Below are 128492 nucleotides of genomic sequence, written 5' to 3'. Positions count from 1 at the left end.
TTCCTGCAGAAGGAAGTAGGATGAGCTACAACCCCCCCAGTCCGAGGGGTGGGAAATCCCAGGCCCCACTCAGACCCAAGCTCGCAGCTGTGGGCCTCAGAAGCAGCCTCTCTGGTGAGTTTACAGCCCCTCCCGCTGCCCTGGAGAAGGAGGAAATGAGCGGGAGGCCTGTTCACAGGTAGTTGAGACAGCCCCCGAATAACCATATAAAAGGGCCGGAGGCTGGGGGCCCCACCCAGCCAGGACAGGCTTGGCCATCCCCTTGCAAATCTCACACTCAGTAGCTTTGAAGTACTGGAAAGGGTGTGGCCAACCCCCACCTTAGGGCCCCACTGACCCTCCCTTTTTCTGTCACCCCCTCCCCTGGATGCCCACTTTCTGGGTCCTGGGGCTCAGTTTCCTCTCTTCAGAGACAGACTGGAGGCTGTCACCATGGCCTGGCCTCCAGGAAAACCTACTCTTGGTCAGCTGGGGTGCAGCCAGCTGTGGTTCCCACCCCTGGTTTGGGACTGAGAAAATGGACCTGAGGACTAGCTTTCCATGATGTGGGCAAGTGTATGACCAGAAGCCAGAGTCCCCAGCCCAAGCAGTCTTGGTAGTAGGATCTAGCACTGCCTTTTCCAGGGAACACTGGGGACAACAGGGCAGCCAGGAGACAATTTTGAGAAGTCCCTAGGACCTTCCTGAAAGCTGACCACCCACTGTTGGGGTGAGAGAAAACTATGATGTTCTGCTGCTCTGTAGCTGAGATGATCAATAGCTGGGCCAACTCTGAGTCCTAGCAAACCTGGCCCAGCCATAATGATCTACCTTGAAGGGACTTTGGGATACATTACTGCCCTGGAGTCCAGCGAGCGTCCTGGGACAGATTCTTCTCCCCCTGGCTTTACTCTGCACCATGCCACAGGCCCCAGGTCCCACCTCTCTTCACCAGTCGCTCACCTTCCACAGCCTAGTCCTTTCAGGGGTTCCCAAATTTCTTTTCAGAAACTCTCTTGGGGGGGGGGTACCCAGAACAACACACTCTGAGATTATAGCCTTTTAGGATCATCATCCTCTCTAAGGACCTCTGACTTCCAGAGCCAGAGTAGAAACCAGGTATACACACTTACTATCCCTACAGCCCTAAGGGGCCAGCGTGCCATCCTACTGGAGTCTAGTATTGGACAGATATATGAGTCTGGGATAGTCCAGTTGGCTAGAGTCTTTCATAGATTTGAATTGAACTGTACTCTCAATGCTACTCTTAGGCTATGTGGGAAGGCTTCCAACAAGGTGCTGCTTCTGCCTTCTGATGTTTGTTAATTCTGAGATACCATACAGATGCCAAGACAAATAGTGCAGGGCAGCTAGGAAGCCCTGGAAAGGGCCCCCAACTCCAGGAGCTTGGGCACTGCCTACCCTTCCTACCCTGCCCTGCTTTGCCTGGTCGGGCAGCTGGGACGGAGCTGCAAGCTGTCAGAAGGTGCTAATTGTTGTTTAGCTCTAAGCCGGCTCCTTGCTCTGGTCTTTTTTCCACCCTCTCTCTCTTTTTTTATTTGAGCGTCTAGAACTCATGGTAAATAGTCATTTGGCTCTCAGAGCCCTGCAAATTGGTGTTTATGGTGTGAAGATGAGGAGGACCCAGGACTAGTCCACCAAAACACAGGCCAGTGAAGAGGGAGGAGAGAGGGAAGGAGGCATAGGCCCAGCTGGGACTGGGCATCCTCCACGTCCCATCCAGGCCTAGCTCTCTGCTGCTTGATCCAGGAGAGCTTCCAGGAAGAGGCTCCTCCGTCATCCTTAGCAGTGGGGAGACTGGAGATTGAAGAACTAGAGCAGGACCCATATTTAGCATAGGAGATACTGAAGGATAGGAGGAGAGGGATAGAGAGAGGGAAGGAAGGAAGGAAGGAAGGAAGGAAGGAAGGAAGGAAGGAAGGAAGGAAGGAAGGAAGGAAGGAAGAAAGGGAGGTGAATGGGGAGGGAGGGAGGGAGAGAAAGAGAGAGACAGAAAAATCCAAGTACATGGGCCCTTCTTACCCAGTGGCCTCCCAGATTTGAGACAGGAATGTATGGCTTCTGTATGATGCTTGTGGGGTGCAGGGTGTGGAAGGCAGGTGCCAGAGGAATTCCAAGCCCGAGCAGATGGCTGGGAGGGCTTCTCGGGAGAAGGGGACTTCCCCAGTTGTTCGCCTCTCAGTGCAGAGAGCAGGCAGGCCTGTGCAGAACCCTCAGACTCCTTGGCAGTGGTGGCTCAGCAGCCTCCCTTCCCCATCCCCCAGGCTCCTCAGCTCCCTCTACTGCAGGAAGCCCAGGGTGTTCCCACAGCCTCACTCTGTCCCTTCTCCATTCCTGGCACAAGCTTGAGACACTCTGCCACCCCACAGTGCCAGACTATAAAGCAAGCTGGCTTCTAAGCAGCCCACCAGACACACAGCCCTGGAGGGGCGAGTCCCAAAGCTCTAAGAAGGCCATTTGACGTCTGTAGCTTGGAGTAGACTCCAGGGATTACACATGCTTCTTCCCCGACTGTTTTTATTGTCCAGGTCTGGGTTGGGGCAATAAAGTGAAGTGCCAGCTTGCACCTCGGGGACCAGGGACTAATCTGGTGGGAGTCGTGACCCAGGCAACAGTCCATATGCCATGGACCTGATCCTACACCTCCTCTGCTTAAGGATATTCCATGGTTTCCCTGTGTCCACCAGGTGAAGTTTAACTTCTCAAGCCTACGTACCTGGCAATCTAGCCCCTTAAAAGAGTCCTGATGTATGGCGTGAGAGACTGAGAAACTGTCCTGCACAGGAGGTGTATACGGACATTACTCTTCAGACTGCAACGGACGCCCGCCTCTATCACTCATTCCCTCAGATGCTCTCGGACCTCCATGCCAGCCTTCTCACCAGTTCTAAAAGAAGTCTCTCTCGGGTCTCTAGCCTTCTCTCTCCCAGGTCCTGAACTTTCAATGGGTTCTTCTGACTCTGGAACTGGTTGCAATTCCTTGACCTTCTCTGGTCACATTCAGGAGCCCCCATCACTGTCTCTGGGGGGACACTGGAAGTACCAGCTTGACCTCAGGGACCTGTATGGCAATAAAGGGGGGGAGGGGATTCTGATGTCAGTGTAACCTTGATCATTCCTGGGGCTTGGAAGCATACCCAGCTGAACCAAGAGCTTGAGCTTCCAAGTGACCCATCAACCAGAGGACCCCACACCTGTGAGAGCAGGGAGGGCGGCCTCAGAACCGAGGCCTTGTCTGGTCCTTGCTGTTGTATGATGGGAGGTTGTTTGACAGATGCAATGGATGAACCATGCAGAATCCAAGCATGACAGGGATGAGGCCACAGCGCAGGTGGCGAAGGGCCATGTGAGGTCTGGGAAGGTGGAAAGGATGCAGGAGAGGACCTTACAGGGGAGGAGGATGCCAGTGGAGATGGTTCAGGAGAGGACCTCGTGGGCGGGCCTGAGGAGACAGTGCAGATGAGGTGTCAGTAAGGAGGATGCAAGCAAGAAAGATGCAGGAGATGATGGAGAAGCTGAAGAAGGCACTGAAGAAGGCACAGGGAAGAAGAGTGCATGTTAGGATGTTCAAGCAGAGACGGTGCAGTGGTGAGGGTGAAGGTGGAGGAGATTCAGATGAGGATGGTACAGGTGGGATCCTGCATATGCTATCAGGCAGGTGGCCCAGAACAATGAGCCTGGCCATGGTCTATGAGGGACGCACACACTGGGAATGGTACCTACAAGGTTCTGAAAGTGCAGGCTTTTGGAGACCACCCTCCCCCCAAAGAAAGGGGTTTCTACCCCTTCTCCAGTTCTTCCCTTGTGCTTTAACCAAAAGCAAGTCTTGTGCACTGTGCCCAACCAACCCTGCACTCTGCTGAACCTGAGGCAAGAGTAGAAAGGCTGCTGTCTTTTCTAACCTGTACCCTGAGCCAACTAGGTCAGAGTCAGAGGCCTCACATACGTGAGTAGCCCTGGTTGGAGGGATCTCTAAACCCCACCACAGTCCTGGGACAGCCTGCTGTTTCCTGGGGTCAGGGGTCTTCCATGGGCCCACTGCCGTCCTAGTCAGCTTTGCTTCTGTTACTTGGGGATTTTTTCCAGTCTTTCCCTTCCGTTTAGAAATCCTTTTCAGGACAGATCCCTGACAGAGGTGCTGACATCATTAGGCCTCCTCAAGGGCACAGGCCCACCCTTCTGCTCTGGCTACCCCTATCCCTAACCCACAGCCCAGCTCTGCCAGGGTCCAGGCCTGGCTGGCAGCCCGCAGACTACCCAGACCAATGTGTTGGCTCTAGGCAGGCAGGCATCCTGAAGGGTCTAACAGTGTCCTTTGCCAACTCTCCACTGAAGCCGATGCTGGCCTGTGCCTTTCCCTCTGCCTCTTCTTTCCCTCGCTGCCACCACACTCAGGAATCATGGGACCCTCTGGTCTTTGAGCTACAGCTCTGTGCAGGTAGCACAGCCTCCTCCTTCCCTTCCCTCCCTCATACATGTGGCTGTCGACCCCTGTCTCTGCAATAAGCTCTGGGTGCCTCTGACTACGCCTCTGACAGTCCTAACTAGTGTGGGCTGGAACACAGTGGCCAACATATGTAAATGCTGGAAACCCCTCTCATAATAGAGATGGCAGGTGTGGAGCTCCGTTGAGCCTGAAGGTAGAGGGCAGAGTAGTGATGGTCTACGGGCCACATCTGGTCCCTAATGGTGGGAGTCAGGACCTGCCTGGTTTCCTCAGAGCCAGAGTGGGAATACAGAGGCATCTGGTATCTTAGGTCAAGGGATTCCTCCAGCCCTTACAATGTGAGCAGGATGTTGCTGTCAAGGCTACTGGACAGCTCCAGGCTCTGGAGACCACCTGAGGAGATATGGACGGGCCAGCCCCTGGCACAGTCCAGATTTTACCACGGACCCAGCCTGGGGCACAGGTGTTAGGGGTGGGGCTCATGTTGGCGGGAGTGCTGGCTGCGGATGCTTCAGCTGGGCTTTTTAATTAACCTCTGCTGGCTGCTCCAAAGGGCCCCAATTAAGTGCAGAATGCGATGGCAGAGTGGGGTCAAAGAGAGGAGCTGGTTTTAATTAAAGTGCAGTGGCCTGGGCAGGAGCGCCCCCGCCTGACCGCCTCCTCAACAGGCCCTGCTCAGCTCAAAGGCGGTCACGTGACGGGTAGATGACAGAGAACTCTGCAGTCCTGTCTGGCTGAGATCCCACCAGATAACAGCAGGACCAAGGGCTGCCTTGTCTAGCCTGTGTGTCCACTGCCAGGCAGCCCCTCTTCGAGCCACTTTGTCCTCTCTGACCTCTTCTCATTTGTCACCTGACCTGGAATAGCCATCTGCTACCTCTCAATAAGCAGGTCCCTGGTATAATAAGCATCTGTGGTATGTCTACTTCAGAAGCAGCAAAAGGAATAAAACAAACAATTCCATCAGATGTGCATGGGCAATGGGATTAAGCAAGATGGGCGGGGGGGGGGCGGGGGAGGGGTGTGGGAGGGGGAAGGCAGTGGAGAGCTGTTTAACCTGGTAAAGGAGCAGATAGCAGCAGGAAGGGGAGGGAGCTCACCTGGAGAGGTAAGGGCCTGGTAAAAGCCAGAGCAGGATCTGGCCAGGGCTGAGTTGCCGAGGTACCAGCAAGGCCAAAGCCTGCAAGCAAAAATAAGAGAGAAAGCCAGGCTTTTCTCCAAATGGCCAGAAGACTACTGAGGACTCTCAACATAATTAGCTTTCCAGGAAATGTAATGAAAAACCCTGGGCGAGGGCCGGTGAGCTACCACCAAGCCCGGAACCCACACAGTAAAAGACACAGCTGACTTCTGCACACACAAATGCTTGTATAAGCATATACTTATACACATGCATGCATGCACTTGGAAGTGGAGGCAGCAGCATTAGAAGTTCAAGGTTACCCTCAGTTACATAGGGATTCTGGGCCTGCCTGAGCTACATGAGGTCTTGTTTCAAAACAACATCAGCAACAACAAAATTGGATCCTAAGGTGACAGTAGAGTGCCAGCCTCCCTCCTGCTGCAAATTCCAGGCAGGTGTTCCCCACCTATTACAATGGTCCCAAGTAATTTTTTTTTTAATGTTATGGGCATTTTAACACACACACACACACAGAGAGAGAGAGAGAGAGAGAGAGAGAGCATGCGTGCAAGGGGATAAGGCCTTTGTGCTTCACTTGGGAAGAACAGGTGTTTCATGAGTTTCTTGTGAGGAGAAACATTTGCTAGGCATCCTAGCCCTCTAGGAATCTCACTGGCTAGGAAGACAGGATGTCTTCCAGCATCTTGACCCAAGCACTGGTCCTGAGCATCAGCATGTCCTGATGCAATTGGCCCTAATCATGCCTCTGAGAGCACTCAGGCTGGGGGCTACCCGGCAGGTATGCATGTCCTGCCCAACGGCCTCCCATATTTCTTCCAACAGCTTTGAATAACTGCAGCTGTGGGCCAACATTCTCCACGCCTGGCTTCCTCCAGACATGGGACTTTGGGGAGTGATGAATGAGGGGTGAGGAATGTGGGGGGCTTCTCCAGGGCCACTGTGAGTCCCTCTCATCTGTCTGACTCAGGCTTCCCCAAGCCAGCCCTGCCAAACCTGAGTGCCCAAGTACTAGTTACCAAAAAGCTCTATCTATGCCAGGGGCTGCTTATTTTGATTCCGATGGGCTTCTTCCCGGAAGAAAACTGCTTTGGCCCCTGCACTCGTCACCACCATAACAGCTCATATTCAGAGTGGAGCCCCCAGCTAATGGGCAATGCCCAGAGGACCAACCTAGATGGCTGTCTTCGAGTGATCTGCTACTCCGTGGCTTCCATGAGTAGCGGACACATGGGAAAGGAAGAAGTGTGCTACTGAGACACCCCAAGGCCTTGATTGCAACGATAGGATATTGGGGGAACAAACATGATTGTCATTCTAAGCCCCGAGGTTTGCAGGTACCTGTCCATAAGCAGAGGGAATCAGACAAGACAAGCTGTGGTTTGGATGTAGCCCCAGAATTCACGGACTGGAAACCTACCCCGTTGAATCGTATACTGCTGGTGTTTGAAGGCAGTGCACTGGGAAGGTAATTTGGGTTTAGAGGCCTCATGAGGATGGGGACCCATGGCAACATGAGCTACTTTATCTGGTGAGGAAGAGAGAGGTCTGTGTTACTTGCTCTGAGTCTCTTGGAGACCCTGCAGGTGGCTCTGAAGAACTTCAGGCCCTATTTTAAGTTGTTGTCTTTGTGGAATCTGAGGCAGTGTTCTTCTGACTTCTGAAGGACAACTGACCTAGACATAGACTTGGGGTCCTTTCTCACCCAGGCACCGAAATCTCAGAAGTCTGTCTAGGTTTGCTAGCTCTGGTCCACCCAGAAGGAAAATAAAATATACAGAGCTGGAGGTTGTGGCACATGCCTCTAACCTCCAAACTTAGGAGGTGGCGATGGAGGCCCAGGAGTTCAAATGTCATTCTTGGCTTCATAGTAAATTCTGAGCTAGCCTACATTATGTGAGACCATCTTTTTTGTTTGTTTGTTTGTTTTACTTTTGTTTTGTTGTTCTGTTTTTTTTAAAGAATCATTTATTTTATTTATATGAATACACTGTAGCTGTCAGACACACCAGAAGAGGGCATCAGACCCCATTACAGATGGTTGTGAGCTACCATGTGGTTGCTGGGAACTGAACTCAGGACCTCTGGAAGAGCAGTCAGTGCTCTTAACCACTGAGCCATCTCTCCAGCCCCTGTTGTTCTGTTTTTAAAGACAGGATCTCTCTGTGTAGGATTTCTCTATGTTAGCCCTAGCCATTCTGGACCAGGCTGGCCTCAAACCGTAAGATTCACCTGCCTCTGCCTCACGTGCTAGATTAAGTGCTACCACAGGCCTGCACATGAGACCATCTTAAACAAACAAATTAGATCACTGCAGATAAAAGGACAGTTTGGGGTCATGGGGAAAAAAACAGAGCCAGCTGTCCCTGACAAGTAATTCAGGGACAAGAAAGATACTCTTGTGAACAACAGAACCAAACTGAGGCTTGGAGGACAGGGTCCTGAGATGCAGAGCAGAGTTTTTTTTTTTGTTGTTGTTGTTTTTTGTTTTTCGAGACAGGGTTTCTCCATATATCTCTGGTTGTCCTGAAACTCACTTTGTAGACCAGGCTGGCCTTGAACTCACAAATCCACCTGCCTCTGCCTCCCGAGTGCTGGGATTTCTTGATTGTAGGTTACATGACATCAATATATACATATCTCAAAGCTCACTGGATCACACACTTACTATATAGTAATATGTTATATGTACACACATACATCTCCTTATGAGGCAGTAAACACACTGTCCCTCCCTTTATAGAAACCCCCCCCCATAGGGACTCAGGTTGCAGATCCTCCCCTGCAGTTACCTGGACAGCTTCCCTGTCCTCTGGCCTCAGTTTTCTCCTTCAGAGGACAGCTGACTCTAGGACTCTAGGAAGATTGAATGCCCCCAACTGGACAGGAACTAGAAGGAATGGTTCCTGTTCTACCGGAAACAGAGAGACTGTTAGCATGGGACAGAGGGCAGTGGCTGAGCTACAGGTGACGGCTACTCTCTATGGACAGAGCTGGTTGTCCAAGGTGGAGCCCATGTTACCTCCTGTGGATGGAGAAAGTCTCCCAAATCTGTGCTGGGTACCAGTGACCCCAGGCTCAGATCATCAACAGGCCAGGTGCAGACTTCTGAGGTCCAGAGTTTTATTCCCCCAAGCCCCTGGGTCCTTTCTGACCAGGCACTGGGGTCCTAGAATGCTAGGTCTCAGATCTGGAAGATAGCCACAAGCCACAGGTTGTCTAAGAATGTTCTCTGGAGTGGACACTAACCTGATCATCTCAGAATAGCTAGACATGAAGGTTCCTGGACCTGGTGAATAGGAAATTCTAGGTGTAAGGCCCAAGGTTTCAGTAGCCTCCAGGTTACCTGGGTGCAGACCAGCTCCAGACTCTCTTATCATGCACACCACATGCAGACCAGAGACACACACAATGGCAGGAGGCCCATTGTTGGCCACTGTCTATAGGCACAGCAAGGTTGAAGCTTGTCTGCACACAGCAGGAACCTCCCCCAGCCAGCTGATGAGATCTTATAAAGGCCTGAGATACATATACATCATGACAAAAGAAAGGCCATTGCCTAACACTTACATGAATGCTGCACATTGCTTGTGGGGTGATATGTATTTTATTATCCCAATGGAGACAATGAAGCTGCAGATTTTCTTAAGGGTTGGAGTTTCTTTTGTCCTTAGCACTTCAAATGAAAGACAAACAAACAAACAAAGTATTCCCCAACTTCAATTTAAGCAGAAAACATAAATGATTTTCAGGTCCCTACAACAGATCTGATGTGACCCAAAGAGGTCTGCAATTTCTTGTCCCACCACCTTTTCTTCATGGGTATGTGTATGTGGCATGGATGTGTATGTATGAGTGTCTGCATATGTGTAAATGCATGTGTGTGTGTGCATGCAGAGCCCAAGGTAGACAAAGAAAGTCTTCCTTGACTGATCTTTTACCTTATCTTACCTTAAGAAAAGACACTATTTTCATGTGAGTGTCTTCCCTGTGTGCACATGTGTTGCACTCCATGCACATGTGTTGCTCTCGGAGGTCAGAAGAGGGTGCACAATCCTGGAACTGAAATTATGAACAGTTGTGATTTGCCTTGTGGATTTTGGGATTCAAACCTGGGTCCTCTGTAAGAGCAAGTGCTTTATTTTTTGTTTGTTTTGTTTTGGTTTTTTTGTTGTTGTTGTTGTTGCTGTTGTTGTTTTTTTTAAGACAGGGTTTCTCTGTAGCCCTGGCTGTCCTGGAACTCACTTTGTAGACCAGGCTGGCCTCGAACTCAGAAATCTGCCTGCCTCTGCCTCCCAAGTGCTGGGATTAAAGGTGTGCGCCACCACACCCGGCAAGCAAGTGCTCTTAATCAATGAGCCATTTCTCTAGCCCCTTTTATCTTATTAAAATAGGGATCCCCCTACCTCTGTCTTTTGAGGCTGCACTTAAGCTAGGCTGATGTGTTTATCTGGCATTTACATGGGGTTTTGTGGATCTGGTCTCCAATCTTGTTGCTTGTGAAGCAAATATCCTCTGATCACTCAGGCAACTCAGATCTGAGACAGAAATCACAAGTTTTAGGACTCAGCTATTAAAACTAAGATGGTGTCCTTTCACTTGCTGTATTGGACAGAACGAATAGACACTATTGTAAGGGAAAGAAGTCAGCTACAGAGAGACAAGTGTTATGTGTTCTCACTCATTAAAGAGAAAGGCTGACCTACCTTACCAGAAGACAGGAGAATACTGGACACTCAATGCTCAGGAAGGAAGGAAGGGACAGAGGGAGACTGGGTGATGGAAGTCAAGGTACAGGCATGGAGCAGGAGTAAGTTCCGCTACTCCACAAGATGGCAAGAAGATCACAGCAGTAAGTTCACTGTTCTCCATAAAGACGTGAAGGGAGAACCGGGCGTGGTGGCACATGCCTTTAATCCCAGCACTCGGGAGGCAGAGGCAGGTGGATTTCTGAGTTCGAGACCAGCCTGGTCTACAAAGTGAGTTCCAGGACAGCTAGGGCTATGCTATACAGAAAAACCCTGTCTTGAAAAACCAAAAAAAAAAAAAAAAAAAAAAAAAAAGATGTGAAGGGAGAGCCCAAGGCTCTAATACCAAAACAGTGACTGCTTGAGGAGAGGGAAACACCACAGGGTGCAGCATGCGTGGCTAGCACACTGTGCCTTGTATCATAATCATAGTGTATCAAATTTTTTTTAAAAATTGACCTTGCTGTTTGGGAATGCGGTCTACTGCATTCAGAAGGGGAGGAAACTGGAGCTACCCACCAGAGGGTGATAAAGCCAAAGTGTACCGTGAGGGCCTTCACCCTCACCACCTCTGCATCGAACCATTTAGGTGTGGCATGAAGCCAAGAACAGAAAGAAAACAGTCCTTGACTGCAGAGATGGCCTTCCAAGCAGCCAGCCAGAGCTGAACTGAGGTGACATCTATATATACCATCCCAGTAGCAGAAATCTTGGCCTGAGTGAGGGGCTATACATGAGATGGGGAAACTGAGGCTGGATTAAGTATAAGGAGAAGCAAGATACTTAAAGAGACTAGAACTGAGAAAGGTCCCGGAGCCAATGCTCTCCATTCCTGGACCTGCGCTGTGATTCTCTGGACTGCTGGGTAGACCAGGTTGAGCTCACCCCCTGATGGCCATACATTCCCTGGGACTCAGGACAGGGCTACCCCCTTGTGGCAAGGGAGAGTTCCTTCACAACTGTCCTGGAATAGGCAATAGGAGATGGATCTTGTATAGAAAAAACAAACTCAGTTTCTCCTGTAGTCTCTTGTCACAGCCAGAACAGGGGACTTCAGGGATTCCAAAAGGTGTGGGGACTGTTGCTCTCCAGAAAGCAGCTCCTTCCTTCCCACTTAGTTCAGGCCTGAGGCTGTGTGTCTGGAGCCTCAGATCCCAGAATTGTGGGGAGGGAGAACGGGTCTCTAAGATGTCCCCACTTTGGTGCTGAAGTAGGCCCCAGGGTGTATTATCTCTCCTCCTGCTAACCAGTATCAACGTGGGGTTCTGACAGGCAGTGGTGGTGCACACCTTTAATCCCAGCACTCAGGAGGCAGAGGCAGGCAGATCTCTGAGCTGGAGGCCAGCCTGGTTTACAGAGTGAGTTCTAGGAAGGCTACACAGAAGAACCCTGTCTTGAAAACAAACAAACAAACAAAACCAATCAAACAAACATACAAACAAACAAACAAACAAACAGGAGTTCCTAGACACTTCCTTGGGTTGTACTCATTTGCTTGCAGAACTTGTGTTGACTGGTTAATCATGAGAATAATTATCAAGGATACAGATGAAGAGACAGGTGTTAGAGGTCAGGTATGTGGAAGGCTTCTATGCCTTCCCTGGCCACCCTCTTTCTCCCGCCCAGGACCCCTCCACATGTTCAGCTTCCAGGACTCTCTGAACATCTATCTCTAGCAGTTTTATGGACACTTAGTTACACGGGGACACTGATTAAACCACTGGCTATCAGCAATCCAACTCAATCTCCATCCCTCCTTCTTTGGGGGTTGAGATAAGGCTGATGAGGGTCCCCACCCTCTGATCTAGCCCTGGTCTTGCAGTGAGCAGCCCCACCTGGTAGCTACCCAGGGGCTGCAGAAGGTTGGTTTATCAGCACAAGGATTACACTTCACTACCAGATTCCTAGAATTTTAGGAATTGTGTTCTAAAAAACAGAAAAAAAATCTTCTCAGTCTTCAAGACCTGGAAAAGGGAGTGGGACAAGAGTTCAGGAAGGGCAGGGCTCTCCCTGTAGCTCTCCCTCTGGGGAAGTGATTAAAGCTGTAAAGTTCCACCTGTAAGCAGGTACTAAGGGTCCAGAGTTTTTATTGTATGAGCACGTTGAACATAAGACATAATACCAAGTGGAGTTCTAATGAGACTCAGTGCTGCACAGACTCAGGGCACTGTGAAGTTATGTTTTCAGCCAGTTAGCCTGCTCAGAAACTCCTGCTGGAAAAGGCCCCTAAGAGGGACTAGAGAGATGGCTCAGCAGTTAAGAGCACTGACTGCTCTTCCAGAGGTCCTGAGTTCAATTCCCAACAACTACATGGTGGCTCACAACCATCTGTAATGGGGTCTGATGCACTCTTCTGGTGTGTCTAGGGACAACTGCAGTGTACTCATATAAATATTAATTTTTTAAAAAGATTTATTTATTACTATATCTAAGTACACTGTAGCTGTCTTCAGATCCACCAGAAGAGGGCGTCAGATCTCATTACATTACGGATGGTTGTGAGCCACCGGTGATGTGGTTGCTGGGATTTGAACTCAGGACCTTTGGAAGATCACTGAGCCATCTCTCCAGCCCCATAAATATTAATTTTTTAAAAAGTATTTAAAATAATACTTCAACTTAAAAAAAAAGTGGTCTGGTGCAGCGCTGAGCTCCCTGTTGGCATAGGAATCCCAGAGAACACTGTAGTCTGTCAAATCACCAGAGTGCCTGAGCCCTAAGGGGTCAGGGAAAGAGATGTGGAGGGCAAACTTCAGTGGGCTCCACCTCAGGTGTGTGTGATACACGTATGCACAAGTGTGCACATGTATGTGTGTGTATATATATATATATATATATATATATATATATATATATATAGAGAGAGAGAGAGAGAGAGAGAGAGAGAGAGAGAAAGAAAGAGAGAGAGAGAGAGAGAGACTTCTACATCTCTAAGCATCAGTAGCCTGGCATGAATGCCATCCATCTTACAGAAACTGCAGAAATTGCCTGGGGCACAGGATGGGGTCTTCAAGGCACACACAGTTCCTTTCACCTCACTGAACCTCCTTTCTCTGGTCTTACTCTAGGAGTCCATCTGTCTCTTTAGCAACTGACAAAACCAGGAGGCCAGGCCCCTGGAGATCCACGCCTCTGACTAGGTGCTTAGGAGTAAACCTCGTAGTAGACTAGTCTACAGAAGAGGCCCTGGACTTTTCCCTGGCCTATGATCAGCTGAAGTGGAGGTTTGAGGCCATCGGCACTCCCAGCTTTCTAGTACAGGTAGCGGAAGGATCCTGGACAGCCACACGGACAGCTTCTTTCAGTCACAGCTCACCTCGCCCCCTCCTGGCCAGAGCTGGTCCATCCAGGGACCTCAGATAGGAAAAGGGACTCCTGGTCTCTAAGCAACCTTGTGGAAGAGTTAGCCTCAGTTTACCCGAGCAATTGCTATTTCCTGGTAGGGTCTGTCCCTAGTCATGCCCACTCAGGGCTCCCACACATATGTTTTCAAGCCCCCGCCACCCCACTGGGACAGGGCTCAAAGCAGAAGCACAGATGAAAGAAGGAAGTAAGTTTCTTCACTTGGGAGTAGGCATCCAGCAATCTGTCTTATCATTTTCAAAAAACTGTATCTTACATAAACCCCATCTTGTCTCTCCATATTGTTTTTCAATTTGCTAAGTTCCTCCTCACAAAATAAAGTTTCTTTGGCTTTCTATTTCTTTTAAAAATTTTAAAGATTTTGTTTTTTAAAAAATAAATATTTTTAAAAATTTAAGATTTTTTTTTAACTGTGTGTGGTTTATGCACGTGCTTGTGGAGGCAGAAGCTTCAGAGTCCCTGGAACCGGAGTTATGGGCAGTTGGGAGCTAGGAACAGAGCTTGGGTCCTCTGTGACAATAGTATGAAGAGTTTCTTCAGTTCAATTGTCCAACTTCCTTTTTAATACACACTTGGGGATGGAGTGATGGTTCTGTGGTCAAGTCCACTGCAGCTCTTGTAGAGGAACTGGGTTTGGTTCCCAGAAACTGCATAGTAACTCAAAACATCAGTAGCTCCAGTTCCAATGGATCTTCTGGACTTTTTGGGCACCAGGCACCCATATGGTATACATACATATTTATAGACACTCACATATATAGATAAAATAAGTAAATCTTGAAAAATTATATATATTTAAGTGAATATACAATTTAACATTCAAAGTTCATGTGCAATATGAAAATTTCACTGTGGCTTCAGCTGACCTGGGGAGGTAGGAAGAGCCTGCCTAGGTAGGTATCCACTTCAAATGTATCATCCATTACACATGTGGATATTAAATATCTACAAAGGCTGTTTAAAATTTTAACTGACACAAATAATTATTTACGGGGTACAGAGTGATGTTTTGAGCGGGACTACAATGTACAGTGGTCACATTACAATAAACAGAATGACTACCACCCTGTCTCCATTTTTTCATAATTTTAGCCTTTTTAGGTACAGAAAGGGAGTTTGGTTCTTGACTATTAGCCTGCGGTTTTCTGGACACCCCATCTCTTTGTCGACTTATCCATGAGGCTAAGACAGGCTTCTGGCATGGCTGGAATCACAGGTCTCAGGAGATGTCCTGCCATTTCTCCAGGGTTGGTGGCAGGCAGCGACACCCAAGGCTTTGTATAAACACTTGCTGTGTGTTGAGGGTGAGAGAGAACAGGCAAGCACCCCCATAGACGTTTACAGAAGCAGCATTTGAAAATGGAGCCCTGAGCGATGGAAAGGGATGTGTTAGGGTCAAGAAGGTGACTATTGCATCGAATCCTGCCAGGCTCAGCACCCACAACTCTGGGGAGAAAGCTCTGGAGGTCTCAACCCCCAAACACAGTGAGGATGCCCTGTACCCTGTGCCTGGACACAACAGTGGCTGAAGCAGGCCCTGGTAACAGAACTGTCTCCTGCTAACTCAATAGATAGGGCTCCAGGCTCAAAAGAATCTCCCAGGGCCCTCAACATCTCCTACCTGTGGGACTTCTCCCAACAGCACACGGGGTGGAAGAACTGGATAGGGAGGACAGAGCCTGGGCCTGATTCCTGCATCGATGGGGAGAGTTAACGGATTCCTCCTCACCTGCACCCTGAAGGAGGCCACCCCATCACTGCCTCTCAGGCAGTGCTATGCCCATGCAGGTGTCTGGTCCTCTCAGTCAGCTCTGAGCGTGCACACAGGTCCAAGACCAGTGTGGAGACATGGTGCTTGTCTGACATTTGGCCTGCGCCTCTTCCCACTTTGGCCATCTGTCGGTCACATCATTCTCTTCAATTCCAGGGCCCAGCTGGAATATCAGAGACCCTGGGGTACTGTGAGAAGGACATTACACCTCCTAGGGCTGACACGACCTTCCCACTCTGACCTTGGCGCTCTAGAACGCTTACTGGCCTCAACCCCCGCATCCGCGGAATGGGCTGGAATTCCGCAGGAAGGCGCGCGTGCGCACGCGCCGGCGGACACGGAACTCCATACACCACACCCTTGCTCGTTCTAGTGCCGGGAGCCAGAGTGCTAGCCCGGGACCCGATCCGGAAACAGAGCGACCTCGGCTCCGCCCCGTGAAGGCTACAAAGTGCAGACGCGCAAGCGCCATCCGTGTGGGGGCGGGGCCCTCTGCGTGCCCGCCCTCTTCCCCCGGCGTGCCCCGCGGCAGGCGCTGACGTGGCTGCCGTCAGCGCCGCCATCTTGTGGGAGCGAAACCAACGCCTGGCTGGGAGCAGCCGCCGCGGAGGTGAGACGCGGGGCGCGCTGAGGCCGAAACTGGGGAGGCCGCGGGCTGGTCATCGTGGGAGTCAAGGGGGCGCTCAGCTGCGGCTGCTAAGGACCGAGTCCGGTCGGGCGGCCTGAGGTCTATGCTCAGTGAGCTCGGCGGCAGGCCGGACAGAGGATCGGGACGCCCCGGAGTCCCGCGTCGCCCACGGCCGCTTGGCCCTCCCCCACTCCGCGGCCCTTACGCCTGCCTGGCCGCCCGCCGCGGGCCGCAGCCCGGAAGTCCGGCCAGGACGCCGGCTCTTCTCCAGGAAGCCAGGTTTCCTGCTGTTCCTCTCTGCGCCTCTCCTAGGCTCCACGGCCCGAGAGCCTGGGAGCGGGGAGCAGGGTTCGGGGGGTCACGGGGTTTTCCTTCTTAAAGGCTAGCCGGCCGCTTCAGATACGGCATGAACCGCGGGCTTGGGGAAACTGAGGCTCGGGTGGCCCCGAGACGACGTCAAGGTCACTCGGGTGGCGAGGTCTTCCTCTTCTGTCTCTCGAGTCCGGTTCCTGTCGGCCTGGAGGACCGAAGTTGTAGGAAGGGGGAAGGGAAAGGGACAGGTGTCGGACAGGGGCTCCGAACTGCGGATCCAGGTGCTGGGATTTAACACGCGCATTTGCGGATCTCGGGGGATACCAGAATACCCACTGTGATCCCCAATTAGCCGTGATTTGGGCCCCGAATATCGTCGGTGAGATCTGCATTGGGGTGCCGATGGCCCCCGGAGGGGTTTGAGCCTTGTTTCGCCTCTTGACCGGCTCCTTTATGCACTTTTGGGTGGATTAGAAAGGCCATTCTGAATTGGAGAATCTTTAACCTGCCCATGGAATAACCCGTTCCCGGCCTCTGAGCAGTCCGCAGGTACAGAGACCAGGTCCAGTACACAATTCTGGCTGTCCATTTAGGGTGGTCGTGCCATGTCAGTTTGTAGTGTAGGTAGCTACATATGTTGTATGGTCTAGCTACATAGAACAAATGCAAAATGCTAGGGATTCTGTTCACATCAAGAAGGAATTCTCCCATTCAAACAGCAACTGGCTGCTTTGTCAGGAAAGGAAGGGTCAGCTGCTCTTGGTCCCAGAAGTCATTGGAGAGCCCAGTAGTTGATGCCACAACCCATGTTGGAGTCTTCTGTTGTAGTTCTTGTTTCACAACTAGTGGTCAGCAGTTTTTCCTGCAGGCTGATTCTGGTGGTTTCTGCCGTGTCTGTCAGAAGACTAGTGAGGTGCCATGGTGCTTTGTGTGCTGGCCTCGTGTCTCTCCTCTGTCTTAGCCAGTATCCACAGTGCCTGACATAGGTGACTATAGTGTCCTCACTTTTGAACTTTTAGCAGCACTAGCAGAAATAGCCTAAACTATGAGATTTGATGCACTGTGTTACTACCTGGTTTCTCTGTTTCTCCAGAGAGTTGTGTGGTGTAAGGGCCAGTCACAGATGTGTGAACTACATTGTCTTCTGTGGCATAAAGGTTTCCCTTATTGGAATGTCTCTCACTTATCCTTAGATTTGAAAATGGGTCTGAGTCACTGGATCACCACACTGTTCTCTTGCTTGTGAGGCAGATGTACAGAATTGCTACTTCAAAAAGGTTTAGGAGCTAGATGGTAGAGTGCTTTTCTAGCCTTCGTGAAGTCTTGGTTTGGATCTCTAGCACTGCATACAAGGTTTAAGGCAGTGTGAATAACAGCTGACTCATACTCAGTCTACTCATCCTGAAAGGAAAGTAGCAGTAACTAGTTCTGTGGCCCTCACACAGCTGTGATTGTAAGTCATGCATCTGGGACGTCCACTGTGCCCCTTGCCCCTTGTAGAACGGATATTCAGAATCTTTGCTCCACTGGGCTGCTTCCTCTGCCCAGGACCAGACAGGCTTCAAAATACCTTTTCTTTTTCTTTTTCTTTCTTTCTTTTTTTTTTTAAAGTAAAGGTAAATTAGACCAGCAGTTGCTGTGGTAACCCAGTGTCAGGCAGCCTAACCAAGAGAAAAAACTTGTTGTGCAAGTTCATGCAATAGCTTGTCACAATGCTTTGAAATTGTTTGGTCAATTTTTTTTTTCAGATTCTTAGAATTAAATGTTACATTGATGTGCAGGGTTTTTCTGTATAGCCCTGGCTGTCCTGGAACTCCCTCTGGAGACCAGGCTAGCCTCGAACTCAGAAATCTGCCTGGGTGTTGGGATTAAAGACATAAGCCACCACCTCCTGGCTCTGATATACAGGTTTAAATCTACTCGTAATCACAAAGGCTGTGCTGCTCTAGGTTGCTCTGTCATTCCTGGTCTTCCCTGTTGTCTTTCTTGAATCTCTTTGACCTTTTCATGAAATTGTCAGAGATGGTAAGGAGAGAAAAATGGAAATTTCTTTGACTTGAGATTTGACACGCAATAGCATCTTTTTGTGTGTATTCTCTATCTACTATTGAAGATTTGACATTGCCTACTGAGAAGTTAAAAGGTAGCTGGGGGTGGGAGTGTGTATACATTGGGATTCCTCATTACACACCAACGTCTGTGTCCAATATTGATTGTGATACAGATTATAGATAATAGCTTGGACGGTTTGTCAATGTCCTGAAGGGTAACTCAGCCCTCTCAGGTGGGTCAAGTGACCTGATTAGCTGGAAAACTTGTTAGTGTAGGCACATCCAATCTCTATTTCCAGGGGGACCTTTTAGGTGTTCCCCCGAGTTCCCCCACCCTGTGCTGCTGCAGATAGTCGGGAGACTGATGAGAACCCCACACACTTATCTGATCCTGGGTCCTGATTTTTTACTCACAGTGGTAACAGTTTGGTAGCCTTCAGCAGCCAATAGACTAGGAACAGTGGCACTCTCTGCAGGCCTTGATAATAGGGAAAGTTTTAAGTGATAAGAGCAGAATTGACAGAAAATAGGACAGCTGGCCAATATTTTGTTGGTGCTGTTCATCAGGAAGGGTTTCACTGTGTAGTGCAGATTTTCCTCAAACTTGAGATCCTCCTGCCTGCCCTCTGGAGATCACAGCCTGCTGGGATTACAGCTGTGCCACCATGCTAGGCAGGCATAGTTTACAGACTTGTTGGGGGCAATTAAGTTCAGGTGGCCAGCAGCTCCCCATATCTGAGGATCTGAGAATCACTGCTGTAGTGTGAGTGGGACTTGGTTATTATCATTGGACATTTCAGGAATTAAGAAGTGTGTGAAAGAATTAAAAAGTCTTCTAATTAGTATTTATTAAGGTAAGTATACCTGTTAAAGGGATGCTTTAACCAGAGTTCTTTCCAAAAGCTTTCTTGTTTTTTGTCAGAATCAGTTGTCAAAATATTTTTGCAGTACCATATACTGAAACAGGAATGTTTGTGGCCTAGATTCTCTAGTTGTCCTCTAACAAGTTTTTTGTTTTGTTTAATTCTGTTGGTATAGTTTAGGTGCATGTGGCCAAGAAAGGGGTTTCTAGATTTAATGAGACTCAGTGCTGAAGAGTGAAGGAAGTCTAGGTGGCCTGACGTTGTGAGTGTTCTCTGAAGCTTCCTGTTCTTCTGTAGATAACAATGCACTTCTTCCTTGTTTGAATCCAGCCAGTTATATTTACATACGCCCATCTTCTAGTGACTTTGGTGGTGAAATTTTGATTGGTGTTATTTTCAGCTTTTAGCATTTCTATTATGTCAAGTTATATCAGACTTTGGACATATCATTGTGATTAACTGAAGTGTGTGGTTAAAGCTGCCAGTTGTGGACTAAATTTGATGGATACCTTGCTTCCTCTGTGCTGTCACTTTACCTTCATTCAGTTCCCAGGTCTGTGCACCCCCCCCCCCAAGTCTCTAGCAGTTAAAGTGTAGAAGTGTTTACATAGAAGCACAACTTGTACATAGTTTAAAACTGCGTAAATGTTGTTCCATGTTGTTGGCCCTGTAGATTTTTCCTGAGTCATTAGGATTAGCCTCTCTGAAGTTGTGTGTGCACGTGTGTGTTTTAACTTTTAAACTTTTTAATTTTTAAAAACAACATTGCTTTTGCCTCTGATAAGGAGTATCTGTAAGGGGCGTAGTGGAAGAAGATGGAAGTGGTAGCCTTACTCAGCATTGGGCACAAAGCTGCCTGTCTATGCATGGTATTGGAGTGTTCATCTTAACCATCCTAAACTCTATAGACTATGCTGGCCTTGAACTCACAGAGATCTGACTGCCTCTGATTCCCATGCCTGGCTAAATATATGTAATTTATACTGCAGTGAATGTGTGTCTTGAAAGGAACTAACTAAGGAGTTGGCTCCGTGAGTAAAATACTTGCTGCACAAGCAAGCTTGAGGACCAGAGTTAAATCCCCACTTCACACACAGACCTTCTAATCCCAGCAGGAGGAAGGCAGACACAGGAGGATCGCCAGGACTTTGTGAGTAAGCCACTCCAGCTGAATTAGTGAGCTCCAGGGTCAATGAGAGATTACACCCACCCACCCCCTCCTTAAAACAACATGTATGGGTGTTACCAACCCAAGGAGGCAGAAATGTCACCTCTAAGGTGACATTTTTGCAGAGATGATAGAAAAAGATTGGTAAGTTTGAGGGAGGAACCAGAGGCCTCTTAGTAGCCCAGGACAATTGATAGGAGGGCTCTGAGCTGGGTAAGTGTACTCTTGAGTTTGGAACCCTGCCAGGAGCTGTATGGGAGGGTAAGACTAGAGAAAGGGTGCCCTGGTCCCCGAAGCAGCTTTGTAGTCCTCAGGGTATTTTGAAATCTGTGGGAACCCTTTGGCTCTATCATGTAGGGAGGCATTATGTCTGGCACTTAGCCACTTGTGTGGTTTTCATGTAGGTGGAAAATCCCTCTGTGATAGCCTAAGCTTGATCACAGAAAGATACTTTTCTTTGGCATCATGTTAACAGATGTTTCAGGTCTTCCAGGAACCCAACTTTAACTATCTTGTAAGTCAAGGATAGTGTATTTTGTTCTCTTCAGTACCTTAACAAAAGATGTCCTTATTTTTCAGAGAAAAAAAGTACTTCTTTGAGATGGGATGCCCTTGAGATTGCTATGGTTGGCACTTAGTGCCTCAGTAGCCAGCCACCCCCCTTGTCCTCGTGGGGACAAGGGAATGGCTAGGCCTAGCAATAAATAAAGCAGAGTTTTGATAGAAGTTACTTCCCTTTGTGTCCCTGTGATGTCATTTGGGGTAGGCTCATGGCAATCTTCAATCTTGTGCAAATGTCAGATTGTCTGTTGGCTTTTTTTCTGGGTGGCAGACTTAGTGGATTTGAAGGTATGGTGGACACCTGATAATTCTCATAGCTACTATATGTGAGGGTCCTAATATTAATGGTGCCACTTTGCACCTGATTAATTGACTTGTTGTAGTGTAGTGGGAGGTGGAGGCAGCAAGTCTCCTTGGTTTGGGTCTGAAGAACTGGGTGGAAATTTGGGAAGGAGGGAGATTTTGATGGAAAAGCTGAATATGAAACATGGAAGAGCCTTACCCAGAGAATAGGGGCAATTGTTAGAGAATGCACTGGGTGACGGTCACCTAAGTTAGAGGAAAAAACTTTTATAGTGTCTTAGAGAAGCTTTTCTGACATTGAGATGGTAGGGGAAATAGTGTGTGATGTGTGGCTAGCAGTGCCAGGCTCAGCAAGGACAGTGGACTTGGGGATTTGGTCTTTGTCCTGTGTGTCTGCCTCACTCCAGCAGGGCGGGGCAGGACCAGAGCTGAAGGGAGCCTAGTGACAGCTCAGCCTTCCCGTATACTTTACCCCTCTGTTTCTACCTGAAGAGCAAGGGTTTCAGAAGAAGGGGCATGACACTTCTACCCTCAGAATAAAAGTTCCCAAAGGTAGAGATAAGGGTTTTGTTTTTTGGTTTTTCGAGAGGCTTTTGTTTTTTAATTTAAAAGATGTATTAATATTTTTTTAATTTTTAAAGTGTGTGTGTGTGTATGTGTGTGTCTGTGTGTGTCTTTATAGGGATATGTGAGTGCAGATGTTTAAGGAGGCAGTGATGTGTCAGATCCTTCTGGAGTTGTATTACAGACCATTATAAGCAGCCTGATGTAAGTTCTGGGAATTGAACTCTGGTCCTCTGTAAGAGCAGTACTTAACAGCTGAGCCATCTCTAGCTCCTTGTTTTTGTTGTCATGAGACAATCTCAAACTATAACCTAGGCTGGCCCTGAACTCAGGGCAGTCCTTCTGTCTCAGCTTCTGTAGTGTTAGGATTACAGATCTTAAACCATGGTGATAGGGAAAGTCAAGTTTTGAAGATTGAATTATTCAAGCTCATTAAGTACTCTAGTGGCCATCTTGACTCTTTGTCCAAAGTATGGCTGAATGTACCATTAACATTGAGTTTCAGTAGAACAGTACCCTGCCAATTGTAGCTGGTTTGAGGAAGAGCTTATTTTATGAAAGCACCATGAACTAGCTGTTGGTTGTTCCAGTTCCCTTTTTCTTTAGTGGGCCTTTAGTAGTATGCCAGGTCCAGATCCATTGGCCTCACAGGCAGGGGGTTGTGTGTGTGTGGTGTTTTCTGGGCATGGGGGAAGCTCATAAAGAGATAATCTGGCAAAGCTGTATTACTTTGATTTGCCTTTCAACAAAAATTAATGCTCTTCTGGGTCCTCCTGCTTCTCCTGAGGCCAGGGATGGTGGTGTTATATGTGGGTATGTGATACTTGGCATGGCTTTGTGCATACTATGCCCTCTGTAAAGACCAGTGGAGCAGGGGTGGCCATTGAGAAGCCACAGCCACTTGGAGGTTCAGCCTCATTGCTTCAGCAGGAGCCCTCAATGGTTAGAGAATGTGCATGTTAGCCAACATGGATGTGAATCTGAAGATGTAAGATCAGGGTATGACCTTAGGTCATTTCTCCTCAATTCCATTCTGTGACCAAAATAAGTTGCATCTGTTTATAGCCAGGTGGAATTGTCTCCTATATACAAATTGTATGCTCCATATATGTGTTCAGGAAAGGAGTAAAGGGCTAGGGTCTGGGGTTACAGCCAACCTGGCTCTTTCAAGGAGTCAGGATAGAGACTTCCTTAGAAGCACCAGACTTATCCTAGGCTGGCAGTCATGTGATCATGTCGATTGACATGAAGACAGAACAAGTGGCTACAGGGTCACTAGGGAGGGCCAGGCTGAGCCTTGTCCCCTGATTTCAGGACGGTTGTGTTGTCATACTGTGCTTTTCTCCATTTTAGATGTGTTTCTTGGTTGATGCCTGTGTATGTTTCTTGCTTTGTTTTGTCTATGGTTTGGGGGAGCAAACCTAGTGCTCTGCTGCTGTTTCCAGTTCTGTATCTATAGTTTTGGAGTTTTTCCAGTGAGATGGAGTAGAGGCTCTCTGTACTTCCTGCCAACGTAGAAATACGGTAGCAGTGTATGTTAGGACAGTGTTTCTCAGCTTATCTATTGCTTTGCCCTTCTGTTCCCTTTCCTCATGTTGTGACCCCCAACCATAAAATTACTTCATTGCTACTTCATAACTATAATTTTGTTACTATTGTGAATTGCAGGATATCTGATACCTGACCCCCTAAAGTGCTTGAAACCCACAGGTTGAGAACTACTGTGTTTGGGTGTGGTTCTGTGGCTCCTAGGTAGGTGCTGTAGGCATGTAGTGCTGCAGGAAGCTCCAGAATGTGCAATTATTCTGGAAGCCCTGACTCCAGTTACAAGTCCAGATTCTGTTCCTGAGAGGAAGACAAGACACAGAACAGTAGGTATCTGCTTTAAGAAGATTTACACAAACAATGTGGCAAGATGTATCCCCATTGGAGCCTTTAGAAGTTTCAAAAATTGTTTCATGAATTCCTTATTGTAGCTCTACTACAGGTGATATGGTAGCTCAGTTATTTGCTTAGAGCTGCTGATGTATAGAGTTAATGTGGCTGTGAATGTGTTTCACCTTTTTGAGACTAGTTATGTTAAGAAATGGTAATGCTTAAAAATAAAGGGAAGACAGGCAGTGGTGGTGCACACCTTTAGTCCCAGCACTTGGGAGACAGAGGCAGGCAGATTTCTGAGTTCGAGGCCATCTTGGTCTACAGAGTGAGTTCCAGACAGCCAGGGCTACACAGATAAACCCTGTCTCGGAAAAAAAGCAATGAATGAATGAATGAATGAATAAATAAATGAATAAATGGAGAAACAATATAAAGATGAGGTTCAGCATTTTAGTTGCTGTAGTTCAAAAACTTAAGAGTTTTAACTTGAGTATGGGTATAGACCTTGATTTGTGTGTGTGTGTTGGGGGGGGTTTCACCTTAAGTTTGCAAAGAATGCTCTAATTTCAATTTCACTCATCATCCTACCTACAATTCAGACCTGGTGTGTTTCCCCTGCCCTGAAGAAGCTTCGAGGAGGCAGTGTGCAACTGTTGATTGAGTCACAGTTTTGCCCTTCCAAGAGTGCTTGCCTGTCTTAGTATCAGCACATTCAATTTTACTCTTAAGCAAATTTTATGAAATAACGACAAAATGTAGAGCAGTACTTGGATTGCATGGACATACTTAGAAGCCTGGAATGTTCAGCTGAGGGGCATGTGAAGACCTGCGGCTTTAGCAACAGACATTCTCAGTCTCTGTTAATGTACAAAAAGCAGTGTGTACAGAGGTCAACATGTGGTCATGTTGTACATGACACTAAAGCCCCTTTAAAGTTGCAGGTTTTCATGTATTTTATTTTTGAACACTGGTACTCTTTACTAAAAACTTTAGTTAGAAAGTGTTTTATACTGTGTTCAAGTTCTTTAAGAAAAGTTTTAAAATTGGTAAGTTTCCTCAAATGTGATAACTGAGAATATACCCTTGATGGATGTGGCTAAACTTTATTTTTGAGGCAGATCTCCTGTAGCTCTGGCTCCAGTGTTTTAGTGTTGTCCCTGTATGCAGTTCCTGCAGAGGCCAGAAGAGGGCTTCACATCCCCTGGAACTGGATGGAGTTAAGGACAGTTGTAAGCTGCCATGTGGGTGCTGGGAATGGAACTGTGTCCTTTGCAAAAGCAGCAAGTACTCTTACCCATTGAGCCATCTTTCTAGTTCCCTAAAAGGAACTCTTAAGACAGCACCAATTTTTCATTCAGGTAGTAAGTATGAGTCCTAGTCAGGGCAGAACATTCTGTTGAGTCTGCAGCCCAGAGCAGAAAACTTCTCTTTCTACTGGGATTCTTTCAAAATAGTGGTAATAATTGGAGGAAAATGGCAAACCTACACAGTCCGATTTAAAGAAGGTTGTCTGGCCTTTTCTGAGTCTTGTGGAAGGATGATTGACTTCCCCTGGCTATCGCTTGGCTGCTGCTCAGGCCCCTGTTCAACTACTAAACCAGTCAGGTTGCATTCATTATTGTGGAATAGGTGTGGACTCAGTTGTGTTTTCTCGCCTTTACTTAAGAGACCAGGAAGAGGGTCTGTACAGAGGGTGGTGTAGGGAGTGTGGTTGCCAGAGGAGAAGCTACTTCAACCATTGTCCTCTCCTCCCCAAAGAATGAACTTTCTTGACCCCCAACTAACTTGGTGGTTGTGGGTCCTCCTGCCTGAGGCACTCCCTCTGGTAGTTTGGTAGGCAGAATAAACCAGCAAGAGGCTCTCTGGGAAAGTTGTTTTCACTGCCTGCTGATGGAGTGAGTAATGCAGAAGAACCGGAAAAGCAAGTTTAGCTTGTGTGTGGGATTGAAGAGGGAAGGTGACAGCAACTTGACTTGGCTTCAAGCAGTCAGTGCCTGTACCCAGAGTCTCTGGTGATGATTGGCCCTTGTAGCCACTAGGCTTTTCTCTCTGTGGAGGCTCCTTTGGGTTTGGGTCTGTTCTAGAAGCAGTGGTTGGGGCCCTATGAGGACAAAGAAGTGCCTGTGTGAACAGTAGGGTGGATCTACATGCTTGCATTGTTGAATGTCTTAAATCTGGAACTCATCATTGAATTCTATTTCCTTCTTCCTAGGTGATTCTTGTTAAAAAGAAAGAAAATGTTCACTGTGGTTATCATGGCCTTTCCATAGAGAAGGCAGGTTAGGCCCAGCACACTCAGCTGTGGGCTGTGCAGATCACATGCAAGAAAGCAGCACTGAATAACAGTAGTCCTGGACAATGAGACACTCATGCAGGCAAACTTGGCTGAGGTCCCCGCCACTAGACACAGTTATTCAAGGTGTCTGTCTGCTACTGTAGGGACTTGAGAGGGGTGCACATATCCTCTCCCCTTAATCTTCCTCTGGATTTTTTGGGGGGGGGGTCCTGCTTTTCCTTTTGAAACAGGGTCTTACGTAGTTCAGACTGTCCTTCAACCCCCTACTCATAGCCAAGGATCTTAAACTCTGCCTCAACCTTACTGGGGTCATATATTTGCTCATACATGGATAGTGAGCACAACAACTATTGTTTTCTTCACAGCATCTGAACATAAAGAGCTATCTTAATGTCCCCTCTGCCTTACCAAGCCCCCCTGGCACACTGGTGGCACCCTAGTCACCTCTGGTGGATCCCTTTTGTTTCTCCATTGGTAACTTTTTTTTTTTTTTTTTTCCGAGACAGAGTTTCTCTGTGTAGCTCTGGCTGTCCTGGAACTCACTCTGTAGATCAGGCTGGCCTCGAACTCAGAAATTCACCTGTCTCTGCCTCCCAAGTGCTGGGATTAAAGGCGTGCACCATTTTTGATGTGTTGATTTAGAAGGACAACTGATTGCTGAGCAGATAGTTAAGCTGTATCTGTGGAGCTTTTTTGTTTAAAATAAATTATGTGTATTGCCTCCTTGGTCCTCCCCTCCCCCATACTTGAGTGCTTCCTGCTCTCTGGCATCTTCTTAATTCATCTTGGGCTCACTTTCTTTTGCCTGGTTTGGATCCTCATGGGAAGCCTTGTCATGTTGAAATTGTTTTTAACTATCTATAATTGGTAGGAATTAAAGGTTGAGAGCCATAATCTCAGAATTTTTAAAGAGCGTTGCCTGAGAGTCTTCCTCCCACCAGCACTGACTGCATTGTCATTGTCACAGAGTGTTTTGGCAGTAGGCAGCAGCTCTTAGAGCATGTGCTCCCTCTGCCTAGCTAAGAGTCTCCCTCTGTAGTTATTCTTGTCAATCTGTCCTGTCCATCTGTTTTCTTTCTCTTCTCATTTCCTTCCACTTTCCTCTCCCGTCGTCTTGTCTTCATGTTCTTCCTCCTTTGTTTGGTAGTTGGTTTTGTTTCTTAGTTTTTCCTAGGTAAGGTCTCAGACTCTGGCTGGAATCTGCTAGCCCCAGTGCTGGGATTCTAGGCATGACTCAACATCTAGATTTCTTCCTCCTTTTTCTTTGACAGTCTCACTATATGTTCCAGATTAGCCTCATACTTTCTGTCATCGTGTTCATATTTTTCCTATTCTGCTTTCTGTGAGCCTTCATTTTGAACTTTTCGTGTCCCTCATTTTCTTTTGTTCCAGTATCCTGTTCTTGGTGGACCTCTGTACTGATACATTCAGGCTTTGGGGTGTTCTATTGTTGTTGAGGCAGGGTCTCACTATCTCCCTCAAGTTACTTGGGACTTATTTTTTAAACCATCCTGGCCTTGACCTCAGAGAGCTACCTACCTCTGACTCCTGGTTGGTGGGATTAAAGGCATGAAATACCGTATCTCACACTGTTTTTGAGGTCTCTTGTAGCTTAGGCTGGCCTCAAAATTGCGAGTAGCTGAGGCAGAACTTCTGGTCTTCCTGCCTCTATCTACCTAGTGCTGGGTTTACACGCATGCACATCATACCCTGTTTATGTAGTGTTGGGGATTGAACTTGGGATTTCATGGATGCTCTGCCAACTGAGCTCCATCCCTACCCTGAGTTGTTTGTTTGTTTGATTTTTTTGTGGTGGCTTTTCTTTTTAAGATTTGTTTATTTAGGTATATGAGTGCTCTACTTGCACGTATGCCTGCATAACAGAAGAAGGCATCAGATCTCATTACAGATGGTTGTGAGCCACCATGTGGGTGCTGGGAATTGAACTCAGGTCCTCTGGAAGAGCAGTCAGTGCTCTTAACTTCTGGGCTGTCTCTCTAGCCCTGGTGACTTGGTTTCTAAGTAGTCTCTCTCCTGTTTTGGCTTGCTTCCAGTCAAAAAGGCTCCCTTTTTGCTTTTTGGAATCAAAAAGGCTTTTAGAGAGGCTTTTAAAGAGAGATGGAGCTAGGCTTTGAGGAGCTGCTTCTGTTCATATCTTCTGGGGCATTCTGAGAGTGCCCCATATCTCTGTCCTGTGGTTCAACTGCTCTTACACACCATGAGGGGCTGAAGGTACTCACGGCTGGATCCTATCCATGACCACTGTCCCAGGGACTCCAGTTGTTCACTTGTTTGGGGTTTAGTCACTGTGGCTTCTGTACTGTTGAACCCATCCTGGGATTTTTCTGGGAACTTTTTGAGGAAGGAGTACTTAAGAAGTGAAGTGGTGACACACACCTGTAATTCCAGAACTCGGATGTAGAGGCAGGTGGATCTCTGTAAGTTCAAGGCTAGCCTGTTCTATAGAAGAAGTTGAGTTCTAGGATAACTAAGGTAACACAGAGAAATCTGTCTCAAAAAAACAAAACAAAACAAAAAGCAACAAAAAATGAAGTAGAAGGCCTTTAGTGCTAAAGTATCATTGCTCTGTCTTAGCTGATAAAGTGAAGAATTGAGTGTGTAATCCTCAACATCTCCTTTTTCTCTCTCCTAATATTTTTATTCCCATATGGGTAGTCATTTTGGGGAGTGCAGAATGTTCATCTGCTTAAACATAAGCATCATATTGTATAACTTTTGATTACATTACCTAAGAAGAGGACATTGTCTAGAGGGTACTAGAGATGGTGTGAAGGGGTCCTGTAGGCCATGTCTCAGACATGGTGCCATCACATCAGTCCACTGAACAAGACAGTGTAATGTGTAACTTGCGGGGGTATCCCCCAAAATGAAGGATTTTCTTTGTAGAGCCTGCTTAACTGGCTAGTGGAAGTGACTGTGTTAAAAAGTCAACTGTTTGCACAATGTAATAAGAGGTTACAGAACTGAGCCCCGAAAAATGGTGTATGAAGTCCTCCACATAATGCCCCTTAACACACCTGCACGTGAAAAGGGGAGGCCACATGGTCCTGTCTATAGTCCATGTTATAGTACTACTAATCCTTTGTGTTTCACATACTATGATTTGAATGCACTTTCCAAAGTGAAGTTATATGGGAAATTGAACCCCAGTGTAATAACGTTGGGCAAGTGTTTGGTTCTTAAAGTTCCAGCCTCAAGAATGGATAATGGCCATCAGGAGGAGGACTTTGCAAGTTCACACTCACTTTGCTACATGAGATTATGGCATTCCTCTCCTGAAGGATACGGCTGAAGACCTCACCTTAGAGTCAGACATCCAACCTGCCAGACCATGATTTGGATGTCTACTGTATCTGTTGTTGCCAAGTTGCCCACTGTATGATGTTCTGTTAAGGTAGCACTACGAGACAATTTATAGGGAAACTTTGTCATTCTTTTTCCTATGGGTCAGTAGCCTTGGATAATACCTAGGATTGACAACTCTTTCTGAAGGCACTGTGGCCTTCTATTTGCTTTTCTTATTAAGAGTTAACAATGAGCATTTGACAAAGCAAGCAGTAAATCCATTTGGATGAGAAGTGAAGATCAAAGTGGCCACCAGATGTTGAGACCAGACCTAGGGAAACCTTACTATCCTTCCCAGAAGCTCTTAACATTTGATAGGCCCTGGTACATTGGTACCAACTAAATTGCCTAGCGTTTCTTTTCTTCCAGTGGGCCTTACCTACTAAGTATGCATAGGCCCTTGCAGGGACACAGCTCACATTTGCCTGTCATCCTCTTATAGGAATGTGCTGCCAATGGTTTACTGTTTGAGTCTCTTTCTTCTTGCGACTTGAGATAGAACACTGTCTTAACATCTGTCTCCCATGACCTGGGCAGACAGAAATGCCTGGAGAGATGGCATCACAGTTCTTATGGGCTTGTCTAGTCTCGCTGTCACCAGGGGCTGGTAGAACATTTGGCTTGTAGTGTTGAGCATAGAGTGTGACTATTTCTTTAGTTGAAAATTGTGGATACTTTGACACTTTGAAGTAAGAATAGAGATGTAAGGTGGTTTTTTCTGATTTTGTGAAGAGCTCTGTTAGGTTTTAAGAGGCCCTGTGTCAGCCAGGCAGTGGTGGTGCATGCCTTTAATCCCAGCACTTGGGAGGCAGAGGCAGGTGGATTTCTGAGTTCCAGGACAGCCAGGGCTATACAGAGAAACCCTGTCTTAAAAAACCAAAAACCAAAACAAACCCCAAAAAAGGCCCTTTCTCTCAAAACTCTTTTTAGTGCCAGCTCCCGAGTGTGAGCATACTTGATTGTAGTTAGATGTCCCTTCATTCTGACAAGTGATTAGACTTGGGAGACAAGGGGTTGTTGTGGTATCTGCGTCTTCCTAAACTGATATGTGTGACCTTGGTGAGCGTAGGGAGTCTGGTGGGCAGGGGGCAGGGTTCTTTGCTGCCACCTGGGACCTAGGATTGAATTGTCTCCCATCCTCCCATGAAATTTCAGGAGGGATATGAGGACATGGCTTAGGGCAGGGGACTCCTACATAGGTGTCTCTGACCTGCCACAGGGCCCACACTGGCAGCACATAACAGTACTTGAACCACTTTTCTTTCCCAGGTCTTTGGCCAGTATCGATTCCACCTGTCCACAAACATGGGGAATATCTTTGCAAACCTCTTCAAGGGCCTTTTTGGCAAAAAAGAAATGCGCATTCTCATGGTGGGCCTGGATGCTGCAGGGAAGACAACAATTCTATACAAACTTAAGCTGGGCGAAATTGTGACCACCATTCCCACCATTGGTGAGAAGCTGGGCCCAGGGCCAGGGTGGGGGTTGGGTGTGGGGATCCAAAATACAGAGGCCCTCAGCTGCAGTCCTGCCCCCCAGGTTTCAATGTGGAGACTGTTGAATACAAGAATATCAGCTTCACCGTGTGGGATGTGGGCGGCCAGGACAAGATCCGGCCGCTGTGGCGCCACTACTTCCAGAACACCCAAGGTAAGCAGCCAGTCCTTGTCCTAGATTCCTCATATTTGCCTCAAAGGGATACAGTTGGTTCACTGAGCCTTGTGGTCTTTGCCATTTCAGGGCATGAAGCCACACCAAACATCACGGCCAGTGGAAGGACTGGATCTAGAACCTGTGGGGTCTGGTGGGGAGTGTTCAGTATGTGCACTAATGTGGCCATGTTTCAGGCTTGATCTTCGTAGTGGACAGCAATGACAGAGAGCGTGTGAACGAGGCCCGTGAAGAGCTCATGAGGATGCTAGCTGAAGATGAGCTCCGAGATGCTGTTCTCTTGGTGTTTGCCAACAAGCAGGTAGGCACCAGCAAGGTCCTTCCCTGAAGGAAAACCTGTATCAGGGAAGAAAGAGGAGGGGTGAAAGGCTACCCAGGGTTATTGGCTGTTTGTGGTCCCTGCCACTAATTCTTCCTTTTCCTCAGGACCTCCCCAATGCCATGAATGCGGCCGAAATCACAGACAAGCTGGGGCTGCACTCTCTACGCCACAGGAACTGGTACATTCAGGCCACCTGTGCCACCAGCGGGGACGGGCTCTATGAAGGACTAGATTGGCTGTCTAATCAGCTCCGGAACCAGAAGTGAACCAGACCCCTCCCTCCCCCTCACTTCCTCTTCTCCGCCCTCAGCTTTCCTCTCATGTGGCAAACGTGCGACTCTGTGGTCCTGAGTGCCAGAAGCTGTCTCCATGGGTTGGTCACAGTGTGCATCGCACCGTGCTGTACATGTGCAGACGCAGCCTGCAGCCAGGTTTTTATTTAATGTAAATAGTTTCTGTTTCCACTGAGGCAGTTTCTGGTACTCCTATGCAATATTACTTAGCTTTTTTATTGTAAAAAGAGAATCAACTCAACTGTCAGTACTGAGAAGGGATTTGGGTGTAGGGGCACCTGGCCTCCGGGAGCCATTGGGCTGTAGACTGGTGTCGGTATCCATTTGGTGGTTGGTTTTTAACCCAAACTCAGTGCATTTTTTAAAAATAGTTAAAAATACAGGACAAGAACACTTGAACACACAGAACGGAGACTATGCCTAGTGTAGGTTTTGCAGTTAATGGCCTGAATGCTAGATATCAGATCACCTGTTTCGCTGTGGGAACAGGAGAGAAGGTGATGAACAAACCACCATCCGCTGCATGGTCACAGTAGAGCCCCCGTGACTCGCCTGTCTTTGGGTCACCTGCATTCCATAGCATTGTGCTTGTACTTGTGCTCACACGGTTACCTAGGGTAGGCTGGGAGCCATTGTGGGGTGCAGGGCCTGGCTTGTACTTGGTGTGTGCAAGGCCCAATGGCAGCCTGCATACCCAGCCTACTCTTGGGCCCACTTGGACGCGCTGGCAGGAGGCCTGGGTCTCACCAGCAGGAGTGCGTGCAAGGTGGGAGGGTCGGTCCATTACAGACCCACATCCTGGAGCACCCCCATCTCCATGTGTGAAGTAGCTTCCTCCCTCAGCCTGCAAGGGTCCGATTTGCCATCGAAAGACGACCTCTACTTTTTTCTTTTGTATTTTGATAAACACTGAAGAAGCTGGAGCTGTTAAATTTATCTTGGGGAAATCTCAGAACTGGTTTATTTGGTGTCGTGGAACCTCTTACCGCTTTCAATACACAATTAGTAATCAACTGTTTTGTATACTTGTTTTCAGTTTTCATTTCGACAAGCACTGTAATTATAGCTGTTAGAATAAAGTCTCTTAACTATTTGATGGGCTTGTGTGTCAGTGCCACCACTGCCAGGCTTCTTCCTGAGATTGAGAGCCCTTTTCATGCTATAGGAAACAGGGAAACAGGTGCCCTTTAAGCCCTAGTGTAATCTGGTAAGATCTGGATGTCTTGACGTGCTTCTTTCCTTTCCTTTCTGTGACAGACTGGGGCAGCTGGCCTTGGAGTGCTTATCTCTGGGTAGGTGTGACCACTAGAAGATCCAAAGTTTATCATCCTTCCGAATAGGCCCCTGCCTAAGTGGACTGACCTTCACCCCCTTGAGGTCTTAGATAATTAGTCTTCTCTCATGCTTAGGTGGCTACCTGCAGGGCACAGGTCTTCATAGAAGCAACAGCATGAGTCTCAGGACATTTTGGGGTCTGCCCAGAAGTATGCATTCACAGCACAATAGCTTTTACAATCAGAACTTTCTATACTGTAGCAGCCCTAATTTCTACTGTCTTGCTATTATCTGGCTGTTGAACCTCTTAGGGAGACAGCAGATGCCTTCAGATCACAAAAGTTTGTTCTTCCAACTTCTTGGCCACTTGTATGGTTGTAAGGCAGCCTCAAGGACAGGATTCTGGTCCCTAGACCCAGTTCCCTTAATATATACTGGAAGGGGGCCCCATGCTCCCAGCCTAACCTGTCCTCAGCGAGATAATATACACTCTACTTTTAAAATACATTTACTTAAGTACAAAGTGGGCTGATACACACACAAAAAAGGAGTAATCAGTAACACGCACCCTAACCTCAAGGGCCTGGCCTGTGGCAGCAGAGACAGTCTCCTGGGCAGTTAGATCCTCCTTGGCAGGGGGACAAGGCAAGAGCACTACCCTCTTAGAACCACTAGACTGGTAACCCAGGACCCACTCTATGACCTGGAGTAGTTGCCTCCAAATGGCAAGATAGATCCTAAGATCCAGCAAGCTTGGCTCAGGATCCTGTTGGGGAGCAGCCACCTGCCTTATCCCAGCCACAGAGGGACAGTTAGTTGGGCAGGTAGGGAGTGGGCTGGTAGCTACTTGGCATCCAGGGCTCTGGTGTCCTTTGGTGTAGCCATTCTCAGTCATCAGAGCTTCTGTCTTGTCGTCTGCGGGATGGATTCCTTCCACTGTCCTGGCTATGTTCCCGCTTCCTCTTAGAGCAGGGAGAGAAGTCAGAATGTCTCTGGTGTCTGGGCCTACAAAGACAAGGACAACCAGACACTTAAAGGGTCCCTCACCCTGCCAAGCACCACACCAGGCCTGGCTAGCTTTGCCTCCCATTTCCTTAGTGTCCCAGGTAGAGTTGGGCCTAGCCTACCGGGGAGGAGAGGGAGATGAGGAGCAGCTGTCAGCCTCCCTCTTATGTTCTTTGTCTTTCTTCTTTTTGTGTTTCTTGTGTTTCTTCTTCTTTTTCTTCTTTTCTTTCTTGCTTTTCTTATGGCTCTCTGCACTGCAAGAAACAATACAAAGGATCCGAGCTTGAAGGACTCGTGTCTACTCGACTGTGGGGTAGTCTCACCCAGCAGGGAAAGGCAGACTAGAACAGGATCCATTGTGCACTGATAATATCTACATGTCGGGAGTTCATATTTATAAATGAGCTTATTAGGCTCCATGGCCACAAAGATGAGTGCTGGAATGCTGCCAACCTGGTGAGCCTCCTCTCTCCTTGGAGACAAGTTCTCATTATGCAGCCTTGTCTAGCTTGGAACTCACTATTTTACCTAGGTACAAAGTTGAGATGACACAAAAGTAGAAGTAACCAGACACACGTACCAGCTTGTGAGAACTCTGAGAGATCAGCCTGCTGTCTACCAAATGCTGGGATTAAAGAAAGTTGTGTGCCGCCCACCCCACAAGCACCTCCCACCAAACTGGCCAGTATCATGGTCCTGAGCGTCACCCTGCTGGGTCACCTATGGCAGCTACTGAGACTCCAGCCCAGAGATGGAGGTCCGCCTACTTCAGTCAAACTAAGAGAGCTAAGGCAGTCTGCCCCTTTATGCACAGGGAGGCAGACTCAACTTACTCCGGTTCGACCTTGTCCTCAGCGCGAGGCTTCTTCCTGGGAGCAGTTGGGGCAGTGCTTGGGCCTTCGCTGTCCACACGGTGGTGCTGTATGACATGAGTAGCCGTGGTGAGGAACACCCAGGGAATCCTGCCCCACATCTCAGACACCTCTAAACCCCAGGATCCTGTGCATTGGGCTTGACAGGGTTTACCGTGAACACTGACAGCCCAAGTTTGGCAGCCTCTTTGTCTTCTCGGGATAGCGCCACACGGCCCGCGGAGCCACTGCAGGGGACAGAGCATTTGAGGACAGTTCTCAATCACCGCCCAGGCCTACCCTGGACTCCCCAACTAGCCTAACCTGGCGCTGCCCAAGCCCAGGAGCCGGTCCACGCCCTTCTCCTCGGGGTCTCCTCCTTCCCGTTTGCAGATCTCCACGAAGTCCTGCGAAAGCAGGGTAAGATAGGAGGTTCTAGGCCGAGACAGACGGACCCCCCCACCCCCCCCCAACCACCCCGCGGACCTCGAACCCATATCTCAGACTCACCTCCTTGCTCAGGCCGGTGGGCTGTTTCCTCACGTTCTTGTAACCACTGCGAGCAAAGGTCAGGAATGCTCATCAAGGGTCTGGCCCCTCGGTCCCCTTCTTTCCTGTGCCCCGCCCACATCCAGCCCCGCCCCAGGGCCACCCAGATCCCGCCCTCGGGGCTTGCGGTCGCCCCGCAGACCAGGCACTTACAGTGCGGCCAGCAGCGCCTCACGCTCCGCCTCGCGCACGGCTGCCAGCTCTTCCTCACGGCTCGGGCCGGTACACGGCGCGCGGTCCTTCGCGTACCAGGTGAGGTCGCGGCCCTTCTGCCAGCGGCCTACTGGCGCCATCAGCGAGTTGCCCAAGTAGTTCTCCCTCTGCTTGTCAGTCTTCACGTCCTCCCAATTGAACTGGTCTTGTCCGCCACGCACGCCACCGCGATTGGAGCCGAACATGGCGCTGGAGCCACTGCACAGCCTTCAGTACCCGCGGTCTCTAGTCGGACTTCCCGCAGCACTCCGGACGCACGCCGTGACGTCACTCTCGCGCCCCCGCGCGCGCCTGCGCTCTCGCTAACGTGCCCGTGCGCCTGCGCACTGCGTATCCGAGGGCCTTATCAATCAAGATCCTCTTTCTAAAGGGCGTTCAGGGCTTCTCTGGCGCATCCTTCATCCTAGTGCCACGTGCGCCTGCGCAATAGCTCCTCAAAAAGGCGGCTGTGCTATCCCACCTGATAACTCTCGTGTGAAGGAATCTCGGTGGAAGGGGACACTACAAAACCTTAGTGACACCAGGAGGGGCCGGCCCCTTGCTTTCTGGAAAGCCAAGAATGCTAACTCCAAAGGTCCCGGGTCACTGTTGAAACTAAGTTAAATAATGGCAAACCTTCACGGAACAGAGGGACAGATAAAGTCACCAAAGAAACATGGATTCACTCTTCCATGCTCTGGGTGACAGAATATGCGTATGTGACATGAAAGCCAAAGCATCCCTAAACCAGAGCGATCTGTGTTCTCTGCAGGTGAAGCTTTACTGGGCAATTTACTGAGGCTGCGCCTCAAAATGAACAGAAACTGAGCTACATCTTAATGACAGATCACTTGCTTAACATGATGGTCTTGGGTTTCATCCCTAGTCTGAAAAAATACCCATCCTGGAACTCTCTAGCATCCCAAATAGACCAAGACAGCCTCATTTTTATGTCTTCATCCTGAACACGTTGAGTACCTGCCACAGCTTGTGAGGCTCTTGGTATGAGCCCTGAGGTCATGGCCTGGCTTTAGAGGACACAGTTGGGACAGATTCCTCAGAACAAGATCATACTCGGGATGAATGGATGGTCCCAAGGGGAGCTGCACAATAAAGTGGAAACGTATCCTTTATTTGCCTGATGTAATTGTCATTTCTGAAGCTTACCGCCTCTGTCTGCTAACCCAGGCCTTGTCCTGGAAGCTTCTAGCCTCCATACAATCTTATCTTGGCCTAGAATGTTTTCAACCTCTGAGACCTATTGCTGAATAAGCTCACCCTTTAATGCTCTTCTGAACTCTATCTAGCTGGGTGGTCAACTCAGCTATTCTGGCTCAGACTCCTCCACACTGAATGATTCAAATTGGCTTCTTCCAGCTTCCCCCGAATTGCTCTGCTTGGCCTCATACGACCTTTGGTATTATGTTCTAATCTCTGGCTCATTTTCTGGCTCGTTCTGTCTTCACCTGGCTAGTTTGTTCTTTCTCTGCAACCTGTCTCTGTACAATGGTCCCAGTAAACTGCCCTCTCCTATTCTTTCCCCTAAGTCACTTCTTTCCTCTCTGTTCTCATGAGAGATAGGCATATCCTATTCTGTCAAATCTCCCTGAGTCACTGGAAATCACTTTCAAACATGGGTGCTTCTTTCTAACTAAGTTTACCTTCATTGGGATTAAAGGTGTGTACTAAGGCTGAGGCACACAATTAGAAATGTTTTTTTCCAGTAAACAACAAAATCTGCAACAATAAGGGAGCATCGGTCAGTCATGTGGGCCACAGCAAAAGAAGAGCATACTAGCCGTCTCCTAGGAAAGGTCTCCAGAAAGCCAGGGAGCAGCTTCTGGGCCTTCACCTTTAACCAGGCCAGGTATGCTTAGGACACGGAAGGTCGAGCTGCATGGTCAGATCACAGAATGCATACTAGGTGACGCTAAGGAGGAGGTGGACTATGGGTCTGGGAGGTCACGGGACAAATGTCTAGAACGGTTCTAAGGCCTGTGCATCCTTGTATAATCACCTATTCTAGTGACACCCAGAATGTCAAGTAATGGAGTAACACGATGAAGGGTTGGATAATCCCAGGCCTGCTTTTGAGGTTAGCTATTCTGTGTGCTCCTTCGTCTGGAGGAAGCCAGTGGGATTTTATACCAACATCAGGAGTACAAAGGTTCAGGCAGCTACTCATAGATTTGGTTTACATAGTCACTTATTCTGCAGAATGGAGTACACCAGGGGTTCAAGACACACTGCCTGGCCACACTCCTGGGTTCCCAAGGGCAGGGAAGTGTTTCTCCCCCGGTTGTCTTTTAGGAAAGGCCCTATTAAGGGTGGAGGTGAGAAGGATGAGTGCAGGGTGTATGTGATCCAGGAGTTTACCTTGGGGGTTTCTAATAGTAGGCAAGTAGAGCTGTTAGTTGCTGGTACTTCCTGTCCACTGTCCAAATACTTCTCAACCAGCTTTATAGCAGTGTTTAAAACCCAGAGGTCTGAAGCTGTGTATGATGGCAGATACCTTTAATCCCAGCTCTCAGGAGGTCAGGCCTGGTTTACATATTGAGTTCTAGACTGACCAGGGTGAGACCATGTCTCAAAAAATCAAAACCCAAACAAAGAGTCAACCCCAAAAGTCTGACCTAAATGGGCCCTAAAGCAAAGCTTTTAATCTGGCTTTGACTTGGCACATACTTCTCAGAAATGATGAGTTCCAGGACTGGGCTTCCACGCAAAAGAAGACAATGACAGGTGGTTATGGTTTCAAGAACGTATGGTAAATAGATAGATGCCCTCCATCCTTACAAAATGTCCCTGGTGGAACTCCCTGACAGACTTATTTCTTGGTCTTGGTCCAAAACTGTTTATATCGTTCAGTGTCAAAACTGTCCACTACCTCTGGCTCTTCTTCCCTCTTCTGCTGGAGCTGAGCCTCCCGTTTTCGGAACCGGGCCCTGCGCTCTTCTGGAGACAGGGCATCCAGGTCTAGGGGCATCTGCATGGGGAGAGAGAGCGGTTATGTACACACCATTGGGGAGTCAGAGAATGACAGAGAAAGACACCTGTACCTCTTTACCCGTCTCTTTATCCTTCTATCCTTCTGTTTCGTTTTGAAGGGAAATGTTTTTCTGTTCTTCTCCCCTTAACTCAGGGTATGCTTGCTTAAGACTGAGTCTTATTTAGGCCAAGAAAGCCTTGACCTCACAGCAGTCACCCTCAGCCTCCAGATGCTAGGATTATGGATGTGTGCCACAATGTGCAGGGGTTTGTTGTTTCTTGGTTTTTTTGTTTTTGTTTTTTTCGAGTCAGGGTTTCTCTGTGTAGCCCTGGCTGTCCTGGAACTCACTCTGTAGACCAGGCTGGCCTCGAACTCAGAAATCTGCCTGCCTCTGCCTCCCGAGTGCTGGGATTACAGGTGTGCGCCACCACTGCCCGGCACACAATGTGCAGTTTTATGTGGTCCTGAAACTAAAGGCTTTGTGCCTACTAGGCAAATACTCTACTAATTAGATTACACCCTGTCTAGATTGGTGTTTTGTTTTGTTTAAAAAAAAAACAAACCAGACTTGTTAAGCCTGGTATGGTGAGATAGGCCTATATCTGAGCACTTAAAAGAGGTTGAAATATTAGGTCAAGGTCAGCTTCAGCTGTGTATTCATAAGACCCTGTATCAATAAAACAAGAACAAAATCCAGAAAAGAAAGTACCAATTTGTTTGTTTTAATTTTAGTGACTGGAGTTTTTGGTGTAAATCCCACCAACAACCTGTTCCCTTCCTCCTGCACTATAGTAAAAGGACTGTACCTACATAAGCAACTCCACTCCCAAGTCCTGGCCTTGGGCCCTACCACTATGGCTCAGCAAGTACCTACTGAAGGAAGCTTACCGCCAGCATGCGTCGTGGCTCCCGGTATCGGATATGGATAGTGGAGCCGTCCTGCTTGACCAAGAGCACAGGGTAGAGGCGAGCATAGGCTTGGCGGCGCAGTCGAGTGAGTGAAGCCCTGCTGCAGTCAGCTCTCCAAGGGGATGTGTGTAGGTGGCGGGGTGTAGGTAAGGCTGCTCTCACACCACAATGCCTCAGCAGGCTACGGACAGACGTGCAGGCACTGGTTGATAGATGGTAGTGCAGCAGATGGCACCAAATGCCAGGCTAGCCAGCCACTGTCAGGCTATGACAGAGACCTGCCCAGAAACTATCTAGCAATGATTGACGGCTTGCATTTAAGGACCTCCATTGAACTACACTAGCAGAGTCAAAGAAGAGTATAATGGAGGACTCAGGGAACAACGGGCCTTCCAACACTGATGAGAGAGATACCAGCCCCTTCCTGGAGAGGGCAGGGTGTCTTGGGGAGTCCCTGAAGGGACTGGAATGTTATGCTTACCTAAGCAGAATGGCCAAAGGCATTGTTTTTTCTTAGCACTTTGATGGCAGGAGGAAACAGTCACTGGCCCCGACGTAGGCCCTGCTAGGCAAGGGAAACAACAACAAAAACCAGTTTTCCCCCTCATTTGATTATTGTCCTAAAATCCTGGCCTGTGGCTAAGTCAGACCCAAGTGCATCTCTGGTTATCCAACTGACAGATTGTCAAGCTTTCTGTTGTACAATAGCATGGTATTTATATGACCTGTACACCTGTTCAAATACTCCTGAAAGAATACAAAGCCGGGTGTGGAAGTGCATGCTTGTATTTCCAACGCTCAAGAGTCAGAAGCAGGAGGTCAGGAATTCAAGGATATCTTGTTAAACAGGGAGTTAAAGGTTAGGCTGTCTTACTTGAGACTGTCTCAAAAAAACAAAACAAAACAAAAAAAATCTAAGAAAACTGAAGTGAGGGCTTGTGAGATGGCTCAGGGGTTGGGAGCACTGACTGCTCTTCCAGAGGTCCTGAGTTCAATTCCCAGCAACCACATGGTGGCTCACAACCATCCGTAATGAGATCTGATGCCCTCTTCTGTGGAGTCTGAAGACAGCTACAGTGTACTTACAAATAATAAATAAATTAATTAATTAAAAAAAAACAAAACTGAAGTGAACCTAAGGGTTTACAAACACCATATAACCGTTTTTTTCACCTGTTTTGTTTAGAAAACAAAAAACCCTTATGTTCAATACAGACTCAATTTAAAAAAAGTTATCTTCAATATGTGGTTTGGATTCTTCAATAAAGAAGATTGGGTGTAGGCCAGGCATGGTGGCGCATGCCTTTAATCCCAGCACTTGGGAGGCAGAGGCAGGTGGATTTCTGAGTTCGAGGCCAGCCTGGTCTACAGAGTGAGTTCCAGGACAGCCAGAGCTATACAGAGAAACCCTGTCTTGAAAAATCAAAAAAAAAAAAAAAAAAAAAAAAGAGATTGGGTGTGTGTCACTTGCCAGTTTATCCTACTAGCCCTCTGGCCTCAGATTAGAAAGTCCTTTTGGAGGCTTTTTACAGCAGCTACCAGGGTTCTATCCTTAAAAGACTGAGGCAGTTTTCAATGGGACAGAGGCCCACCCAATTCCAGAAGTTTATGGAACCACAACCCTCTTGTGCGGGGTAAGTGTGGAGTGCTTGGTTCACTTTCTTTTTAACATCCTTTTAGTTTCCATAGCAATACTGTGAGAAGACTATTATAAACTCCGCTTACAAACGGGAAAAGAAGCTACTTTCAATGCCAGAAGTGGTCCGGCAGGTAGAAGTAGAGCGTCCCACACTCAGCAAGATAGAACCTGTGGGCGTGCGCAGAGATTAGAAAGTTCCCACCTAAGGAGGGAACCGCAGGGTAGGGTACCACTGCCTCGAAAGAGGTGATCCCGCTGGTCAATGTCCCAAGTTCGGGTCCTTATCCTCTCTAGCCACGTCGACTAGACCCGGGGTCGTCTGTGCAGACGTCCCCTCCCATTTTATCCACCCGACGCGCAAGTCGCTCTCCCATTTACCCCTCAGTGTTGGGGCCGGTTGCTGCCGGCACCCAAGAAACGCCAACCTGCAGCCGCTACCTTAGCGTGGGAGAGACCTCGTAGACCCGCCGTGCAGAACTTTACTCGATAGGTGGGAAACTGAGGCCGAGCCACGCAGGGCCACACAGGGAACCCGTCCCGTCACTGTAGATGATAATCCTTCACCATAACCCAGATGTCCTGAAGGCGCCCGCGGCGCGCGGTGATGACGCCACGGAGCGCAGGGCGGCCGTCCCCATTAAGGGCGGAGTAAGGCCAGGTGGGCGTGGTTGGAGCCAGCTCTCGTGGTGGGGTGGGGGTGGGGTTTCTGGTTAGTTGTCCAGGTTCTGGCGTCGCTGCGGGTGGCGAAACTGAAGTAGGCTAGGTCGACGGACTACCCAAGGCCAGAGAGTGTGGGCGGGAGGCCGTCGGAATTCTGTGACTTTCTGGGGTGCAGGCAGCACAACGCTGTGCAGTGCCTGGACGGAAGCCAGACAGCATTGCTATGCACCGCTGGGCGGTCCCTAAGTTTCCATGCCTGGTTGTTCTCAAGGTTTGCTCCGGATCTGATAGTCGCCCGTGACCCCTTTCCGCAGGTACATGGCTTGTCTTGGGTTCGCGGTGGAACATCCAAGTGCCAAGTTGGGTTGGCAAAACAGCTAAGGTGAAGGAGTTGGAGTCACTCGTGAGGAATATCTTTAGAGAACAGTCGGCTCTTCAGAACCAAAGAGCACAGGACTTTCAAGGACCCCACTAGTGTCTCGTGAGTGGTCCTGAAGCTCTCCGCCGTTTTGAGCTTATGGCAGCGGTTTATTGTAAGCCCTGGAGGTGCGCTGCTGTGCAAGCTGCAGGACTCTCCACAAAGTTTCTCAGGATGACTACACAAACTTACTTATGTGCTGCCTTTAGAGGACGTTGCCACATTTCGCCCCTGGCGACATTGTGGCAGATCTTTTTCCTTCCCCATTTCTGCTTTTTCCTGAGTTACTTGTCTTTTACCATCGTCCCTCTTGGGTTGCACTGATCAATTTAGTTCCCTGTCTCCTCCTAGGGCTATCCAGCATGTAGTCGGGGGTCTACAAGGGACACAAGGAGAAGTGGGTTTGTTTGTTTGTTTGTTGCTTTTTTGTTTTTTTGCAGCCTGGCAGCCAGCCTCTGGAGCTCATCTCACATAATGGCCTGCAAATGTCGTTATCAGGCACCAGAAAGCAGGGAACTCTTGCGACGGTAAGCTGGTGCCTATAGAATTTCCGAAGAGGACTCTCTAGCCACCTTACAAAGTCAGGTGATCTATCAGCCAGTGAGCTCTGGCAAAGGCTGAGGAGTGGCATTGGCATTGTCTGAAGGAAGGGCTGGTAAACTTTTCTGCTTCTCTTGTAAGCAGTCCTCTTGTTGAGTCGTCCTGTCAGGGCAGATGGCAGGGAGTCCTCTGGGTGCTGCTGAAAGTGATGTATTAGGTCAGCGAGTTCCAGCAGAGGGTACTCAGTTTGGGGGACAGGTGATGGGGGCATCACACACCTGGTGGTGGGTTTGCTTTGAGTCTATGAGGCTCTGAGACCTCAGATGTGTCTTCCTTTCTCCACTGAATCGATCACTAAGTCTTGAGACTCATTTTCACTGTTTGAGGTTCTGTCTGTTGTCCCAGTTAAGGGGACCGGAAATATCTTCGAATACAGTGATAATAAAGAAATTTTTGTCTTAAATATGTTGCAGGTTGGAGAGTGGAGGGAGAAAAGAATAGAGCCACTTATTTATCTATTTTTGTTTATTTTTGTTTTTTGAGACGGTCTCACTATGTATCTCTGGTTGTCATGGAACTCATTGTGTAGACCAGGCTGACCTGGAACTTAGAGATACACCTCTCTCTGCCTCCCAAATGCTGGGATTAAAGGTGTGAGCTACCATGCCCCACATAAAAGGCCCTTTTTGTTTTTAAGATTTATTTATTTATTTATGAGTACACTATAGCTGTATAGATGGTTGTGAGCCATCATGTCCTTGCTGGAACTTGAACTAGGACCTCTGTTCGCTCCAACCCAGCTTGCTCTGGCCCAAGGATTTATTTATTATTATATGTAGGTACACAGGAGCTGTCTTCAGACACACCAAAAGAGGATGTCAGATCTCGTTAGCGGATGGTTGTGAGCCACCATGTGGTTGCTGGGATTTGAACTCAGGACCTTTGCAAGAACAGTCAGTGCTCTTAACTGCTGAGCCATCTCTCCAGCCCAAAAGGCCATTTTTTAACTGACAGCTTTCAGCCAGAAAAGGCGGAGGAGGAAGAACTTCTTCATAAGGACAGTGTGGCTTCTTTGATGTCTTTAAGTCAGCGGTGTTATAATGAGGGTTGCTTAGAGCTCAGGTGTAGTGTTGAGGATCATCCAAACTCCTAAATCATGTATTTTTTTTTTTCTTAGCTTCGATGTGAGGTAGTATTTCATTTTATATCTTGAGGCTTCCAAGGATACTGGAGACTCAGACATCATCTCATGCTAAGCTGTTTGAGACAAACCACAAGTGATCCCAGTCCTTGGAAGCTGGAGGCAGGCGATCAGAATTCCAAGGACTACACAGCAAGTTTGTGACTAGCCTGAGATACAGGAGACGCTGGAGGCAGGCGGATCAGAATTCCAAGGACTACACAGCAAGCTGGAGGCAGGCGGATCAGAATTCCAAGGACTACACAGCAAGCTGGAGGCAGGCGATCAGAATTCCAAGGACTACACAGCAAGCTGGAGGCAGGCAATCAGAATTCCAAGGACTACACAGCAAGCTGGAGGCAGGCGATCAGAATTCCAAGGACTACACAGCAAGTTTGAGACTAGCCTGAGATACAGGAGACCTAGTCTCAGGAGTTAAAAAAATAAAATAAAGACAAGCCTTGAAACCAAGACTCTCTCCATTCTGAAACCTTTGGAGAAAAGGCCAAGTTGTGCCTGGACTATCATGCCCAAAAGCTTCTCTGAAATTTCACCCTGCTCACCGGAAGGCCTGCCTAGCAGAGGTTCCAGTCACTTCAATGTGTGGATGACTTCCTCTGGGCCCTTTCATGGCAGCAGGTGAGGGTATTTTTGGCGGCCAAGGGCAGCAAAGTTTTGTTTTGTTTTCATTTGCAATAAGGTTTCACTATGGAGGGCAGGGAAGCCAGCATCTCACTATATAGCTGAGGGTAGCCTCAAACTTGTGATCCTCCTGCCTTAGCCTCTTCAGTGCTGGGTCTGTAGTCATGAATCATCATATCTGGATAAGAAAGGGGCACTTTTAAAGTCATAGGTGAAGTATAAATTATTGCAGTCATGGAAAACAGAATTAAACTGGGTATGATGGTACACGCCTTTAATCCCAGCACTCAGGAGGAAGAGGCGGGAAAATCTCTGTGAGTTCGAGGCCAACCTGGTCTACAAAGTTCCAGGACAGCCAGGGTTGTTACACAGAGAAACCCTGTCTTGGAAATAAAAAAAAAAAAGTCTATTTGGCATGTGATCCTGTTCAGCCTCACTGCTGAGTATATCCCCCAAGGGTGTGGAGGTCAGCAGTGGCCCCTGCCTCCTATGCAGATGAGATAAAAAAAAATGGGCCACTCGTAAAAGACAAACTAGATGCAATTCAAACCCCTGCCGTCCGGCTACTAAGGTCTGAGGAAGAGCAAAAGCAGACTCTGAGGCTAGAGGAAATCTCCGAGTAGATACACTGCAAAGAATACTGCCTTTGGGAGTCTTACTCGAGGAGACACCTGCCACACTCAACTGGAGAAACCTCCAAAAGATCTTAGTAACATCACTGTAAGTCACATAGAACCAGCGGCTGAATAGAAAGCTGGAAAAGGAATGGCTTGCTGGCTCAGTACCATGTCTTGTTTGAATTTAAGTTGCTATGGCAGAAACTGGAGGATAAGGGCTTCTACAGAAAAGAGGTTTATTTTGCTTACCATTGGGGAGATGCAGCAGCGTGACAGAAGCATTTGCTTGGCTTTGGTGAGTGTCCCTTGACAGCACCATGGTAGCAGAAGTCCATGCAGAAGAGATGGCTGTACAAAGCAGCAGGTGGTGCCAAGACATCCGAACATGAGCCCTAACAGCCTAGTCTGGGGAGAACTAACCTCCATGAGACTAGCATCGGTCCCTCAACCCCCACAAGACTAGCATCAGTCCCTCCTGAGGCTGATGCTCTTACTGACTCGATCATCTCCCAGTAGACCCTTAACAGTCACCCAACACACACACAACCTAAAAGCTGATTTTGATAAAAAAGTGCTGAGCCTTCAATTGGTCCAGACAAGTACCCCATGATGAGATAATACACCAACTAGGAGTGGCCCCAAGCAGGAACGGCCGGTCATCTGATGGTCCCCTCAAATGCTCTGGAACCATTTTTAAAGAACCTGGACCAAATAAATGACCAACCAAATCACAGATCAACCATGCCTGCTTAGCTTAGTCCTCACCTGCTCCAGTTACTCCCTGTACTAGCTGGTTTTGTGTCAATTTGATACAAGCTGGAGTCATCACAGAGAAAGGAGCTTCAGTTGAGGAAATGCCTCCATGAGATCCAGCTGCAAGGCATTTCCTCAATTAGTGATCAAGGGGGAAAGGCCCCTTGTGGGTGGAACCATCTCTTGGCTGGTAGTCTTGGGTTCTATAAGAGAACAGGCTGAGCAAGCCAGGGGAAGCAAGCCAGTAAAGAACATCCCTCCATGGCCTCTGCATCAGCTCCTGCTTTCTGACTTGCTTGAGTTCTAGTCCTGACTTCCTTGGTGATGAACAGCAGTATGGAAGTGTAAGCCGAATAAACCCTTTGCTCCCCAATTTGCTTCTTGGTCATGATGTTTTGTCCAGGAATAGAAACCCTGACTAAGACACCCCCTATTTTAAGTTTACATTGGTTAAGTTTATGGCTTGATCTCCATCTTCCAAATACAACCATACTGAAAATTAAATGTGTCTGCCTTTTCCTCTGCATTTCCTTGCTTTATTTATGGGGTGAGTAGCTAGATTTTGCTGAGGCCTTCCAGTGCTCACACCCATGGGCCCAGCTCACCTGCACTCCTGTCACCAGGGCCAGCTCTACTTTGCTGCCCAAGTGAGTTGTGGGGCCTGGTCTGAGTGTTCAGCTGATGATGGGAAGAGACAGCTCTCCCCATCTCTTGGTGAGACATTTTCTTTTTAGTGATTGCTGTGAGTGGAGCCCTCCCTGGGCTGGTGGTTCTTGGTTCTATTAAAAAGCAGGCTAAGCCAGGCAGTGGTGGCGCAGTTGGGAGGCAGAGGCAGGAGGATTTCTGAGTTCGAGGCCAGCCTGGTCTACAGAGTGAGTTCCAGGACAGCCAGGACTATACTGAGAAACCCTGTCTTGGAAAACCAAAAAGAAAAAAGGAAAAGAAAGAAAGCAGGCTGAGCAAGCCATAAGGTGCAATCTAGTAAGCAGCACCCCTCCATGGCCTCTGCACCGGCTCCTGCCTCCAGTTCTGACCCCATTTGAGTTCTTGTCCTAACTTCCTTCAGTGATAGACTACAATGTGGAATTGTAACCAAATAAACTCTTTCCTACTGATTTTGTTTTAGGTCATGGTGTGTAGCCAGTCTTTTTCCTACTTTGTTAGTTCTTCTTTCTTCCACCCTTCTCCATCCAATTTCTTCCACCCTTTAAGCCCCTAACATAGATAAGAGAGGAAAGGAAAGAGATCCCTGAAAAAAGTCAGGAGTTGGAGACGGGGTAACGTTATCCTTAGACTACTGCCTGCTGATGCTAGGGGCATCAAGTTCCTTGGGGCAAGATTGAGCTTCATGTCAGGATATCTAATTTCTTCTTCTTGTTTGTTCTTTGCACATGACTACTTAATAAACCATGACTAAAAACAACCTGCCTCTTAGGGCTCACTTATATACCCTCTCAAAAGTCCCCAGAATTCCAGACACTATGTGCAGCTGGCAAAGTCACACCCCGACAAGAGCAGGAGGCAATCATAAAACTGCTATGGACATTCTGAAGCAGTCATATCACACACCTGGGATTAAAACAACAGATTCTTGTAATATTGTGTATTTAAAAGAAACCAAATTTCCCACTACAATGGTGTTCCATCATAGTAATACTATAAGCCTAACTAAGGCATTGTTCAAAAGTCCAAGTCCACATTCTTCCCCTGGACTGGAAGCATACCCCTTTAGTTGTAAGCTATAAACAATTACATACCTCCAAGATACAATGGTGAGACAGACACAAGATAAACATTCCCACATCAGACAGGAAGAATGCATTGTCCTGAGGACAATCTGAAGTGCATCAGGGCACCTGCTAAATCCTCTGGATATGGCATACATCAGGATGAGGGTAGCCCTTGGTTACCCTCCCCACACAGAGTGGCTGGTTGCAGACCATGTGGGGCCATGGCTGGCATTGCACAGTGGCTCTGATGTTATCTAGGGGTTCAGGAACAGGTTAATTTTCTCTGACAAAGAACTAAAAGGCAGGGGTGAGTCTTGGAGAATTGGCTTAATTGTTAAGAGCACTGCCTGCTTCCAGGGGACCCAGGTTCAGTTCCCCACACCTATATAGTGTCTCAAAACCATTTATGACTCCAGTCCCAGGGCATCCCCCTGCACTCCCACACAGTGCACACGGTCAGACAAAACACTCCTGCATATAATTTTAAAAAGAAATAAAAAGCTGGAAAGATGTGGTACTGAAAATATTGAGTTTTAGGAGAGCCATCATATGGTACCTGGGAAATCAGTATATTCTACTGGAGTCTGTTGAGGCCTGCCACACTAGCAGAGCTATAGCCATTTAGTTCTATGTCTACTGGTCACTGACACAAAAAATGAGTTTGACTCAGAGCAGGGTCGTGCCGACCACATACACTGTTATGTTCTGAGGTTTCTTTTTCTAAGATTGCTTGCTTGCTTGCTTGATTGATTGATTGATTTATATGTGAGTACACTGTAGCTGTCTTCAGACACTCCAAAAGCATCAGATCCCACTGCTGGGACTTGAACTCAGGATCTCTGGAAGAGTAGTCAGTGCTCTTAACTGCTGAACCATCTCTCCAGCAGTTCTGAGGATTCTTTATCTTAAATTATACAACTCTAAGTTCCAGTTAGGACCCGTCAGAATAAAGGTCAGTTAGAACTGTTCTGTTTAGCTAGCCAAAATAGCTTGAGTCACAGCTGACCACTGGGCAGCACTTCCTGCACCTGCACATGGGCTCATTGTGGTTTTTCCCTTTACAAGCCAGCCCTGAAAAGCGTTCAAGGTCCAGTCTCAAGTCCCAAGTCTAGGCTGTGACCATGATTGATCAATCTTGGGGTGCGCATTCAATAAACTAGCCCTGTTTAACTGAGAATGGAGTCTGAGTGGTCTGTAAGGCTATTCCTGAACCCCAACAGAGTCCTTATTTTCACTAATAGAAGTAGTTAAGATGGGGCTGGAAAAATGGCTCAGCGGTTAGGAGCACTGGCTGCTCTTCCAGAGGTCCTGAGTTCAATTCCTAGCAACCACATGGTGGCTCACAGCCATCTGTAATGGGATCCGATGCCTTATTCTGGTGTGTCTGAAGAAAGTGACAGTGTACTCACATACATAAAATCAATAATTCTTAAAAAGTTAAGAAATGACACAAACAGAAGCTCAAAGACAAGGGATGACTCAGAAGCTCAAGGACAATTTATTAGAGTTTAGAAGGAAATTCCCAGGGCAGAGTGTAAATTTCACAGCTTCCTGGTAAATGAAAATGAAGACATGATGGATGCAGCTCCAAGATATGGTTGAGGAGGATTTTACTGTAGATATGCGGGAGAGCACAGTCAGGGGCATCTGGAAGAGTTCAGAGCAGGGAGAGGAAGAAGTAGATTAGACATGACCAGGAGACTGAACCAGGCCATGAGAGGAGTGTAGTGGAATTTTTCATTTCTTTAAAAACACAAAAATGCTATGTGAATATGCTTTTGTTTTAACCCCAGGTGTGCGACATGGGGCTGCTTCAGATTGTCCACAGCAGCTGACTATGACTTGTCTCTTCCTCTGGCAGGAGCGGGATTTTGCCAGCTGAAGATAGTTGATATTTGAAATTTTGGGAACTCTAGAGAGGGTATAAAAAAATGCCAGAGCCCTGAGAGGGGCCATGGTGGTGGCTGCTCCTGCTGCTTGGAGATATTATGACTTGCCCCAAGGAACTCGAAGTCCCTAATCATCTCCCACCTAGTGTTGGGGTAGAGAAGGGTAGAGAAGGGTGGTAGGAAAACGAACCCAATAAAATTGCCAAAAGTACAGTTATAGCCGGGCAGTGGTGGTGCACGCCTTTAATCCCAGCATTTGGGAGGCAGAGGCAGGTGGGTTTCTGAGTTCGAGGCCAGCCTGGTCTACAAAGTGAGTTCCAGGACAGCCAGGGCTACACAGAGAAACCCTGTCTCAAACAAAAACAAAAACAAACAAAACAACCTCCCCCCAAATACAGTTATATAGGAGGGAGGAGGGAAGAGGAGGGGGGGACAAGAGAGAAGACCAAGAGACAAGATCAGAGAACCAAGAGAGCATGGCAGGATGGAAAGTCTTTATAGGAAAGAGACACTGGGGGAAGGGAAGTGAAAGAGAGGTTTAGGGTAGGGGGCTGGGGTGAGATGAGCAGAGGGAGCCAGGATGCCAGCCAGGGAGTCTGTACCAGGTACTTGGCATGCTGAGACAGCCTGTGGTTAGCATGCATTCTGTATGCTAACAGGCACCACAGCCATTTGTCCTGAGTGTCTTTGGGACCTGAGACCTGGAAAGGACATTGGCAAAGAGTCATGCTGCTTGTGATAAGTCATGCTGGAGGACGGGCCACCCGCAGCAAGCAGTCACACGATGGGAAGTGCTGTTGAGCCTTGGTCACCATTGTCCCGACCTACAGCGCTTGGCGCTTTTACCTCTGCTCACTCTGTTCTTTCCCTGCCCAGTCTTGAGTTTTCCCTCTCTCTCCAAATCTTTTCAAATTCTTCTTGCCTTTCAGCCTAAGAGAAGCCAATTAAATTAAAAACAAAGAACCTGAGTGCTCTGCTCTTCACAACCACTTCTGCAGTCTTAGCCATTCCGTTCAGCCTTCCATAGACTGCAGGGCACAGTCTCAACACAGCCTTATAGTGGTGGGACAAGACCAGATCCATTCCACCCTCCTAGAGAATATTCCCTCCCTCCCCTTCCCTCCCTCCCTCCCCTTCCCTCCTTCCTCCCTCCCTCCCCTCCCCTCCCTTCCTTGCTTCCTCAGAGGCACCAGAAGAGGGCATCATCTCATTACAGATGGTTGTGAGCCACCATGTAGTTGCTGGGATTTGAACTCAGGACCTTCGGAAGAGCACTCGGCGCTCTTAACCCCTAAGCCATCTCTCCAGCCCCCTGTGTAATATTTTTAAGAGTAAAATTAGGCAAAGATATTTCTTATAAAGTCAGTACATTTTCCAAGGAATCTCATGTGCACTTCCTTCACTGCCCCTCTAGATCACCTCGAAGCTCAGGACTTCTCTCCAAAAAAAGCTTTTGGAAAGAACTGATACTTAACTCAACTGTGCTGCCCACTTTACTGCAATTCTTTAATAAGTTTGTTTTATTTAAGACAGGGTCTCCCTATGTAACCTTGATTGGCCTAGAGCTAACTATGTAAATGGAACCTGTCCTGAATGTTCTAAAGGTCGGCCTACCTCTACTTCCAAGTGCTGACATTAAAGGTGTGTGCCACCACATTGGGCTTATTTTTCTTTTATCTCCTGAATTAAAGACAACTTCAGCATTCTCTGAGATCTTTGCCTTCCCGTTTCTTTCTTTCTTTTTTCTTTTTTGTTTAAGATTTATTTGTTTGTTTGTTTATTTATTTATTTATTTATTTATTTATTTATTTATTTATTTATTTATTTATTTATTGTAAGTACACTGTAGCTGTCCTCAGACACTCCAGAAGAGGGAGTCAGATCTCGATACGGATGGTTGTGAGCCACCATGTGGTTGCTGGGATTTGAACTCCTGACCTTCGGAAGAGCAGTCCGGTGCTCTTACCCACTGAACCATCTCACCAGCCCCTGCCTTCCAGTTTCTTGAAGTAACTTATTTAAAAAATACTTTGGGGAGCCACAATAGTACATACTTTTGTTTGAGATGGGGTTTTTCTGTGTACCCTGGCTGTCCTGGAACTTGCACTGTAGACAAGGCTGGCCTTGAACTCAAAGATCCATCTGCCTCTGCTTCCCTTGGTATACATCTTTTTATTACCGGCATTTGGGAGGTAGAGGTAGATGGCTCTCTGGGAGTTTCCAGACAGTCAAGACTACATAGTAAGACCCTATCTAAAAAACTAAAAGACTTAAAATTAGGTGTATGTGTCTATGTGTTTGGGTAAGAGTACATGAGTGCAGGTGATGCGCCTGCCCAACCTGAGTGCTGGGAACTGAATCTGGGTCCTCTGGAAGAATAAATAGCACGTGCTAGCCGCCTCTTGAAATGATTTAACAGTTAACCGGCTAACCCGAAAATGTAACTAAACGGATTCGAAGCTGACTTCTGATGTGTTCCTCTCAGGGTCTTTGTAAATTGGTAGGGTTTGAGCCTAGGGAAAGAAAGGAGGGTACGGAAAAGGGCGGAGTTTGGAGAAGAAACAACGAAGAGAAGTGGGCGTGGTCGTCGGGGAGAACCGCGCAGTGCGCCTGTGCATCATCGCGGCCCCCCCCCCCCCCGTTGGGCTGAGGTGTGGCTGTCGCTTGGGGGCCGTGACAAGGCGGGATTTAATGTGGTGTAGGTGGGGCCGGCGAGGGAGACGTAATGTCAGCGGGCAAAGGTGGGACGTGGCCGGCGCTGGTGCTTTGCGTACTCGGTGTGCGTAGCCATGCCGCCCTCCGGTGTGTTCCGGTGGGCCGGCGCGCCGCTGTGACGTAGTCCTGCGGGCGGTCCCTGATGCTGCGGCGCCCGCTGGTCGGGCTGGCGGTGGCCGCCCTGGGTCGGGTCCCCGCGGACGGTGAGTGCGCTGGTGGCTGGTTGTCTTCGGAGTGGGACTTGTGGCAGCATATTTCCCTTGCGTGCCGTCTCCATCTTGTGGGGATGCCGGGTGAACGTGTTTCTCGGGACCCCAGAACGACAGGGATGGGCACGCGGAGTCCCAGCCACCAGCAGATCGGTGCAGCATGAGCCTAGTCTGCGCTCTTCCTCTGTTCCCTACCCAGCCGGCGTCCTGGGTAGGCTCAAGCACATGGCTTTACTCCTGAGCCATTGCGGGCGTTGGACTTCAGTGCCTGCAGATGGTGCAGGCCCTGCAGACTATTAGGATTTGGCTTGTCCCGATTTGTTTTGTTTTAGAAAAAAATATTAATCTGCCTTTGGGCTTATTATTCTCAGGCATCGTTTTATCCAACGTGGAAGTGGGCGGGGTTCGTTCTGGTGGTGCCTGGAGGTGGAGCAGGTGACATTAGCTCCGCGGTATCTGAGGAGAGAGGGAGAAAGCAAGTAAATGACTGGTCAGCCTTTGATAGGCTCCAAGGAGAGAAAGAAGAATGCAGTTTGTTTCTGTGGGTGCTCCTTCAGTTCACCTTGCAGGAGGTCATAGGCTAGTTATGAAAGCGACTACTAAAGTTGTTTCCCTTTCTCGTCTGTCTTGACAAACACAAAATATCCAGGAAACATGATGTAATTGGAAAAGAAAAGGCAGAAGGGGATGTGAGAGGAAAGAGCCCAGGCGACAAAGAAGGAAAGTTAGAGTAGGGTTGAGCTCTTGGGAGGCAGCCATATGAGCAAGGCTTCTTGTATCCCTGACTCTTCTGGTTGGGACTTAATCTTCCCTGTCCCATCCTGTCCTGTCCCCATCCTCCCTGATTGCATGTGATGGTGTCTGTCTTCCTTCCTTCCTTTCTTTCTTTCTTTCTTTCTTTCTTTCTTTCTTTCTTTCTTTCTTTCTTTCTTTCTTTCTTTCTTTCTTTCTTTCTTTCTTTCAAGATTTATTTATTATCTATAAGTACACTGTCTCTTTCTTCAGACACACCAGAAGAGGGCATCAGATCCCATTACAGATGGTTGTGAGCCACCATGTGGTTGTTGGGATTTGAACTCTGGACCTCTGGAAGAGCAGTCAGTGCTCTTAACCACTGAGCCATCTCTCCAGCCCCGGTCCCTATCTTTCTTGATTCTGCTTCTGCTGGTCCCTAGTCTTCCCTGCCCTGCCCTACCCATTCCCTGCCTACACGTCCTGGGCCTCAGTTTCCTTTGCTCTACCCTGTCCCCCATCCTCCTCCACCGTTCAGTCTTCCCTGACCCTGTAAAGCCTTGGTGTCCCTTCTGCACGATCGAGCAGATGACAAACTGTGCAGTGTCCTAGGGTCTTTCCCCTTTATCCTCGTTGGGTTCTGAGCCCTTTTTCCTTTATGTTCCCTCTACCTCATGATTCCTGGCCAAGGAATCAGCCCGTTCCTTTTTGTCCTTGCTGGGAAGAGACACAAACGAAGATGGGCAGCACCAGGAAGGTGCAGCAGGCTGTCCGTGGTTGGCTGCTGCTCCTCCACCTCTTTGTTGGGAGGCCGTGGTAGGTCCATCTGGCTCAGAGGAATAAGATTGAAAATGCTTTGGCTGCTCTGGCTGCTGCTGTTGGAAGAGGTGCCTAAGTCCTGGGGGCTCAGGGCTCGGGTGTGTCACTCATGTCTGCCTAGCGCTGTTTGTCTTGGAGGACTAGTAGTTCTTCTCCTTCCTGGAAGGGCCTGCTCTTCAGTTGACAGGAGGGAGGTGATGGTTGTGACAGATTTCCAGTCCTAGAGGCCTGAGGTATAGATTGGAAGAGGATGTATAGGAAGTTTTGTCTAGGACGTCCCAGCAGAGCATGTTCCCTCCAGTGCTCCTATGAAGTCGCTTGAATCTTGGCTTGTTTTACAATTAGGGGCTTGGGGCTCTTTGTCAGGCAGTTGAAGTTTGGGACTGGGAAAGCTGAAGAGATAGGGGTCCAAAGTTTCTTCAGTGGTCTCCCCAAAGGAAGTTGCTTCTATCCACCACACACTTCTGTAAATGCTAGGCCAAAGACTATATCTATAATTTCTGACATAAGCTGTGGCCCTGTGGAGATGTAGTAATGGTCTTGTCACCTGGCTACTGGTGAGAGAGAGCCCCTCCTTCAGTGGGCCTGGGGATTTCCCAGGTCCATACTAGTCCTGCCTGGCCCACACTCTCCTTGCTGTCTGCCACTGTACCACACGGCTAGCTAACTAAGGTCATCTGGTGTAGTCTTTGTAGATCCAAGCAAGTGTAGTGTCATAGAAGGTCACCGAGGGCTGTCAGAGATCCATGAGCTGTATGTGCCAAGGGATACCTGCTGGGACTTTGCAGAACCAAGGTGTGAACAGGATGGCACTTGGAGAGATGTCTTCCCGTCACTTGTGGTTTAGCAACAAGACAGAACTTACACACTGTGACTCCTGAAAGAGGGCTTGGGAGTTAGGTACCTCAGTGGGGAAGCAGTCTGGGTGTGCAGCAGTGTGCAGAGCTGGGTAGGAGTCAGCTGTCTGATGTGGGTCTGCATGCACATGCACTGCATGCTAGTGTCCTCCTTCCTGCTGCCTGGTCATGGCCTACAGGGTACAGGGTTAGGACAGGTGAGGGCTCCTGTAGTCCCAGAGTTGAGGATTTCGGGCTGGATTGTGGGTGACGCCAGCTCATTCCTAGAGCTGGAAGCAGGTTATATAGCCTGTACCTATAAGCAGGTTATAGGTACAGGCAGCTCCATTGCTGACGGGATGGCAGATCATCTTTCCCAACCAGGCTTGTCCCTAATACATGGCTTCCTAGAGGCTCTCCTCCCTGGGATCCTTTTCTCAGAAGCTTTCTTACCTTGTGCGTTTTGGAACATCTCTCTTAGCTTTGGTTCTCCTGTGTTTTCAATGTGTGGGATACACCTATGTGGTGAGCCTCTCCGAGCCCCACGTGAGCACTGCCTTGAGCTCCTTTGACGCTCAAGGGAACCAACAGCTCCAGAAATGGCTGTTTGCAAAGTGCAGATGTAGAACCCATATTGGCAGCTGCAGGTCACAACCTGTGCCCTCACAGGGCATCTGAGGCTGTGCAGCACCTTGGGGCACTCTCTGCCTGAGTGCCTGATACAGACAGAGGGGAAGGAGCTTCGCAGGAGCTGGGCTGTGTGGTTTGCAGCGCACACCCTAAGGCCAGGCCACGGTGGAAGCAGCAGGGCTGGCTCGATGACTAGGGAAAGGGATGCCTATGCCAATGAGAAGTTGGTGTTGAGTTGGGTGGGCTGGAGCCCGGAAGGAAAGGGCATAGAGTGGTCAGTGTGATTGGCCGGTAAGCATTCTGGAGAAAGGCAGAAGGGAGCAGATTTATTGAGAGGCAGCACTGGTGATCCTTGGTAAATTTCCCTAGGTCCCTTTTCTGTCTTTTTGATAGGTGGTCTTATGTTCTTCTCAGGGACAAGTGCATGTGCGCATGTGTGCATCTTCATTGTACGTGTGTGGCATGCATGTGCATGCACGTGTACCCTACATACAGTACTTGTGTTTCTGTGGGATAGAATCTGATAGAATACCAGCAACACTGCTTTTGTAAGATTACTTCATGGCCTACATTGGGGATTAAGAACACAATTCCTCTCTAAGCTGGTGCCCTTCCTGTAGCCTGTGTCTTTAAGTCAAAGGTGCTTGGGTTGACAGACAGCAGCTCCCCAATACCCTCCCTGGTCTCCCTCTGCCTAGACCTCAGAAGAGAGCAGCAGCTCAGGTCTCTCAGTACTCAGTGCCGGGGTGGCTCTTCCTGGTCTCCCGGTGCACTCAGATGCTGACCTGGTTGTTTGAACAGGTGTAGGCGCAGATCTCGGGAGCAGGACAAATAACTGCCCCATCCTTCCTGCAGAGTGGGAGGACAGGGCTGATGTCACAGTGCAGGCAGGGCTGGTGCCCGAGGGATTTATTGCTCAGAAGGGCGGGGTATAGGCTTGGCAGAGATTAGTCCCCCTAGCCCTCAGTGCAGAGCAGCCATTGACTCTTCCCAGGCTACCATGGAGGCTGCAACACATCAAGTAGGTGGGTGCCATCCTGGGGAGTCAGGAGGGCCTTTATAGACGGGGTTCTTGACGTGTAACTGACCTGCTCAGACTCCTGGCTGGAGGACCACAGCTGACAGTGAGGTGGGGCTGTGTCTGCTCAGGCATGAGCCTGGAAGCAGGGGGATCAGCTGGTACTAAGGCGATGCCATCGGAACTTCAAGGAAGGAAGCGCAAGTCCCAGATAGCCTGATGGAGGAGGTTCCTGCTGGGCTTTCATACCTACAGCGGGTGCTCCTCCCTGGCAGCCCGGACCCATGGCCCACCCTGAGCTGCACTCACGTTGCCCTTGGGAGGCTAGGGGGTGCTCGTCCAACTCTTGTCAGCAGATTGTCCTTCCTAAACAAGTCAGAGATGGTTGCGTGTCTAGTGGGAAGTTTCCCAAATTGGCTTGGGTTGAACAGACTTGAGGATGTCTGTAGGGACAGGGACATTCCTATTTCAGACTTGGGACACCTGTGGGCAGGCCATTTAAGGGAGTCAAAGCTCAGGCAGCAGTGTGAAGTCAGATTCTGAAGGGCAGCCTCTATGGGGTGGGGCCAGTGTGCTGCATTGTCTGGTTCCGGGTCACTTGGCCTGTGGACATCCTGCTGGGTGTGGGTGAGGCTGGATATTGGAATCCTGTCAGCCTTCCTGCTGCCTGTGTTTGCCATCTTGCCAGTTGACTGGTGTTGTGAGGAGAGTTCACAGTATATAAGGATGTTGGCCTTCACGTCACTGTCTCCTATGGAACAGAATGCCAGGGCACCGGTGAAGGTAACCCCACTCATGTCTATGATATCCCTCCACCCACAGGCATGGCAGGACCTAGGCCAGTAGTGCTGAGCGGGCCGTCAGGGGCAGGGAAGAGCACTCTGCTCAAGAAGCTGTTCCAGGAGCACAGCAGCATCTTCGGCTTCAGCGTGTCTCGTGAGTGCCTCCAGACCTTGAAGGGCGAGGAGCTCAGAGGCTGTCCCAGCACAGGACTGTTCCTAGAGTCCCCAGATGCACACACCTGATCTAGCAGATGCTCTCCTCACCTTCCTCATCCCCATTACCCTCTCCCTTCCCAGGCCTCCATCTAGAGTAAGCATCTTGGCCCCAGTGACCTCTTGAGATCTGGTCTGGGCTGCCCACTGGCTGTGAGCACCACCCGTTGTTACATAACCAGAGGACGGAGCAGGCCGTCAAGGGAAGACCTGGGTAGGGGGAGGTTTGTAGATCCCTTCAGTGTGTGATAATTTTGTTTGTTTTTTTCCTAGATACTACAAGGAACCCACGACCTGGTGAAGAAGATGGCAAAGGTGAGCCGGCCTGCTAATTCAGGGGTTTTGGGCACCAGCTAATGAGTGTTGGGGTGGGGGTAGGGGGAAGGGGTAAGGTTGCTTTGTGCCTTGGCTGTAACAGCTTCATCCCCAGCAGGAGAATCTCTCTTGCTGTTGGGTTCACAGCTTGATTAGAGTCTGCATCATAGTGAAGGCTGAACCTTCTTCCTGCCTGGTGTATGGAACCTGGCCATTTCCAATCCTTCAGCAAAGACAATGGGGACAGTGGTATCTGTTCCAGCCTAGATCTGGCCATAGCAGTCCTGTGTAGGGTGGAGAGGGGCCAGGCCAGGCAGGGATGGGTTTTGGGTACCTTCTGGAAAGCTCTCTTCTTCTCCAGATTACTACTTTGTGACCAGGGAGATGATGCAGCGTGATATTGCAGCAGGGGACTTCATTGAGCATGCTGAGTTCTCAGGGAACCTGTACGGGACAAGGTGGGCTGAGTTTGGTGTGGGCCCAGCTTCATGGATCAGGGTAATTCCAGAACTGTTAACAAAAGAAAGCACTCTAGCATGTCACCTCTGACCTCACAGTGCCCTCCCAGTCTCCCGCCTAGGGCTGGGATGGCTTGCTAACCCCCTAGTCTCTGAGCATAGCTGATAGGCTCCAGGGAACAAGCAGGCCCAGTCATGCCCCAGGCTCATCTGTCCTCAAGCCATCTGGCGAGGCAAAGAGCCACATGAGGCACCTCACGTGGAGAGGTAGGCAGTGCCAGGCAGCCCAGGCCCAAACCTTTTTGGCTTTCGGCTACAGGACAGGTACAAAGGGCTGTGATGTCAGAGGGCCTGACAGGGTTGACTATATGCTTGGAAGTTCTGGAAAGTACAGAAGGTGCTGGGTTCACGAGAGCCTCTGCACTACCCAGGCCAGGCCCAGAATGGGCCTTGGGGTGGAAAGGGCCGAGTTTCTCTGAAGCTCTCGAAAGCCTTAAGAAGCTAACAAGGTTTAGCAGTCATTGCATGTATTTCCTGTGGGCTTAAGGGCCAGGTCTTCTCTTGTATCCACTGAACATCTATCTGCTCACTGCCCTTCCCTGCTCCCAGCAAGGAAGCTGTTCGGGCTGTGCAGGCCATGAACCGCATCTGCGTGCTAGATGTCGACCTACAAGGTGTGCGCAGCATCAAGAAGACTGATCTGTGTCCCATCTACATCTTTGTGCAGCCTCCCTCGCTGGACGTGCTGGTGGGTACTTGGTGTGGGAAACCTGCAGGGCAGGTCCTGAGACCTGCAGAATACTGACCTGACAAGGACCTGTATTTCAGGAGCAACGACTGCGACTGCGCAACACTGAGACTGAGGAGAGTCTGGCAAAGCGGCTGGCAGCTGCACGGACAGACATGGAGAGCAGTGAGTGCAGTCAGACCGTTCGTACCTTCTGAGCACGTGGCCAGCCCATCCACCAGAAATTGGGGAGGACCAAGGGTAAAGATGGAGGGGTCGAGACTGCTGTCTGCAGAGCCTTTGAGAGGCCACACTTGTTTACTGACTTAAGTGTTGTAGGTCTCTTTTTGTAGCTATGCTCTTGCTTCTGGGTCTGAGCTTGGTCCACATTCAGACACTGTCATTGAGACCGTTTGCTGTTTCCTTATGTGGCAGTCCATCCCAGGCAGAGCTGGTTCTGAGAGGCCTGGGCAGGGGCAGTGGTCCACACTCCAGAAGTCAGGACTTGATGGGAGCAGCCCCCAGCTGAGGTTCTCTAGAAGAGGGGAAGCAAGAGTACTGTCCAGCCCTGGCCATCCTACCACAGTGACGGCAACAGTAGCCATAGCCAGATAGCAGGTTGTTAACAGTGGGGCAAGCCCAGCAGGGGCCGAAGTCCCAGTGTTCCTGAATCTGTCTCTTGCCTCACCCCAGGCAAGGAGCCTGGCTTGTTTGACCTGGTGATCATCAATGACGACCTGGATAAAGCCTATGCAACCCTGAAGCAGGCGCTCTCTGAGGTAGGCCCTTCCCATCTACCCTGTCTTGGGGAAGTCCCCTGCACAAGCCATCCTGTGAACGCAGCAAACCCTGTGTTGCCGGGGCTCACACCCTGCTGTGTTGTAAGCAGCCCTGGCTTTGCCAGTTGCCAGAATGGTCAAGTACAGGTGCAAAGCCGGAGTCCCTGGGAACCCAGGGAGGATATGAGCCCTAGCCCTCCCTGGTTCCCTGCCTCTCCTGACTTTCTGTTTCCCTTCTTCCTTGGCAGGAAATCAAGAAAGCACAGGGAACTGGCCACGCCTGAAGGCCTGCTTCATTCCACAGAGTGATGTCTGTGGTCTAAATTTGCCTGGAGGTGGGGGAAACTTTGCCAGGGCACCAAGGACTTGTAGTAGACTTCCACTGTGGAGTAGAAGGAGCTACCCTTTGTCTGACCACAAGGTGGCTCTGCACCGTGGGCTGACTCACTGGCTGAATGACTCCAAAGAGTACCCATATCTAATCTCCCTGGACTATTTGTGTTCCTTTCCTTGTTCCTTCTGCTGGAGCGGGACTGACCTCTTAATAAAGTAATTACTGAATTATAGTGTCACAGCCCTCCATACTGGGCTTATGGCCTCTGGCTTTCTGCCCCTCCATGGTCAGCCCAGATGAAGGCTGCTAAGGGGGCTCTGCATAGGTGTCTAGTGGCCCTTGTCCCTGCCCGCATCCAGGGTCCACTAGTCATCAGAATGCTGGCTAGGGTTGCTCGTGTTCACTTCTTCCCCTGGGAGTCAGGCAACTGGGACAATCAGTATGGGCTGGAATCGTCTCAGCCCTAGACAACCTAGTGCTGCTGTCTCTTTGAGGTATTTCTGAGCCATTTGGGGACTCAGAGGGACAGATACCACTTGCCAGGAACAAAAGTGCCCAGCTGCAGGGGAAGAGCTAAGGTCATAATGCTGGCCCTGGAGCTGTGGGTGCTGTGTGTTCTTGGCCTTGGGTATAGGCAGCCAACCCAAGGAAGGGCAGGTGAGCCCTGTGAGGGCTGCAGGCAGGCAGAGTCCTGGGCCTTCTGTAAAGATCGCAAATTTTGAGCTCTAGAGGTTGTAGCAGGGTGCAGCATTCCTGAGGGAGATGTCCCTCCCCTCCTGTCCACGATGAGACATTCTGAGTGTCTGGTCCTGCTGTCCTCCCTCTTCCTCTGGGCTCCCAGCCCAGGCTGCTGGCTCCGCCCAAGAGAGCAATCCCAGCAGGGAGGGCAGTGGTTGTTGCCAGCTACCCCCACCCGGTGGTCAGCCACAGCTCTGCCTTGTGCATCTCCAGGTGAGGCTGCTCCTGGGGCAGACTTGGGGGTATTAACTGGATGTGGGTGTGAAGAGGGCAGGCAGGTACCCAGGCAGAAGTAGCCAGAGAGACTGGGAAGTCCTGGGCTGCCTCCAAAACTGCAGATGTTTCTCTAGAAGGGTGAGCCAGAACTGCCTGGACTTCAAGTGGAGGCTGGGGAGACCAGCAGGCCTGTCTAGATCCCTGCTGCTCCACCCCCAGGGACAATCATGGATTCAGACCCTAGGGGGAACAATGGAGCCCTTGAGGGCCCCTCCTCCATCCCCCATTGTGCTTGGTGGCGAGAGGTGGCCCTAGCCCCACAGTATGCCCTTAGAGAGGATCAGCATCCAGCCGGCAGGTGGAGGGGCTCAGCCGAAGGTTTGCATTTCCAGCCTGGAGAAGGTAGGGAGGGTACTGCTGGGGCTGCAGCCTGGCTGGGCCTTGACTGGTCTGTACTCCTTACTGCTAAGGTGGAGGTTCCCAGGTTCCTGCATCCCCTCTCAGGCTCTGTGGGGTGTGTCACAGCTGGTGCCAGATGCCACCCTGGAAGACTCACTGAGTCTCTGGCCAGATCTTGTCTTGCTGTATTAAGGGACCCTCAGGGTGTCCTTTAGCTTGGCTTCAGCTGGCTTTGTGGCTCTTTTGGGGTAACTAAACCCATGGTAGAGGGAGATGGGAACAAACCGGAGAGCCTAGGGTATTTTCAGTACCTCCCCCAGCAGCTGAGACCCTTCAGGCCATCTTAAGATGGGCCAGTCCACCCCAGCCAGTTGTAGTGTGTCCCAGGGATCAGTATGGGCACCAGGCCCAGTCTACTCAAACTGAAGAAACTTCATTATCCACTTGCCTGCTACCAAGCAGACCCTCTCAGCAGCTGGACCTACACAACCGCTGCTGTGTTAGTGTGGCGCGGTAGCCAGCACAGAAGTCTTTGGGATGCCACAGCAGTTCACTCTAAGTGCTTCCTTCCCACCTACCTTCTGTGTCTAGGGACTGCAGAGAGGGAGATATGAGGATGGGCAGCCAAAAGGGGAGATACAGGGTCCAAGGACGGGGAGGTTGGAGAAGATCCGTTTTGGAGGGCCTGCTGGCTGGAGTTGGCTCTGTATGGGACAGTGTGGACCCAGCTGGGAAGTGATTTCTAGAAATGGGGAGGGGAACCTGGCTCAGCTGTGGAGGGGCTGGCAGGACTGGAGAGACAAGGACCAGGGTGAGTATGGGCTTTCTACAAGGAATTGGGCACACGTGTGTACTCTGGGCAATGCCAAAGGAAGGCATGGAGAGTGGGAGGGGGTTGCCTACTCAGGCTAGTGCCTCCGTTTTTGGAATGCAGTTTAGCTGAAGTCTCAACCTGTAGGAGTTGTCTAGACTTAGGGTTGTGACTCTTACACCAGGTAGGTGCAGGCTAGCCCATCTGTTTTTCTGGTCCCCACAGTCTGAAGTTGAAGTTTTGCCTTCTTGAACTTCCAGGAATGTGACTTGGGTGCTGGTGAAGAAGGCCTCACAGGTCAAAGCGGGAGGTTGGTAGTTTCTGCTGGGTGCCATAACTCTGTGGTAGAGTCCTACATCTTCAACATGTTTAAATTTACAACAGAGGAGATAACAGTACAGAAAAGATCCCAGAGGACCTCATTTCCCATTCCATACTGGCATGAAACACATCACCATAATAAACTCTAGTGCTGCCTCTGTTAGTGAAAAGCCGCAGTCTGTGTGTTTCCTACATTCCCTTGCCCCTCCTGATACCACAGCACCTCTTAGTCTCCTTGTTTTAGCTGCCCATGGCTACTAAAATACTACTCGGGTATTTTTCAGGGTGCCCTCTTGGAAACTGGCCTGTGTTTTCTCTTGCTTTGTTGGGGTTATGGGTTTCAGAAAGAATACTATGGGGGTGATGAGCCTGTCTATATAGGTGCTATCAACAGCCATAATGGTGAATCATAGGGCTCAGGTGTCACGGCAAAGGTACAAGTCCCCATTTCATGCTGTCCTCTGATATGTTGCTTCCCACATGTGGCTGCTGGAGTGGGTGTGTGCTCCTCTTAACTGTGTGTCCCATCTCAGAGTTCCTCTGCACAGAGATGGGATGGTTCTCCAGTCATCAGCCTGGTTATTCATGGGTGCAGTTGTTATCTGGGGTATCTGTAACCAAAGCTGCAGTCTGTGATTCTACTTTCCTTAGTCTACTGGTTAAATTGTTACAGTGTCAGTGTAAGCAATCCACCTATCAGTGTGTGTGAGTATGTAAGCACGTTCTTCCTCTCTGAGCTTTCTCCACACTCTTGTTTCCCTCCTTAGCCTTCTGATCAGCCACTTCCCCCAGGGATTCGCAGTTCCTTTTATTGAAAGAGAAGTTGGAAACCAGAACCCAGGACCTAGATAGGGTCTTTGTTTTGTGAGCGGGGCTTGAGAAAGGGTCTCAATGACATCAGACTCGCCGTGCAGCAGAGGATGACCTTGAAATTCCAATCTCCCTATCTCTGTCTCCCAAGCACTAGAACTACAGGCAGCGTGAACATACCCATGTCACAAATGCTCGCACTTCTCACGTGTTTCCACAGCCAGGGCCTTTCAGAGGACACAGCCAGAGATCATACACACACCACAGGTTTCCACGGTGTATCTGTAAATGACCTCTGTGAGAGTCCGGGTCCGCCTCTACCATGCTAAACACAAATGCATTCTAGAGTCCCTAGCTTGAGATGGTGTCAGAAAATGAACTTTTATAGTGATTGGGAAGCATCTGATAGGCAGACTAAAGAGTTGAGTATGAACGGTTCTCTGCCTGTCTGTCCTCCCTGCTCCCCCCCCATACCGTGTGTGCGTGTGTGTGTGTGTGTGTGTGTGTGTGTGTGAAACTTGTATGGCCAGGTGATTTGGCTTGTGTCTATGAAGTCAGGGAAAGGCAGCAGGTGGGAGCTCCAGCACAGCAGAGAATGTAGTAGCAGGAGCCAACTGAGGACGGGCAGGGCACTTGGGGCAGTGACTAGGTGAGACCCTGATATGTGCCCTAGTCAGAAGTCACTGGAGGAGCTGAGAGCATAGACACGCCTGAAAGTCCCAGCACTTGGCAGGCAGAGGGAGAATGATGGAGAGTTCAAGGATATCATAACTCTTACAAATTGATACATGCGGAGTCTGAAGTCCACTTGTGCTACATAAAACCTTGTCTTTTAAAAAAAGTCATTGAAGGGCAATGGGGGTAATCTCCATGTGCATTCTAAGGTACCCCAGTGGGCATGAGCCAAGTTTATAGGGAGAGTGAAGCAGCTAGGACCTAGAAAGCAAGTGATGATCTGGTACCAAGTTGTGCAGATAGCACGTGTGGGTGGGTTCAGGGTTTGCTGGTACACTAAGATGTTCAGGAGACAGCAACACATGTAAAGCAGTCTGAGAGTGGACAAGTCCCTTTGAAGGAGAGATTGACATATGGGTCTGACCCTCTGTAGTTTAAGGTACCTGCTGGTGTGTCCGTGCCAAGGCTAGGCAAGAGAGTTACAGGCTAGAGGTTTAACCGGAAGCTCCCCCTGTACATGGCCCAAGCCCAGGGTCCTGGTTCTTCCAGGTCAGCTCTACAAGCATAGCACATCTTTGTGCCATTCTAAAGAGTGAATAGCTGTGACTGCATGCATGCTTTGAGTGACAGGTCCTTCCACCCAGGGACAGAGTCAGCCCAGGGCTAAGCTACAGTGTCTCCATTGTTGCCTGTACACATCTTGACTCCAGTGCTGATCAGCTACTGGGACAGGAGTAGGTATGCCGGAGAGAAATGGCGAGTTGTCAAGCAAGGCTTTTTCAGAGATTCGGTTGTTAAATACTCCACACTGCCAGGCAGGTTTACCCAGACCATCCTGTGTCTGCACTGGTAAGCCTTAGGCTCCAGTGATTCAACTTTCAGGTCAGGGCTGACTGAAGCTGAGGGAAGAGAGCTGAATCTACTTTTGTGTTCTTATGTGTGCATCACATGTGTGCCTGAGCTCACGCCTCTTTATGAATGAGCATTTGATTGTGTAAGTCTTGAGTCTTCACATGTGTGGTTGAGTGTGTGAATAAATGTATATGAATATTGGTGTATATGAATATGTGGGTGCCAGTGTGTGTGTGCATGCGTATTTATAATGTATACATCCTTGAGCATACATTTGTGTCTGAGTGCATTTGAATGTACATGCATATGAGTGTACAGTGTGTGTCTGCAGATGTGTATCTGTGTGCATATGAGGGTAGCTGTGTATGAGTGTATGTGCGTGTGAATGTTTGCATATAGAACACAGACACACACACATGCTTGTATGTGCATGCATGTATTCACATGAGGGTGTGTGTCTCTGATTGCACACATGTCGTCCCAAGAGGGGATGCACAGATGTGAGGATGTGGGGCCATTTCCTCAGGAACCCCTGTTGTTCTGCTGGCTGCCCCCTCTTCCTGCCCTGAGGGGAGAGGCCCTAGCTACATAAAGAGCTCTGGAGTCACCAGTCCTGATGCTGGTCCATACCTGCTGCTGCTACCTCCAAGGCCCTGCCAGGGGAGGGAGCCAGAAGTGTCAGTGTTGAATGCTTGGAGGACTCCTGCCCCACACTTTCCCAGGAGCAGGTAGTAACTCCGTGGGTGCTGTGATGAGGGAGGGGGTGCACGAGGGAACCACAGGGCCTTTCTCTGACACATATCTTCCAGACTGAGTTGAGTCGGTCTGAATATTGTCATCTCTGAGGCTCACAGGCGCCCAAGTGTTGTCATGTATTAGTCTGCAGCCTCACCAGTCCTGCCCGGACAGATCCTGGGACAGTCCAGGGGACTAGGACCTGGGGCTAGATGAAAGAGCCCTGGATGGCCTCTAAGCAGTGGGAGGGGTGAGAGGGGTTAAGGGCTTGGGGAGGATCATTTATGGAAGGGACCCCAGAGCTGCTGTGCCGGGTGTGGAAGGACAAAGGCTGGTGCTGCTGGAATTGGAAGCTAAAGCATTGGGGAGGGCTGGGGGCCGAAGGTTTGGGGTTGAGGGATGATAGAGTCTCAAGCCTGTGGGTTCTGACCACAAAGGCTGGGATGCAGCAGAGGTTGGGAAGGCCTGAGTGGCTGGCAGGCTTGGGGCAAACCCTAGCAGGATGGCATCCAATTGGGACTGAGCCGGGCTGGTGCTGTCCGGGTTCCCCACCTCTGCCAATAAAGGCAGCACAATGGCTTTATGGCTTTAGGGGCCTGAGACAAAGGTGCACTTCCTACAAGTTGAAGCTTTCTTGGAGATCTTTAGGAGAGAGCAGACAGGAAGGGCAGGATCAATGGAAGATTCTCGGTCCCCATCTTTAGCACATAGGATGTGAATGCAGAGGCAGGAGACCTCTGTAATGTAGTGAGCTCAAGGTCATCTGGGGTGTTTAAGTAGACAGCTGCTGGATAAGCCTGCAGGCGCCACAACTCTGGGCTCAGCAGTTCCCAGTTGCGTCCCTACTGACCACCTGCATGCATGCCTGTAGGTCCCACCTGCTCGCTCCCATGACCAACATGAGCTGGAGCTTCCTGACGCGGCTGCTGGAGGAGATCCACAATCATTCCACCTTCGTGGGCAAAGTTTGGCTCACTGTGCTGGTGGTCTTCCGCATTGTGCTGACAGCCGTCGGTGGTGAGTCCATCTATTCAGATGAGCAATCCAAGTTCACCTGCAACACGCGGCAACCGGGTTGTGACAACGTCTGCTATGACGCCTTTGCGCCCCTGTCTCATGTGCGCTTCTGGGTCTTCCAGATAGTGGTCATCTCCACACCTTCTGTCATGTACCTGGGCTATGCAGTCCACCGCTTGGCGCGGGCCTCGGAACAGGAGCGCAGACGCGCTCTCCGACGTCGCCCTGGCACCCGGCGCTTGCCCAGGGCGCAGCTGCCACCGCCGCCACCTGGCTGGCCGGACACCACCGATCTGGGAGAGGCGGAGCCCATATTGGCTCTAGAGGAGGATGAGGACGAGGAGCCGGGGGCGCCCGAGGGCCCCGGAGAAGACACGGAGGAGGAGCGAGCGGAGGATGTGGCTGCCAAAGGGGGCGGAGGTGATGGCAAGACGGTGGTCACTCCTGGCCCGGCCGGGCAGCACGATGGGCGGCGGCGCATCCAGAGGGAGGGCCTGATGCGTGTGTACGTGGCTCAGCTGGTGGTTAGGGCGGCCTTCGAGGTGGCCTTTCTGGTGGGCCAGTACCTACTGTACGGCTTCGAGGTGCCACCCTTCTTTGCCTGCAGCCGCCAGCCTTGCCCCCACGTAGTGGATTGCTTCGTGTCGCGGCCGACCGAGAAGACGGTCTTCTTGCTGGTCATGTACGTGGTTAGCTGTCTATGCTTGTTGCTCAACCTCTGTGAGATGGCGCACCTGGGTCTCGGCAGTGCGCAGGATGCTGTGCGCGGCCGTCGGGGAGCCTCAGCGGCGGGGCCTGGCCCCACGCCGCGCCCACCGCCCTGCGCTTTCCCGGCCGCGGCCGCCGGCCTGGCTTGCCCTCCAGACTACAGCCTGGTGGTGCGTGCAGCTGAGCGCGCGCGAGCGCACGACCAGAACTTGGCGAACCTAGCGCTGCAGGCGTTGCGCGATGGGGCGGCGGTGGCGGCGGTTTCCGCGGACCGCGACAGTCCGCCGTGCGCTGGGCTCAATGCAACCTCTCGGGGGGCACCCAGGGTGGGCGGCCTAGCTTCCGGAACCGGCAGCGCCACGTCGGGGGGCACCGTTGGGGAGCAGAGCCGGCCGGGAGCTCAGGAACAACTGGCCACTAAGCCCAGGGCTGGCTCTGAAAAGGGCAGTACAGGCAGCAGAGACGGCAAGGCCACCGTGTGGATCTGAGGGCCCTGCGGAGAGCTCAGGGAGGGCTTGGCATGAGGATTCAGTGGAAATCTTTGTGCCCTCAACCAGTGATCAGTGATCAGACCTCGTTAGGGGTCTTTAAAAGAAGGAGCTGAAGCCCCTTAGGAGGTGCTGGCTCAGGTACCTCCCTGCGGGATAGGAAGGGGAGTGACCAGGGTCTTATATGTGACCCCTGAGGGTGTGGGGACAGAGCTGTGTCCTAGGAATTGACTGCCCCTCCAGGCTATGCTGAGCAGGGATGACCCCTCTGCTGGGCCTGCCAGCCCTTCCTTCCAAGGCTCTCTCGCAGCTTCCCCATAGGATTGGGGGTGTCTGGCACGAACCTTTTGGGGACTGAGCTTATCCTCACTGCAGCAGCAGACCGGGTTCCTCTGCAGCGCCCTCGGCCCTTACAGAGCCAGAGAACTCCCAGGTCAGGGACAGGCAGCAGCACTGATTACTCTCGGCCCTTGGCTCCCCACTTGAGGCAGACTGAGCGAGACCCAAAGGAGGCCTGGACCAAGAACAGCTCCTCTCTCTGAGCTGAGATCGTTTGGTATGACTTCCTTCTTAGGGGACATCCTGGAAGTTCTGTTGTGCCTTGCTGCTTAGATGCATATAGCTGTAGCCCAGGGCTGTGGCGTTGGCCATGTTGGAAAATTAGAGCTCTGGGGGGCCTGTCCCTATCTTCTGTCCCCTTCTCCCTGTTTTAAAGCCAACTTCTAGAACAAAGGAAGTAAAATAAAACTAACTTTTGTTTACACTCAAGTGTGTCCATGTGCTTATGTGTCTAAGCCCACATTGCACACTGGTCAGTGTGCACCAGTGTGTGTGTGTAACCATGCGTTGTGTCTGAGCATTCTGAAACGTGTCCACAGCAGTTCATTGGGAGAGACAGCTTAACTTTGGGGAGGCTGGGAAAGGAGACCCCCTCCTCAGGGACAGGCTGGAGAAGAAAGCTGGAGACCAAACCCTGGAGGTCATTGGACCAATGATGGTGCCACTTGGTGCCAGGCAGCAGGCCAGGGTCGGGTGGTGGGGCTTGGTAGAGGCACAGATGTCAGAAACAAAGAACAGGCAAGCACAAGGTCAGCCTGCAGCTCAGGGGACAGAGGATGTTCATCTTGGGCTAGAGGTGTGTAGCGCGGATGACTGAAGAGATAGGGGAGGGCAGAGGATAGGGAGACACAAGGCTCGCCTAGCCTGAGCCACCCTGATGCAGACTCTAGGTGACCAGCTGCCTCCTGTAAGGGATGGGGTAGCACTGCTGTCTCCAACTGCACATCCCTTCCTGGAGTCCCTGAGCCAGGCTCAGCTCAGCCTAAGTCTAACCTCAGCATGGCTGCAGTCCAATACAGCAGGCTGAGTCCCTTTCCTTCTGGAGCCCAAATACCTGATCCCAGGTCTCGAGAGATCCCTTACTGCAGCTGAGATCCCCTCAACCCTCCCTTCAGGTGAACCCCACCCTTTTGTGACCCTAGCCCTCAGCTGAGTCTTAGCCCCAGGTGTGCCTGACATCCAGGAGAGCCATTTCAGGAAGTTCTGACTCTAGGCTGAGCTTCAGCTGAGCCTCTCACCTCCAGGCAAGGCCCCCACCCCAACTGAGTGAGCTTCACCCCTAGGAAACCACAGAAGCCGGCTGCGAATGGAGCCTCCAGAAAGAGGGTAAATCCGAGCCATACATAGCCTTGTCTCCCCCAGGGGGTTCCAGCTGCTAGCATCTCTGCAGAGAAAGCATCCCTGTTACAAGCCATTTGAGTTTGGGGCTGTCCCATTTGATGTGCCCATCATAGATTGGGGCAGGGACTCTGTGCTGGGGGGCAGGGCATAGAGTCAAGTGTGCTCAATGCAGCTCCTCCCCTCCCTCCCTCTACCTGTTTGTTCTAGTTAGGCCATCCCTCACCTGATTGGACAAGGTCCACGAGGCTTTCCTTGGCCTACTGATTAAAATGCCAGACACACCGGGACATTAATTTTAATCAGTTATCCTTAACTCTACAGAGTCCTGAGAACTGCGTAGGTGTCTACAGCTTGTAACATGCAGAGCAGGCTATTTGCCTCTAAAGATTCATTGTTTTGTTTTCCTGGAGCCTTCAGGTTCTTCTCTGGATTTTATTTTATTTTATTTTTTGGTTTTTCCAGACAGGGTTTTTTTTTTTGTTTGTCTGTTTTGTTTTGTTTTGTTTGTTTTTCGAGACAGGGTTTCTCTGTGTAGCCTTGGCTGTACTGGAACTCACTCTGTAGACCAGGCTGGCCTCAAACTCAGAAATCTACCTGCCTCTGCCTCCCAAGCGCTGGGATTAAAGGCGTGCGCCACCACTGCCCTGCATTTTTCTCTGCATTTTAAATGAAATATGTGAACAACTGTACACTTCAGCTGAACAGTTGGCCAGGTCTCCAGGCCTCATGGTCCAGCCTAGTGAGAGAGATCAGAGTGAGGTAGTTTCCTTCTTAGACAGAGGAGGACAAGAGGTCCCTTCTAAGAACATTTTTTACAGACAGGGAGAACCTATTTCTCAGTGGGCACTATGCAGAGGCCTTGAGCTTGTCTTATAAAGAGACATCTGGAAAGTAGCAGGTTTCCCAGCTATGAACAGACAATAAATGCAGAAGCTGGATCCAGAGGAGGAAAAAAAATCCATATAAGCTAAAAATGTAGCTCAAAGCCCTTCTCCTTCACATGAATCCTGGAGTGGGCTTGGGGCACACAGTGTGCCTAGAACAGTTTATTGCCTGAAAGTGTATCTCAGGAGCCATGCATTTTCAAAGGCTCTGCCTCTGGCTCTCCTCATTCCCTTGTTCTTCCTTCCCTTGAAACTTCCTGGTGGGCTTCTCCTGAGCTGGCACTTCTCTGCCCTATCTCCCACCCATTCAAAGTCCCCGGCAGCATCTGTTCAATTGAGCTACCCAGAAGCCCCTCAGTTCAAACCCTAGTTTACATACAGGCCTGAGCCAACCAGCTGCAAGCATAAAAACAGCCTAGCCAAGTCCAGGTCAGCAGGCAAACTCGGTTTCCAGTCCCCTTCCTGGTAGAGAGCTGATTTTCTACCTCAATAAAGCTTTGCTTGATCTTCTGTTGTCCTTAAGATCGTGTGTGTGTGTGTGTGTGTGTGTGTGTGTGTGTGTGATCAGTTTTTTGTTTTGTTTTTTTGAGACAGGGTTTCCCTTGTGTAGCCCTGCCCTCTGTAGATCAGGCTGGCCTCAGTCTCAGAGACCCACCTGCCTCTGCCTCCCAAGTGCTGAGATTAAAGACATGTGACCAGTTTTGAGACAATGAACCTGGGAGCCACTAGCTCAGAGTGACCTAAGTGGCCTTCGAGTTTCTGGCTTCAGCTTCATGGGTTAAGCCCACCTGAGCCAAGAAATGGGCTGTGTCACATTCAAAAGTTCCCATAATACTGGAAGACACAGAGTTCCCACAGGGGAGAGTCTAAAAGCAGAATAACTTCTGTTGGGGGGGAAAATCTCTGCTTAATCAGCTAGATAGAGAATACAGTACGCAGCTCCTAACCGCAGCTTCTGGGAGTTCTGTTTCTCTGGACACATCTGGCTAACAGCAGCTGCCTGGAAGCACACAAAGTGCTGTCTTGCAAGTCGGTCAGTTTGTGTGGCCTCCCATTATGATGCCCTCATAATGGGCACCTTGTTGATAGAGTTGGGGTCTACCACAGGTATGGGGTTACAAGCTGAGGACCTGAGTGCCATGTACGCTGATGCCCCTTGTCTTGGCTTGTAGACACCATCTTTCCACTGTGACCTCACAGTGCCTGGATTAGGGCCTCCCTGGCAACCTCATTTACCTTGGTGGAAGAAACTTTTTGAGACAGGGTTTCACTTTGAGGCAGGAGGTTCAGGAAACTGAGGGTAGCCTGAGCTACAGTTCCCCCGGGGTGTTCCATTACACCCAGTTCCTTCATCATTTCTTTCGAGGCTCTGTCTCCAAATGCAAACACATTCTGAGTTCATAGAGTTTAGGATGTCAACAAACAATTCTTCCTAGGTCAAGAGGTGCATTTGCCCAGCCGAACATTGTGTCTATGGAAGGAAGGACCCTTGGCAATGATGACTTACGTCCCGATGTCTCACCTTCACAGTCAGAGTGCCCTTGAATTTCGGTCTCCTTTCTTCTCTGGGGCATTAGCCACCAGCCCACAAGGATGAAGGGGGCAGGGTCGACCAACAGGGTTTCGGACAGCCCATGAGGACGAATGGAAATAGCATCATTCCAGGATCAGCTCTGGGGAGACATCAACTTTAATCGGGATGAGTCAAGGGTTATGTAGTTTTGTGGGGACTGTATAGGAAAATCCAGGATGGGCAAAGATCATTGGCTAAAGGCTAAGGTACTGATATATCTCATTAGCAAGGGGAGGCATTTCAGGAGTCTCAGCTGCTTGCTTAACAGGTTCTTACCAAGAGAAAGGAAGCTGAACTTACAATCTCACCAAGGCATTCCTCAGGCAGAAGATATAGGAGTTTTGAACTCCCCAGATAAAGTCATACATAGGAGAAGCCCTCTGGGAGTCCACCACTTTGCACCAAGTTCAGGAGTTCCCAGTAATGTCAGACTTTGACTTTAGTTAGCAGGGCAACACTGGAGTGCTCTGGCTGAGTCCCAACCTCCGTGCCATCCACAAGTCCAGCCTATAAGACCAGCTCCTTGGACAGTGTGGACATCACCACAGTCCCAAGTGTGATGTTCCCTGTTCACCCCAGATAGAGATGGTAGGAACACACTAAAGGGTCTGCAGACCCAGGTCAGTGAAACAACGTGTTTGTTAGGGTTACCTCAGGAACATGGGTAATTCCATAGGCAACTACATTGCCAGGAAGTCCCCTGAGCAATTTACAGACACCTAAACCACTGGGGAATCCCACATGCAGTATGGATGATTCAAAAAATAAAAAAATAAAAAAAGATGTACCACTGGGGAGACCTGTGGGCAACTCACAAGTAGCTACCCTGTTAAAGAGTCTCTCTCTCCAACTCCCCAGGATCCTTCTACCTCCTGTATAACCTTGGGAAGGGGTCAGACCTAGTAAGAAGATCTTGATAACCCTGTGAGCCCCAAGAGTCCCCCTGCTCCTCCAAAGGAAGGTTAATGGGGTAATCTTATGAGGGTCCTGCCCAAGTATGCGGTGATCTCAGTTGTTCTGGGTCAGGATGGCACTGTCATGTCCTACTGGGAAGAAACAGCTGCACGAATGCCTGAGCTCTGAGCCCCAGGCTGGGTGGATTATGGTCTCACTGTTGCTTGCATGAGATCTAAGATGCTCAACTCTTTAATTTCTAGAGGCTGAAGCTACCCGACTACTAACCTAGCACTTACTAATTTATTAACCAGTTAGCTTCATGCCTCAGTTTCTCCCTCTGCCTGAGATATAAGCACAGGCCCTAGGCCCCACTGGACACTCGTGAGTAATGGTTATTACTGCCCTCTTCCCTCCCCACTTTCTGGTCCCTAAGCAGGCCTGTGGCCTGGCTGGAGGGCCCACCCTTATTCCACACTGTATGGCAGCCATGCCTTGCTGGCACAGGATCAGTTGGGAACTGCCTCTGTCTCATCACCATCCGTTTCCACGGTCTTAGCCAACTGGCTGCTGCCCATGAGAGTTCATGGAGGACCAGGGTGGAGAGGGGCATGTTCAGAGACACCCCCAGAATAGGGGCAGTTCACGTCTTCCTCTGGGAAGGGAAGAAGCCTAAGAGGAGAAAAACAGGAAACTACCTCCATCCTGGGAAGTGGGGCCTGGGACCCCACCTGGCCAATTTTCCAGCTCTCCCACCCCTCCTGATGGATGCAGAATCTGGGCCTATGAGAGATGCTGGTAAGAGCACTTGTCGCAGCTGGGCTCTGGGGCCAGGGTAGGCCCCTCAGTTCCCTGGAGCTCTCAGGGGCCAATCTGTAGTCCCCTCCTCATGGAAGCAGGGCAGCAGTCCAGTGCCAACCTTGTGGGGGTTGCTGAGCATGGAGCCCTCAGTTTGGTGCAAAAAGTCCAGCAAGTTTCCCGGGCAGAGGCTGCAGCCATCACGAACATACTTCAAGAGACAAGTTCCACGTAGTTTCACTGGGGTCGGGTACATGGTGCTGGCTATGGCTGCTAGCCAGAGCCAGCATGGAGAGAGCCTTCTGGTGACTCTAGCCAGGGCACTGGGGTACTGGGTAGATATCTGGCTTGCCCTTCCTGCTCTCCCTGTATGGGTGGGAAGCCCATTCCTCTTGAGCTTGTCAGGGACACATTGATGTGAGGCCTGAGGAATGTGACCCTCGTAACTCTGTGGGTGTTACCCCCAGCCAGTGTCCTGTTCTGGCTTCCCCGATGTCCTCCCCCATGGCTGGCAGGGGTTGCTGGGTCACCCTCAGGCCTAGGGAAGAGGAAGTCATGATCTTCCAGGAGCGAACATTCCAGCTGCAGGGTGGGTAAATCAGGAAGCTTGTAGCCTGGGGGGAACTGAGTGATGGAGTTCATTAATGGGGGACCTGCCTGGACCTTGATCAGAAAATATTACTCATTGTGGTTAAGGTGATGGCTGATGTGAAAGTGGTTGTCCCAACACAGGCCAGGGCCACCAGGGATCCATGGCCTTACAGGATTTTGAGGTAGACAGGAAGGCCTTGAAGTTTAAGTGTAGGGCCTGAGCCCTGATCTTGGCCAGGGGGTACATGTTCAGTACTGCCCCTCCTTTCCTTTCAGGCTTTGAAGTATAGATTGGCTTTGAACTTGCTAAATAGATGAGGATGCCTTTGAACTCTGGATCCTTCTGATTGTACCTCCCAAGCGCTGGGACCAGAGCTGGAACCAGGCAGGCACATTGTTCAGGCCTGTTGGTAGAGATCTGCTGGCCTAGATTTAGGGATTTGGTAGTGAGCTGCATAAAGATTCTCTGCTTGGCCAAACTGTAGTCCCTGACTGTGCTCAGCCTTGTAAATTCAAGCTTTAGAAAGTACTCTGCCTAGGCAGTTTAGTGGGGAGTCCCCACCCTGAATACTGAACACCAAGGGGCTGTATGCTCACCTGGCATACCTCCAGCAGGAACCTGTTAGGTGGCCTGGGCTAGAGTCCCCCTTCCCTGTCACCAACTGCCCTGCTCCTGTCAATTCCCACTGTCAGGTTATATTTGGGGTGAGGTCTGAGCTCTTTTCCTGATGGCAAGGCCTTACTTACTGTTGTGGTTCGGGTACCTATAACCACAATCGTCACCGCACCTCTCAGTATGGTCTCACTAATTGCTTTAAAAAATTTTTGTGTACATGTGTGTGCAAGCACATGTGTGCACGCAAGCATGCGTGTGTGCACGTGTGAGTACTTGTATATACGAGTGCATTCAGAGTCCAGAAGAGAGTGTTTACAGGCATTTGCCGGATGCCTGGCTTGTTAAATGGATGCTTGGGATCCAAATTCCAGTCCTCATGATTATGCAGCAAGGGCTCCAAGTCACAGAGCCATCTTTCCAACCTCATCAGCAGCTTCTTTAACATCACCCTAGCAACTACCACAGGGAGGATTTCCTTTAGGCTGGACATGATGGCACATGTCTTTAATCTCAGCACTTAGAAGGCAGACACAGGCAGATCTCTGTGACTTTGCGGTGAGCCTGTTCTGCATACGGAGTTTAAGGCCATCCAGAGTTACATAGTGAAACCTCTTCCCCCCAAAATTGCTTTTCCTTTATTATCTATATGAAAGTCACACCTGCCTGGGGCTCTATAAACAAGGACATTTTCAAGTCTCTGATGTGTTATATGAGGAGTGGAACACTTACGAGAAACAAGTTACATACCCAGAGACTGACACGGTGGGACAGACTTGAGCAGGTTTCTTACAGATTGTTGGGGCCACCCTGAAGCTAGGTGACACACGGCAGGAGAAGTGGCTCCTTCAGGTAGGGAGGCCACTGTTCAGGGTGCAGCTTCTGACCATGGGTCAGGGCTGTTTCTCTTTGGAGAAGTGTCTCTAGGCAGTAACTACAGCTCCATGTGTCGTAGTCCCCAGCATGTCCATCCCCTTGAGTTCAGTCACGAGGAGACAATACAACAGCTCCTAGGAGGATGAAGAGTCATGTCTAGGCTTGTCACAACAATAGGACGGAGGAGTGAGACCTGTCCTTGTCCCCAGGAGACACTTGAGCAGCTGATGTTCCCATGGTTCAGCTGGAAAGATCATCAGCAGCAACAAAAAATATGGGCAGAGCTGGGTAGGTGAGGCGAGGCACGGCCTGTGGGCAGAGCTGGGCGGATAGCACTGCCTGTGGGCTGCTGGCAAGCAGACATGATCAGCTGCTTGCTTACCACCTGATCACAGTCGCTGCTGCAGGTTGAAATGTCAATGTGGAGACAGGGGACACACATTCAGCCACCTGGACTAACAGCCTAAGTGTCCATGGGGTCCAGAGGCTTGAGGTGAACTGCCAGCCCTTTGATGTTAATCTGAGCTGATACAGGATGACCAAGTTTTGCGGAAGGTACCTAGTAAGACATATTGCTTTCCAATAAATTGATATTTATCTTAAATGGAGTCTACTCATAGTACAGAAATTGTTGACATAGAACCATAGATCCATATTTATTTATTTATTATTTTTTAATTTATTGTTCTTTTTGAGACACAGTTTCTGTGTAGCCCCGGCTGTCCTGGAACAGCCTCTGTAGACCAGGCTGGCCTCAAACAGAGATCCCCCTGCCTCTGCCTCCCAAGTGCTGGGATTAAAGGTGTGTGCCACTACTGCATGGCTTGCTTATTTATTTAAAGACTAGAGTCTCGCTATGTAGCCCTGACTGCCTGGAACTTGCAATTTAGTAGACCAGGCTGGCTTCAAAATCACGGTGATCCCCCTGCCTCTGCCTTTGCCTTCTGAGTGCTGATTAAAGGTGTGTACCACTCCTCCTTCCTTGCTTTTGCTTTCTTAATAAACTGTCTCTAGAGAGATGGACAGTTGACTCAGAAGTTAAGGGCACCTGTTACTCTTGCAAAGGATCTGAGTTCAGTTCCTAACACCTATGTGGAGGGTCGCAACCATCTGTTCATGCCAATCACAGGAATGCCAACTTCCTTTTCTGACTTCAACGGGCACTAGGCATGAACATGGTGTACAAACAAACATACAAAACAATAAATAAATCTAAACGGAGTTGTATAAACTATCTCTATTTCTCACCATATATCTCTGGTGCAATCATTTGCCCTTGTGTGGTAGGTGAATGAAAAAAAAAGAAATTAAAAAGAAAAGGCCATGATTGGTCTGGGTTTTGGCACTAGATGAGTGGAAGAAGAAGAAGAAAAGAAATAAATAAAAAAGGAAGGACGTGACTGTTCCTAGGTATGGTGGAGGAGAAGGTTTATTGTAGATAATAGGGAGAGCATAGCTAGAGGCAAGGACATCTGGGAGAGCCCAGATGAGCAAAGCTATGTAAGGAGAGAGAGGGTAGGGGAGATGGGAAAACCAGACCAAGAGACCAAGAAGGTAATCGAAACGGTCCAGGTAAGCAAAATGGCTGAATTATATAGGGAAGGACATCTGGGGGAAGGGTAGCCCAGGCCTCAGGCTGGAGAAATTTAGAGTAGTGGGCAGAGGATGCCAGCCGTACCCTGTAACAGGTAGGGACTGAGGGATGCAAGAAAACCCTGTGGCCAGGTCTGCTTTGATGCAGCAGTGAGCACCTCAGCTAGCCATTTGTCCCAGGTTTGAGACTTAACGGTAGAAGCCTCGGAGAACCATGGAAAAGAAACACAGATGACAGCCACAGGGGGAACCATGCCCTTGCATATGTATAAACGTGACTACAACTCTCTACGCCATTCTCTTATCCTTTCTAGAAACCCTGAAGGAAAGGCAGGAAGGCCACCCTGTGGATTATTTTTTGCCAAGCTTCTGTGAGATTACATTTGAGTGACCCTGCTTTCCTCCATATCTAGGCCATCTTTAGAAACTCACCTGAAGGTTGTAAAATAACCAATAAAATTATAAGTTACTATATATGGAAGACAAATGGAAGACAAAGAAGCAAAAGCCATATAAAAAGTTCTGGCAAAAGCCATATAAAAAGTTCTGTCACTTTAAAAATAACACGAAATAAGTAAAAAAAAAAAAATCCAAGAGTTTCACTGAAACTGCTGGAATAATTAAAAACTACTTTTGAAAAATCTTGGTATCCTGTCTCTTTGTTCAGAATCCCGAAACACTGGGATCCAACAGCCTGGAATGAAGTCTCCTTTGAAGTCAGGCCTGAGCTGTTAACATTTTGAACTTAGATTGGGGCCCAGCACTAAGCATGTTTTCTCCCTTTCCTTCTTTTTATCTGTCTGGATTCTGGCCAAAAGCCTAATAAACTCATTTCTCCTGATACTCTGAGCTTTCTGTTTCTGTGACCCTCATTTAAATGCAAAAGGCATGACTGTTCTCCAAGCAACTGTAGGAATGTGTTGCTTACCTACTGACTTTCTATTCCTGTCAGGGTTTCTGTTGCTATGACAAAATAGTATGACCAAAAAACAAGCTGGGGAGGAAAGGGGTTATTGGGCTTACACTTCCACATTGTTATTTATCATTCAAGGAAGTCTGGGGGGGGGACCTCAAACACCAGCCAGGAGCTGAGGCAGAGGCCATGGAGGGGAGGGGAGGGGAGAGGAGGGGAGGGGAGGGGAGGGGAGAGGAGGGCAGGGGAGGGGAGGGGAGGGATGCTGCATAGTGGCTTTGCTCCGAAGCATGGTTTGTTCAGTCTGCTTTCTTATAGAATCCAGGACAAGCAGCCCAGGGATGGCCCTACTCACAATGGGCCTGGCCCTCCTCCATCAATCACTAATTAAGAAAATGCCATACAGACGTGCCTAAAGCCAGATCTTATGGAGGCATTTTCTTAATTGCGGTTCCTTCCTCTCAGATGACTTTAGCCTGTGTCAAGTTGACATAAAAGAACTATGCAACACATCTACTTTCTTTGTAGGTTTTTCTCTCAACTGTTAATTTTCTTCTCCCCTTCCCACAAGATAGGGCTTATTTGTGTATCCCTGACTGTCTTGATACTAGCTCTGTAGACTAGCCAGGGCTTACAGAGACCTGCCTGCCTCTGCCCAGCCAATGCTGGTGTTAAAGGCATGCGCCACTACCAAGCTCCAAGTCCATTTCGAAATTCTTTTGTTAATAAGACTAAGAACACACAAAAGGAACTCCAGTTTCCCTGGTAGCAATATGATCCAGTATGCCCCAAAGACCCAAGAACAGGGACTCAAAGAGACATCCGTGTAGTTGTTTTCATAGCAACACTTTTCCTGGCTCCAAGAATTGGAGACCTCCCAAGTACCCGTTGCCAGCTCAGCACATAGGGAAAGGTAGGCATTACCGTAATAAAAAAATTTTTTTTCGATACAGGATTTCTCTGTATAGCCCTGGCTGTCCTGGAACTCACTCTGTAGACCAGGCTGGCCTCAAACTCAGAAATCCACCTGCCTCTGTCTCCCAAGTGCTGGGATTAAAGGTGTGTGCCACCATGCCCAGCTATAAAATACAATTCTTAAAAAGGGAAGGGAATTCTGATACGTGCTATACTGAGGATGGGTGCTCCATGAAGAGAGCCAGGTGCAAGAGGACAGGCACTGGTTCTCAGAGGCTTCCAACCCACAAGGGCAGAAAGCCAACTGTGGGCACCAGCGGCTGAGTGTGTGTTCTGGGAGGAGTCAACGTTCTGGAGTTGGATGATTGGGAGATAAAAAGTTCTGGAGTTGGATGATAGTGAGGGCTGCGCAGCCGTTTGAACAATGCCGATATAAATGCACTAAAAGTGGTCTCGCTGGCTGGCTTTCATCAACTTGCCACAAGCCTAGCGATATCTGGGAAGATTCAGAAAACGCCTCCATAAGCTTGGCCTCTAAACAGGTCTTGGCTTATATCACATCAATGACTGATGTGAGAGGGCCCAGCTCACTGTGGACAGGTGCTCCTGGGTCGTATCAAAAAGCAGGCTGGACAAGCCATCAGAAGCTGGCCGGTAAGAGCCCTCTTCCAGGGCTTCTGCTTCAGTTCCTGCCCTGAGTTCTCTCTGTAAGTGGGTGTGACCTGAGAGTTTTCAAATGAAGTGAACCCCTTTTCTTCCCAAGTTGCTTTTGGTCATGTTTAGTATAGCAATAACAAAGTAACAGTGGTGAAGATAATACATTTTATACTGTTCGTATTTAACCGTGAACAAGGAAATGCCTAACTTTTTTCCTCCTTTTTTTCTGGGCAGTACTGGGGATGGGAACCATGGCTTCCTGCCTGCTAGGAAATGCTCTACCACTGAGCTATCTATCTTCAACTTTTTATTCGGAGACAGGATATTCATTTTAAGTTGCACAGGCAGGTCTTGAACACGCATCCTCCTGCCTCTGCCCCCCGAGAGGCTGGCTGGGATTGCACACCAGGACCGAGGTAAGATGGCAGATTTCATGTTTACTTATTTACCACGACCACAAGCGGTTTGACCAGGAGCCAACTAAGGAAAGGGTCACCGGGTGGCTCTAGCCTTGGTGTTTATCTGGGCTTGCGCACCCATCCACTGGCTGAGGTCCCGCCCACTTTCCCCCCCACGCACGCGCGTCGCCAGCCGCCGCCGCCGCCGCCGCCGCCCGGGGCCGCTGTGGTGCCCGCCTTCACTTAGCGCCCAAGATGGCAGCGGTGGCGCTGCTTCGGGGCGCGGCTGTGGGGCGCAGAAGCCCAGCTTGGCACTGGCGGCTGAGCGGGACCGCGAGTCACTGCCTAGCCCGTGGCTTTGGCCTTCTTGGCAGCAACCCCGCGGACGGTGTGGCCTGGACTTGCTTCCGGCTGGACGGGCGCGCCTTAGTGCGCGTGCGCGGCCCGGACGCTGCACCCTTCCTGTTGGGACTATCGACCAATGAGCTGCCGCTTTCGGGGCCTCCGACCGGCGCGGCTCAGCCCTCTGCGCGTGCGGCGTATGCCCATTTCCTGAATGTGCAGGGACGCACGCTCTATGACGTCATTCTGTATGGGTGAGCTTGGGCGGGGCAGCAGGGCGGGGCAGTAGGGTCGTTAGAGTGCTGAGGGAGCAGACCTCCAGAATCCCAGGAAGGATGTCCAGGATAAGATTTCTAGGGAATACTGGCTAGACACCCTTGGGAAGAGGCATAATTAGATTATTCTGGAAATGACTTTCTGAGGACAATCTAGACTTAGGGAAGGGGTCACCTAGAGGCGGATGTCCCATGGAAGGCATCCAGGTTGCGCTAGTTACTTGCACAGAGCGTTGTGCCTGGGACCCCAACCAGTCAAGTCAGAAGCTTCTGGAGTTATTTTCAAGATGGGTGCTTCAGCTTTGTCCCTCCCTCCTCACTTCTTAGAAAGATTTCGCTGGTTCGTGGGACTTTATTCAAAAAGCCACTCTCTGCACAGCCTCTCCACAGTGACAGATTGTCCCAGTGTTCTGAGAATCCAGTTTTTCCCTTATTTCTGGTTCCTCTTTGCAGTGCCAGCTGTTTGCCTGTATGGTCTCATTATCTATACAGCAGACCTGACTGTGACTGTAAATAGTGTTTGCTGGCCAGTCTGGGCAGGGCCTGCGTCTATAGCATTGAGTCTTCAGCTGCTCACCTTTATAGGATCTAAGTCGTGAAGTCTCAGCATTGTCTAGTAGGCATGTGAAGACCCGCCCTCCCTATCCTGTCCCTGAGCTGTCCCTTGACTCCTACCAAAGTCCAGGCCTGGCTGCCTGTCTCAGCTACCCGGTGTCTTTCCAAGTTGGTTTTTGGTGAGCCTCTTCAGTAGCCCCTAGATGCTCATTGGGAGTATATGGGGAATCCTCATATCTGGAGAACAGTTCCTGAACCCCTGAGGGTAGCTATTCCAGGATGAGAGTGGTGGATGAGAATTGACAGCCATGGCACCACTATCCAGTAGTTGTCTGCATTCTGTGGGGGGAAATCTAGAGTGCCTGTCTCCAGGTGCTGAAAGGCCACAGTGATGTGCTTCCTAGAGATCCTTTTCCCACATTACTTCGCTTAGTGAATCTCTGAATCTAGAACTGTGTCAGCAAATGACAACCCATGGGCCAGACCCACTGTGATGCTTTGGCATATAGAGTTCTGTGTGAACCCTGGGATGGTGTCTTCCAGGCAGTGTTCGGGCTGTGGTGACTCAGGGCCTTAAGCCTAAGCCAGTCATTGCCCTTTGTAGAAAACATGCATGGACTCCATACTGGAGCCTTGGATCTGCCTGTGTTTCCAGGTCGCCATCATCTCTCCATGTTACCAATAGGCAGCTGGAGTTGATTCAAGCGCTAGTCTTTGGTGGCTTCCATTCCTCATGGTGATTGGCAGTGGTTGCTAGTATAGAAGCAGTTGCCCTCTCGTGTTAAAGACCCTAAGCGTCTTCAGCCTTGGTCCTGCATGTGTTTACAGGTCTTGTGGACCTCATATAGGGATTCCTCTAGTCTTGGCAGCAGCCAGTGTTACAGCTCTTGTACGGGCTATGGAAGTTGAGATTCCTTAGCTGTTGATACCAGCTGTTGTCACTGCTCCTCTACACAGGGTCTCAGACCCTTGGCTCTGAAGGTTTGATTGGCAGCTCCCTGGACTCTTCAGTGACTTGGGTCTGCAGTTTCTCTTCTCTGGCTCTTTGTAATCGTTTCTCCTTCTTCAGTCTCAGCTTGCTATCACTCTCTGTCTGCCATCTTTCTTCCTGCCCAGGCTGTTGTTGAACTGCTCAGCTGTCGCTTCAGCTGTCAGACAGCTGGCAGGCTTGCCTTCCCTGCAGCTTTGGCTTGTCAACTGCTCAGCTGCTGCCGCCACCACTGCAGTTCCACCGCCTCTGCTGACCTCTGCTGTCTCTGCTGCTTCTTTCTGTTACCAGCCCAGCCCACACTACAGAAAGCAAGAAAAGAAAATGGAGAGAAGCCTTTTCTCGGGCCTGCTGCTCCCACACTGGGGCAAAGCTCAGGAAAGTCTTCCCACAACCTCACTAAGTGAGCCTTCACAGCCTGTTTGTATCGCCCCAGAAAGGATGTTTGGACCAATCACAGACTTGCCTATCGGCAACCTTCGTAATGACTGAGGATTGTGTTTTGGACAGCCATAACGCTGCATCTTTAGCAATAGTTACAGCAGATCCTCTTCTAGGCTACCAGGGAGCTGCTGTCCATTTGGCCAAATTGAAAGTGGTTGCAAGATCATCTAGAATTCAGTGAGACCTGTAATGGCAAAATGTCTGATAAAAACCATTTTAAACAACCCTGGTGGGATCTGTGCTGTTAGTAGGGCCCTCTGCTGCATGGAAGTGCTGCTGTGGGGTCGTCTGACTCTCTGCCTGACAGTCCTTTTGCTCAGGGCATCAAGGGAAAGTCCAACACCTGCCAACTAGTGAATCACCCATCCCCAACATCTTTGCTTATTCATAAGAAGATAAACATCAGGGCTGCATGCATATAGAATGTTAAATAAGTGATAGGACCTAGAACTATCTAGGAAACAAATCTTTAGGCATGCCTGTGAGGGAGGTTCTAGGTTTGGATAGCTGAGGTGAGAAGACTTGTCCTGAGTGTGGATGGCACCTTCCCATGGCCTGGGATCCTGCACTGAGTGAAAAGGAGAAAGCAAGCTGAGTTCCAGCATCCCTCTCTCTGCTTCCTGATGCAGATGCAGGGTGATCGGCAGCCTCAAATTCCTTCCCCCCCACCCCCGGCCCCCGCCATAATGGACTGTGCCCTCTAACTGATTTCCAACAAACCGCTCATTATGGCTTCTTTTGGAACTTGGTTACAGAGTGAGAAAAGGAACTCATACAAACACTAGTGGGGTTTGGTTGTTTTGCAAGGATCTCGTGCAGCCCAGTTTGATCTTGAGTTCCATATGTAGCAACCCTGATGCTCTACTCCCACTCCCGAAGCACTGGATTGTAGGTGTCTGCCACCATGTAAGCTTAACTTTGTCTTCACCGTGGAGCCAGAGAGGCTGTGAGGTCCTGTTCCGGGCAGGACTGTGGACAGGAGCCTGACTGAGAACTGCCTTTGTCCAGCCTCAGTCTCTGTCTGGGTAGTGTGCCCCCTTGGTCTGTCCGTTTACTCTGGTGTGGAGGATTTGAGCCAGTCTCATCTCTCCAATTCCTACAGAGCATCAGGCCTTTGTTGCGTCTGCCTGTGCACAGGTTAGCTCGGGTCTCTGTGATCTCAGGCTACTACTGTGTCCCAGACATCCTGTGATTGGCACTGAGGAACAGGGAGGTCAGAGGAGGAGACTGAGGCAGGTGCCTGGGCATTCAGTCACCTTCACAGGGCCTGTTTCCCAGGTGGTAACTATACACTCTTGGTCTGACTGGGTCCATCTGTGGCCATTAGGGAGTTGTGGCACCTCCTGGTGTATTCAGCCAGTCCTTGACAAGATGTGTGGTACCCAGGCCTTACCACCTACTTCTCCCTTAACCCCAAAGCCTCTGAGAAACTGGGGCTCTGCCCTCTGTCCTCTCCCAATCCATTGGGGTGAGATTCTCCATCATAGAGTCTAGGTGGTAGGAGGCTGGGTCTGCATCAGCCGTTGTAGGGCCGCTGGGCTCAGCAGCTACTCAGGACAGTGCCCTGTCACAGCTGTCACAGCTTTTCTGTCCATGGCAGCTGGGGGCCGCCTGCCTTGCCACACAGCCATAGTGTGTGTGGTTCTGTCTCCATGTGAGTTATGCAGGTACAGCACTCTGTGGATCTGGGTGCACTGGCCACGCATAGGTCTCATTAGTACATTTTATGAGCTCAGCTCTGTGTGGACAGATACTGTTGTCTGGTGTTGGTTCCTACAGCACACTTAGCTGCCTGTGTGGACATTCCTCTGGATGTGTCTTGTATGGCTGAGGGCATGGCTCTATGTACCTGTCTGCTTTGTGAGAAGATCGAGGTTTGCCTGCCCTAATGTGGCAGAGCGGACCCATACATCCGAGGTTATGGCTCCGTATGTCTCCATTTGTGTGTGTAGGCAACTCTAGAAGCACAGTCTCATGTCATTGTGGGTTTGGCTTTTAGTCTGCCGTGAGCCAGCAACGGCTATAGCTCACAGACCGCACACTGGAGGGGCAGCCCCATGTGGCCCGCGGAACTTTTCTCTCTGTGTTTTGTTCTTCACAAGCTTGGTAAGCTGGCAGTGGGTAGGAACTCCTGCCGGCTCTAAGCCATGCCTATCTCCTGCAGACTCCCAGAGTGTACGGAGGGGGCACCAAGCTTTCTCCTGGAGTGTGACAGCTCCGTGCTGGGCGCCCTACAGAAGCACCTCTCCATGTACAAGATCCGGCGGAAGGTCACCGTGGAGCCAAGTCCGGAGCTCCACGTGTGGGCTGTGCTACCCTGTGTCCCCCAAACCTCTGAGACTGCACCTCTAGAAGAGAGGGTAGAAGGCACCACCATGCTTATCCGTGACCCCCGGACTGCACGTATGGGGTGGCGGCTTCTCACCCAGGATGATGGCCCAGCCCTGGTGCCCAGGGGACAGCTTGGGGATCTCCAAGATTATCACAAGTACCGGTACCAGCAAGGTATGAGTAGGGACAGCTATGCCAGGCTGGGGTTGGGAGGTTCATGGGGGCAGGTGGACTCCAGAATGGGCAGAGGGGTTGGTAGAGTTGGCCTGCAGGGCTGGGCTTTATAAACTGCAGGCCTGTTCTTCTCTCTGGACACGGCTATGCTCATTCTCTTGGTTTTTGAATCCCACAGGCATCCCCGAGGGAGTCTGTGATCTTCCCCCAGGGATGGCCCTCCCCCTGGAGTCCAACCTGGTCTTCATGAATGGCGTGAGCTTCACGAAGGGCTGCTACATTGGGCAGGAGCTGACGGCCCGGACCCACCATACAGGTGTCATCCGCAAGCGCCTCTTCCCAGTGAAGCTTGAAGGCCCCCTGCCTGCAAGTGGCGTCAGCCCTGGCGCCATAGTGACGGTGACTGCCACAGGCCAGGCAGCGGGCAAGTTCAGGGCTGGCCAGGGACACGTGGGACTGGCTTTGCTGCGGTCAGAGACAATCAAGGGTCCTCTCCACATCAAGACCTCCGAGAGCCAGTTGGTGGCTGTGACTGCCGTGGTGCCGGACTGGTGGCCCACAGCTGCCAAGTAGCTTGGATGCTCTGGAGCCCCACTGGCCTTAGAGTTTCCAGATGCCTTTGAGCCTCTGCCCAAGGTTGTCTACTCTCTGTGCTGCGCCTGTTGGGTATGAGTTCCTCCTCCCGTGGTGCCTTCTGGAGCACATCCTCTAGGAAAGTTCCATGGGTTCCAGGCTACAGATCGGCTCATGCTTCCTACAGAGAGCCTACTCTTATGGGCTGTCTTCTCTCGAGAAGTCTGACTGAGAGCAGAGTGACCACCTGAGGCTGGGAGAGAGAAGGGTCTGAGCTCCCATTTGGACCAGCTTCTGAACAAGATTTGAGACAGTCCATATGCCAGGTCTACAGGCCTATGTTGACATAGGCCTGTGTCAGACGCCAGGTCCCTGACCTTGTTTCCCCTTGGAGGAAGGGACTCTGTGTGCCTGCAGAGTTGCTGGGCCTGGCTTCGTGTTCTCTTGAAACTCATCTCAGGGCAGAGATTGTATAGGTTGTGTGCAGGGTCGGGAGGTTGGATCCCCTGGGTTGAGAGATGTGTTCTGTGAGCCACAGGGACTACATGCCTACTGTCCCAAGAGCTCTTTTCACGCCTCAAAGTGAGCTGCTGTCTTTTCATGTTCCCCTGGAAGCTCTAGGAGGGGTGGAGCCCAGGGCTCAGGTCCATCTGGGGGGGAGGGGAGGGCTTCTGCTCGGCTAACGTTTTTGCTGGCTTGGGCTTTTAGAAGGGAGTTACTTGCTGGCCACTGGTGGGGTGCATACCTCCCTCTGAACCACTTTTTCTAACCTTTGTAATGTGAACTGAGGGTCTCGCCACAAAGCCCAAGGACTAGTAAAGTGTGGTCTGAGAACAGCCCTTTCAGACCTCTTGTTTCATTTGGGTCAGGTTTGGTAGGACAGACCGTGGGACAGCTGTCCCCAGAGACCACCCACCAGATGGAAGCAGCCCACTGTTATAGCCCTGGTTGGTCTTGAACTTGAAATTCTCCTGCCTCAGCTTTGTGAGTGTTAGATTGATAGGCAAGCCCCAGTGGGCTCACACGATACACCTATGTCTCTCTCAAGAGATGTATTTTGTTTTTATGTCTTTATGTGTGTGTTTATGGATGAATGTCTGGGTGCCTAGAGAGGACAAAAGGAGGGTATCACATACCCTGGAGTTGGAGTTACAGGTGACTCTGAGTTGCTGAACATGCGTGTGATGGGAACTGAACTTGTATCCCCTGCAAGAGCAGCAGTATTCTTTGTTGTTTGTTTGTTTGTTTCTTTGTTTATTTGAGGCAGGATTTTTCTGTGTAGCCCTGGCTATCCTGGAACTCACTCTGTAGAACAGGCTGGCCTCGAACTCACATAGGTCTGCCTGCCTCTGCCTTCCAAGCACTGAGGTTAAAGGCAAGTGTCACCACTATGCCTGGCTAGATCCAATAGGTTTATTTCAGCAGAGTTCTACTGAACTGGTCCATACTAGGTTGGCAGGAAGTGGGGAGGCCGCTGTGAGCCTAGGCAAGGCAATGGGTGCTCAGGGTTCTGGGGTGGGGGGATGGGGACATCTCTGAAACTGTTTTCTACAGTGCCCCCAAGGTAAATCCACAGAGGCCTGGGGTGTGGGCAGCCTGGCAGTCACTCTGGTGCCAGGGGCAGTGAGGACTTCTAAGAACTGTGACTTTGGAGGCTGCTTAGGCTAGGGCTCAAGGTGCTCTCTGAATTGAGGTGCAGTTTGCCGCAGCTTAGAAGGAGGCACGGGGGGTTGGGAGTGCCCTCCTTCTTCAGCAAGAAGAAGGCACCTTGAGTGACCTCCTCTCTATGGTACTGAGTGGGTAGACAGTGCTGGGGACAGGGACCTGGCAGAGACAACCTGAAGGATGGATTACCCTGGCTGGCGATTTCAGGGGGTTCATGGCAGTGGGAGTGTGGCTGAGCCCCTCACATGGTAAGGCACCAGGAAGCAGAGAAAGGGCATCTAAAGGCAGGTACATCCTTCAAGCAGAAGGACAGACTTCACATTCCACAGGTTCCACTGCCTTCCAAGCAGCACCAGCTGCTGGGGACCACAGTGAGGTCAAAGGTGAGTTCATGGAGGACGGTTCACAACCAAAGCACAATACTTGAAGCACACACATAGGCTGTGCAGGTCCTAGCATGGCGGACAGACCCAGCTGTCCTGCTTGGATGGTTGCCTGGCCTGGCCTATGACAGCCTTGTCTCCGTGGCTGTTTTGCCTCTGCCTGCCTGCCCACTCAGGAGCAATACTGCGGTTGCGTTGGATGTTGGGGTTCCAGCTGTGCTCTGGAAGGCTGTGACTGATGGGCTCCTGCCAACCCCACCTGGCAGCCTTTTAGATTGACAGAGGAACCTCTAAGGGTTCCAGGCAGCTTACTTTAGGGTTGCAGTCATGTGACTGGCTTTTGCCCTCTCAAACCTGATGGGGGCGTGCCCACACAGAGGTTGGTGCTTCTGGGCCTGCTTCACATACATTCTAGCCTTCAGAAGGAAGGCAGAAAGGTCCAAGGCAGGCCCGTTGGGTAAGGAAAGGACAAGTCCGAAAAGAGGCAGGATGCTGCTTTGGGCAGAAGACCCGCTTTGTGAGTCACCCATTGCCTGCTGTTGGGCTCTTCCAGTGTTGGGGGCTTGAACAGATCCACAGTTGCCATGATGTGTCTCCACAGTTTAGAAAGGCAGCACCGCACATTAAAATCGCCAGTGAGTGGAGCCAGTGGGCACTGGGCTGATCTTCAGGGACCTCAGGGCCATTCTTAGTGATGCAGGCATGTGTTGGTATTCACATTCTCACAGGGATCTGTATAGACCCCAGTGTGGACACTTGAAAACCCCTAACTGTTTTTCAGTGTGTTTTGTAAACAGTACAAAGCTTTGAAAAATAAACCAATCAAGGGGGGAAAGGGTGTAGATCTTATTCTGGAGTTGTTTGTTTTTTAAAACTACCTCTAGTGCCGGGCGTGGTGGCGCACGCCTTTAATCTCAGCACTCGGAAAGCAGAGGCAGGCGGATTTCTGAGTTCGAGGCCAGCCTGGTCTACAAAGTGAGTTCCGGGACAGCCAAGGCTACACAGAGAAACCCTGTCTCGAAAAAACAAAACAAAACAAAACAAAACAAAACAAAAAACCTACCTCTAAACCAGGTTTTAGGGAATGCTTTTCTAGGATACAGGGTCTCAAAGCCTTTAACACCACGACCTGTCTTGGTCTCTGTTGAGGTGGTAGGTCAGGAGTGACCTTGGGAAAGGCCCCTAGAACCTATGAGGCCAGAAGGCAGGAGGAAACGGTAAAATTTGCCTCTGCCGGGGTCAGAGTGAGGGGCACAGGTGATTTAGGTGATGTTGGTGGGCCCAAGCTGTAGGGGTGACTCCCGATCACTGGGCACCTGGCTTGCCAGGAAGAGGTTGAAGTCTGCTTATCAAAGGGGTGGGGGCAGGCTCTGAGCTAAAGCCAGCAACACTAGGAGCAGACTAGCCTGGGGAGAGCAGGCTCGTCCTTGCCAGGGGAGTTTCATGTGCCAGACAGAACCTCACAGTATACTGGGGACACTCCACACGTGCTCACCTGAATCCTATGAGAACGGGCCAGCAGCAGAAAGACAGGCCCACACATTTTAAGACAGAGTAACAGGGCACATCATATAAGATATATGTGGAATATATTAGGTAAAGGATTTATATTTGAGTAAGCGGGAGAGGGACTAGTGATTAGCTGAGGCGGGAGGGAGGAGAGAGATGGGTTAACAGGCACAAGGTCACAGCAGCTGGGGCAAACATTCTCTTCTAGTATGTGGAAGGGTACAGTGAGCAGACAGTGACACTAGTCACATCATTCAAAATAGCTGGAGGAGCGTGCCGCATGTCCTCATCACACAGGAATGACAACTGTGTGATGGCGTCACCCAACCACCTTGAGTTGATCATCGAACAGCGTATACAATGCTTCAGCTGTCACACACTGAGCTCTGAAAGGCCTGGTGACTGACTGGCTGCTGGGTTAAAAGTTAGGTTTGAGAAGGGGTGGGGGTGAGGGTGAGGGGAGGCTGCTAAACAGATCAAGCACAATTGTAAAACGACAAGTTCTAAGGTGAAAGTGGGAAAGACGTGCCAAGCACATGCCCGTGACTCTGGCACATGGGACAGGCAGGGGGATGAGGATTCAAGGCCAGCACAAGGGCTATGTAGACCTTGACTGGAAAAAATGCTCCCCCAGAAGGAAGTCTGTGGGATGTGTTTTCTGGAGAATTCGGAGCTGGGAATCACTGAGCCTCAAGAATGATTGTCCTGGGGTGGGAGAGATGGCTCAGCGGGTAAGAGTACTGACTGTTCTTCCAGAAGTCCTGAGTTCAATTCCCAGCAACCAACCACATGATGGCTCACAACCATCTGTAAAGGGATATGATGCCCTCTTCTGTTGTGTCTGAAGACAGCTACAGTGTACTCACATACATAAAATATACTTACGTACATTAAATAAATAAATCTTTAAAAAAAAAAGATTGTGCTGGAGTGCGGAGAAGACAGGAGAGTGTGAGCTAGGATAAGGGACAGGAACTCAGTGTAATACAGACAGCATACGGTGACTTAAATAGTTCCGGAAGCACAGGAGGGAGAGCACGGTCAGGGTGTAATCTAAATTATATTGGTAAATTGTCACGGGCTAGCGGAGTTTGTTGGAAGTGGGTTCTGGGAGTCAGGAGGGTCTCCTTATCCTAGACTAGGTTTTTTTTTTTTTTAAAGATTTATTTATTTATTTATTTATTTATTTATTTATTTATTTATTTATTATGAGTACACTGTAGCTGTCTTCAGACACACCAGAAGAGGGCAGTAGATCTCATTACAGATGGTTGTGAGCCACTTTGTGGTTGCTGGGATTTGAACTCAAGACTTCTGGAAGAGCAGTCAGCCCCTTCCAGAAGGGGCTCTGTTCCTTTCCTTCTCGTCTTTATTGCTTGCCGTAAAGGTGTATGTATGTATGTATGTATGTATGTATGTATGTATGTATGTATGTATGTATGTATGTATGTTTGTGGGTACACTGTAACTGTACAGATGGTCGTGAGTCTTCATGTGGTTGTTGGGAATTGAATTTTAGAAACTCTGCTTGCTTCTGTCAACCCTGCTCGCTTAGTCCCTGCTCATTCTGGCCCAAAGATTTGTTTATTGTTATAATTAAGTACACTAGCTGTCTTCAGACAGCACCAGAAGAGGGCATCAGATCTCATTACAGATGGTTGTGAGCCACCATGTGGTTGCTGGGATTTGAACTTAGGACCGCTGGAAAAGCAGTCAGTGCTCTTAACTGCTGAGCCATCTCTCCAACTCTATTGCTTGCCTTAAAAATCAGTCAATCAATCAATCAATCAATCAATCAATCAAGCAAGCAAGCAAGCAAGCAAGCAAGCAAGCAAGCAAACAACAACAACAACAAACCAGGGTCTTACTTGTCTAGTACTGGCCTTGAAGTCACTATATAGCTGAAGATGACCTTGAATGTCTGAAACTCCAGAATCCTCTCCTCAGTGCTGGGTGACAGGTGTGCACCACTGCACCCGGTTTTTGAGGTGCTTTCTGCATGCTAGACAAACACTCCTGAGCTTCTGATGTGGCCCTGTCAGCAGCCAGCCTGACCATAGACAGGCAGGTCAGCACACAGAACAGGACAGAGAGCCATGGGCGCAGCGTGGGTGTAGCTCACAGTGAACCCTGAGCTTAGAATCCTCAGTCTCCAAGCAGTATGTGATGAGCTGCGTGTCTGGTCCTTTGTGGCTATGGCTCCAAATCTCCACCATAACCCCCCAGCTAGACCTGATCCAGGGGCTTTGTGGTCTTGGCCTGCTCAGACAGTCACTTCAAGATGTTATTAGGGTGGTGACAGTCTAGTCCTCATGAGCATGGAGCTGGTGTTCTTCAAGGTGCGAGGAAAGTCAAAGGGTTCCATGTTGCACATTTTTGAAATTGCAGAGAATATTTGTCTAAGAAAGTACCATGACACACACATGGATGTAGAGGATAACTTTTAGGAATTGATTCTTTCTTTTTAATGTGAGTCCCGGGGTTCAAACTCAGATTGTCCGACTTGGCAGCAATTGCTTTTACCCACTGAGCCACCTCCTCAGCTTTTTTTTTTTTTCCTGTTATGAATAATACTGCCATGAATGTGCAGGAACTAATTTTTGCATGGGCATTTTTGGTGTTGAGCTTATATCTAGCAGTTGAATTGATGGGTTATATCTCAGAACTGTGGCATAATTTTTTTTTAAGATTTATTTTTATTTCCTCTGTGTAAGTTTTGGCTCCATGTTTGTCTGTGTACTGCATCACGCATTGCCCATGAAGGCCAGAAGAGGGCGTCAGATTCCCTGGAGCAGGAGCTTCAGATGAGTGTGAGCTGCTTTGTGGGGGATGGGAATTGAACCTAAGTCCTTTGCAAGAGTAGTAAGTGCTCCTAGCTGATGGGCCATCTCTCCAGCTCCTCAGCTCCGTTTAATCAGCTTGAATTTTGTTTATGATATTAAATTAGTGTCTAATGACTTTTAAAATAAATGATCAAGGGGCTGGGGAGGTGGCTCAGCAGTTAGAGCACCAAGTGCTCTTCCAGAACTTCTGATTTCAATTCTCAGCAACCACATGGTGGCTCACAACCATCTGTAATGGAATCTGATGCCCTCTTCTGGTGTGTCTGAAGATGGCGACAATGTACTCATATAAATAATAATAATAATAATAATAATAATAAATCTTAAAAATAAAGAACACAAAACAGGTGATGGTTCCTCTCAGAGATTGCAAGGTGGGCAGGGCCTGTGATCCCTGAGAGGTCCCAGCTTTCTCAGTTCCTGGTGGCACCTGGTGTCTCTCCACTGCTGCTGTGTCATTCCAGCCTCTGGCTTCCTTGTCCTTAGACATTTTCTGAGTGACTTCCTGTCTCACGGCCTCTGCATGCGTCTGTAACTGTTTCTGTATCTGTATTTCCACTTCTTAATGTGAATACCACTTACTGTCCTTATCATGACTAGATTGCTGCTGCTAAGAGACTTTCTAAATAAGCTTCTGTCCCAGGATCTGGAGAGAGTTCGGCATAGTCTTTTGAGGGGATGCCCTCCATCCCATAATATGTTGGAAGCAGCAGCCCGTTTGCTGCTTTTCGGAGACAGCTGACTGTCTAGAGCAACCTTCCCACTCCTCCACGGGGATGCTTAGGTCTGGACATGCGAGGGATAGTCTCCAAGCTCTACACAGCCATCAGTCTGTTTATCTACCCACAAACACCAGGATAAACAGTGCAAGAGCCATCAGAATCGCCGGGCTGTGGTGACGCACGCCTTTAATCCCAGCACTTGGGAGGCAGAGGCAGGCGGATTTCTGAGTTTGAGACCAGCCTGGTCTACAGAGTGAGTTCTAGGACAGCCAGGACTACACAGAGAAACCGTCTCGAAAAACAAAAAACAAATAAAAACACCCCCCCCCCCAAAAAAAACCCAGAATCAAAGCAGAGTGGCTTCGTCCGTCCCAGCCACGTCACTCAAATGCATAAAGCTAGGTGGCTGGGGAGCAGGTGTGTCTGACCTGGGCTCTCTCAAACATCTCCGCCAGGGCCGCAGCCTGCTTACAGGCCCCTGACACCTCACAGTGAATTCTGCAGAGAATGCCTTCCACAGCTCTGGCCCAAGCTCAGTGCATCCCACCTTAGTCCCTGATCCTCACGGCCAAGGGTCCTTGTTCAGGATGACACGACCCTCCTCACTTCCCCTTTCAGAACAACCACTCTCCTCTGCCTCCTGGATCTGCCCTCTCACTGTGGCATCCATACTTCCACACTATGCTCTCGGCTCTCCAACAAGCTCACTCCTCAGAAGCCCTCTAAGTCTCTGTGGTTGTTAGGTTGCTAACAGTGAGAAAGCAGAGGCTGGGGCTGTGGGTCTCAGATGGCTTAGCCAGTAAGGTGTTTGCCATGGAAACACAAGGACCTGAGTTCAGATCCCACGCATCTATATAAATGGATGGGTATGGCTATCCACACCTGAAACCCCAGGACTGGGGAAGTAAAGGCAGGATAACTCGGGGTTTGCTGGCTAGTTGATCTAGCCAAATTGGTCATCTCCAGGTTTAATGAGAGACTTTGTCTCAAAAAATAAGGTAGAAATGATAGAGGAACACACTCCATGTCCTTTGACCTTCTTATATGTGCCCAAACAGGTGCGTGTGCACTTGTGTGCACCAATACACACATGAGTGCACGCGAACACACACACACATATGTACACACAGAGACTAGCATTAACAGGCAGTTTTCCTCCCACACTCTGCTCTCTACTCTCCAGCTGTATGGATTTGGCCCTGGCTGCTGGAGAGTGAGTTCACAGTGATTGGCACATGAAAATCCTACAGGTGATTTCGTCGAAGGTGCCCATCAGCCCAGCTATGGGACAAGAAGACAAGCACAGGATGCTGAATGGCCTGACGATGGCTAGAACCCGATGTCCAGAAGACATGCTGAATGGCCCGACGATGGCTAGAACCCAATGTCCTGAGAGAGAGAGAGAGAGAGAGAGAGATATCAAAGACCCAGGCTCTTCTGAGTCACTTTGTAGGGTGTGGGGAAAGGATGCTCTCTAATCATGATGGTACTGAAAGGTTGCCAAATTAAGTTCTCAGTTAATTGCGGCTGTCAATCTCTCTCCTAGGAATCTGTGCAGCCCTAATCTTAGCATTTCCAAGGAGAGAAGGCAGCTGTTGGAGTGGAAGGTGGCACTGTCTTCCATGACAGCTCCTGGTTCAATGACTAATTTTAAATTATGACTGAGGGAGCAGTGGCTGGCGGTGGCACAGCCTACGCTGTTACAAGGCCTCCTGTGGTTTGTCTCCCTTGAACACATCAGAAAGGTTTCCCACAAGCCCCTTCAAAGCCTTGGCAAATCCCTTGGGCTGAAAGATTTTTTTTTTCCTTGACACTTGTTTTAGCCAGCATAAGATGGATTATTAACGTTCTGTGTTTACTTAAAATTGTTTACATTCATAGACAAGCTTTTCCTCATGGAACTCTTTACCAAGTTGAGTGGCCATTGTCAGATCCTTGCACTCAGTCTTCACAACAGAATTCCCCGTGGATCCACATCATGAGAAAACAGAGATTCAGGAGAAAATTTTCCAGAACCCACAGGAGAACGTTGGAATCCCATCAGTAGGACATTTAGAGTGTCTCCCAGGACCATCATTTTATGCATGTTGTATTTATTTAAATGCTGTGTTTTAGCATTTTAAAAAGGTTCATATGTTTGTTCTCTTGTGTGGGTATTTCCATTTAATTGGAAGATTTCCTCCTGGAAGGAGGGTGGTGGATCTCGAAGTTGGAAAGTTAGACAACTTAGAAGGCTCTCAAGTCCCCCACTGTCCAGTGAAAATTCTGTAATTTTGGTTTCTTAAAAAAACAAAACAAAACAAAACCCCACAGAAATATTGTAAGAATATGTTTTTGTTTTAACCCCAGGTGTGGGATATGGGCTGCTTCAGACTGTCCCTAGCAACTGACTGTGATTTGCCTCATGCTATAGCAGGGGCATGATTTTTCCATCTGCAGATAGTTTCCTGAGATTGTGTGTCATTTGGAATTCTGGAGACCTTTCAGAGGGTATATGAGTGCCAGGGCCCCTAGAGGTAAGGGGTTGTTTGTGGGTTGTTGTTTGTTGTTGGGTGTTGGTTTGTTAAGTAGTTGTGCACAAAGAAGAAACAACAAGAAGAAATTAGATGCAGGGCGTGGTGGCACACGCCTTTAATCCCAGCACTTGGGAGGCAGAGGCAGGCAGATTTCTGAGTTCCAGGCCAGCCTGGTCTATAAAGTGAGTTCCAGGACAGAGAAATCCTGTCTTGAAAAACCAAAAAAAAAAAAAAAAAAAAAAAGAGAAATTAGATGTCCAGATAGCAATGATCAAACTTGCCCCAGTGAACCTGACATGCCTAGTCAGCAGGCAGTGGTCTAAGGATAACATCGCCACCTTATGGAACCCCTGACTTTATTCAGGGGTCTCTTTCCTTTCCTCTCTGCCCTCCCATCCCCCCATCTAGTGTAGGAGGTTAAAAGGGTGGAAGAAAAAGGGCAAAGGATGGAAGAAAGAAGAATCCAGAAAGTAGCCAAGTCCAGCTACACCTCCCCAAGATAGACGGCATAAACTTCTATGTACTGTTGCGGGTGTAGGGAAGTTCAGGGTTGCAGCTTTGAGACTAGTTACCCATTCTGCAATGGGCATCTCAGTGATGCAGCCTTCTGGAGTCATTCATGCTCCTGTGAATAACCCAATGGACCCATTGTTTCACTGAGATACAGTTGGGTGAATGGTTCTTTGATCTGCCATGGGTGCCCTATGTGGGTGAATAGACGTTTGTTCACGTCTTCCCCAGGAAAAGTCACACAGCAGGTTGCTGTTTATAGGGGGAGAATGATGTATCCTTTCCCCATAAAATCCATAACTCACTACCCATGCCCAGTTTAGATTACAGCAGGTTGGGCAGTTACACATGCAGAAGCAAAAGGACCTTAGAAAGCCTATCATGTTTTATTTAGTATGGGTTAAAAAAAAAGCACTAAAACCAAAATCTCTCTCTCTCTCTCTCTCTCTCTCTCTCTCTCTCTCTCTCTCTCTCTCTCTGTGTGTGTGTGTGTGTGTGTGTGTGTGTGTGTAACACGTGGACGTGGAGGTCAGAGGACAGTGTTCTAGAGTTCATGCTCTTCTTTCTACCCTGTAGGGCCTGGGACTCAAACTCGTTTTTGTTTATTTTGTTTTTGTTTTTGTTTATTTTTAAGCCTTGGTGCGGGCGCTTTTACTTCAGAAGCTATTTCCCAGCCTCAGGGGAACACCCACCATTCTGTTCTAAATTTAATTATTATTCTAATCATACAAATGTATGCGGTCCAGTGTGATGATGAAGTCAGTGTGTAGTGACCAGATGGGGCCGGTACCATTTCCATGTTTAATTCATCTGCCTTTTGGCTGCTAACCCCAAGCAGCTTTCCTTGTGTGTGGGATGTGTTTTATCACACGTGTGCTGATGTGCTCGGTGGTGTCTTAGGCGGTACCAAGTTTCCGTTTACTTTCTTTCTTTGTTACATGCTTTATTTCTTTAGGCTGCTTGCTTTCAGTCTAGCTACACCTCCACTGATTCTTTTATTACATAAAAATTTCCCATTGAAAATGTCAATGTGGGGAGGGGGCTGAAGAGATGACTCAGAGAGATGGCTGCTCTTCCAGAGGACCCTGGCTCAATTCCCAGCACCCACATGGCAGCTCGCAACTGTCTGGGACTCCAGTTCCAGGAGATCTGATCTGATGATACCCTCACACAGACATGCAAGCAAAACAGCAATGCACATACAAAAGAAAAGAAAATGTAAATCTGTAAATGTGTCATTTCAGTTGTTGGACATTTTGCCTCCACAGAATTACTGCTTGTTCTCTCTCTCTCTCCCTCTCTCCCTCTCTCCCTCTCTCTCTCTCTCTCTCTCTCTCTCTCTCTCTCTCTCTCTCTCTCTCTCTCTCTCTCTCTCTCTCTCTCTCTCTCTCTCTCTCTCTCTCTCCTTTCGAGACAGGGCTTCTCTGTGTAGCTCTGACTGTTCTGGTACTTGCTTTGTAGACCAGGCTGGCTTCAAATGTACAGGGATGTGTCAGCCTTTGTCTCCCGAGTGCTGGGATTAAGGCCTGTGCTGCCCCTTCTGACTTGCTTTTATTATTTTAAATTATATTTCTCTCTGTGTGTGTCTGAGTGTGAGTGGGGCTAGTGCATAAGATAGCTCCTTAAGATTTGGATCCCATTTCCATGATGATGAGTGATGTTGAACATGCTTCCTGGTACCTACAGCTAGCCAGGTCCTTGTCTATTTAAAAACCATACATGCTTGCAAGGTGGTGGTGGCCCATGCCTCTAATCCCAGCACTCAGGAGGCAGAGGCAAGTGAATCTTTGTGAATTCAAGGTCAGCCTGGTCTACAGAGTGAGTTCCAGGACAGCCAGGGCTACACAGAGAGACTCTGCCTTGAAAAACAAAACCAATGAACCAACCAACAAATCAATCAATCAATCAATCAAAAAAAAAACCATACATGTTTAAGGTGTGTAACAATGTGGAAGATATTTTGAGTTAATTAATGTTCAAGGGTATCCATACCTCACAATTACTTTTGTGTGTGTGGTGAAGACATGTAAGATCCAATTGCTGGGCTGGAAAGATGGCTCAGAGGTTAAGAGCACTGGTTGCTTGCTCTTCCAGAGGTCCTGAGTTCAATTTCTAGGAACCACATGGTGGCTCATAACCATTTGTAATGGGATCTGATGCCCTCTTCTGGTGTGTCTGAAGACAGCCACAGTGTACTCATATAAATGAAATAAATAAATCTTAAAAAAGGGTAAGATCCAATTGTTTAAGTAAGCAGCAGTGCTATTGAAAAGGCCTTCCCTTATTGTTATTGAGTGGAAGTACTTATCCCATTGAGAACATTAGGAGATGCATGATGTATGAACCATTTGCTGTTGTCTGTCTGCATTGCTGTTTCTGCAGTGACACAAGCGGCTTTAGTTAGGTGCATGGGTAAGTACCTGTGATCTTGTAGCACAGTGTGAGTATGATGTGGTTTTCCTTAAAGTTGGATGAGAGTACAGATACAAAATGTTCCCACCCACACGCACAGAGACAGCTCTGGGAAGGGCAGACAGGTCATTTGCTTGACTCTGGTTATTATTCTTATGTACCCACCAGCTGTGGATGTAGATTGGTGGTAGAGCTTCTTGTCTAGAACATACATACACGCGCACACACACACACACACCATGTATGTATGTATGTATATGTATGTAAGTATATGTATGTATATGTGTGTATGTATGTATATATAAATATATATATAAATAAAAATTTCCAATTATACATCAATAAAGCTAGTGAGGAGAGACCCAGGAGTACAACAAAGACCTCTCCTGTCAAATTTTGTCTGATGAGTTGTCTTTGAATATTTGAATCTTAATTACTTTAATGTCTTTTCTTTAAAAAACCTGTAGGATTTCTTTGTATTTTATGTATTTCCCCACTGACACTGTTTTCATCCAGGAGTGACAAGGCATTGAGTGCATGCAGTATTCATTTTTTAGATAAATCCCAGTGTGGGGTTGCTTCCCAGCTCAATGGTTTATGTTCCTGAATGAAACACACACACACACACACACACACACACACACACACACACACACACACACATACACACATTATATTTTAATAAGCCTCAAGCAGCACAATAGCTGGGTAGCCACTGCCTGCCCTCCATGTTATTAGAGTCTTCCTCCCACTGATAATTCTGAGTCACTACTCACTATTTTCCGTGTTCCATCCTGGCTGCTCTTGACCCCATTGTGCAGCCCTCTGGGCCGTGTTCTCTTGGCCTTGGCCCCTTTACATGACTACTCATCTTCTCTCTCCTGCACCTACCTCAGGCATGGCACCTCTCCTCCTCCTTCCTCCCTGTGCCAAGCCCAGGAATCCTAAATCCTGCCTCTGTCTCTCCTCCCCAGCTGTTAGCTGCTGGTATCTTTATTTACCAATTAGAATGAACTGGGGGCAGGTTCCCAGAAGCTACATGCAGACCCTCTCTTGCAAACAGTTTTGGGGACCCAATTAGCATTATGATACAAGCATCCACAAATGTACATCTCCCTGGGTCCCAGGGCTGGTTCTCATTTTTTGTTCAGGAGAAACTGGTTTTACCTTGACCAGCTGTATACAGGTAGGCATCAACCTTGACCAGCTGTATACAGATAGGTACTGTTCCTTGGGAATCTACACTAAGAGTTTGGTCTGCAAGGGCACTGAAAGGTGAATATGTGATTGTGGGAATTTACTTCCTGTGTTGGGAACATACGTTTGCCAGATACCTGATATCCATGAGGCAGCCAAGCACTGTAAGACTTCCCAAATAAAGCATCCAGAATGGAATTAAACACGAGCCTCTCCAGAGTATGCAACGTCTTCACAGATGTCGGTCCTCTCCATGTCTTCATATAAGACTTACATATAGAGCCGTGTGTGGGGGCCCACGCCTTTCACCAGCACTCAGCAGAGGCAGGAGGATCTCTGTGAGTTCGAAGCCAGAATGATTGACAAATCAAGTGCCAGGACAGCCAAGGCTGTGACACAGAGAAACCCTGTCTCAAAAAAAACCAAAGCAAACTAGGCCAAAGCAGACCAGAGCAGACCAAACCAAACCAAATCAAACCAGTCCAAATCAGACCAAAAGAAAAGACATGTAATGAAGGTGTTCCAGATACCCTGGAGATCAGTTTGTTTTGTTTCTTCTAAATTTATTTTCTTTTTTTTAAAAAAAATGGCAGCATGGTAGATTTATAGATTTATTTATTCATTTCATGTATATGAGTACACTGCAGCTGTCTCCAGACACACCAGAAGAGGGCATCAGATCCCATGACAGATGGTTGTGAGCCACCATGTGGTTGCTGGGAATTGAACTCAGGACCTCTAGAAGAGCAGTTAGTGTGCTTAACCACTGAGCTATCTCTCCAGCCCCCCTAAATTAATTTTTTCTACCCCACTTTTACTTTGCCAAGGTGTAACTCATAGAGACCACATGCCTTTTAGTTACAGCATGGGATGAGTTGGTGTATACAGACACTAGGGAAGAATTCCTGGTCAGGCTAGTGAGTACACCCACCACCCTCCCCGCTCTGTGTGACAGCCCATCTGGGGGCTTCTCTGGGAGCTGAAGCAGACACTGGCGTGTCCTGAGGTGGACATTGGCGTGTCCTGACATGGACCTTGGCCTGTAGAGGAAGTCACAGAATTTAATCATCCTTTTATCTTTTGCATCCTTTCATTTTGTATCTCCTTATTTTCTTAAATTGTTAGAAATAGATCCATTGCTAGTCCAGCAGTGGCTTCTCTGGGGACATAGCCCAACAAATTAGATTAGCCTGAGAGATAGGCTTGTGCACACTTATGTGGGCAGCAGCACTAATCAGAGTAGCCAAAGAACAGAAACAACCCAGTGCTCACCAACTGACCAGTGGGTAAAAACTGTAGGGTGTGTTGTCATTTGATATCCTCAGGGCATTTGCTCCAGGATGCCCTGCCCCCACCTGACGTTGCCAAAAGCCACCAATGTTCAAGCCTTGAATTCCAAATGGCGTAGGGATTGCACAGAACCTCCTCCGTACAGCCTCGCAGTCACAGTCTTCCGGCTTCAGCCCCCTAGTGCTGGGGTTATAGTTTTGTGTCACTATACCCAGCTTCTCTAATATTTACATTCATCTCTAGCTGGCTGGTAATACCTAGTACAATGTAAGAGCTGTATAAATAGCTGTTTGCTCTCTTTTTCTCCTAATGGTTAATAACAAGATCAGTTCATACATGTTCAAGACAGATAATCCTTTTTTTTTTTTTTAAAAAAGATATTTTATTTATATGAGTGCACTGTAGCTTTCTTCAGACACACCAGAAGAGGGCATTAGATTCCTTTACAGATGGTTGGGAGCCACCATGTGGATGCTGGGAATTGAACTCAGGACCTCTGGAAGAGCAGTCAGTGCTCTTAACCACTGAGCCATCTCTCCATCCCCAACAATCCTTTTTAAAAATTGTTTGTCTTTGGTACTCTTGGCAGACCTGGAACTTGCTATGTAGACTAGGCTGGCCACAAACATATAGAAATCCAACTTCCTCTGCCTTATGTGTGCTGGGATTAAAGGTGTGTGTCACCATGGCTAGCTTTTTTTTGACTATTTTAAATCTAAGTGTATCTCATTGAATCTGAGGATGAGGAGTCCAAATATTAAATTGGGGCTAAACACACTCACAGAGTGGAATTCTATTTTACCTAAGGCAAACTCCCTGTTATTATCAAGTGCCAGGAGGACACAGACTGACAGGTGCTGAGTTATCACTCAAATGTAAAATAAAAAAATATATTGACAAGAGGCAGTGTAGGTGCTAGGGGCTGGCAAAGGGGCAAGGTGAGAGCTGGCAATGGGAGGTGGGGTGGGTTTTGCTCATGGTTTTGCATGAGCGTCAGTTTCAGAGCGTGTGACTGTCCCTGCTGCGGTAGAGAAGCGGCCAGGCTCCTGAGCAGACAGACAGAAACACAGATATACGCAGCAAGAGAGCTGACCCACAGCCTGAGGACACAGGAGAGGTACAAGCCACTACAAGTGCTAGCTTCCAGGCAAGAAAAGGGAAGGGCAGTTCCGCTTTCAAACAGACTGGAAGCTCATCCAGCTTTGAGGAGAGAGTGTGGGAGGGGGAGACGGGGCGGGGCTGCAGAAGGGGCGGGGTTACAGAGTCGGAGGGGGAGGAGTCATTTAAGAGAGGGAGGAAGAGCTGTATAGGACAGGAGTCCAGGCATTGTGGAGACCCGTGGTTGGTTCGCTTCGGGGCTGTGGCAGCATGGTCACGGTTTTATGTGTCTCCAGCCTCTCTGCTTTTGTCCCTCAAGATGTGTGCCCCATAGCCCTGTGTTTGTAACTGCTACTTTAGGGTCCACACATTGCCTCTCAGTCTGTGTGTGACCACTAAGAGGATGGCTTTTACTCTCTCTCTCTTTTTTTTTTTTTTTTTTGGTTTTTCGAGGCAGTTTTTCTCTGTGTAGTCCTGGCTGTCCTGGAACTCACTCTGTAGACCAGGCTGGCCTCGAACTCAGAAATCCACCCGCCTCTGCCTCCCAAGTGCTGGGATTAAAGCCGTACGCCACCACTGCCCGGCTGGCTTTTACTCTTTGGCCTTCCCCATGCCCGCTGTCTGGGGCATACAAGCAGGTGTTTCAGCTTCCTGCTGGCCTTATCCCCTTCAGTTCCATCAGTGAGCCTCTCTCTTTAGAAACACCCCAGCTGTAAGATCCCCGGGGAGAGTGTGGGAATTGGTATCTGTGGGTGGAGTCAGAATCTGCTTTTCTGTTGCCCTCCATGGTGACTAGAGAGATTCAGGGAATGACCCTTTTGTCAAAAGACAAGCAAGGAATGGGGACAGATTCTGGGCTGAGCCCCTAGTCCCTTGACTTCAGACAATACACAAGGCTGCATGGGCACTGTGGTTTTAGGAATCTTAGACTCAGACCCAGGTTGGGGGACAGAAACCTGGCCATGGTGGTACTTCATGGATGAGCCGGTATGATAAGGGTGAGGACCACCAAGAGGCCAGGGCTGTGCTGGACTTAGGAGGACCTGGGTCTGATATCATGGGCTTGAAATCCCAGCCCTCAGGAGGCTGAGGCAGGAGGATTATGAGTGAGTTTAAGGTCAGCTCAGGCTACAAAACAAGACCCCAAACAAAAGAGGATCCTACTTTCCCCAACAGGCCTGGAGGCAGCCAGGGAGCCTGGAGGTTTCCCCTGTGTTGTCATGCTTGCCCTGGGAGGGCATGAAGCATGCATGCCTCGACATAAGATGGTGTCTTCATACCCATGCACACACATGTGGACTAACACCTGTGCAGACATTGATGCTCACATCCATGCCCGTAAGAGCCCATACTTGTGCGGCAACCATGGCTCTTCAGGTTCTTGCTCCTGGGCCTGGTATCTTCCATGTCTCTTTCCTTATTGAGACCAGGCACTATCTCCTTTAAAATTCACATGCTAAAGCCCCGCCCTCTCCCACGTAATACTGTTAGGGGGTGGGGCTTTTGGGAAAACTTTCAAAATAGAATGGATGTACTTAAACAGGGACCCCAAGAGTGCTCTTGCTCCCTCTGCCAGGCAGGGACTGGGGATACTAGTTAGAAGAGGGTCCTTAACACAGGACATGGAACCCTGGCCTTGTCCCCAGAATAAGGGGAAGACAGAAGCAGCTCCCAGCTGACTACTTCCAGCAGACTCTCCCTCTGGATCCCACGGCACTGGCAACTAGACAGAGAGTATGTGGGCCACAAGAGACAAGCTTTGGCATTCCCCGCCCCCGACTCCCCATGTCTGTAGATGGGGCCTCAAGGAGAGCTGTATACCTCCCTCACTCCTGTCTCCCCAAGGGTTAGGAAAGACCAAGGATCTCACCAGCTATCCCCCAACCCCAGGGTTCCCTGCAGCCAGCTTATCTCCCTAGGCAGGGTCTACACAATGTCAGCATCTGCTCCTGGGTTTGAGAGAATGGGCACGAAGCAGCAGGCACTGCCAACATCCACAATGGAAGGATGAACAGGCCTGCCCGGGGCACGAAGCAGCAGGCAGTGTCAGTGCCCAGCTCTACCCCAGCGTCAGACCCCTTGGCCCTAGCTTGGTTGCTTCTTATCAGGGTTCCACTCTCATTTAAAGTCACCACAGATTCAGATAGCCTAAGCATGGCACAAGGACCAAGGTTGCCTGGGTCGTAGGTTTGGACAGGGCAGAGTAGGTATGAGTCAGGGATCAGTGTATGTAGCTCCTGGTTGTTCCCTTACATTGCTGGGACCCGAGAGGACCAGGTGGAGAGCAGAGCAGGTTGCCCTCGTCCCCTGGAGTAAACTTGATCCTCAATCCTTCTTAGGGCAGACTTGGGTTCATCTTAGTCTTTCTATATGTTTTGGTTTTCTTGGGTGCCCATGGGTTCCTTTAAAGTGCTCCTGAGTCTTTGGGTTGGTTGTGTTAGGCTGATTCTAGATCCCTATGTGGTTCTGTGATCCCTTAGATATAGTTCTGGTTCTGTGTGGTGGTCCTGGGTCCCCTCGATGGTCAGTGCCAAGTCTTTAAGACTGCTGACTCTCTTGGCACCATCCTGGGACCCTAGGATCTTTCCCCACCAACACTCCAGGATGCTGGTACGAGGAAAGCTGGACCAGCTACCATTCTCCCCACTTCCCTCATCACAGTGGGAAGACACAGGCGTCTTCCTGCTCCTGACCACCTGCCCTTTGCCTCCTTGGGACTGAGGGTGAAACTGAATCCTGGACAGTGACACCAGGGCTATTTTGGAGCTAGGCTGGGCTGGGCTGACCAGAACGGGGGTGGGGCGGGGGCGGGCCCAGCCTTCTTCAGCTGACAGTGTTTGCCTGTCCTTTCGTCCCTGTCCAGTCTGAGGACCGGCTGGAGTGTGGGCTGCTGGGTGGGAACCACGTCGGCCTGGGCCCCAGGAAGGAGGCAGACCCAGCAGCCCCCAACTCACCATCTGTGCCCCTTGCCTGGGTGCTGCCCCAACCCCTGGTAGATACAGGTGAGGAGGTAGGGCTGTCGTGAGGGCCATCTTTCATTCCTGGAGGTCAGATGGCTGAAGGTCATGGTGTTCTGTGGAGCTTGGGGACTTTAGGGGTTCAGTCATCCCGGGGCCTTCCCTGAGAAGAGAGTAGGCTAGATGCCAGATCTGGGCCCTTTTGTGACTCTGAGGTGAGAGCCCAGAATGGGAAGAGGCAGTTTGCCCTGAGGGGCCTGGGAGGGCTGTGGCTGGCATCGTGCAACCACTGCCTAGCTGGGTCGCCCTTTTAGTCTCCCTACTGCCTGGGGGTCTGGTGTCCCTGCCCCCAGCTCTTCCGAGATGGATGCCCGCTGACAGCTGGGGCTATTTTGGGCCTGTTGGCTCAGTGGAGGGGACAGCCAGAGGGGTACTGACACTTGACTCCAGGAAAGAATTTCCCGGGAGTGGGGGAAGTCACAGGCCCGGGGTCTAAGGTGAGGCTGAGCTCGGGGGTTGCCCTTGGAAATTCGTTCTAGAAGGGCATGGGGGCCACAGGCCTGCGTTCTTGGAGTGGTGTGGAGGAGAGGGAGGGCCAGCAAGATGGAGTTCCAGGGATGGGGTAGTTTCTGCTAAGGACTGAATAGTGACAAGGCCATCAGACCCCAGGCTAGCTAGGCCCAGTCTGTGTGTCACCTCCCATTTGGTTCATCCAGAAAACTGGTCCACCCTGCATGAAGCAGAAAAGCTATGTTCTGTTAAAGTGGTGGAGGGTGTGGGTTATGGTATGGCCAGTTGTGTGAAGGAGTGGCAGGGGCTCCTGAAAACTGCTTTAGGGGGTAGAGGAGTACAAGTCACCTGCTGGGGTGGGGTGGGGTGAGGAAGAGCTGACTTCCTAGGAGAAAGAAGCTCCTCTCAGAGGCTGCGGGTGGCCACCTGGACCCCCTGCTTAGGAGATGCAACCTCCAGCCCAAACCAGGCAAGAGGTCAGGCTTCCCAGGGGATAGATTTCCTGGAAGTGTTTATCACACTCGTTTCCTCATCTGTAGGAAAGAGAACAGATCCCCTGTCCTGGGAGCCCCTCTCTGGCTTCAGACCTGCTTGGCAGGTTGGCCGAGGGGGGGGGGTCTGAGGCTGTCATTCTGAACCCACTAATAGTGGCCAGTGACTTGGTAATACAACTGACTGGTAACATAGAGGGGATGCAGGCCTTGAACAGACAGTGAGATCCAGGGACTACATCTGTGGAGGCCTAGGAAGATTCTGGAATCTCCAATCCAGGAACTGTGGACCTGCTGAGGCTGGGTCCAACTCCCTTCAAATATGTGTGTGCCACAGGCTATTTGCACACTCTTGTTCGTGAGTCTCTGGCTGGGCCACTCCAGCCTAGGCATAAAATGGTGGGTAGAGGCATAAGGAGTCCTGCTTTGCTCTGGGGACCTACAGATTGAGCAGGGAGCTCTCACTCAAGGCCCCTGAAAGCTGATGTCAAGGCCGATCTTCTATGGAACAGATGCTGAAAGGCAGCTCCAGGGGCTGGACTTGGGCCCCAGTTGGTGCGGCCCGACAGCCCTATCCTAACCCTAAGAGACAGGGCCTGTTTGTAGGTGGGGGACAGAGGTGCTGACTGGACAGTGAGTCAGCAAACCGGCCAGTGCTGCCCAGCCCTGGTTCAGGATCAGTCTCCTGGAAGAGGATTAGAGGATTAGCTACCTGAATCACAGGACTGAGAGCCGGAGGGTCAGGGAACACAAACCCATCAACTGGCTGGTCCCGTGTCAGGCAGCCCAGGCTGAGAGACCGGAGGCTGTGTCAAAGCAGAGCAGATGCAGAGGCTGAGGTCTCTGCACTGGGGTACCCATGTCTGCCAGAGGTGGAGGAAGTTAGCCTGTTGAGCCAGCCTCAGTGCCCATTGTTCCTATATGAGACCTGGGGCCGGCGGGTAATTTCAGCCACTCGCTGGATCAGTGGCAGCTTGGCTGGGGCTGTCTTGATTGGGCAGAGGCCAGCCTTATTTGGGTAGTGATGATTCCTAGGAGGACTGAGGCATGCTATGTCGTTCTTGCAGGTGGGGGGTGGGGTGTCCCACGTTGGCAGGACCATGCTAAGGACTGAATAGTGACAAGGCCATCAGGACCCAGGAGAGCTAGGCCTTGGAGCTAGCTGGTTCCTAGCTCCTGGAGAGAGAATCTGGCTGTACTGGTCCCAGACTATAGGGACCCTCCTGCCACTCTTTGCAGCCATTGGCTACACTGCTCCTACACCCTGCTCTTACCTGGGGCCAGGTTTTCCCAGAGGATTGGCAGTGTGAGGGAAGACAGGTGCTAGTGGGTTATATGCAGCCCAGTGAGTGAGGCCCCTTTTGTTAGCATGAGCCCCACTTCAGGTGAGGTTGATGGCTCCTCTCTTTCCCTGCTGGTTGAAGAATATGTTCCCTCAGGAGTCAAGAGGACTTCCTAGTTTGGAATTTAAGGGACATCACTTTGGGTCGTGAGACTGGAGTTGGTCATAGAATGGAGGCACATCAAGGTAACTGAAGATCCTAGACTTTCAAGTCACAGAAAGGGGCCAATCTGAACTGCTGGACTTCGGAGGCACTTGAGTGGGTTGGGAGTGGAGGAGTAATGGAGACCTGGTGAGGAGGTGCCTACTTGGTTAAATTGGCCTCTCCTGGTGACACTGAACGAGGAGGAAGAGGGTAGAATGTGGTACAGGCGACTGGCTAGTCTCAACACCATCATGCCCTTCATTTCTTGTCTTTTGTAGTCCCCCAACCCCACTGACATAATGGACCACTCCTTCAGCGGAGCACCCCGCTTCCTGACGCGGCCAAAGGCCTTTGTGGTATCTGTTGGCAAGGATGCCACGCTGAGCTGCCAGATCGTGGGCAACCCCACGCCACACGTGAGCTGGGAGAAGGACCGGCAGCCAGTAGAGGCAGGAGCGCGCTTCCGCCTGGCCCAGGACGGGGATGTGTACCGCCTCACAATTCTCGATCTGGCGCTAGGTGACAGCGGGCAGTATGTGTGTCGCGCGAGGAACGCCATAGGGGAGGCCTTCGCCGCCGTCGGCCTGCGAGTGGACTCGGAGGGCACGTGTGCCGAGCAGGCGCCCCACTTTCTGCTGCGGCCCACATCCATTCGCGTGCGCGAGGGCGCAGACGCCACCTTCCGATGTCGCGTTGGAGGCTCACCACAACCTGCTGTGAGCTGGTCCAAAGATGGGCGGCGCCTGGGCCCACCCGATGCCCCCCATGTGCGTGTGGAAGAACACGGGGAGTCGAGCGCGCTTCGCATCCGTTCGGCAAGGCCTCGCGATGGTGGCACCTACGAAGTCCGAGCAGAAAATCCGCTGGGCTCTGCCAGCGCTGCCGCCGCTCTGGTGGTGGACTCGGACGCCGAGGTTGCCGGACCACCCGGCACCTCCACCGCCACGCTCCTGGCGCACCTGCAGCAGCGGCGGGAGGCCATGCGCGCAGAGGGCATACCCCCTTCTCCACCCGGCGCTGGCACGCGCACCTGCACGGTGACCGAAGGCAAACACGCGCGCCTCAGCTGTTTTGTGACCGGCGAGCCCAAGCCCGAGACAGTGTGGAAGAAGGACGGGCAGCTGGTGACCGAGGGCCGGCGACACGTAGTGTATGAGGACGAGCAAGAGAACTTCGTCCTTAAGATTCTTTTCTGCAAGCAGTCCGACCGCGGCCTCTACACCTGCACAGCGTCCAACCTCGTGGGCCAGACCTACAGCTCGGTGCTGGTGGTCGTGAGAGGTGAGCAAGCTTGTAGCCCCACACATGCGCAGGGCTGAAGCTCTTTCTGGACAACCCCCTCCTCCCCGCACCTCGTGCGTTCACTTGAGCACCAGCTGCGTTTCCAGGAGATGACCTGGTGCAAAGATCTGCTAAGGTCGCGTGGCTACATCCTGAGTTGGAGGTCTGAGCGGCTCTCTCCTTCCTCAAAACACACTGGCGATGATGGCCTCTGGCCTGAACCATCGTAAAGTCCCAGTCACTACCTCTACATCCCTCCCTGCACACCCCTACCTCACGTAGCGCCTGCTATTGTTTCTTCCGTGTTCCACTTTCTCCTCTTACTCTCCACTTTGTCCCATCAGCTCACCTATTCGACCATGTCCCTTCTTCATTTTTGGTCCCTTGGTCCGTTGAGGACATACTCCCCCCCCCGCCCCCCCCCCCAACTCCGATGATCCCTTGCCTCCTTCTATCTACTAGCTTCAGGTTCCCTGCTCTCTTTCCTCGCCACCCTCTCTGCTCGCTTGCCTTGTCCCTGGCCCTGCTCCTATCGGAGCCCTGCCATTGGTCCCTCTCTCTCACTGCTCTCAGAGCCGACGGTGCCCTTCAAGAAGCGGCTGCAGGACCTGGAGGTACGAGAGAAAGAGTCTGCTACATTCCAGTGCGAGGTGGCTCAGCCAGCTACCGAGGCGGCGTGGTTCAAGGAGGAGACCCGGCTATGGGCCAGCGCCAAGTACGACATCGAGGAGGAGGGCACCGAGCGCCGGCTGACCGTGCGCAACGTCTCGGCAGACGACGACGCTGTGTACATCTGCGAGACCACAGAGGGCAGCCGCACGGTGGCAGAGCTCTCTGTTCAAGGCAGGCGTGCGGGGCGGGGCAGGGCGCGGCCAGGAGTGCAAACAAGCCTGGGTGCAGAGGTGGCAGGCCTCTAGCCCAAGGGGTACTGATGACATCAGTTGAGTGTGGGCAAGAGGGCAGGTGAATGGGGCTGAGTTGAGAGGGACAGGGCAGAAGGGCCAGGATGAGGGACAGGCAGAGGGGGTAGGGCAGAGTGGATCTAGGATGTGGGGGTGGGGGTGGGGTCAAGTGGAGTGTGGGGGGTCAGGTTGACAAGAGGGTGCTCTCTGGAATTGGGGGGAAGATAGGTTGGGGTACAGTGATGGGGCAGATAGGGAAGAGGCATAGTGTACAAGCGGTTAGTCAGTAGGTGGGGAGGTGTGTAGTGGTGTGTGACTGGGGAGAGTTGAGGGAGGCTAGGGTTAGGGTTAAGCCTGGTTGTGTGTGTGTGTGTGTGTGTGTGTGTGTGTGTGTGTAAGAGTGAAGCAGGCGGGAGGATGGGGCTGGGTACATAGGAAGGTGGGTTGGAGGCCAAAGAATAGGGGGTGTGCAAAAGGAGTTTGGGGTCCACAGGGGCTTGTCTTACCATCTTGGCAATCTTCCCTCTCTAGGAAACTTGACCAGAAAGCTGCCTCGGAAGACAGCAGTGCGCACTGGAGACACAGCCATCTTTTGGGTGGAGCTGGCTGTCCCCGAAGGCCCTGTCCGGTGGCTACGGAACCAGGAGGAGATGGTGGCAGGGGGTCGGGTTGCCATCACTGCAGAAGGCACGTGCCACACACTGACCATCTTCCAGTGCACCTTGGAGGACATGGGTGAGGTGGCCTTTGTGTCTGGTGGCTGCCGGACGACCACCCAGTTCTGTGTATCAGGTAAGGGCCAGAAGGATGGTCTTTGGGTGGCTCTCCCTGCAGGGACACAGCTGCACCTGTCCTCGCCCCATGCTGTAGGCTTCCCTTACCAGTGGTGGTCCAAGGGTGGCAGAAAATTGTGGTCGTGTGTCCTCCACTCCAAGTTCCTCTCTTGAGAAGGGGACTTCCCACTGCAACTGGGTGGCAGCAGGTCTGGAGAAAGGCTTCTGAACCTATTGATGGTGGGTGGTACCATCCCGCCCACCAGAGCAGTGCCCAGGGGGAGACTCAAGGTCCATCAGTCATTCCCTTTCTGGTGACCCCAGGCTAGGGTCTGGCATGCTCTGAGAGATGCTCTCAGTTGGTGAGCTCAGCCTATTTTTCCACACAGCGCCCAGGAGGCCACCCCTGTACCCTCCTGCTGACCCTGTTGTAAAGGCCAAGACAGAGAGTTCTGTGACCCTCAGCTGGTCCGCACCACCCCATGGGGACCGCCCTGTCACTATTGATGGCTATGTGTTGGAGAAGAGGAAGCTGGGTGCCTATGCCTGGAGCAGGTGTCACGAAGCTGGATGGCTGGCCACAACTGAGTTTACCATCACTGGTGTGGCTGAGGAGGGGGATTTCCAGTTCCGAGTGTCAGCCATCAATCACTTTGGCCAGGGTCCTTACCTTGAATTTCCAGGGACCATGCACTTGGGTGAGTGAGTCCATTTAGTGACATCACAGGGGGCTGCCACCTGCCCTTGAGTTACCTGGCCCCAAAGCATGGTTCTGCCTCTAGGGGAGCCAGGATGATCTTAAGGGGACTCTCCGTGTAGGTTGGGAGATGTTGGGCATCCTAAGATAGTCCCACTGACACTGACCCTGTTCATAAGTCTCAGCGAGCTGGGCTTCGGCTACTACATCTGATTGGGGACTGGGAAGAGCAGGGGAAGATAAAGGCTGTACTACCTGTCCCCAACTCTCCCCTTAACGCTGCTTACTCTGCAGTCCCCATGCTGGCTGTAAAGACACCTCTGAAGGCGGTGGAGGCAGTGGAGGGTGGTGAGGTCACTTTCTCCGTGGACCTCACGGTGGCCTCTTCGGGCGAATGGTTCCTGGATGGGGAGGCCTTGAAAGCGAGCAGTATATACGTGATCCGTTGTGACCGCACCCGGCATATGCTCACCATCAGAGAGGTGCCCGCCAGATTGCATGGGGCACAGCTGAAGTTTGTGGCTAATGGCATTGAAACTAGCATCCAAATGGTGGTCCGAGGTAGGCCTGAGTCCCAGAGTCCCATTTATTTTTCCAGTGTGGTGGTGGGCAGGAGGGATAGTCTCTAGAGAAGGTTTCTAGGAAGATTTTTCTGGAGGCCATGTGATAAAGGGGGCAAGGTAGCTGGGTGGTTGGGGCTGTTCATCTCAGGCTGGCAGTTGAGGCTGGGCTTGTGTGTGTGTGTGTGTGTGTGTGTCTGTCTGTCTGTCTGTCTGTGTCTGTGTAAGATGCCTTGTGGTTGGACCACATCTCTCACTACCTCTTTTCTCATTCTCTCTTCTTCCTATCTCCTCTCTGTCTGCCTGTTTCTTTCTCGCCCCCATATCCCCCCCCCCCTACACTGGCTTTCCCCATGCTTTCTGTCTTTTCACTGGCACCTTGCGTTCACCTGTCCCTTCTCTTCCTCACTCCTCCCTCTGCCCCTCCCTTCTCTTGCCTCCCACTGACTTACTTTCCACGGCTGCTTCTTTGCTTCCAACCCACCCTTCCCCCCCCCCCGTCTCTTCCCTTTTATCTCTTTCTCTACCCTCATATCCCCTCTCCTCTCCTTCACTGCCTATGACTCCTTTTGCCCACCTTCTTGTGGTCTCTTTGTCCCTATTAACTTTCGTTTAACCACCCCTGACCTGTAGCGGCTCTGGGGCTGCCCAGCAGTAAGCTTCCTGCTGCGGCTGCCCGGGAGGTGCTGGCCCAGTTGCACGAGGAGGCACAGCTGCTGGCTGAGCTGTCGGACCAGGCTGCTGCTGTGACTTGGCTGAAGGATGGTCGTGAGCTGTCCCTAGGGCCCAAGTATGAGATGCAGGTGTCAGCTGGGAGGCGAGCACTGCTGGTGCGGGACGTGGCACAGGATGACGCTGGCCTCTATGAGTGTGTCAGTCGTGGGAGCCGCACTGCCTACCAGCTGTTGGTGCAAGGTGAGCACACGTGGGTGGTGGGGCTGGCATCGTGTCCTTGTGCTGCATCGTATGGTTCTGGATGTGTATTCTCTGTCCCGGAGCTCCAGGCATGGTCTGAGGGTTCTGGGCAGTGAGTGGGATAGCTGTTTTCTGACGTGTGTGTGCATGTGTGTGTGCCTGTGTGTGAGTCTCTGTGTGTGTACATATGTGCACACATGTGTGTGTGCGTGTGCCTTTGTATGTGTGTGTATGTGTATATGTACATACTTGTCCCGGTCTCCGCAGTCCTCGCCGCCCGCGGAGACAAGAAGGACATGGACACCAAGTGGGATTCACGCAGCAGCTTGAATCTCCTTTACTTGTTCTCCTTCTTGCAGCTTTTCTTACAACAACTCCCCTTACAACAGTTTCTCTTACTACAGCTAGCTTCTACTTCCGTCAGGGGCTAAACAACTAAACCTCCTATACTTGTGCCAACTGACCTCATCTAGCTCCACCCCACCTCATCCAATCAGAATTCACACATCGAGCTCAGGTCGGTCACCGATAGGTTGACAGGTTGACAGATTATGAGGAACAGTCCAGCCTGGCAGGCAGCCCACGCATGCAGCCTCACCACGCATGCTCGGGCAAGGCAGTAAACATCTTGGCCCATGCGGCCGCACCTGCTTCCCACACATACTAACATATGTGCACACATGTGTGTGTGTGCCTCTGTGTGTGTTTGTGTGTGTGTGTGTTTTAGTGGTGGTGGGTAGCTCAGTTCTATAGGAAGAAGGAATTCCTAGCTGTGGTTGGAACCTCTGGTCTAGGCGAGCATCAGCGCTCTGTGTGGTCTAAGTCTGGACACCTGCATCTATACCATGTAGGCTTCATACCTATTCATATCTATACCATGTAGGCTTCATAGCTTTTCTTCACAGACATAACAGATGGCTACCGTGACTGGGGCCCAGCAGGACCTCAGAAGCACATGTGCAAGTGTGCTGGGGCAAAGATAGCGAGATACTTGGGTTCCTCTTGCTACCGCTTCTTGCAGTATGACAAGGGGGTATGGCATTGGCTGGAGGCAGCTTTGGACACCAGGCAGGGCAAGGGTACCTCCTCCTGCTCCCTGCATGAAAGTGCTGTAGACTTCCAGCCCTGGCAGAGATGCACACCACCCTGCAGGGGACTGGTGCTCCTCACACTGGATTGTTGGGTGGGTGGGGTCCACATATATCTCCATAGACGACAGCTGTTTGCTTCCATTTCTTACACAGGCTCTGAAAACCTACAAATGTATACATCCTGTGCATCAGGATTCTTAGTAATATGCATGGCTGTAAGTTTGGCTGTATCCAAAAGAAAAATCATGCCATGGTCTGTGCCCAGTTGGCAGAGAAAGCTGGGAATGTGTTCATGAGTGGGGCCTTCCTCTGCTCTGTGAAAAGTGTTTCTGAAGGTGGGCAGACTAGGGAATGAGAGACCATTGTCTCTGCCTGTAAGGGACAGCCTGGTGATTTCCTGTGGGCCTTCCCTGCCATTCTGTTCTGGCCAGTGAAGGGCTGGACATCACATTCTCAGATTTAAGAAGAGCCACAGCCAAGCCACAGGCCAGGGAGGATCTTTGTGGCAGGAACTGGAGTTTCTCAGAGTCCAGGGTTTGCTAATCAGAATCTAGAACTGAGGAGCTTGGCAGGATCCGCTGAACAAGTGTCCTTGTCTAACTGTCCCCAGAACCCAAGCTGGTGTTTGCCAAGGGGCAGCAGGCACACAGCGAGGTGAAGGCAGAGGCGGGGAACAGCGCCACCCTGAGCTGCGAGGTGACCCAGGCCCAGACTGAGGTGACATGGTTCAAGGATGGGAAGAAGCTGAGCTCCAGCTCGAAGGTGCGCATGGAGGCCTCGGGCTGCTCCAGGAGGCTGGTGGTGCAGCAGGCGGGCAAGGCGGATGCTGGGGAGTACAGCTGCGAGGCCGGGGGACAGAAGCTCTCCTTCCGCCTGGACGTGGCAGGTCAGTCCTTTGGGACAATCCGCATATATATTTATAGTTTTTATATCTTCTTGAGTTTACTTATTTTTTTCTTTTGAGACACGGTCTCACTATGTAACTTTTGGCTGGCCTTGCCTAGAACTTGTTATGTAGATCAGGCTAGTCTCAAACTTAGAGATCTGCTTTTTTTTGGCCTCTCAAATGTTAAGATAAAGCCACTTATCGCCATACCTGGCTTATGAATTTTCTTTCTTTTTTAAAGTTTTTAAAGATTTATTTTATTATGTATACAGCATTCTGCTTGCAAGTATACCTGCATACCAGAAGAGGGCATCAGATCTCATTATAGATGGTTGTGAGCCACCATGTGGTTGCTGGGAATTGAACCCAGGATCTCTGGAAGAGCAGCCAGTTGCTCTTGACCCTAAGCCATCTCTCCAGCTCTCTTCCTTCCTTCCTTCCTTCCTTCCTTCCTTCCTTCCTTCCTTCCTTCCTTCCTTCCTTCCTTCCTTCCTTCCTTCCTCCCTCCCTCCCTCCCTCCCTCCCTCCCTCCCTCCCTCCCTTCCTTCCTTCCCTTCTCCTCCTCCTTTTTCTTCTTTTTCTTTTTCTACCTTCTCCTTCTTTGTTTTTTTGAGACAGAGTTTCTCTATAGCCCTGGCTCTCTTGGAACTCATGTTATAGACCAGATTGTCCTTGAACTCTCAGAGATCTGCCTGCCTCTACCTCCTGAGTACTGGGATTAAAGGCATGTGCCACCATGCTCAGCTGCTTATAAAAAAAAAGATTTATTTTATTTATATGAGTACACTGTAGCTGTCTTCAGACACACCAGAAGAGGGCATCAGATCCCATTACAGATGGTTGTGAGCCACCATGTGGTTGCTAGGAATTGAACTCAGGACCTCTGGAAGAGCAGTCAGTGCTCTTAACCACTGAGCCATCTCTCCAGCCCTATAAATTTCTTATTATGCCTAATTTATCAACTAACCTTTATCAGGGGCACTTCAGGCAAACCATGTATGTAGTATTTGGTGTTATCTGCATTTGAGGCACCTACTGCAGGCCTTGGAATGTTCTCTGGGTGGATAGGGAGACTGACTTTCCCTGTGCTTAGAGGCCTTAGGGCTTCTTCTGAGCATAGTGCAGAGCCTGGGTGACACTGCCCTCCAGGTGACCCATCCAGGGTCTTCCCAGTTGCAACTTTGCTAATCTAGACCATGCCTCTAACTCGACTGTCCCCATTTGTCCCCAGAACCCAAGCTGGTATTTGCCAAGGGGCAGCAGGCACACAGTGAGGTGAAGGCAGAGGCGGGGGCCAGCGCCACACTGAGCTGCGAGGTGGCCCAGGCCCAGACTGAGGTGACATGGTTCAAGGACGGGAAGAAGCTGAGCTCCAGCTCGAAGGTGCGCATGGAGGCCTCGGGCTGCTCCAGGAGGCTGGTGGTGCAGCAGGCGGGCAAGGCGGATGCTGGGGAGTACAGCTGCGAGGCCGGGGGACAGAAGCTCTCCTTCCGCCTGGACGTGGCAGGTCAGTTGGTTAGACATTTGACTATGTCACGGGACAAGCTGGAGGAAGTGTTTCAGTGTGGGCCAGGTGCTGGGTGTGTGGTACAGGCTTCTTGAGGGCACATGTTGGCTAGTTCGCCACAACTAACAAGTAACCCCAAACTCAAAGGCAGGAAGGAGCAGTATGCTTTTGTGTCCCCAGCCCATGGGGCAGGAGGTACCATGGTCTATACTGATGGCTCAGCTTGCATCTGATGTCTCCACTGGGATATCCCTGATGGAAGTGGCTGTATGGGATGAGAAGACTTTTATAGCAACGGGGCTGACCTCCTTGCTGTGTTTGGAGCCTTTGGTCTCCTCTTGTGGTCTCTTTTGCTTCACAGCAGCTTGTAGCCAGAGTGGTGGTCTCCATGAGGACCACGTGGGCCTCGTGTTGAGGTAACCAGGTCTTTCTCAGGGTGCAGGCGCGTTTGAAGCTCCACTCTGGGAGACCTCTGCTTGTGGTTTATTCAGAGTTGAGCAAAAGGCCCGCCTGGTTCTAAGAGCATAGAGAAGCAGACCCTGCTGTGGATAACAGGGTGGCACGTCCCGTCATGGAGGCACCTGGACATCGGGAGGCTGGACTCCTGTAGAAACTTTTTGACCTTTTATCACAAAGTCAAGGCTTTCTTTTATTCCTTGTCATCCTCTTATCTCTACCTCATAGTCACACAGGGCTTTTGTGCCCCCCAGCTATAACATTCAATGTTTCAATGTTCAAAAGAGGAATGATTGGGAATTAGAGTTCTGTCTCTGTCTTTCTCTGTCTCTGTCTCTCTGTCTCTCTCTGTCATTGTTGTGTGTGTGTGTGTGTGTGTGTGTGTGTGTGTGTGTGTGTGTGTGTGTGTGTGTGTGTGTGCGCGCGCGCACGTATGCACGAGAGAGAGCATGTGCATGCATCAGCTAAAATTAGTCACTTTTTGTTTCATTGCTTTTGGGGTCCTGTGTCAGTACACTGGCTAAAATATTCTCCCACACGTCCTTCTCATTGCTGCATGGCTTCTCATTTACTTGCTTAGGTCTTTGACACATTTTGAGTTTATGTTTAATTGATTCCTGTTAATTTTTTCTTTTCTTTTTTAATTTTTTGGGAGGGGACAAGGTCTCACTATGTAGTCTTGGCTGGCCTGGACCTTGTTATGTAGGGTGGGCTGGCCGTAAACTTACAAAGATGTGTCCAGCCCTGTCTCCGAAGTGATGGGATTAAAGGCATGTGCCACCATACTTGGCAAACGACTGTAATTAAAAAGGTGGCCTGCATGTGTGCATACCTACCACAGACAAGAGGTCCCTGGAGTTGGAGGTACAACCAGTTGGGAGCTGTCACATGGGTGCCGGGAACCAATCTCCAGTCCTCTGCAAGAGCAGCCCATGTTCTAACTGCTGGGCCATGTCTCTAGCCCAGGATGACAGTAATTTTTTTGTTTTTTGTTTTTTTTGTTTGTTTGTTTTTGTTTTTGTTTTTGTTTTTGTTTTTGTTTTTCTTTTTTGGTTTTTTGAGACAGGGTTTCTCTGTGCAGCCCTGGCTGTCCTGGAACTCACTTTGTAGACCAGGCTGGCCTCCAACTCAGAAATCTGCCTGCCTCTGCCTCCCAAGTGCTGGAATTAAAGGTGTGTGCAACAGTAATTTTATAGTTAGTTTTAAAACTGGGGAGTGGAACTCCTCCAGTTTTGTTCCCTTTTCTTTTAAAATTGTTTCATCTATTTTCTTTAAAGTTATTTTATTTTATACATATGGGTATTGTGCCAGAATATATGTCTGTGCAGCACATGTCTACCTGGTGCCCATGAAGACCAGAAGAGGGCATTGGATGCCCCGGCCAGTGTTCTTAGCCACTGAGCCGTCTCTTTCTTTTTAATTGTACAAAGTAAGGATGTATGGTTTATATGACCATACAGGCCAATTTTAGCAATATTACCATTTCAAGATGAAGGCTTCAAATCTGTGATGTGGTGTGGCTTTTCATTTGTTTATTTATCTGAATATGCTTAGCAAACAGGACTTACACTTGTGCATGAACTTGTTACTGTTCATTTTTTAGTATCATCCCAATGATGGAATTCTCTCTTAATTCTACTGTATTCCTTTGAAAACTTCATACCTGTATATATCTTGGTTACATCCACCCCCACTCGCTCCCTCCAGCTCCTCCTGATCCCACCCAACAGATCTCCCATTTCCTACTTTCTTTCCTTTCTCCCACGGAGTTCAGTCAGTGCTGCCCATGTGGGCATGTGTGCTCACGGTCATCCGCTGGGGCATGGGTGAACATGAAATGGGACATTACAACATGAAGACACTTTGTGAGGCACACAAGAGGCCCTGGCAACAGTGGTGATGCTCTCAGAGAAAAATGGGTCCTAAGCTCTCAATAGGCATTGGATGCCATTGGCCCCTTGGCTGACACACAGGAGGAGGCCTGATTTCTGTGCGTTCATCTTGTACTTGCAACCAGGCTGAACCTGCTTATTAGTGCTAAATTATCTCGTGAATCCCTGAGGATTTCTAGGTAATAGGCCATTGTTTCTGAAGATAGAGAGGCTTGTGCGTCTCATTTCTTGTCTGGATGCTCCTGTTTAGGTTACTGATTCAGTCTACTGACTGCAGGGCTCTCCAGGTTTTCTGTCTTCTCTTTCTCCTCTTGAATTAGATTCTTTGGAGTTTTTTCAGGAATTTGTTTGTTTGTTTTATCTAGGTAATCTTATTTATGTACATATGTATGTATGTATGCATGTATCTATTGATCTATCTATTAGTTTTGGTTTTCAAGATGATGAGGTTTGGGGAGAGGCAGTGTCTGTGAGCATGGAGAGGAGGCAGGGGCTTGTGAGCTGTTGCAGAGGGGAGTGGAACAACACCAAGGGGCACAGAGAGTGAGGAAGAGGGAGCTGTGATGTGTGGTATAGATGTGGGCAACAAGAAACAGAGAAACAATGATGATATCATTGAATGATGATTGTACTATGGTGGTATCCATAGTACCAAGGCAAACAACCATCAATGTCAAATTCCATACCCAGCTAAACTGTCATTCAGAAGTGAAGGCAAAATAACGCCGTTCCAAAAAGTAACTTCAGAGACTTTAGCCTTCATAAAAACATTCACTGAGAGAGTTGTCAATGGATATACTGCTCAGAGTAAAAACCTTAATCAAAAGTGACAGAATGGGGTTTTAGGGTCACCAGATTTTGGGATCCAAGGTGGACCCTAATTTAGTTATAGCAACTGTATGCCTTGTTTATTTGCAGAGCCCAAGATGGTGTTTGCCAAGGAGCAGCAGGCACGCAGCGAGGTGAAGGCCGAGGCGGGGGCCAGCGCCACACTGAGCTGCGAGGTGGCCCAGGCTCAGACTGAGGTGACATGGTTCAAGGACGGGAAGAAGCTGAGCTCCAGCTCGAAGGTGCGCATGGAGGCCTCGGGCTGCTCCAGGAGGCTGGTGGTGCAGCAGGCGGGCAAGGCAGATGCTGGGGAGTACAGCTGCGAGGCCGGGGGACAGAAGCTCTCCTTCCGCCTGGACGTCACAGGTGGGTGTCGAGCCACTGAATTAGTTTACAAATGTTATGAGCCTGGTTATGGCCAGGCAGGCCCAGTGTTTTGTCCATTGAGTATCATCTTTGCCGATCTCATCCCTGTGTCTGGTCCTGGTGCATTTGGCGGATGTCTGTTCATCTTGGCCAGGGCCTCTTGTGTGCCTCACAAAGTGTCTTCATGCTGTAATGTCCCATTTCACGTTCTCAGTGCCTGCTCAGCTCTACCACTGTTTCTTGGTGCCATGGACTCTGGTTCTACCTGTGTGCAGGGCTGAGGTGACCAATGTCTCTCTGCCTGAGGTCTCTCTCACAGCTCTCTGTGGTCTCATCCAGTCTCACACGTGGCATCTCTTAAAGAGAAATTTTAATTCATGTTCAATCAGGGTAAGGAGAAATTTTATTCACATGATCGTGCTGGCAACTGTATCAACTCTGAAGTCCGGCTGTGAGGGTTCATTTAGGCTCTCCCCGCCTTCCCCTGGGTCTAATGCAGGAATGAGAACAATAAGACCTTTCTCAGTCCAGTTATGCTTGGCCCAGAGATGTAAGGCATTGGGAACTCAGTGACCACCAAAAGTCAACCGGAGGCAATGGCTCTTGGTTTGCTGATTCATGCCAATGAAAATAAGAGATTTGGACACTAGTGGGAGAAAGGGAAGTGGGAGCAGGATTCATTAAGAGACATTAGGCAAACGTGAGAGAAACTACCCAGACTGGGAGGGGTTCCCAGAGTGGGAGGGGTTCCCCGAGGGGAAAAGGTATTGAACTTCTTTGTCTGGAAGTTTTTATAGGACTTAGGGCAGAAACTGGTCAAAGACTGAGGCAATTACATGTTAGTTAACCAGTTAGAACCCCACATCCTGTTCCTGACCTCCTGGTCCAACCAAAGAGATTGCCTGCATTGCCTGTCAGTTAGAGGGTTGAAATGCCTCCTCTGCCATCCCTGACTCTGACTGCCTGCTACCCATAGGTCACAGAGTTGGCAATGTCCTCTGACCTTGCAGGTGGCTCAAGTGATGTTATTCATACTAAACTCGCGGCTACCAAGAAGTAGTTGTAGTTGTTCTTAGTTAATTTCCAGTCTGTGGGATGGTCAGGAGTGACTAGTGACTTAACTATTCACCATGGGCCCTTCTCCCTTATAACCTACATAAGCTAGCTCAAGCAGGCTGCCCTATTCTATGACATTATCTAGGCCCAAGCACACGATGACACGATGATTTGTGGAGTGCTCTGTGTGTGTGTGTGTGTGTGTGTGTGTGTGTGTGTGTGTGTGTGTGTGAGAGAGAGAGAGAGAGAGAGAGAGAGAGAGAGAGAGAGAGAGAGAGAGAATGCTAGGTAAGGGCGGCTCACTTGGCAACAGTGAGTTTCTATTATCAAGTTGCGTTTATTCATAGTCTTTCACCAGTGATTCTGCTCTTCTTGAACTGCTCCTGAGGCAGTGGTGGAATGTGTGGATGAATGTGGTCTTATGCTGAGAGGTCCAGGGCCTTTTTGGGGCTCAGTGAGTACAGAGCCTGGAGGGTGTTCATCACCCACAGCAGCCTCCTCCAGGTCTTTCTCTGTGTGACTTTCATGACTCAAACCATTTCTGATTCCATATCACTATCTGTCCCCAGAGCCCAAGCTGGTGTTTGCCAAGGAGCAGCAGGCACGCAGTGAGGTGAAGGCAGAGGTGGGGAACAGTGCCACACTGAGCTGCGAGGTGGCCCAGGCCCAGACTGAGGTGACATGGTTCAAGGACGGGAAGAAGCTGAGCTCCAGCTCGAAGGTGCGCATGGAGGCCTCGGGCTGCTCCAGGAGGCTGGTGGTGCAGCAGGCGGGCAAGGCGGATGCTGGGGAGTACAGCTGCGAGGCCGGGGGGCAGAAACTCTCCTTCCGCCTGGACGTGGCAGGTAGGGTTTATTTTATTTTATTTTTTTAATGTTCTATAGTGTGCATATAAAACATTAAGGTGAGACACTGCTGTCTTGTGACCTCTGTGTTTTCTGAACTTCACCTCTAATCACTGCTAGAGATTGCGGGACATATTCAGGTGCCTTGGTTTTGTGAAATGTCTCTTATTTTTAAAAGATTTTAAACTTCTCAGCAATTTTATGAGGGAGGATCCTGACTCTTTCCATTTTAAGATGAGGCACAGATGGGCTTTGACTCACTTTGCCAGACAGTTGCAGAGCCATGATCTGGGTTGATGTCAGTTTCCCCCTGAAGACCTCTGCTCCACTGGCGTCAGCTGTAGCAGGTCTCTGGGTGTGTGAGTTCTCGAAATTTCTTTTTGTTTGAAAACACTGATTTTTGGCAGTTGTGCTGGTTGTTTCATGTCAGCTTGACACCAGCCAGGGGCATTTGGGAAGAGGGGCACTCAGTTGAGAAATGTCTCCATAGGATTCACCAATCCTATGTATGTATGTATGTATGTATGTATGTATGTATGTATGTATGTATGTATGTATGTATGTAGGCAGGTCTGTGGTTCATTTTCAGAATTAATGATTGATGCGGAGGCCCCAGCTCACCACGTGGTAGTAATCCTGGGGTATTTAAGAAAGCAGGTAGATATAGGAAACATATGTACAAATCAAACTTTTGCGACCCAGACCTGACTGTTTAGTGTGAGCTTTGACGCCCCAGACAGCTCAGTGGAATGCTGGTGTTAGTAATACGGCCTGTCCTGAGCGCGAGGCTGGAGCTGGCGATACCTGTGAATGGATGCCTGTTTCAGTGGCACTGGCAGATCCTGCATGCAGATTAGTATCCCTAGAGAGGAATGAATAGGATCTGAAATCGTTCTTAAGAGAAGTGGGGAGTGGCATGGGGTCACCAAGTGAAAGGCAGATCTACTTTGAAATGATTCCCGAAGTAAATTGTTGGAAAAAAACATTGCCAGAGAGTCCTCTCGTGGAGAACTTGGAAATTGACCTGAGTATGTATCTTCATTTTAAAGAGGGATGAAAGAATCAAAGAACCATGGGCTGATAGCAGAACTGGATTAAAGATCTTTCTTTGAGAAAGGGCTATCTTCAGAAATCTTGAACTTGAGTGACCTTGATGGACAGTGAAGAACTCACATGCAACATCCCAATAAATAATTCTGCCTAGTTCTATACAGCGAAAGAAAATGAAAGCCCTGTACACAAATGAAAGACAGAAACAGGCTGAGCAAGCCACAGGACACTTCTCCTACCTCAGGCTCCTGCCCCAAGTTTTTGCCCAACTTTCCTTCATGACAGACTTGACCAGACACGTAGGCTGAAACAAATTCTTTCTTCCCCACATTGCTTTTGGTTGTGGTGTCTTACAGCAGTAGATTCCTTGAGTCAGACAGCAGGAATACAGCAAAGACCCCATGCAGTTTGCTCGATATTGGGGTTCAGAGCATCTTGAGTCTGTGGGTATCTTGGTCTTTGGCTCTTTTGTCCCATCTGTCCCTGGAAGGACTCCTGTTACACTGGCTGACCCGTTCATGTTCTTGTGCTCCGTCATGTTTCTCTCTTTGCTTTAGTTTGAATTTTTTCTTTTGATCCACCTTCCAATTCACTAATTTATGTTTTAGTACACACAATGCCAATACCACTGGAAGTAGGTTTACTTTCATTTGCTGCATTTTTAAACTTTATAATTTCTGTTTGACTTAATAGCATATATGGCTGACAGATTTAGTGACTACATTGCCATCATGTATGCATCTCTCATACACATGCATACACATACATGTGCACACAGATACACACTGATACACATAGATACACAGAGACACACATAGTCACACACAGTCACACATATTCACAGACACATACAGACACACACACAGACATATAGATACACAAACACAGACATACAGATACATAGGTACACAGATACACATAGATATACACACAGCCACACAGACACACACATTTTATATATATATATATATATATATATATATATATATATATATATATACACACACATACAGACACACAGATACACAGAGACATACAGTCACACAGACACACAGACACACACAGTCACATAGATACACAGACATACAAACATGTAAATATACAAACACAGACACATAAACACACAGACACATAGACACACACAGATACATAATCACATAAACACACACACATACATACATACACACACATAGACATATAGATAGGCACACATAGACTCACATAGACACACAATCACATAGACACATAAACACACACATAGGAACACACAGACACACACACACATAGACACACAGTTACATAGACACAGACAATCATAGACACACATACAGACACACACACAGACACACAGACACAGACACACACACACACACATTTGGTGTCAAACCCAGGGCCTTTTCCATCCTAATTACATCCTTAGTAATTAGGACAGCACACTCTCACCCACATTCACAGGCACACACAGACACACTCAGACATATAGATACACAAACACAAACATACAGATATATAGACACACAGATACACATAGACACAGTCAGTCACATAGACACACATTTGTGTCTTTTTGTGTCTCTATGGCTGCACCCTCGTCCAGTAGTGCTAATGAGTGGTGTGACTGTTCCTGAAGGTGGACCCCCATGACATCACAACCATGACATCACAACCTCTCACTTGGCCCTGCCATTTTTGCAGTTGGGGGCTTTTCTCATATCCATTGCTGTCCTGGTGTGACAGAGAATTTCTTTTGTATTGACTTCTGCACATTTTATGCTCAGACTCTATTATGGTGATGTCCCCTAGTTCCAGAGCAGGGAGCAGCTCTATTTGCTGGGCAGATGGGGAGCACTCAGTATCAGAGCCATTCCAGGCCTGCTGTAGTTTGATCAGCCTTGCCTACCTCTCTTGGAGTCCTGGGCATAGTCCTCCAAGGAGTCCTGCAGTCATGCTCCCGCTGAGGTGTCCACAGCAGAAAACACACACACATAGACACATACACAGACACACATAGACACACATACAGACACACACACAGACACACAGACACAGAAAGACACACAGACAGACACACAGACAGACACACAGACAGACAGACACACAGACACACAGACACACACAGACACACACACACACACACACACACACACACATTTGGTGTCAAACCCAGAGCCTTCAGAGGTCTTGCTGGCCTCTGCTCTGTCTGGATGTTTGGTTTCTCACATAAGCGCATGTGCATGTATTTGGTTCCGATTGTGTTCCGATGGGGAGACATTTACAGGGCCCCAGTGGGAAGGGGGCTGTGGATCTTCCAGCCTCATCAGTAGCTGAGTGCAGTGTGCCAGGTCTTGTGGGACTGGAGTGGTTCCTGTGAGAGTGGGCTGTCCTGAGTGAGCCTGGCACCTCTCACGTCTCCTTTCCTCTCCTGTCACTGTGGTGCCACCTCCCATGGGTCCTCATCAGTGCCTAGCTGCTGTCAGGGCTGTTTCCTTCAACTTTGGAACTGTGAGCTAAACAAACCTGTTTGTTTATTTCAGTGAAGTACCAGTCTTGGGCATTTTGTTATAGCAACAAAATGACTCAGGTGGCTGTGTAACCTTTATACCACAGGCTTTCACAACCTTTCAGCCACAGGGGGGAATGTGCTAGTGTGTGGGCCTCAACTATCTTTGTTCACTGGGGTTTGGTAGCATAAATTTGAAGTCTATCTATAGGAGATGTCAGCCATTTCATTGATCCTTCCTCTGTTTCTTGGTTTATTAACTTTTTGAGCCAGGGTCTTATGTATCCCTGGCTGGCTTTGAACTCTCGAAGCTCCTATTTCTTGGAGAAGCCCTGAGCCTAGTCCCAGGTTTGGGTTTCATTGTCACACTCTAGTCAGCATGAAAAAGCAGGGGTTGGGGAGCCAGGGGTGACAGACACCTTTTTGAGCACTCTCTGTGCCACAGCCCAGGTAGCCACTTTCTTGCTCACGGGTGCAGATCTCTGGTACTTATCCCTCCGTGTTCTACTTGTCTGGCTGAGAGTCACAACCCACCAAGGTCTTCTACTGAGTCTAGGTCACCTGCTTCCTCTACCATGCCAACACGGATAACATCTTTATTTCCTGGACCAGTGTGCTCTGGTCTGTATTTGTGCCCTGCCTATGAGAAGATGAAGCGTGGTCCTCTGCTGTTCACTGCAGACCTCCCAGCTCTAGGCCCCCAGGAGGCCTCTGCTCACCTGGGCTGTGGTGGGGACTGAATGAATAGTGAGTCCGTCTGCAATCACTGAGGCCCTGCGGCCGTTTGTTACCGTCAGTTTCCCGTGTTGCATGTGCCTTTGAAGATTTTACGCTAATGGAAAAAAAATTACATAGTTTCCTATGAACATCGTCTTAATAAAATAGTCACTTTAATTTTAATGTAATTAAATTACCTTTTCAATTTAAGGACGAATCGTTTTAATTTGAAACGAAGGCCTCTTATAGACACAGAAGTGAGCAGGATCATGGAAGCTGGTGTTATATGACATAGGATTTCATTAATGTCTTAGTTAGGGTTTTACTGCTGTGAAAAGACACCACAACCAAGGCAACTCTTATAAGGACAACATTTAATTGGGGCTGACTTATAGGTTCAGAGGTTCAGTCCATTATCATCAAGGCAGGAATATGGTGGTATCCAGGCAGGCATGGTGCAGGAGGAGCTGAGAGTTCTACATCTTCATCTGAAGGCTGCTAGCAGAATACTGCCTTCTAGGTAGCTAGGGTGAGTGAGGGTCTTAAAGGCCACACCCACAGTGACACACCTACTCTAACAAGGCCACATCTTCTAACAGTGCCACTTCCTGGGCCGAGCATATACTAACCATCACATTAGGGATGGACGAAGCATTGGATGATGACAATGGGGATGGATCTGGAGAACTTGTTAACTAACTGCAATCTCTGAGAGCCGCACAGAGCCTTTTATGCTGACGTTCCCATCACCAAAGATGTGTATCCAAGGATCTTTTAAAAAGACATTTACATTTCATTCATGCATATGTATATCTGCCTATATATAGGTATGCGCACATGATGGGCTAGGAGGCCAGGAGAACGTTGTGGACTTACAGGCAGTTGTTAGCCATCCACCATGGGGGTCTTAGTTACTTTTCTATTGCTATGACTAATCACGGTGATTAAGACAGCTCGGAAAAGAAAGCATCTAATTGGTCCATCACGGTGGGGCAGTGTGGTAGCAAGTATGTTGGCTGGAACAGCTGAGAGCTCACATCTTGATCGTAATCAGAGGGCAGGGTGAAAGAGGCACACCGAGAAAGGTGGGAGTCTTTTGCAACCCCAAAGCCTGCTAGTGACGCACCTCCTACAACAAGGCCAAACATCCTCGTCCTCCCCAAACAGCTCCACCAACTGGGGACTAAATATTCAATCTTATGGGGGTTATTCTTCATCAAACCACCACAATGAGTGCTAGGGCCTGAACTCTAATCCTCTGTGAGAACGGTTTGAGTTCCTAACCATTGAGCCATCTCCCCCAGCCACCTGGGTATAGTTATAGCAGCTTTCCTGATTATATCTCCAGGCAAACAACCCAGATGAGCTGTGAGAAGGAAGAGAAAAAGTTGTTCAGTTGTGGTGTTTACTCAGCACAACCCTATGTAGCAGCTTAAAGGAACACATTTCTGCTCTTCCTCTCCCCCCCCCCCTCCTTTTAAGGACAGGGTCTCACTATGTACCCCTGGCTGGCCTAGAACTCACAGAGATCTGCCTGCCTCTGCCTCTCAAGTTAAAGTGTGCACTACAATGCTTGGATTACATGAACAAATAATATACAGTGTGAGTGGGTCCTCCAGACAAGTCAACGGAAGCACACAGACCCACCATAATATAATATAATACATGTGAAGACTTTGTGGTCGTCTGACTCTCCCATTCTGTGGTTCTCACAGAGTGCAGTCACACACACAAGACAGCTATCATGTGGCTGAGCAACACTACCTTAAGGGACCATCATGGTTATCTTGGGGTTAGTCACTGAGTAGAGACGGCATCAGCACAGAGCGAGTAACTGGCCTAACTGGTATGAACTCAAAGCCCAGGGAGAAGTGACTGATGGTGACAGAAGTCAGAGTAGTGGCTGTGCGTGAAGTGTGTGTGTGTGTGTGTGTGTGTGTGTGTGTGTGTGCCTGTGTATAGGCAATCTGTGTGGATGGGAGCTGGGTTGCTTTGCTCTTAGGTATGGGTCTATAGGGAGAGGAACATATGAGGCTCACTGAGATTAGCAAGTGCTTGTGCATACTTTATGTGTAGATAAAACCATCAGGGAATGGAGGCTGCAGAGCACACAGTAGGCCAACTCTGGGAGCAATAGAATCTGCCATGAACTTGGCAGAGACAGTAAACTCACAGGTAAAGGTGCCAGAGTAGCTCAGCCCCTTTCCTCTGGCCTTGAAATTACTCTTGAGTGAGAATCACTTCCAAATGTTCACCTGAGCCCCTGAGACAAAAGTCCCAGTTGTGAAGACATGTCTCAATAATACTGGACACCTGATGTCCTCAAGGACACAGTTTATGGAGCCCTGGAGAGTCAGTGTCTATGACATAGGTCCCATATGGTATCTCTCACTCTATGTCCCTAACTTCTGTCCCCAGAACCCAAGCTGGTGTTTGCCAAGGAGCAGCAGGCACGAAGTGAGGTGAAGGCAGAGGCAGGGAACAGTGCCACACTGAGCTGTGAGGTGGCCCAGGCACAGACTGAGGTGACATGGTTCAAGGACGGGAAGAAGCTGAGCTCCAGCTCAAAGGTGCGCATGGAGGCCTCGGGCT

General features: G+C 49.6%; 7 protein-coding genes and 1 long non-coding RNA gene across 32 annotated transcripts in view; 6 read left to right on the top strand and 2 right to left on the bottom strand.

Moving 5' to 3' along the window:
- The first annotated feature begins 15985 nt into the window (after window positions 1-15985).
- Arf1 (ADP-ribosylation factor 1) lies at window positions 15986-32841 on the top strand. Of its 2 annotated transcripts, none has more exons than NM_007476.3 (5): window positions 15986-16080; window positions 30730-30913; window positions 31000-31110; window positions 31308-31432; window positions 31558-32841. In NM_007476.3, the coding sequence occupies exons 2-5, from the start codon at window positions 30766-30768 to the stop codon at window positions 31717-31719; spliced, it is 546 nt and encodes a 181-aa protein (NP_031502.1). In that variant the 5' UTR covers window positions 15986-16080; window positions 30730-30765; the 3' UTR covers window positions 31720-32841. The 2 variants fall into 2 exon arrangements, with proteins under 2 accessions (NP_031502.1, NP_001123880.1); NM_001130408.1 differs by lacking the exon at window positions 15986-16080 and adding an exon at window positions 16091-16377.
- A 675-nt stretch (window positions 32842-33516) lies between these two features.
- On the bottom strand, window positions 33517-35892 carry 2310033P09Rik (RIKEN cDNA 2310033P09 gene). Its single transcript, NM_024210.2, has 7 exons — window positions 35580-35892; window positions 35388-35433; window positions 35202-35284; window positions 35053-35125; window positions 34860-34945; window positions 34149-34280; window positions 33517-34026 (listed from the first exon to the last, which is right to left on the bottom strand). The coding sequence occupies exons 1-7, from the start codon at window positions 35822-35824 to the stop codon at window positions 33909-33911; spliced, it is 783 nt and encodes a 260-aa protein (NP_077172.1). The 5' UTR covers window positions 35825-35892; the 3' UTR covers window positions 33517-33908.
- Window positions 35893-38114: 2222 nt separating this feature from the next.
- Mrpl55 (mitochondrial ribosomal protein L55) lies at window positions 38115-41767 on the bottom strand. 13 transcript variants are annotated; one of them, NM_001302334.2, is made up of 4 exons: window positions 41534-41767; window positions 39998-40081; window positions 39496-39718; window positions 38115-38604 (listed from the first exon to the last, which is right to left on the bottom strand). In NM_001302334.2, the coding sequence occupies exons 2-4, from the start codon at window positions 40018-40020 to the stop codon at window positions 38446-38448; spliced, it is 405 nt and encodes a 134-aa protein (NP_001289263.1). In that variant the 5' UTR covers window positions 40021-40081; window positions 41534-41767; the 3' UTR covers window positions 38115-38445. The 13 variants fall into 13 exon arrangements, 12 of the variants coding, with proteins under 12 accessions (NP_001289263.1, NP_001349838.1, NP_001289264.1 ...); NM_001362909.1 differs by having other exon boundaries at window positions 39496-39697; NM_001302335.2 differs by having other exon boundaries at window positions 41594-41767.
- Window positions 41768-41821: 54 nt separating this feature from the next.
- 2610507I01Rik (RIKEN cDNA 2610507I01 gene) lies at window positions 41822-46460 on the top strand. The gene is made up of 3 exons (NR_037964.1): window positions 41822-42129; window positions 42674-42760; window positions 43951-46460. It is a non-coding gene; the product is annotated as an RIKEN cDNA 2610507I01 gene (long non-coding RNA).
- A 5585-nt stretch (window positions 46461-52045) lies between these two features.
- Window positions 52046-60398, top strand: Guk1 (guanylate kinase 1). 5 transcript variants are annotated; one of them, XM_006532246.2, is made up of 8 exons: window positions 52046-52084; window positions 57366-57479; window positions 57812-57853; window positions 58215-58311; window positions 58921-59059; window positions 59140-59224; window positions 59732-59817; window positions 60066-60383. In XM_006532246.2, the coding sequence occupies exons 2-8, from the start codon at window positions 57368-57370 to the stop codon at window positions 60099-60101; spliced, it is 597 nt and encodes a 198-aa protein (XP_006532309.1). In that variant the 5' UTR covers window positions 52046-52084; window positions 57366-57367; the 3' UTR covers window positions 60102-60383. The 5 variants fall into 5 exon arrangements, with proteins under 5 accessions (XP_006532309.1, NP_032219.2, XP_030101439.1 ...); NM_008193.3 differs by lacking the exon at window positions 52046-52084 and adding an exon at window positions 52301-52502 and having other exon boundaries at window positions 60066-60398; XM_030245579.1 differs by lacking the exon at window positions 52046-52084 and adding an exon at window positions 52452-52719.
- Window positions 60399-61039: 641 nt separating this feature from the next.
- On the top strand, window positions 61040-68689 carry Gjc2 (gap junction protein, gamma 2). Of its 3 annotated transcripts, XM_006532044.3 has the most exons (3): window positions 61137-61507; window positions 65500-65701; window positions 66580-68689. In XM_006532044.3, exons 1-3 carry the CDS (start codon window positions 61333-61335, stop codon window positions 67919-67921), a joined length of 1719 nt encoding a protein of 572 aa, XP_006532107.1. In that variant the 5' UTR covers window positions 61137-61332; the 3' UTR covers window positions 67922-68689. The 3 variants fall into 3 exon arrangements, with proteins under 3 accessions (NP_536702.3, XP_006532107.1, NP_780661.2); NM_080454.4 differs by lacking the exons at window positions 61137-61507; window positions 65500-65701 and adding an exon at window positions 61040-61102; NM_175452.4 differs by lacking the exon at window positions 65500-65701 and having other exon boundaries at window positions 61427-61507.
- Window positions 68690-79685: 10996 nt separating this feature from the next.
- Window positions 79686-88885, top strand: Iba57 (IBA57 homolog, iron-sulfur cluster assembly). 5 transcript variants are annotated; one of them, XM_011248904.3, is made up of 3 exons: window positions 79686-79905; window positions 85075-85415; window positions 85594-88885. In XM_011248904.3, the coding sequence occupies exons 2-3, from the start codon at window positions 85160-85162 to the stop codon at window positions 85986-85988; spliced, it is 651 nt and encodes a 216-aa protein (XP_011247206.1). In that variant the 5' UTR covers window positions 79686-79905; window positions 85075-85159; the 3' UTR covers window positions 85989-88885. The 5 variants fall into 5 exon arrangements, with proteins under 5 accessions (XP_011247206.1, XP_011247205.1, XP_017169938.1 ...); XM_011248903.3 differs by having other exon boundaries at window positions 79686-79958; XM_017314449.2 differs by lacking the exon at window positions 79686-79905 and adding an exon at window positions 80140-80324.
- Window positions 88886-107877: 18992 nt separating this feature from the next.
- Window positions 107878-128492, top strand: part of Obscn (obscurin, cytoskeletal calmodulin and titin-interacting RhoGEF) — a 142120-nt gene continuing 121505 nt past the window's right edge. The window contains exons 1-11 of one of the 2 annotated variants that reach the window (NM_001171512.2): window positions 107878-108859; window positions 109433-109702; window positions 110293-110553; window positions 110924-111232; window positions 111526-111792; window positions 112425-112706; window positions 113612-113812; window positions 115915-116190; window positions 119457-119732; window positions 121358-121633; window positions 128319-128492. The exon at window positions 128319-128492 is cut by the window's right edge and continues 102 nt beyond it. In NM_001171512.2, the coding sequence (NP_001164983.2) occupies window positions 107878-108859; window positions 109433-109702; window positions 110293-110553; window positions 110924-111232; window positions 111526-111792; window positions 112425-112706; window positions 113612-113812; window positions 115915-116190; window positions 119457-119732; window positions 121358-121633; window positions 128319-128492 (3574 nt within the window). Of the gene's footprint in view, window positions 108860-109432; window positions 109703-110292; window positions 110554-110923; window positions 111233-111525; window positions 111793-112424; window positions 112707-113611; window positions 113813-114407; window positions 114684-115914; window positions 116191-119456; window positions 119733-121357; window positions 121634-128318 lie in introns of both variants that reach the window. The other variant, NM_199152.3, reaches the window with a different exon arrangement.

The sequence above is a fragment of the Mus musculus genome, chromosome 11, assembly GCF_000001635.26.
Source record: "Mus musculus strain C57BL/6J chromosome 11, GRCm38.p6 C57BL/6J".
Taxonomy (NCBI): Eukaryota; Metazoa; Chordata; class Mammalia; order Rodentia; family Muridae; genus Mus; species Mus musculus.
Note: the sequence above shows the minus strand (reverse complement) of the source record. Positions and strands in the feature narration are given on the sequence as shown.

Coding starts and splice junctions, on each gene's coding strand:
- Arf1 (NM_007476.3), top strand. CDS start 30,766: ATGGGGAATATCTTTGCAAACCTCTTCAAGGGCCTTTTTGGCAAAAAA. Junction 30,914..30,999: donor GACCACCATTCCCACCATTG/GTGAGAAGCTGG, acceptor CCTGCCCCCCAG/GTTTCAATGTGGAGACTGTT. Junction 31,111..31,307: donor CTACTTCCAGAACACCCAAG/GTAAGCAGCCAG, acceptor GCCATGTTTCAG/GCTTGATCTTCGTAGTGGAC.
- 2310033P09Rik (NM_024210.2), bottom strand. CDS start 35,824: ATGTTCGGCTCCAATCGCGGTGGCGTGCGTGGCGGACAAGACCAGTTC. Junction 35,285..35,387: donor CCACCGGCCTGAGCAAGGAG/GTGAGTCTGAGA, acceptor CTGCTTTCGCAG/GACTTCGTGGAGATCTGCAA. Junction 35,126..35,201: donor CTGGGCTTGGGCAGCGCCAG/GTTAGGCTAGTT, acceptor TGTCCCCTGCAG/TGGCTCCGCGGGCCGTGTGG.
- Mrpl55 (NM_001302334.2), bottom strand. CDS start 40,020: ATGCCTTTGGCCATTCTGCTTAG. Junction 39,719..39,997: donor CCTTTGGCCATTCTGCTTAG/GTAAGCATAACA, acceptor TCTATCAACCAG/TGCCTGCACGTCTGTCCGTA. Junction 38,605..39,495: donor AGCCACGACGCATGCTGGCG/GTAAGCTTCCTT, acceptor CTCCCCATGCAG/ATGCCCCTAGACCTGGATGC.
- Guk1 (NM_008193.3), top strand. CDS start 52,442: ATGCTGCGGCGCCCGCTGGTCGGGCTGGCGGTGGCCGCCCTGGGTCGG. Junction 59,225..59,731: donor ACGGACAGACATGGAGAGCA/GTGAGTGCAGTC, acceptor GCCTCACCCCAG/GCAAGGAGCCTGGCTTGTTT. Junction 59,818..60,065: donor TGAAGCAGGCGCTCTCTGAG/GTAGGCCCTTCC, acceptor CTTCCTTGGCAG/GAAATCAAGAAAGCACAGGG.
- Gjc2 (XM_006532044.3), top strand. CDS start 61,333: ATGGATTCAGACCCTAGGGGGAACAATGGAGCCCTTGAGGGCCCCTCC. Junction 61,508..65,499: donor GCATTTCCAGCCTGGAGAAG/GTAGGGAGGGTA, acceptor CCATTTCCTCAG/GAACCCCTGTTGTTCTGCTG. Junction 65,702..66,579: donor CCACACTTTCCCAGGAGCAG/GTAGTAACTCCG, acceptor GCATGCCTGTAG/GTCCCACCTGCTCGCTCCCA.
- Iba57 (NM_173785.6), top strand. CDS start 80,562: ATGGCAGCGGTGGCGCTGCTTCGGGGCGCGGCTGTGGGGCGCAGAAGC. Junction 80,903..85,074: donor TATGACGTCATTCTGTATGG/GTGAGCTTGGGC, acceptor TATCTCCTGCAG/ACTCCCAGAGTGTACGGAGG. Junction 85,416..85,593: donor CAAGTACCGGTACCAGCAAG/GTATGAGTAGGG, acceptor TGAATCCCACAG/GCATCCCCGAGGGAGTCTGT.